The following is a 144179-nucleotide window of genomic DNA, read 5'->3' as shown; positions in this document are numbered from 1 at the left end:
AAAACACAGAGGAACACCTGCATAGACCATGTTTTTACATGAGGAGATTCAATAGTATAAAATTGCCAGTTGGTCCAGATAAATCTATAAATTCAACATAATCTTAACCTGAACCTAAATAGGTTTCCTTAATAGACATGATAATATGATTGTAAAGTTCAACTCTGAAAGTACAGACAAGAGGTTTTTTTATTCAATAAACACAATATCAGAACACAATAGAAAGTTACAGTAACTAAAATATTATGGTACTGGCAAAGTCAATGCACCAGAAACAGACCTAGATGTTTGGGGGAATTAGAATTTGATAAAAGTATCTTTCAAATGAATCGGAAGAGGATTCCAAGAGTAATGTTGAGACAATTGGATCTAATTCCTATCTTTAGACATGCACAAGAATACATTATCACTGGGTTAACGAACAAAGCAAAAGAAATAAAAGCAATAGAAGAAAATATAGGATGACATTTTTATAATACCAAGAGAACACAGGCTTTCCTAAATCAAACATAAAGTGATCCATAGCTTCTAGCTCCAAGAAATATGCATTAGTTTTGCACCTTACACAATATTTAACATACACATAGTTTATTTCCCCCCTGCTCAGTTCCAATCCCTCTCTCTTTACTCTTAACACATATTTTGTTACTGGTTGGGAGCTTTTTTTTTTTTTTATGAGAAAAATGAGGCACCTGGAAATGAATTTGGCTGGCTAATAAGTGTAGAGCCATGGACATAGTTTCAGGAATTTAGAGGCCTTACTTATCCTTTCAAACACTTGGACTGCCTCAAACTAGTTCAAAACTCACAGACGTTAGCTGGAGTATCTAGAGATCTGGCCCTTATTTTGAATACTCTATTTCCACCAAAAAAACCTTATATCTCAGTCCAGAAAAACAACCCAAAAGAAAGTAAGGAGACTACATCCTCTTCATTTCTAGAGAAAGAACAGGTGAGAGGTAAAGAGCTTCAGCTGCCAGAACACTCACTTTAAAAGCTAATGTGAATAGGCACATTAATGACCATACTAATCTGTGGAAGAAGGCCACTTAAAACGCCACTGTCTGAACTGGGTAAGGAATCTGTTGAAGAAGCCACTACCCACAATTGAACATTCCAGTAATCGCTCTGTAAAAAAGACCCTTGAGCCTTCACTGTGTGAAGGAAATGGTCTAGACAGCCAAGCACCAGGAATGTGCCATTGTGTGTGTAGCAGATTGAGTTTACACTCTACTCCTGATTCACAAAGGGGGCAAGTGTGCCAGTGGGCCGTGGGCGGTTAAATTAGTGTTCTTGGAGGGAGCAGTGTTCTTTTGGGATCTGCATCAGTACACCAGCTGATCAACAAATGCAATGGTTTTGAATGAAGTTAGACAAAAAGATAAATTGGACATTCTCTTTCCAACATGTAAAGGGTGGATATATACCAAATTTCGAAATTTTTACAGACTGTCAAATTTCCAGGTAATTCTGAGTATCAATTTTCTCTGCAAGATTCATATACAGAGGACTTGTCTATGCCAATTATATATGGGAATTCTGTGACTATACCTCCACGAGTATGTTTTTGAAACTAGCTACATGATTTGATTGCACTTGCATAACTATGACTACATTCCACTTCCATTCAGATTGGCAGATAGAAAATGGGGACAGGAAAAAGTTTAGCTGTTTCTAGTGGACTTGCAGTACATGAGAGAAAAAGAGCTTCCTGCCAAAAATTTTTTTTGTCTTAATTCATGACAAAAGATCTCAAATCCTACCTCTTTCATGAAAATTTTCATTGCTTAATGAAGAGTAATTTATCCCAGACCCCAAGTTGTTCAAATTCATTTCTCACAATTAACTATTTACTTAACACTTAAATCGATATATTATTTGCCTATGATTAATATAAATGCTTTCATATTCAAGATGTTTAATCTCATAATACCCGTTACATTTTTCATGTTGCATTCTGGGTTTTAAAGGAGAAAATAATGGGAAAAAAAAGATTTACACAAACATTTCCCCACCATTTACCTTTTTCCAGCTTTGACAGAAATAATGCTACTACAATAGTAAATGAATACAAGGGTCCTACAGAACCCCTCAGTCACAGAGCTAAACACACAGGCCAGGCCCAGAAGTTAGAGAAGCTGAAGGAAAAAGATGCAGGTAGAGGAAGAGCAGTTGTAGCACCAGCTGCTTGACATGGAGGTGAGTCACCAGATCAGCTATCCTGTGTGTGTGCCATAAGGTAGCTGTCCCCACCCTTCCTGGGTCCACACCGCTCAAGAATCTCCCCTGGGGCCTCTGTCTTACAAGGAAGAAGATCTAGGGCAATTTAGTTCAGCCTAGCCAAGCTGACATTTTAATTAAAAGACATTTTGTAGGTTTTCCATGCCATCGACTTCACCTCTGACTTTTTCTCTTGCCTTCTCCTTGAGAAAATTAATATCAAACTGCCCGATTTTGAGATTTTAATCTGAAAATGTTCTATGTGTACTCAATGTTTTCTTTAGAAAGAGCAAAGAAGCAGAATAAAAATATTCCCCGTGAGTATTTTGCATAAATATTGTGTTTTGTGTACACATTTACTTGTTTCATGATTTACGAGAGGTCATGAGTTTTGCCTGAATTACGTTCCTAATTGAGATCCATACAGTTTTATAATGAGCTTCTTATGAAAATGCATGCAAATTGTCACTACTGTAAATAATTGTATTCAAAAAAGCAACAGATCCGTATTATGATGTGAGAAATGAGTAGAGCTATAAAATGGAAAAGGTATATTTATGTTCTAGCTCCCTCTCCCTTCTGAGTTGGGTGGACTTATAACAAACCAACTTACTTCTCTGAGATTTAATGACCTCATCTGTAAAACAAGAATGAACTGTTTAGCTACCTTCAATCCCGGGAAATTTACCACTTTGATTTATCTATGATTTTCTGAAGTCCAAAGAAATGTAATGGAAAGAATGGTCACCGCAAGGTGGTTGTTCTGAACAGGTTTCTTCACTGCTTCCTATAATCAGACTCTATCTGTGAACACTCCAAGTGGGATTGGATGGATGGTAGCCATCAAGACCTAGTTATTTAAGATCTTAGCTAAGGAAGCAACTAGGTGGCTCAGTTGGTTAAGCATCTGGCTTCAGCTCAGGTCATGATCCCAGGGTCCTGGGATAGAGCCTTGCCTCAGGTTCCTGGCTCAGTGGCAGGAAGCCTGCTTCATCCTCTCCTCCCCGTTCACACTTTCTCTCCCTATCACTGCCACTATCTCTGTTTCTGTCTCAGATAAATAAATAGAACCTTAAAAAAAAAAAAAAAAAAGAACGTGGCTGAGAACAGTAAAATGCCTGAACATGCTAAGGTTGTCGTCTATTTAGGGCAATTCTAAGCCTTTGAAATACGTGGAAAGAAAAACTGACCTTACCTGAAAAATACCTTACCCTGAAAAAAATAATGTGGCTGTATGAAAAGAACCCCAGGCATGTAGCAGATCAAGAAAGTGAACACTTTGAATCTCTCTTGTTTTACAATGAGCCTTAGTGACCTCAATCAAGATTGTGCTTTTCTGATCCACAACTCCAAAAAAGCAAATTTTGACTGTAAAATGTATTAAGAATTTAACTTATTTGCCATATGTGTTATCTAAAAGGGGGGGAGCCCTGCTGTGAAAAACATTAAAAAAAAAAAAGTTTGACCACATTAAAAGAGTGAGGCACAAAAGGACAAAAGGATAATGATTTTTCCCCCCTAAACTCCTGGCCTGAACATAAGTCCTCCAAAAGTCCCCCAGATGGCTAACCCAGCAAGGGAAGACGGCCAACTTGATTTCAAATGTGAGAGTGATTTTTTATTTAAATGAAAGATAGAAACTGTCTCAATTTTATTATATCTAAGAGGGGAGCTCAAGTGTTCAGCATGTGGGTCTGGTTTGAGTAAAAGTTTGTCTTTTTTGAATAGAAATCATATGTAATCCCAGGCAATAGCCTGAACCATTTGCTAATACTAATTGTTGTTGGTTGAAAGTGGAGTAGGAGATTGTTAAAGTCTTCCCTGGCAGAAACCTGATCTGTGGAAATGTACTTCACAGGGACTGTGATGAGGTTTGCAGCTGGCAGGAGAGGATGACAATGTGGCCACATGCATCTCCATCTTTCTTTTGGCAACCGAATCAAGACTCCCATGGAACAACGCTAGGAGTTAGCTGATGGCCCGGAATGCAGATCTGGCATTCTTTTCCTCCCCACCCCCTTCTCAGCCCAGATTTGACAACAAAAACTGAAGCGGGTGTATGTACCATTTCTAAGAACATATATTTTCCAAAAAATATTATTTAATGATGTGGCTATTTTGAACTATGATTAATATAAGTACATTTAAGATGTAACATTGGCAAGTTAGAAAACCACCAAGTGAGGCCAGATGTATAAACTAACTTGATGTTTAAATTCACCAGTATCAAGCTGAAGAAGGTCTGTTATGATGAGTCAAATCCCAGAGAATTCATACACAAATTATGTTTACCTATTATTTCTGGAACCTAGAAATAATTGCCTTTTGCATTTACTATTAACTAATCTATACATCATCAAGATAAATGGATTTTGTGAAAAACACTGTATTATAAAGTGAACTTTTGATTTTAGGGTAGTCATGACAATATTTGAGAATCCAGTTATGTTCTAGAAACTATTACACAAATTGTCTTATGTTTTAAGTTGTTATGAGACATGTAAAATTGTTGCCAAGTTACTGTTGCATTCTTTACTTTTTTAAAAAAAGATTTTATTTATTTATTCATGAGAGACACACAGAGAGAGGCAGAGACATAGGCAGAGGGAGAAGCAGGCTCTTCATAGCGAGCCTGTTGCAGGACTTGATCCCAGGACCCCAGGATCATGACCTGAGCTAAAGGCAGACACTCAACCACTGAGCCACCTAGGTGCCCCTGCAGCACTCCTTCCTGCTTTAGCTTTTGTTTGCTCATACCTGGAAATCTTCTCCCCATCAGTACTGTAGGCCCTCTGTCATTTCAGTTTTATTGGACATTACCGTGACTACCTCCAGGTCATTGGAAAAAAGAACTGGGCAAAGTTCATTAAAGGAAGCCGACACATAGTATCAAGTAAATTTTCTAATATACTTAGAGAAAAAAGAGGGATACATCCCCACTCCGCGTGCATTTACAGCATTTATTTAATGAGTATAAAAACCTGAGTATGGTCCTTTCGCATTTGTCAGAGTTTATCGTACTCTAGCTTTTCAACCAAACATTTACTATCACCATTTTACAGACAAGAAAACACGGTTCCAGGGTTCCTGAGCAGAGCTGGAGCTCAATCCCAAAAGCCTTTTCCAGACATTTATGCATCTAATAACAAGAAAAGAGAGTGCAATTACAGATCCTACCTTGGGAAAGGTGCAGAGTAGTCTACCCCAAGAAATAAATGTAAAATAAAAAAAATGAGAATCAGTATGGCTTATCATTTGTCAGCTATCACTCAGAGGGTCTTAATATCTTTGTAATATACAAAGATATATTCTTATACAACCCTATGAGAATGGTGCCACTGGCCTATAAAATAAAATCTTGTCCTGCTGCCTGGCAAGAGCTCTTCAGTTCTAAGCATTTAAGAGAAAAAATAGGGTTTTTTTTCAAGTTAGTGTTCTTTTTTTATAGCGTAATTTAAACAAATTATATTACGTACATTTTATCTAGAAGTATGTTATTCTTTTTAAGTAATTTTATGAGAAAGTTGTTTTTGGGTTTTGTTTTGTTTTGTTTTTAAATCCTTAGGCAAGACCAGAGTAGATAGGCAAACGTAATGGTGTGTTATCCACAAGAATGGAAGCCAGTTTCCTAGTTTCTAATCCCCTTCTAAGATAAAATTATCCTCTAGCCAGTCCTTCGAGATTTATGTTCCTCTTTCTCCAGCTACAAAACATGACTATTATCAACTATTTTCTGTTATCCTCCCCTCTTCCTTTCACTGTTGCACATTTGAACCAATGCTCCACACTCAGTCTATGGTTCTTCAGCATTCCCCATCCTCCAGCCCTGCCAGGCATGGCCTCTCTCCCAGAGCGCTGACACACTCGAAGGTGAGACCCCTGTCTTAGACCTTCCAACCAAGCACAGTGTCTGGCATGTGCTATAAATGAATTCAGTTGGTTAACTGGAACTTGTTGTATTATAACAGATAATCATGTCTAATAGACCAGTGCTTCCCAAACTGTGCTGTGAACTGGAATAACTTGGGGAGCTTTAGAAAATGCTGGTGCCTGGCTCCCACTTCTTGAGATTAATTGGTCTGGGGTGTGACCTGAGCATCAGAATGTTTTAAAGTTCCCCGGGTGTTTCTAATAAGAAGCCACGAGTGAGAATCACTCTAATAGCCAGATGCTTCACCAATTGAGAAATGCTCCAAGTGACCCCGTGTTTACAGGGTAACTGCAATGTCTTACATTATACTATACAGATAGCTATTGTCCTCCCTCTATGGCTCCACTCCCTGTTCTTTGGGAATAAGTAAAGTGACTGCTTTTTAGTTATTGGACTCTAAACCAGTATTTAAATCAAATCCAACAAGGAATAATACCCCAACTGTTAATGAGATGCATTTAGATTAAATTTTAAGTTGGTTTTTGAGCAAGTTTTCTTCTAGAAAAAAATGCTATTTTATGAGCCCAGACAAAAGGAACATAATTTGCAACTCTCACTTATTGCCTCTACTGTATAGAGGCCTTTCATGCCAATAATCTGAAAAATGTTTGAATGCTCTGCAAAACACATACACAAACACACACTATGCACATGTGCACATGTATACACATGCACACACAGATTGTGCTAACATTATTTAATAGAATAGGACCACATAGAATTTGGGATGCTATTTTTAGAAGTAAATTGTCATGATTTCTGAATCAATAGGCATTATCTCTGGGCTCACTGGGTTGTTCACTAAAGTGGAATTAGCTCCTAGTCAGCTATAGGATAACAGCTGTGCCCTTTGGCATGATTTACAAGATCCTTTGTGTTCTGTTCCCTGCCTACATCTTTGTTCTTGACCAACCCTCTTCTCTTCCCTCTCCCCTTGCTCTCTGCTCTCAGCGCTTCTTACTCTGTGATGTCGTGGTCCCATGAACATGCAGCCAGTGCTGTGCTAATCCCACTGTACTGCCATGGCTTATCTGTATTGTCTCCATGTAAGCATCTTGCGGGGTCACCCCGTGTCTTAGGTATCTTTACCTATAACACCTGAAACACAGTAGAAGCCTAGAAAAACTTTGACCTGTTAAAGTAATTAGACTTCAAGTCGTTGCTCTGCCTGGGGCCTCTTACAAGAGGAGTCAGAGGTTTGGAGATAGATAACTGTCCTAATCCACCACAGTTATGGGTAGGACTTGAATGTCCAGATCTTGAGTCAGTATGTTAAGTAATTCAGAGAAAGAAAGAACATGAGAAGTGACTAATTTGTGTCTTCATATGGAGTCAATACATTAAAATAGCTGACCTTAATTTATATTAAGTTTGGCATTATTTTAAACACTTTCTTGGTAGAGGAATTTTAAGTGATCATTATCTTTATGTTTTTAATTTACTTTGAAAACTATTTAATATTGCTCTGTTTCGTCTCTTTCATTTCTGCCAAAGAAGGAAAACTAGCATACATGTCAAGGTTTACCCCCACAATGCTTAGGCCATTGTCTTACTGTGTATCCTCTAGTAGTCTTCAGCTTGACTCATTTGTTTATCTTGAATTGCAGTCCTGTGGTTTTTGTTTGTTTGTTTTACTTATAATTAGTCACTTGCAAACAATTTGTACTAACAAGCTACTTAGCACCCTTACCCCCATCTGTGGCAGAGACTGCTAGCTGATCATTAAAGCTATTTCCTTTCCTTCCTGGGCAAGCAGCAAGCTACACTTTCCAATCCTTTGCAGTCTGATATGGTCACATGACACTCTGTACGAATGGAAGTGATGGGAGCCCCTTCCAGGCCTGACCCATAAAAATCTCCAATGCACATCTTCTGGTGGCACTTTCGTTTCCCTCCTCCACCAGCACTAAACTTCTACGGTGTTAAGCGGCTGAGATTTAGGGGTAATATACACAGTTCAGACTGGTTCCCGTTCTCATAGAGCTCCACACAATATCGACACAGAAATGGATACTGAGCTGCCACTAGTGGCTGGGACAATCAGCACCCTTATGTCCTCACTGATCCCTTTTTGGGAACTGGCTACTCACCAGGGCAATACTCCCCACCAGAGCCTCTCCTTAGTTCCTAACCCTTGCCCTGCTGAGTGCTGCAGGAACCCCTTTTTATCCATTTTGCTTCAGTTTAGTGGTGGTGGGTGGACGGGGAAGAGGATCAAGAAAACATTTTTGAGCATGCACTATGTATCATGTTCGGTGCTGTGTGCTCCTTCATACATTGTCATGTTTTGATCATCACAAAACCCCATAAGGTAGTCACCACTATCCCCACTCCATATAAGGGGAAACTAAACAGTTACACAATGTTACCAGCTGGTAAGTAGCAGGTTCTAGCTACAGAGGGGTTTCTTCTGATTAGAAAGCCAGTGATGGCGATGCTCAACACCGGGCCCTCTTGTGCTGGCCAGACCATGGTATTTATTTGTAATCCTCCCTCCACCGCTCCACTGAAACACAACATAATGTTAATTCAGGATATCAGGGACTATATTATATTGAGACACCTGATAGTCATGTGTTTTTGGAACTTTAGTAATGCATCACATTCTGAATTTCTGTTATCTTGGAAATGTCATTTTTAGCGCTCATACTTTTTCTTAAATTACATTAAAAATTTGTGCAGATCGTGAAAAAAAAAACTACTTCCTTGTGTTAGGGTCTCCTTTGGAGGGGGCGCCTCTGGGAAGGACAGTGTGGGAGCCTGTGTGTGGAAGCCAAGTTGTTTCATGGAGACTAGAGTGGGTGGAGGATGTGTTCCTGGCCTCCTCGTTTAAAACTTGGAACACATTTTTCCGTGGAAAAAATATTATGCAGAGAGAATCCATTTTTGTAATGTATGCAAAAGCACTTTGCGAACCATCAAGAAGTATGTAATATGCCTAAAAAGGAGTTGCTACTCTGCAATACATTTGCACTATAATTCCGACACTTTGTGGATTAAATAGTCTTTTGTGAAGTAGAATTTAACCACTAACTGTTATACTGATTGTCTCAAAGGAAAAATACATTCCAATGGCCAAACAACTGACTTACAACAGACATTTGGAACCCAACCCATTCATAAACGGAGAACTGTCTGGATTAACATGAAGAGGACCCATCATCACCATCTTCATCAAGTATTATTTATTAAGAGCAGTGCATGGGGTGAAGACTTCAGTGTAAAGGAAAAAAAGAAGGGATGTGTTAATCTAATTTTTTTAATGGCTGCAATTCCACATCCCAGTTGTGAATGAACTCAAGCTGTTCCAAAACATCCCTCTTCTCTTTCTTTTTACTTCTTTCCCCCTTACCCCAGTTTGGCATTTACCTTTTACTCTCCTTTCTTGTTATTTTCCTCTTGCCATTCCACTTTTTGTCTATCTTCCACATCAATTCAACATTTATTCTTGCACTACACAAACTCTTTTCAAGGGCTAAGTGTATTCTCAGACTCTGTGATAGAGTCTAGAAATACCAAGATGAGCAAAATACAGCTCTCAGCACTCTCCCCCACCAATCAAGAAGGGGAGCCTATAGACAAATCAAATTCTGTCCTGAGAAATACAAAGAGACATAGAGAGAGTAGAGAGGGTGTTAATTAAGCAGAAGTTAAGGGAGCAATTGCAGTTCTTTTGTTTGTTTGCTTATCTCACCCCTGCATGCCCTCTTTCTCCTTTTCTCTATCCACATCAGTGTAAACCTTCATTATTTTTCTTCTGAACTACTCTCAACAATTGTCCTAACCAGTTTCCTAGCATCTGTCCCTCCCTACTGTAATCCAATGAACATAGTGCTCCCAGATTTATGTTCCTTTGGGACAACTCCAATTATATAGCGCCCCTTAATGATCTCATTGATACTTCTTGCTCTCAGAATTTTATGATGATTCCTTGCATTGCATTTGGAGGCCTTCCATGGCCTCATCCCAACACAGAGTTCCCTAGTTAGTCAACTCTAACGCATGTTATTCACCAATTTATTTCCTTCCTTATGCTATTATGTCTTCCTTCTTCTGCAGTGCTCCTCAAATCACTAGACTGAAATTGTATGCATCCTTCAATACTCCACTTAAGGCCATTTGCAGAGCTTTCCTTACCCCTCTCTGCCATGAATCCTGTATTATGTGTTTGGAGGAAGGAACCAGTGTTTGCTGAGCATCTTTCATATATCAGGCCCAGTGCTGGGCAGTTTTCTTGTTTCACTGTCCTATTTAGAGTTCATAACATCTCTGTGAAGGTTGGTTTCTCCACTTTCAGATAAGGAAACCAAGGCTCTGAGAAGTAAAGTGTGTTCTAGGTAAGAAAGTAGCCGAGTCAGAATTTGAACCTGCATACATGCGGACTTTGAAGCCCAGGTCTCTCTCTTTCTATAAAACCTCATTGTCTCTATTGTCATTTCTCTTAGAGCAAAAGACTTGAAAAGTGGTATGTGTATTCATCAATCTGTTTATAATATTGTGAATGCTTTTAGTTCAGAAACTTGGTCTTAAGCATCTCAGTGCACCAGAGTGCCTACCACCATGACTGGAATAGTAGAAACTTAAATATTATGACATTGATGTGACAGTGCCACACTGGCATGACATTGAGAGGATTCAGTCAACAAGCCATATGCAACTTGACTCATCAGTAGGCAGCCATAGAATCATATGTCTACCAGACACATTAATGTAAAGAATCAGATATGGGGTTCTCACCGATGTAATTTTCTAAAGAGATTCCAAACAGAACGAAAACTAGAGATGTTGGCCCTTGGCATTTGCATCTGGCAAAGTTTGAGAATAGGATAGTAAGTGTCAGCAAATAATGAAAATGCTTTGTTTATTCACTTAGATATTCAAAGGGAGTCATTTGCCAAGTCTGTGGACCCAAGGACAAGGCTGAGACACAAACAAGTGTTTCTTCTCAGCCAGTAATAGTTCTAATACCATCTGGAAACCTACACCAGTTAAGAAAGAGACAAGTTTGCCTTTTTTGCTCTCCTTCTAAGACCTCAAAGCTTGTAAATCTGGGATCTATGGGGGAGGGAAAAGTAGAGAGTCCCAAAATGGGAGCCCTCCAGGGAACCTGAGCCCCCTGGCAACAAGACCTCAAATTGTAGAGGCAGTTAGAGAGAGCATGTTTCTGCTGGTCTCAATGGCCTGGGAACAAACTAGAGGTCGTTACTATCTCTGTTCACACTGCAAGAGCTTCATTGTGACCCAATTTAGAGTTCAGTCCAACCCTGTAAATTACTACGATATTTTTATTGATACCATGAAAATGTACCCTTGTTTCTCTATTGTCACAAAAGCATGTTGTTGAAACACTTAAAATATCTTGGCACACTTTAAAAGTGCTTTTTATAAAAGAGACATGAAATTAATGGTGCATTTCAGTCAACACGTCCTTCACAGTGCTTTTCTTTCCCCTTCCTCAAAGCCACAGAATAAAACAAAGTGGGTCCAAACAAGACCTCTGAACATTTCTCTGATGGGAATAACATCTGGGTAGTCAGGAATGGCAATCAATGCTGTGATCTCCTCTCATACCCTAACGTACACATGAACAGCATTAGCTAGTTTTATCATCAGATTTCACTTTTCAGTGAAGTTTTAATTACCAACCCTTATAATGTCATTTCTGGGAGGGAGTCTTGTAGTTTACCTCCCATTTTCTTACTGCCCAAGTCTTTCTCTTGGCGGCCTCCAGCCTATTCTGTTTCCTATCCCTATTCAGAAAGCTTCACATCCAATGTGATTGCTCACCACTCCATCAGCATCATTTTTTTGAACCCTATATTATCCTAACCACACAGCAGTTTCCAGCCATCAGGCACATAATCTTAGTTGCACATTAGCCTGGAAATGGGCTTTTCCCCCTTTTGGTTATCTTATCCATAACATGTGCAACTATTACCTCATTCATCCTTGTGCTGGTTCCAGAGATTAACCCCAAAACTGTCATGATAAATGCACAATTTAAAAAATAGTCAGTTTCCTCAAACTTTTTGTCAGTCTTGTTTTAAATTTCATCCCCTGTTGTGACATGGCTACTAGAACTTGCCATCTTTTATACTGTCTCATTTCCAAATGTTGGAGCCAAGTATGATGTCATATGGTCTAGTAGCATAGCACTTATCTAAAGGAAAAGGCATATCCAGAGCTTTTTCCAATGTTTTTATTTGTTATAATAACACACATAACCCAAGTTTGAAAACATATTTTTAAAGGAAACCAATGAGACAAGCTTTAACCTTTAACCATGAAAAAGATTCCTGACAATTTCAAAGGAAAGGTGAATTCTATTCCTTAGACAGTCTAGGCTTTGACTGGCAGAGGGCTTTTCATCATCATGCAATATTAGCACCATCCCTCCCCATTAGTCAAGCTGCAATTTCATCATAAGCATTGTGTAGGTATTATGGAAAATGTTAAGAAGTGAGACATGGTGTTCATGTCCAAAGGAACTTAATCTTTTTTTAAAAGGAAAATAAAACAACAACCAAGATTCTCCTATTTTCTAATTAGCATCACTGCTATCACATTTAAATGGCATAAAAATAGAAGCTAGTGTCATGGGAAACAGGAGGCCAGGGCATGTACCTGGGAACATGAGATGAGGCAAGTCTTTCACTTCTCATTAATTAGAGATAATCTGTTCTACCTCCAAGGGCTAAAGGAAAATCAGACAAATAATCCATGCAAAAGCACTTTGAAACTATAAAGTATTATACAAATATATGGTGTCATCTTTCAATTTTCAGTACCCACTCTTAATGTTTAAGACTATCAGAGTTGGCATCCTGTATGACATTTGCATTCTGTACATCCTTCTCTCCCAGCATCAACCGCACTGTAGTATGTTCCTCTGACAAGCCTGCAAGCTCCCTTGATTCATCTTTACAGCTCCAGTGCCAAGGGCAACCTTGATACATGTCTACTGAATGCTTTACTTGCTAAGTGAATACTTATATAAAGGCCTCAATTTTTATTATTTCATTTCTCATTTTCCATCTTTTCATGGACAAGCCTAAAGCTAAAGCTCTTATCTTTGCCTCATACTGTCTACACAGAATGTCCATTTTTTTGTTCTGCCTCCCAAAACTGCCTCTGCTGTTACTTTTCTGTGCAAGCACAGGAGGGAGTTTAACCTAAGAATCTGGAAATGAGGAACAAACATCTTCCAGCAATGAAACTCCAAAATAGGAATCCAAAGTTGCAGAGTCCAGATGCCTGAGAGAGAAGGGACCAGCTGTGGAAGGCAGACTTCACTAGAGGTGATTATGGGTGTTGATACGGCCAAAGAAAAGATATTTCAGTCAGAAGAAGAGGTTATCACCCACGGATACATGGAAGGAAAAGAGAACCAGAAAGATCAATATTGATAGAGTGACTACAGCACTGTTGGAAGGAGAGGAATACTACCTTCCAAAGTTACCCTCCAGTAGAGGAGACAGCATCACCCTTGGGTAAGGCAGTGATAAGCACAGGAGTCTTAGATCCAAAATCACCTCAGGCTGGAACGTAACTCAATCACTTACCAGCTGTGTGATCTTATATAAATCACTTAGCTGCTCTGATCTTTGTATTTTCCTATGTAAAACAGTTTTATCACATGCAAATATAAATCTATGTAAATAAGCACAATGCCCAGCAAGTAAGGAGTTCAATATTAGTAGCTATTATTATTATGATTATTATTATTATTACAGATCTTCCTTGACTTAGGATGGAGTTACATCCCAATAAACCAATTGTAAATTGAAAATATCTTAAGGCAGTAAAAAACGCATTTAATACACCTAACCTACTGAACATCACAGTTTAGCCTTTCCTCCCCCCTTAAGCATGTGCAGAAACTTACAGAAGTCTAGAGTTGGGCAAAATCATCTAACACAGATAATAAATTTGTTTTATCATAGTAAATTGTTTTATAATAAAGAGTTGAATATCCCATGTAAGTTACTGAACACTGAACTGAAAGTGAAAAATAGTGTTTGGATGGGGATAGAAGATCGGTAAGTGTGTTGGTTGTTTGCCCTTGTGATCCTGTGGCTCGATGTCTGGAAATGCAGCTCATTGCCACTGCTCAACATCACCAGAGAGGAGCATACCACATATTGCCAGCTCAGGAAAAGATCCAAATGCAAAATTCCAAGCACAGTTTCTACTCGTACATATCACTTCCACACCATTGTGAAGTCAAAAAATTGTAAGTCAAACCACTGTAAATTGGGGACAGTCTGTATTAGCTATTGTAGGTTGATGACACAGTTACTGAAATCATTCAATTAACACCCCTTCCTTTGTTTTTATGCTTACCAAGCAACTTTCTAATTATAATTTTGCTTCCCCCAAAGACTCATCTAATAGGAAAGAATGTGATGATTAGTGAACAGAAGTGACTGGTATATTATTTTTTGTCATAAATTAATAAATTGGAATTCTTGTTCGTATATAAGAACTATACACCATATACATCAATGTTTGGGGAATATGATTACTGAATTCTCAGCATAAAATTACCTATACTTATTTTAACATCACATGTTTTAGTTTTAGGCTAATATGAGAACCAACCCCTGGGATATAAAAACCCTACCAGGGACCTCTTATGATACCATTTGGCCTGTCCCAGGTTATGACGTTTGTCTTCTTAATTGTTAACTTCTCTGAACTGTAATGCAGGGATTGAAAGAAAAAGATTATTTTTCTTTTATTCTTTTGGTTTTTTTTTTTCAGTTAAATCCTAAGAATATCTCATTAATAAAATGAGAATAATAAAAGTTTGGGGTGGGTTAGATAAGGCAATAAGTATGAAAGTTTGCAAACTGCACAGCAGAGGTAGGTGTTATTTATTTATTAAATGCATTTAAAATATTTATTCAGTGACTACTACAAGCCAGGCACTGTTCTAGGCATTGAGTGGTAACTGAAACAGAGCTTTTGTCTTCACTCTGATGGAAAGAGACAAATAATAAACAAATAAATAGATCATTGTAGTGTGATGATGAAAGTCCCACGAAGAAAAATGAAGTAAGAGAAATACAGAGCAATGGAGTGGGAAGGCTGACTTATGAGATCATTTAATCAGAGACCCAGAAGGAGTGACAGAGGGAGCCAAACAGACAAAGCAGATGGATAAATGGGCAAATAGAAAGATTATGCAAAGGCCCTGGGGCATATGGAGACGAGGGATGGGGAAGGATGTTTATTGACCAAGGCTCTTTCTAGGACAAGACTAGAGCGAGATTTATCTATATGCAAGAGTAAAAGTATATTATCCTGAGCATTTTATGGCAGTAGGGCCCTCTAGAAGAGAGGAGGAAAAGGACTTGGTTGGTAATAAGGGGACATGGGGACTGGGGATATGATTGATGAAACCATGCACTGAATCTAGGGAAGTAGCCATAGTTGGAGAAAAGATGCACACAGGGCAATGAAACAGGATTTTATTTTAATCTTTTTCCTTCCTCACATAAATGTCACTCCTGTCCCAGAGACCACAGGACACTCAGCTCAGTGAGGAAAAAACTGAAATGTCAGCAGTTTTGCAAGTGGTGTCAAGTAGCAGGGAAGGAGGGGAAAAGAGCACAAGAGAAAAGAAATGCCAACTCATTGTCACAGAAAGAAAAGAGAACTTTTGGCTAGTGGGCTGCAAGGTAGCTGCTCCTAAGTGGATGTTCATCTTTAATGCATATGAGTTCAGATTGCCTGAATTATGATTTTTGAGAGATTTTTTCTACTTTTTTGAGGAGAGGGATATTTCTTACAAATTAATCTTTAGTTCTGGCTTGGTGTATCTTTTATCTCTATCATGACAAGTATACAAACAAAATTTTCTTATTCCAATACAGGAAATCACTCATAGAATTTGACTTCATTTTGTGACCTTCAGTAGCTATTTATAAATGACTTATGAATCATTCACAATATAATGTGACAATTCTAGAAATGTCAATGAATATGTTTCATTTCCAGTTAAGAAACGGCTGAAGGGTCTTGTGCATGTGGTATCCTTATTTTATGTATTATTTGCAGAATTCTGTGTTAAACTTTGCACATCAAAAAAAAAAGGTAGACATCTCCATATTGATGCACAAGACCTTCTGCATGCAAAAACAATAACAGTATCCATGAGTAAACATTTTTAAAAATGAAATTGTGTATATTTCTTTTAAAGACTTATTTTAAAGACTTTTAAAGACTTATTTATTGGGATCTTTGGGTGGCTCAGTGGTTTAGTGCCTGCCTTTGGCCCAGGATCCTGGAGACCGGGGATCAAGTCCCACATCAGGATCCCTGCATGGAGCCTGCTTCTCTCTCTGCCTGTATCTCTGCCTCTCTTTCTCTCTGTGTCTCTCATGAATAAATAAATAAAATCTTTAAAAAAAATAAAAAGACTATTTATTTATTTATTTATTTATTTATTTATAGCACACAAGCAGGGGGAGGGGAAGGGGGGAGAGAAAGACTCACAAGCAGATGTGCTGAGGGAGGAGCTCACTCAGGGCTTGATCTCACAACCCTGAGATCATAACCTGAGCCAAAACCAAGGGTCAGCCACTTAACTGACTGCACCACTCAGGCGTCCCATGTATATTTCTTATTGTTGTATTGTTTTCATCACCTTTGATTCTTGAGCAAAAGAAGACTTGGGAGAAAGAAGTAATGCTGGGGGGATTTTTGTGTAACTGTCTTCCCTCATGTGGGTTATAGGTCCTTCACAGGCTCTGGTGAATGTTCTGGCCCTTTCCCCTACAATTAACAGACTCAACATTTTGTTTTCAGTTTCATCAGTCTCTGAAGTCTCTGAACTTACTGAAGTTTATGCATGTCCTACACACCCAGGGTTAAGAACTTCTACTCTGAAATATTTCAGAATCTGGCCATGATGGGCTCATGATCTCCATCGCTATGGAGCCAGAGTCACGTGACTTAGCTTATTTGCATTTGCCAGATTTAAATTTGTAGATGACGTTATATTAATCTCTACCTTGGAAATGAGGGAATACTAGGTGCTCAGTCTATGATCTGATTCCTCCTAAGAAAGACACTTGGGAGCACAAACCTTATGGTGCCATATTGACAATGTGCACATTTGTAGTCACGAAATAATATGAAGAATAACTCTAATGTATGTTTTATTAATGCAGTCACCTTGATCCCCCAAATTAATAGCAAGCCCCATAATATAAAAATAGTACTTCTACGCAGGCAATAATCAGTAATACAAGTTTCATCCATCCATCCACCCACCCACGCATGCATTCATTGTTTTAAAAATGTGCAATATTAGCACAGAGAGCTAGAAATGCTACTTAGTATTAGGTAATTATTGAAATTTTATTTCTAAACGACTTGAATACGATGAGCCTCGGATATGCTTCCTTTTCCCTTCAACACACTGCCACAGGAACAGTGAGATGCTTTCTACCCTGGTCCCTATTTGTAGTCTCTTATCTTATAAGCAGCTGAGTCTAAAGATATAGAGATAGAACTAGAAAGAAGAATATTTTTGAGAGTATAGGTTTTTACTTCCTGCCAAGCATTCTATTCTCATACACCCTTGTGACCCTATGAAATGGGAACCATAAAAATATTTTCTGGCTTGGAGGTTAATCTATAGTTCACTTTCTCCAATGTGTTCCACCAAAGACCAGATGGGATACTAAAATGAACTAGGTTCTAACTACAAAGCACCCTTGTAGCCTGAGGCAGGGGAAGGCATTACAAATATGTATGTTATGTGGAAGTCCCAGCGGGATTTCCACAAAGAGCCTGTCTGAAGGCGCATGTCCACTCTGGGAAGCAAACCACTCTGAAATTCCCAATTCCTTCTGAGCACTGACCCTGCAGCATGGGTACGGGGGCCAATTAGAACCATGTGTATGGGCTATAGCTTTGGGCAGTCTTCAGTGCCCTTGCCACACTGCCTTCTGGTTGTGGCCTCAGAGCCTTCCACTCAGAGCTATGCACTCATAGACAAGCTCACTAAAGTTGTTGACTTAGCCTTCCAGGAAAAGCATACCTCTTGTGATGGAGAAACACAAGCTTTGGCATCACTCAGTCCTGGGTTGAATTCTGGCTCTACCACTTTATAGCTGTATGATCTGGGGGAAGTCATTGAATTGCTGAGCTTCTTGTGTCCTCACATGTATGCAAAAAGAATAATTATGCCTATCTTGCAAGACATTACAGATATTGACTAAGAGAACAGGGGAGTATAGAGAAGCAAGCCAGATGCTGCGTAAGAGCTCTACATTCTGGCAGCTTCACTTTCCTCAACTACAAAGTGAAATAACAAAATACGTGCCCAATAGGGTTCATGGTAAGGATTTAGTGAGTTAATATACTTAAAAGGCTTTAGCCAGAGTTTGACACATATTAAGCACTCAGTAAATGTTCATATTATTAGAGAATATACATACAATATTTAGAAGAATGCTAAGTAGGAGCTCAAAAATGGTAGTATTATCATCCTTTTTTTTTTCTACCTAAACATACTATGAAGGGAAACTGTTTATTTCTCCCGTCCTACAGACAAATTCAGCATGTTTAGTGTCCTCAAAACCGTCTCTTTTTAAATGCCTTAAAACTTCCTATACCATACTATACCATATCCAGATGGTCTCTACCAAACTTGGTCTGTGTCAATTCCCTAAAATTTCTGCGAATATTAAGCATAGGCTAAGTTAAATGGATTCAGTGAAAGCTAAAGAAAAATGCACACGGAGAAAATGTTAGTCCAGGATTAAAGATATGTGACAGAAGAATTTGGTAATCTCTACCAAAAATACTCTGGTACTTCCTGTAAATCTCAGGGAAAAAAAAAAGTTTTCCAAAAAAATCTTTTTTGATTGGCCAAATGAAAGATTTGTATAGTACTTACTCAAAACAGCAATTTTCATTCTGCAGCCAGGATACTTTAAAGAGTAGAAAGACCAATTGTATGCACTGCCATGAAAATGATTCCAGGTGCAACGAGCACTCAAGATTTATATAACTCAGCTCTTAATTTATTTCCTTTAATCCACACAATATTTCCCAGCTTCTCAATTGTCAGCCACATGTTTCTCAATAAGACCATGGTGGCACCAAACCTCCAAGTTAGATGCTATGATTGTGTTTCCTGAGTGCCCAATATAAAAAGTAGTTAGTCTTTTTAGTAATCATTTCTCTTATGATATTTCCAGAAAATGTCTGTGTTTATTGCCAAATCTTGGTCTTCTGCATGGAACGGGTAAACATGTGTGTAGTCTACCGGAAAGCCAGATTTTCAAGCTGAGGTTAATTTCAGTCCCCATGTTTTAAACCACAGTAAGGGGAAGCACTAGAATTGATAAACAGCTATCTCATGGGGGTGATGCCTACAGTATGGGGAGAAAGTAGTCAGTTAAAGTTGAAATCCAATGTGCCCTTACTGTCTATTAAGGCTGCATAGTTGAAGGAAAAAAGAAAAGCCATATAAGTAGGAATTGTAAGAAGGAAAAGCAACATGAATCTGTGTAAATAACCATGAAATGTCTATAATAGAACAAGTTTCAGTGAACAGAAGTTCAAACTCAGTTATTAAATATCAACTTTTATATAAATAAGCTTTTATCTATCAGAAATTGTATTTTTACACTTGCCTGCTTGCACTTCTTTGCATGCAAAAACAATTTCTTGCAGCCAGTTAAGTAGAGATGTTTATGCACATAGCAGAGTTTCTGTTACATTTGTTTAAAACTATATCCATGAAAAATAAATTCTGTAAAATTGAAAGTTCAACCACATTGACACTTTCCTTTAAGAGGTCTGCGTAAGAATTCAATAAGTTGGAAAGGTAATTTGTGAACATTTTTTTCTTTTTCTTTTTTCTTTTTAAAGACCCTATCCATTCATTCATTCGAGACACACACAGTGAGAGAGGCAGAGACACCTGCAGAGGGAGAAGCAGGCTCCACGCAGGGAGCCCGACGCGGGACTCGATCCTGGGTCTCCAGGATCACGCCCAGGGCCGAAGGCAGTCGCTAAACTGCTGAGCCACCCAGGGATCACCGTAATTTGTGAACATTTTAGATGAAAAACAATGACATAAATTCCTTCTTTTAAAATAAAGCATTAATTTATGGCATCCTCCCTTAAAATAGCAAAATCTATACTCTACCATCAGTTACCATTGAAAATTCCAGAAGAAGCCATTGTTCCCTTCTTTGTGGTATTTTAGAGCCTTTGGAAATGTAAGCAGCAGTCATTTCTCACTGTGTGACACGTGATGATAATTTATTTTTTAGGATGGAACATCCAAATGAGCAACTTTTCACACGCTGTGTATGTGGTGCTCATGTCAACATCAGGGAGAGCAAACATGGCTTATGAGCAGAGGTTAAATGACAGATAAATCATTTCATGAGTAACAAATGTAAAACTCTCGACTCTTCCCGTATATTAGCGCTTTGGTGCTGTCTTTATCTTCACTACAGGCTGCATTCTTCTTTTTCTTTTTAATATGATTCCCAGTGTTTTGATGTCATATGTTTTGTCTTATTCAACCATTTGGAGTACAGGTGTGCCACTGTGTTTTTGATGGAGTGTTGCTATTCCAGAAAGCTCCATCCAAAACACAACCCCACACGTGTAATCCAAACCCGAAGATGAGTCAGCCACTGAGCCTTTGCTCCGGTACTTAAGAGAACTCCTCTCATAGTTGGACAGAATATAGAATTAGTAACACACACACACACACACACACACACACACACACACACGATAGTTAAGGAATAATCCTGAGCTTTAAAAGACCTCAATCTTCCTCTATGAATCTTCAAGGGAAAAAAATGTGTTTTTAAGTTCTGTGTGCATTCTACTAGAATCACGGTCTAGTGTTTTTAGATTGCAAAAGGCTTTCTTTAGTGAGCAAATCCCCATATGCATGCCTTATACCGCCTCAAAAATGGGAACATTCCACAATACTAGTTAAATGGTTTTCCGAATCGGAACGAGAAGCTTGAGAGAATTTCTTGCAGTGAAATTATTCCCGAAAAGTGCTGGCCAGGACTCTATTGATCCTGACGAAATTCTTATTTCTTTGAAAATGTTTCAGCTTCTTATCACATTAAGGAAATGAACATTTTCAAAAAGCTTGCAACAACAAAGAGAACAGCCTGGTCTTTAGGCTTAATCTGGGTATTATTTTCAAGCCACATTTTGGAGAGAGTCTTTGAGTGCTCTGCCGGAGGCTTGTCTCTGCCAGTGTTTATTTCTTGTACTGATGCAGTTCAGGGGTGATTAGTGAAAAAGATGCTGAAAGAAAGGGAATAAACGAGAGGACAGGTGTCATATTCTTTGTGCTCTCTTTCAGAGCTTGCACAGACAACTCCATGGTGGCAAATTTGGCACTATGTGGGTGGCTGCCCGACTTCAAATGCTCAGCTGCTCTGGCTCCCAGGGCACTGACAGACTGTCTCCTCCACTTCGGAACCCCCAGATGATGAGTCTCTGACCCTTTAAGTAAAAAGCCTGAGCACCATATGGTGATTTTTTAAAGTGCTATCTAAAGATACAAGGACTTTATGAAGAGCATTCGTACGTCACTCCACTGCATGGGGTCGGTTCATTCTACTGTTTCTGTTGTTAGAAACCACCTTCCAGTCTGTATCCTATAATAGAAGTAGAGCCACAGACTAATAGAAGTTTAAAGCTGTGGGAACTTATAAACCATCTAGCCTAAACTTCTAGAGCATTGAAATAATAATAATAAAAAGAGCATGTGGGAAAGCACTTTGTAAACTGCAAAATTCTCCTTAAATGTATTTTGTTTTGTAGATGGGGAAAACAATGGCCACAAAGTAATGACTCATCTACTACTTACTCCTTAGGCTGATAGATAACTGCACAATTGATTTTAACACTGTTGTGCACACTTTTAATTACAAAGTTCATATAAAGTTTAAAATTAGGCCACAAGTCCTTCTTTGAAGGTATATTCTAAAGGAGGAATTCGGGATTTTTTAGTTGCAAATTGTTCATCTTACAAGCAATACATGAAACTTCAAACAGAGAAGTTGTCAGCCGCAAAGCCAGGGCTCTCCTGTACAGAGGAGTCCACAATCTGGCCCTAATGAAAGTGCAAACCAGGAACCAATACTGTATATTTCATAGGACAGATAGATTTGGTTGAGGTGTTTTCTATGGGTAAAAATGAGTGTATGATATAAAAAGATACCAGAAGTCTCCCAATACCCTAGTGTAGGAGTGTCTGTAATCCCAAAAGCAATAAGGTGTTGGTGGCTGTCTAGAGAGGGGCCATCAGATTTCCAAGTCTGACTCCAAGGATCCCTAGACTAACAGAGCCACAGCGTGACTGAGAAGCAAGTTCCAGTTCCCATTCCTACAGGGCTTTGCACAGCGGGGACACAAGCAAGAGACAAAACTAGCTCAGACCAAATAGTGGTTTTTAGGCCAGGTGCTCCTGGCAGGGAAGCCAGGAGTATCTTTACCTCTATGCTTAGAAACTATTAGTGGTGCTCTCAGATTTGAAGGAATCAAGGTGAAATAATGGTTCATTTACTTCTGGATGCCCCAGAGTACCACAACTATCATGGAATCTAGGACCATACACTAAAGACTTCCACAGAAAACAGCTTCGCAGAGCCCTGGCTAAGAGGTGGAATCCAGTGGAGTCATGGTCCCTGCTGGGATCTCAGCTGAGCCCATCCTATTTCTTCATCCTCTTCTTACATAACCTGAATGCCTCCCAGCTCTCTGCACCGACTGTAGGAATCTCTGGCCCAAGTGTGCTCTACTTCCTCCACTAAACCCCTCTCCCACATCTGCCACAGTTCCTCTCAGCTGCTCACACCATATTATAGAAGAATTGAGGTATTGCTGAAGAGAGAGGTTGAGAAATTCAGGGAGAAAAAGGAAGGAAATATAGCAGGGTTGACTTTGCACATAGTCAAGAAATAAATTAATTCAACCTTTTTTTTTTTTAGCTTCCCCAGTTTTAACATGGACATCATCAATATAGGAGGAAATGGGCAAGAATCTGGAGTGATTTTCGAGTTATCAAATGATGTGACATGTAAGACAATCCCTCCATCTTGAACAGTGAGATTGAAGAACAGAGCACTTCAGTGACTTCCCCAGTCTGAAAGATGCCAGATGTCCACTATCTTGTATTTCAGTATCCAGCCCCCTTTTATTTGTTTTCTTTTACAAAGTGGTGATGCTGGGGACGGGGACACATAACGTTGCTTATTCAGTAGCCCTGTCAAAGCTACTGATGACAACTGTCAGCACATCGACCACCCCCATCTCCTTGGTTAGACTCTGCCTCCTTTTCACCAGGCTAAAATCCAGCAGACCCAGGAATCCAGTGGTAGAACTGGAATAGACTTTATTTCTCAACTCCACCTAAGGGGAGAATTTCAACCCGGCACTCACTCTCATGTTCTGCTTCCATTTTAATAACTGAGGGAAAGGACTGCATTAAATTACTCCAATATCAAATTCGAAAACTGGAAACAAATAGCTACTTTTATAACTTAAACGTTGCCTGACTTACCTTCTAAGCTAATAAGGGGGATGAAAAATGTTAACATAGAGCACAAACACTACCAAAGAGCGAATATCTCTCTCAGTGTGGTGCTTAGGATAAACATACATTCACATACTGTTTATTATACTTCAAAAATTGGAAAAAAAGTTTAGTGTGGGGAAAATTTTTCTAGCTGTATTTAGAGAGTGACCTGAGATGTGGGAAAGTTGTCTAGTGCTTATGTTATTTTTTTCACCCACTTTTGAATTCTTTGAGGCTACATTTCCCCTGAGTTGAGCAGAGATTGCCACCCACCTTGGCTCTTCCTGCCTCTGCCCTAACAGAACCTCTTTGTTGTTTTATCTAATCAGATTCAGAGGCCCTGCTATGGTTGGCCCGCTTGGATTTTTCAAGGAGGTTATATTTCTTATTTCCCAGGCTTCAGAAGAACTAAAAATAACTGGGTGAAAATCTGAAAGGCAAAGCTGCTCTGTCTGCCAGCATTGTAAGGAGATAGGATCAGCCTTATCCAAGAGAGAGCATCTCTGTCCTGTGATGATTAAAGCAGACTTATATCTCATACCAGTTTGGTAGCTAGAGCCTATCTGGTTTGTTTTATGTCTATATTTAATAAAAACTGTATTTTTTTCTCATTCATCCATTAAAATATCCATATGAACACCCATATTTCTACGACCATCTTAAAAATAAAACTGCTTGAATAAATAAAATCTTTAAAAAAAACTGCTTGGCCTTCACATCTGTGCACCTAATATTTAAAAATGAAGCAAAACAAAAGAGCAACTAGTTGAGTAAATTTAAAATGGAATCAGTAGAATATGTTCTATCCAAATGGCAGCTATCACCATTGGTAGACCCACCTATCGCTGCTTTTTACATTTCAGTCTCATGCTAATTTTTTACCACTCAATGTAGAAATTTCCTCCAGAACACTGAAGAGTACAGGGCCCTAAGACTCATTATGAAGGATTTGCTCATCAAGATAACTAGCCCTCTTTTCATGAGGCTTTGCTGGCAGCAACATCCATCTCCATGTTTTCAAAAGCCGGATTATGCCCATGAAACATGGGTGAGGGAACATCTGTCATACATGAAAGATAAAATATATCTGGCTTTGCCTTTTCATGTTTTATTTTTTAGAGCCATAAAAAATTAAGAGACTAAGTCAGGGAAAAAGTTCAAAAAAGGAGTTTGTACCATTAACTCTGCTAGGGCGTCAGAGGAGATCTAGGATTTCAGTTCTGAACTTACAAATATGTGAAACTGGAGATAATGAAAATAAATATTTAGCCGTTTTCCTAGTTGTCTTTTTGTAAAGGTTAACAGTTTCATACTGAATTAAAAGCAAACAAACAGTGGTGAATTAAGAACTTTGTTCAAACTGCTTTTTTTGTCATGTTCACAGTGATAACCCCTCCTTATAAAGCTAAGCAATAAAAAAGGATAGAACTCTAAGATAACACTAAAAAAGGACATTATTATTTGAAAGTATTTATATGCAACATGGAGGTTTTAATGAGTAATTCGTCTTAAATATAATGTATGATTATATATATAACACACAAATATAAAGAGCTGAGTTCAGTCATCAGATTTACCAGACAAATTGTTTCATATATCTGAGCCAAGTCCCAACTAATAAGTCAGAATAATAAAATTGATTTAAGTATAAGACCATCAGCATATGGGAACAAGAAGGGTATCATTTCCAACGTCTTTTGACTTTTTCATACTGAATACAAAAATGTTGGCAGAGATTCTGGGTTCTCCATGTGGTTTTTGCAAAAAACATTTAAAGTTCTGACCACTGTTAAGCCCTGTCAGGACAAGGACCATCTCTTACAGCTCTTCTCTAGAGCCTCTCAGTCACTCGTGCTCACAAAATATTTGCTGAATAAATGAATGAAGGAATGAATATATGAACAATCTGGATAGAAAATGGTTCCATTTCCAGTGATAGATTTTAAACGAGAAATACCCAAAACATTCAAAATTTTTGTTAGCATAGATAACATTTTACTATCCTTCTCTAAAATGTTTTTCCAATATCAAGCTTTGCAAACAATGAAATAGAAAATTTAAGCCGCGATTGAAAAACTAAAGCCTTCTGTTACTAAATAGTTATTCCATGCAAAGCTTTGTTTAAGAGAAAGAAAGGATAAATGGATTAGCAAGGTTGAGGAAATCTCTTTGAGGAACTTTCTGTGTCTGATATAAAGTGAAATGAAAAGAAGAGCATATGGTACAAAGAAAGTCACAAACAACTGACAAAATGCTATTTTACAAAAATGAAAATGGTCAACACCTACATGATTTTTCCTGTCTGATAGCCCTTATGCTTATCTTCATTCCAAAATCTTGTTTTGCTGAAAAATGCTTGTTGTTGGTTGTTCTTGGTTGTTTCTCCAACAATCATGCTGTTCCAAAAAGTTGTTCAGAGGCAGAAGGCACAAATGCTTTTGTACAATATTTCTAAAGGTCCACTCTTGCTCACAGATTGTTAGTTGGGAATATCTTAAAAATATTTATGTAATTCATTTTACAATGGGATCTTGTACACACTAAGTTTTAAAAACATGGTTCCTCTCTATAACAAAGAGAAGATACAACTCCCCATGTGCATTAAATGACTTCACATATTCAACATCTCTTTCATTAGTATATAAGTACATATCTCTTCTGTAATACATTTGTGCACACACACAAGAGAGGTCAGTTTTGAGTGAAAAAGACAAAAAGAACAAAGTAGAAGTCCAATTCACAGGGCATATCCTAAGTACACCCATTTTAATTAGGTATATAGATCAGACCCATTTTCTCCATTATTTGCTAAGCACCTACCAATGACAAGTACTTATCAACACTATCTTATATCTTCACAATCCAGAGGGGAGCAAAATCCAGAGAGATAAGTATGGTGACAAAGCCATTGTTTTTTCCAAAATAATACAATGATTTTTAAGCTGTGTTCCACAGGTAGCAGGATATTGATGGTGTAGATATCCTTTCACACACATATTCATACATATGTATACAGCACAGAAGCATACCTTGACAAACTATCTGTTTGAGTTCATTAATTTGCTTTTTTTTTTTTCAGGGTGAGATTCAGTGAAAGAAAGTATAGATAGAAGGGATGGTATGGTATCTGTTCCCATCTAGATTAGTAAATAGGATTTATTCAAAAAGCAATGACTATAGGTAGATGGATATGTTCAAATGTGCTTTGGGCTGTGGAGAAAGGCATGTTAGAGTGTGGGAGAAAGGGCCCCTTTACTCACCTGGGTTGGGCATCAAGCACTATTCTGGCACCCAGGTTAGGGAGCTTTAAGAGTACCCTGAGATGTTATGGGTACAGACATTGGGTTTATGGTAGCCTTAGTGTATAGCTCCTCAACGTGGCGTTGCAAACAGCAGAGACAAACAGGATCCACAGCAGCAGAATAGAAACAAGGTAAACCCATCAGTAAGAACAGGTAAGCACTGGGAGACACTGTGGAGGGAGGCTGTGAGTCTTGTTACAGCTCCAAGTACACATGCATACAGCTGTATATTATATCTGGAGACTTAGGAATCTGAGGAGCTGCCTCAAGGCTGTCTTGGGACTCCTGGCTTCTATGCCTGTTTCAACCAGAGTCTCTCTATTTTCAAATGTTTTATAAATTGGGGTTCCATGCAATACATCCTTTGAAAAAATATTCTACTGCTTTTAAAATGGAAATTATGGGCAGCCTGGGTGGCTCAGTGGTTTAGCGCCACCTTTAGTCCAGAGCGTGATCCTGGAGACCCCGGATCAAGTCCCACGTCAGGCTCCCTGCATGGAGCCTGCTTCTCCCTCTGCCTGTGTCTCTGCCCACCCCTCTGTGTTTCTCATGAATAAAATCTTTTAAAAATAAAAAAATAAAATGGAAATTACAAAACTCAATAATAGCATACATCTTTTTCTACCTAAAATTGAGTCTGAACACCTTTCACAAGTTATGCAACAAATAGCTGATCACTGGATGCAAGAAATTGTAATGTAGCTTTGAGAGTGGTCACTGTAGATATTCTTGAGGATATTTTCTTTAGCCAGCCCTTTTTCTATCTATAGCTCTCAAAGGTGCTTCATCTACTCTGATCACCTAAAAGGCCATTCATACTTTTCCATCCCTCACTTTTCTGTTCCAGTTCAGTTCTGTATATGTACCTGCCTACCAGATAACTCCAACTGTACCTGAAATTCAATAATTCAACATATCCAAAATCTCTTTGGTTTACTTAATCAATGGCCCCATTACCCTCTATTCATCCATTCATTCAAGCTAAAACACCTAAAGCAATCATGAATTTTTCCCTTTACCCTACAGAATAAGTCACCCAAATCAATACAGTTAGCTTCTGGAAAAATCTCTCAAATCCTCTTTCTCTCTCTCTTAACCACTGTCTTTTTCTTTTAAAGCCTTCATTATCTCTTGCCTGACCATCATAATAGTCTTCTACCTACACTCCTGTCTTCATTCTTTTCTTTACCAATATCAACATTAACAACAAAATTATTTTTTAAGTACAAATATGATCACATCATTTCCTTATCTTAGGCCCTCAGTATGAAAAAAAAAGTTTAACATAGCATGAAACCCTTCATACTTTACCCTAACTTTCTCAACTCAAACATGAACTATTGGCCTAAAAGGGTCATTAGTTGCAAGAATTATGGCTGATTTTTTTAAAAAGGAATTTATGACAGGATATATTGAATAGCTCCTAGAAATCTTGGGAAGATTGAAGAACCAGACTCAGAAAAGGCAGGAAGAAACAAAGACTCAGTAGAAAAACCACAGCCAAAATCAGACTATAGAACCAAGACAGTTGAGACCGTTAACTACTGCCACTAGAGAACGATGGCCCTGTTCCATTGCCACAATGGCCTATCACACTGCCACTCTCTCTGGACACTGTTTCTGGATGCTGGGTGTGGCACTGGCCCCAGATGCACTGGGCAACCCCAATGATGGGAAATTTCAACCCCAATGATGTTGAAACACCAGAAGGATTTTCCACTCGATGTTTTTCTGCCTCTCTTTCTTGCTTCATCTGAGTGACAGAGCCTAAGTTAGATATCCATTTTTTTTAATTTTTATTTATTTATGATAGTCACACAGAGAGAGAGGCAGAGACAGAGACATAGGCAGAGGGAGAAGCAGGCTCCATGCACCAGGAGCCCGACGTGGGATTCGATCCCGGGTCTCCATGATCACGCCCTGGGCCAAAGGCAGGCGCTAAACCGCTGCGCCACCCAGGGATCCCTAGATATCCATTTCTTGCCAAGGAAGGGGAGATAGGGAGGATTGCAAAGCAAGAGTCAGGCTTTTCAGGTGCATAGGGAGAGGTTGGCCATAAAAAGTGAAATTAGCCGTGGGGCACCTGAGTCGCCTAGTTGGTTAAGTGTCTGACCTTGATTTTGGCTCAGGTCATGACCTCAGGGTTTTGAGATTGAGCCCTAATATTCTCTCTCTCTCCCTCTCTCTTTCTGCCTCTGCTCGTACCCTGCCCCCCCCTTTTGCCATTCACACATGTGGGCTCACTCTTTCTCTGTCTCTGAAAAAAAAAAAGTGAAATTAGATTATGGGCAACAAAAATCAACAGAGGTACAATCTGTTACAGCTACTTGAACTAAGCAACATTCTCCAAAAGAATGTGTTGCCTTTTTAAAAATGCTGTTCTCAATATTTGAAAGATGACTCCTTGTTTTCTAAGGGAGGACCTACCTCCCCCTGCTCTAATGTCACATCTTCAGGGAAAAAACCATTGGCTGGTGCCTCTAGGCAGAGCTGGTACTTCTTTTGTTTGTGATCCACCACACCTGATTGTAGCACTTCACACAGGGTGTTGTAATTATTATGCACGTCACAAGTCAATTTCCCATGCCAACAGGGAATTCCCCTGCAGGGACTATGTCTCCTATCTCTGTGCCTTCAGATCCAGGCATCATGCACAGGACAAAATACATTGACAGTAAAGTTTGTTGAATAATTTTTTAGCTCCCCTAGGAAGAATGTTCAGCATCCATGGTGACCCTTAGAAGACCCTGACCTCCACAGTCAGTAGCAAAGTCACCATCTTCCTCTTGCCCAGTGACAGGAACTGACGGTTTCTAGAACTTTACGCCAGGCAATCGCAAGCTGGGAGGCACTCCTGGCATGAACATTGGCCATCAGTCTCATAATCAACACCTCTCAACCCCACTCTCAGTTCTAACATTTATTATGGTGTGAACTTCAGTGTACTGCTAGGGTTGCATCTCTACCAAAGATTATGTGCAGTTGTTTTATCATCGTTTTAGTTATAAGCTGGGTAATAAAGCAATTGTGTGAAAGGTTTTCCATTATTTCAGACGAGAGTTAAAGCAATTTCAAAAGTAGTCAAATCCAGTTGGGTAATACTCATTCACACTAACATTTATGCTGTCTTCCCTGTGCTATGAAGATAGTAAAGAGCCCATTGTCTCCCTCTAGATTCTAGATGGCAAATGAGATCAAAGTCTTCAAATTCTTTAATATCACATATCATCATAATGAAATAAAATTTGATAGTTTTCCACACAGAAGATAATCATTAAATTTTTAGACAATAAATTTCATGCTAAGCATTCAATTTTGTGATCTATAACAGAAGATAAAATCCTTTATACTATTAAGTTTAACTGAGAAGTAACAAAGTATTTGTGAATAATGTTCATTTGTTTTAAGGATGAGATTTTTTTTACTTGGTATCCACTTAGATCTGGCATAAGAGCAATATGATTCTTCAACAAGCTCCACTGTCAGTTGTCAGCTGGATGCCTCTTGGAGGTGCAGAGAACTACTGATCCCCAGGCATTTAATAGCTTGTGGCCAAAAAACGTGGTCATTATTCTGCCAACATGCACCAAGCTTGCCCAAAGGAAATCAAACTGAAATAGCTAACTGGAAAGAAATGATAAAACAGTTAAAATGGAAAAATTGTATGAGGAATAAATTTACATAAATTCAGGAGGAAATGTAATTTTCTCTTGTAAAAGTCACTGATATACTGTTTTTACACATATTCAAACTTATTTTTTCATTCCACAGCTTACAACTGTCATCAGTGTGCCTGGGAAGTTTTGGCAGTCCAGCAGTCCTTTATTTATTTTATTTTTTTAAATATTTTATTTATTTATTCATAGAGACAGAGAGAGAGAGGCAGAGACACAGGCAGAGGGAGAAGCAGGCTCCACGCACGGAGCCTGATGTGGGACTCGATCCCAGGTCCCCAGGATCACACCTCAGGTTGCAGGTGGCGCCAAACCGCTGTGCCACCGGGGCTGCCCAGCAGTCCTTTATTTTGATATGATTTTTTAACCTGGCTTTTTGAGCACCTCTCTATACCATTTAGTCTTGCATGCATTCTGTCATATGTTCCACCCTTGAAGGCATGAGCAGTACTTTGATTAAACTATTAAAGTGTATGTTTGTCCTTTCCTTACTTTTGTCTCTAAATTGCTTTCTCATCTTTACCTTGAGCCCCTGTATTTCATCCAGTACACCAAGAAATCAAATAACATGTGAATTTCAAGCCTTACGAAGAAATATCTAGATTCACCATGACCGAGGTAGAGAAACAACAATGGAAGAAAGAAGTTTTGTTAGAAGTCTCAACCTCCATATCTACTCTTCCTATTTTAATATTTATTTTATTATTAAAGCGGTGTTAGCAGTGTTACTCTGGACCCCTTTTACAACATGACATCTTTATTATAAATGCACAACTTCGTTTATTTTCATTTAAGCTTTACGTGACCTTAAACATTTGATTGTTCAAGTATTCTGTGGATTTTTTAAAATAGAAAACTCTCACATTAGGAACTGCCCATGGAATAGGGATAAACACTTGAAATGCAACCATGTTAACAATCGCTTCTCTGAAAATTAAAGCCTTTATTCCCTTTTCTGATTGTAAATGTATTTTAAAATAGATATTAAACAGAGAACTTTAATTTTATCTCGGATCATTTATTTCTTCTCCAAAAAAATCCCAACACAAAATTTAAAAAATGTAAATAAAGGTAGTGCATACTTGAATGTTTCATATATTACTTTTCACTTTCCCTTTTTTCAAATTCCAAAAAAGACTACACTCCTCATGCAGATAATTAGAAAAATATAATAAAATATAAAGAAAATTCATCAAATCTGCATCCCAGCCCAGTTGATGTCCATGTATGGCCTACACAGGTTTTTTCTCTCCTGGAGAAGAATTTAACAAAATTCAAATTAAAAATTCTAAATTTGATATTTGAAAGTGTATCATATACTAAGATTTCAATCTTAAAAGGCCAGAGAACTTTTCAAAATTTAGAAAGAAAACAGCTTTTTGTTCTTGAAGAATTGCCAGAACTAAAAATGTAAAACAAACTCAGATTAACAGTATATTCTGGTTGTGTTATTCAGATCCTAAAAGATTGCTGATCTGAGTCAAAGGTATATGGTTCTCTTCTAAAGTTCAAATGTTACCCTCTCAGTAGCCTGTCCCTAATTGGTTTTTATTCAGTTTCCTTCTAGTCCTGCCAGCCCTGCCTTCCACCAGTGTGATTCAGAGGGCTGTGGCTCTGCTACAGAGGGCTGGGACTTCTCAGGCCTTCCAACTTAATCTCTGTGATGGTAGACATCTCTGGTCATTTGTCTGCCATGTTCCCGATATCAAAACAAACCCACTAGATGTTTTGCTTCAAACAAAATATATTCGTGAAGGTGACATTTCCAAGCTCTATAAAAGGGTCCACCTCCACAATTAAAACCATAGCTGAGATTCTCCTGAGAGGCCTTCCCCTGAATCAGCCTATGGCCTTTCTTTAGATTTACACATAAAAAAAAAACTATGTTTTAAAAACCCAGGGTTATTATTAATAATGTTAACGTGTGATTACTTCATTTCTTGTAGCATCTGTGTTAGACATTTTTAAGTTTAAAAAAAAACCTCAATTACAATTAAAACTAAATCAAATTCATCTCCTTTCAAAGAGTATCAAGAACTCAGAAACAACCTTGATATATGGAGGTTATAATCTCATGGATTTTATTCTCTTTTTTTAGGGAAAACAAAGTATTAACACCTCTCTTCCTGGGGTGGGCGGGTGGGGAGAAACAGGGAGCATAAATCCTGCATCTTATGTGTGACAAATAGCTTTCAAAGCAGGTAAACAGCCTAAGTGTGTTTATTGTTGTAAGAGGAAGGAAATGAAACTGCAAAAGAGAGTTACTTTAAGTTACATTAACTTGTAAGAAAAATGTGGCACAGATACCAAAACTTCTTCAGGCTTCCCAAAGGCATTAGGGTGGGTAACTTATCCAGAAGGTAACCACCAGTGGTCAGCCTCATTCTAACTCGAAGCACTCTACTCTTGAACAGTAAACAATTAGTTGAGACTTTTTTTATTTGTTCTGAGTCCTTCAGAATTAAGACACAAAATGAAAGAATTTTCCCGTTGATGGAATATTCGTCCAGATTAAAAGAAGCAACTTATTTGTCCATTCACTAGACCCTAGGAGAGTAGAGCATCTGTAGATTGATGGTGAGCAACTGCTGAGTTGATAAAGGACATTCTACAGTTCCCACATCTCATTGTATAGTCCTCCTGGACATTTGGTCATTGTTGCTACCATGGAGATTATAGAAAGTAAAAATAGATAACCATGTTGCGACTGTAATTACTCCTGCATAAAAATACTGTGTTTGCCTATGCACAGGCCAAAGGACTATTTCCCTAATACACAGGGATGAGCTGCAAGTTGGTGTGTGGGAGATGAGGAGAGCATTAGCCCCATGCATGTGACAACCATTCAGGAAGCATTAAAACTTAGAAAAGTTTTAAGTTACAACTTAAACCATCAGATAGTAAAATAGGACCAAGAAATAAAGTCTGTGGTTTCAACAACTATGGAACACCTTCTTGTGCAAAGCATTGGTATAATACAAAAATTAATAATGCAGCACCCAGCCTCAAAGCGTTTATGATTTGGTAGGAGAAAGAGAAAGAGTAGACATTCCATCAATCAATCAAATTTAAAAAAATTTCTGTTTGAGATATAATCAAAAAAGAACTTGATTCCAACTTGGAATGTCACTGAAGGCTTGGCTGCAAGCATGAAATAACTCTGAACTGGATGTCCTTTTGCTCCTTATGCAATTTTTCCAAAGTCAAGTAGATCATTTAATAAGGCAGTAGTGATATAGAACTAACTCCATTCTCATTATCCTTGATTATTGAATGTGGAATAGTGCAGGTGGTGGATTATTCAGAATTTTTCTTCATTTGGCTTTCACCATGAGAACCAGTTCATTGCTCATTAAAACCTCCTGCAAGGCAGGATATGGAGATGAAATTCATTTTGGAACTTGTTAGAAGCATTGGTGAAAGATTTGGTGGAATTGTAGAAACAGTCTCTTCATATTTTCTTTTTCTCTCAAAGAAACCTTGTTTTCCATCCATGAGATTTATATGGTGACTAGAAAATGGTATGTGGGTTTTGACTTTCAGAATAAAAAAGTTCTTCACAAAAGAACTTTAAGAAAAAAAAACAAAATTTTCTCCCATTTCATATCAACTATTAATTTATATTTTTCCTTTTAAGGTTGATTATATAACCAAAATTAAACAAAAACAGGATAGGATATTTCTCAACTAACAGAATACACCAGTAATTACACGAAGACCAGAGTCTATGTTCATGTTAAAACTGAGGGACCCTGAGGTTACTTATGAATCAAGCAAGTGCGAACAACAAAAAGTCTAAAAGTAATTTTTGGAAAACTCAAAGAATGACTTTAGAATAGCTATTATCATCAAAAAGGAGCATGGACTAAAATATTAAAATCTGTGAAGATCGCTGAAGCTCCAGATCCTAATCAGCCTCCCCCAACCACCACACATCATGGTCATTGTATGTAGAGAGGGATTTTACATAAGAGCAGGCTGCACATACTAGCAGCATGAGGGCTTCCAGAACTTGAAAACCACTGGAAGACTGGAAAAGAAACCCAGTAAGATACAACTGACTCAAAAAGGACAGAAGTGAGGGTATGGACACTAGTAAAGACTAAGACTTAGCTGTTGACACAAATATTCCATGAAGATGGATTTCAGCATTAGTCACAGATTGTACTTTACTATTTTGAAAGTCTCTTTGATAACTGTGATGTGCCTGACACTCCAGGAGACAAATGAAGAAATAAAAACAAAATGCCTTTTTAGACACTAGATTGGAATAACGGAACAAGTAATAATGGTGGTGATGACAGGTACGGAATTATTGCTTATCATTTTACACTATGACATGCTTCATAAATAACGTAATAGCTAAAATAAACTAAGCATTGTGATATACAAGTCCCAGGTCAGAATTTTTATATGTTATAACTCATTTATTCCTCACAACAGTATGGTGTAGATATACTGTTGTACCTGTAATTTGGGAAGGACAGTGTCACATTCTAATCCAAATTTCTTGTACAAATCAAATACAGTATCTCTGAACCAGCTCCCCATCCTGCACCGGTTCCTTTTGCCCACTGGTGGCCTCTTTGGCTGGCCAGAGTCAGCTATTGAGAGGCAGCACAGGAGACTTGCAGGTGCTGGTGACACTGGATTCCAATTTCAGTGGGAAGAATTTTGATTGTCCAATGTCAACTCATGTGCCACAGCATTTTTTAACCCCATTGTTTTTAATTGTAGTAAAATACACATAATAACACTTAGCCATTTTTAAGTGTAGAGTTCAATAGTGTTAAGTACATTCACACTGGTGCGCAATCTTCAGAACTCTTTTTAAATCTTGCAAAACTGAAACTCTATCCCCATTAAATAACCCACAGACCTACCATTTTACTTTCTTTTTCTATGAAAAGGATTCTGGATACTTCATATATAGAAAATCACACAATATTTGTGTTTTTATAATACACTCATTTCATGTGCCACAGCACTTTTGAAAACATGTAAACTTTGTTAATGCAAACATATTAACAATCATCTTATATGGAGGTTTTGTTGTTATTTTTACCAAAAAAAGGACAATGGCAACTGATGACTTGTGTGTTTTTATAACCCCCCAAAAGTTATTTTCACTTATTGGTTTTTTGCATTTCTAATAATTTAACTAGATCAAGAAAAGTTTAAAACCAACACCTGCTACCAATGATAAGCAAAAAAAAAAAAAAAACAGATCAATATCAGATATCAAAAATTTATTGTCAATATGATATCTGAGACATTTTGCATTGCCAGTTTCTCAGATCCGAGGTTTCTGACTCTTTACTATGATTTATGAAGTATATAGGCTATGTTCATTAAGAAATGTATTCCCACGCCCTTCTAAATTTTAATTCTATTTATTTTATCTTGTTAATAAGTGCAATACTTCTGTCAATTATAGGCCCCACAAACCCATTTGAAATTAAATGTTATATATTTCCAAGATAAATAGTAATCAACAGTTTGCATTTAAAACTTTATTTTTAAGGTAAAAATTGAAAGTCCCAAAGTCAAATATAGCCTGATGTTCTTGTAACCCATCAGATCACTTTATTCTTAAAAATTATTTTTCTTCCCTTACAAACTATACTGGAATTAAAACAAAAAAAATTTAATAAAACAATAATATGAGATCATAATGAAATAGAAAACGATGTTTAGACTGTCACTTTTCTTTTTAAAAAACCTTCTAAGGATGTTACAATTCAAATTTCAAACTTTAGTTTATTTTCAACAAAATTCCAATTTTCTGTTCAACATTGTCCTTTCATGACCTCTGATGGTGAAAGTGTAAACTGACATTACAAATACCAACCAAAATAATGTCACAAAATCCATTTACCTTATTATTGAAGATCCTTTTCCTTTTCACATTTATTTACCTTGAGGATGTAATAGTATCAATTATTCAACAATATAGAAAGATTGTTGGATAATTTCATGCTACTTTAAAGCATTAAAAAAAGCTCTCACAGTCTGTAAATCTCTGTATATGTGCACATTATATAGCAGAATGAACATTTCAATGATACAGTAACTTACTACTGTGACTACTAGCTCTCAAATATAAAGTGAATAAGGTTTGGAGAAGTTGAAACAATTATGTTAATTTTTAAAATCATCACTCTTCCTAAATTTCTGTACATATGAATAATGAAGCATAATTGTATATTGAGACCTGAATTATTTGCATGTATTTATCTTAAATTAGCTAATAAGATTAATGTCTTGGCCTGAGGTTCCTCCTGAAAAGGCTTTCCCACAGGTAATTTATCTGGGAATAGATCCCAAAAGCAGGAATAACGAACAGGGGAGTAAAGACAGGAAGAAGGAAAAGATGAATTAGGGATGCATTATCAAAATGACTATGGTTAGGGTTGCTTGGGTGGCTCAATCAGTTAAGTGTCTAACTCTTGATTTTGGCTCAGGTCCATGATCTCAGGGTTGTGAGATCAAGCCCCACATTGGGCTCCAAGCTTGGCATGCAGCCTGCTTAAGATTCTCTCTCTCACTCTCACTCTCTAAAAGAAGGAAGGGGTTGCTATGGCTATGGCCAACCTCTGCTGGATTCCATAGACCTTCTAATGAAGGTATAATTTTAATGAAATCTATGAAATAAAATGAGAAAGACTTTTCTATGGGCTTCCATCTCCCACAGGTAGAGATGGCCCCATGGACACTGGCCACTACATAACCACTTGTAGGTTGCACATGTATGGCATTTCAATGGATATTCCACACTTCCATGTCAGAAAATTTCCAGGGAAGGAAGTGAGAGGCTCACATCTCAGCCAGAGATGAGGCACTCTCCAGTTGCACCTGCAGGAAGCTGGCCAAGATCTATAAGGACTGGTTGTAGAAACAGTGACTTCTGTAACATGTAGGGCTGAGAGGATTTTAAGTGGGGGACAAAGTGGTAACTGATGCAGTAGAACCTTTGCACTACTCAGATCCACCCTTTCTCTCCATTAACTCCACTCCATCACCAAATATCTTTCAAGGTACTAGCCAGCTACCATTTCTGCAAGAGGGTCTGTGGAACTAATGGTTCCAAAGTCTTGTCCATCATCATCATCTCTCTCCTCCGTTAGTTGATTTTAAATTTCTCTCATCTTTGGCTAGCATCTCAGCTGATCTAAAGTTGCTTGCCTGGTAGAATGACCCAGATCTTCTTATTCTAGGTTTAGTTTAAGGGCATAGTTGCTATAACTGTCCATTCACCATTATCACCTGGCACAAAAACACCAGGTGATGCATCGGTCAAGTCCTTAGATATCTCCCCCTGCCTCCATTATATAGCAGCAACCCAGGCTTGTTATGCTAATAAGGGTAGATTAATCCTATAAATACATTGACATTAATTCCCTTTTGCCTGATAATATGGAAATGAGGACCCCCAAATGACAAGGTAATAGTCAAGTTCTGTGGAACTCCTTTACTTTGTCTTCTGGTGAAAGTGTTCTCCTTTTTTTTAAAAAAAGATTTTATTTATTCATGAGAGACACAGACAGAGAGGCAGAGACATAGGCAGAGGGAGAAGCAGGCTCCCCACAGGGAGCCCGATGTGGGACTCAATCCCAGATCCTGGGATCAGGCCCAGCCGAACAGACGCTCAACAGCTAAGCCACCCAGGTGTCCCAAGTGTTCCCCTTTTTGGAAACCAGGACCTCTTACCCAGAAGAGCCTAAGGTTTCAGGGACAGAAGGAATAAACTTTGAAAATGGGTCCCTAGGAGTATTGGCGAAAGGGATCAATTGCACTTCTATCCCTCAGTTCCTAGAAGGACACAGCACCATATGCCAGGCATTGATACAGCACAAATGTCTTACCCTTTCTCCAATCTGGAACTTTAGCTTAGCCTTCAATAGGCTAGTCCACTATTGCATTAAGTCATCTGTTTCTGGGTGATATGTGGTCATGCGCCCATTGTTTCATGACTTTTGTCAAAAGTTAATCCCTTGAACAAAAGTAACATTATGGGGAATGCCATGCCAATGAGTAAGGGTATTTTCTAAACCCTGAGTTGGTGGCACTGGTGGAGGCTTTACTGGCAGAGAACGTGAATTCATTACCATACTAGGTTTAAATTCCAGCAAAGATGAATTGTTGCCATTTCCAGGTGGAAGGGATCTGATAAAGTTACTTTGATATTAAGTGACTGGTTGGTGTCCTTTAGGGACTATATCACATCAAAGACTCAGTATCAATCTCTTTTGCTGACAAGTTGGGCATTTAGAAAACTGATCTAGTAGTAATTAGAATACTAGATCAGTATTAGGAAAGGGAGCCCATTCTGTTATGCCCATAAATTGCCTTCTTCCCAGCCACGGTATGTTTTTTCATGGACCAATTGTCCAAAGAGTGGGGGTCTAAAGATGAAGGGAGAATGTAGCTGATATTCACAGGACAAACTAACCTATTTGGTTGTTGTCTTTCTATTCAGAGAATTCTCTTTTGTGGACATTAACACCAAACAGGACAATCTTCGAGCTATGTGTCCCCCTCCCACAGATCTAGCTATATGCCTCTTTTATCCATTTTTCCTTGTCTCTGTTTTTTTAAAGACTTTATTTACTTATTTTAGAGAGTGAGAGAGAGCAAAGACGAGAGAACACATAAGCTGGGGAAAGGGGCTGAAGGAGAGGGAGAAGCCAGCTTCCTGCTAAACAGGGAGTCTGACACAGAGCTGGATCCCAGGACCTTGAGATCATGACCTCAGCCAAAGGCAGACACTTAACCAACTGAGCCATCCAGGTGCCCCATCTCTGGTTTTTTGATCTTGCTTTATCAAGGCCTCGGAGCAAAAGTCCAAGCCATTTGATACTATCCAGTAGTCTACGTATATCTATACCTTAGGTCACTTCTACCAAAACATAAAGTAATTGAAGTGTTCTGCTTGGAGCTCTTCCCACTGAAAGGATTTCCATTCACTATATTCTTTTAAGGATACCTCTGAGTGTGGCAGTAGTATGACAACAGTCTTTTCATGGTTGCCATTAATATGCCACTCTAACCAACATGTGAATAATCCCAGAATATTTTGCTCTTTTATTCATTAGTACGGGTATTTCTAGCCATCATCAGATCTGCTAGATCATATGACCCAAGCTTCCCGCAAGCTCGTACAACTACCACATATGCAGCAGAACTTTCTCTGCTCTAATATCCACATCCAATAAATGGGTTGGTACATTATTCTCCAGTACAGTATATGCTGCCTCTAAAATCAAAATAAACCTACCAAGCACTATGCGTCTTAGTGGCAAGCTCTAATGTGCATCAATTTGTTCTTTACTTTTATCTTTTTGGTCCCAGCATGTCCCAAACAGTAGGTAACCTAAACCTTCACCAATATGGCAGTGCCATAAAGTTTTGTGTGGCTTATCTTCTACTCCCTGGTTTGGATGTGCCTAAGGAAGATAACCTAGAATAATTTCCACCTCCACTCACCAACTACAATTAATGTAAGGCCATCAATATAAAAAACCATACTGATATTCTGTGAAATGTCAATACAAATTTCCTACAGATTACATTCTGATAGAGTACAATGAGAGTTAGTTTAGCCAATGGGGTTTGAAACAGTGCATGTGAATGGTTGTCCCACCCAGATGCATGCCAACTGCTTTCACGCTTCTACTGAAGAGAATTTAAAAGACCGTATTTACTAGGTAATACTAGTAGCATGCCAAGTGCTGTGAACTGTGTTGATATCTTCCAGTTAAGCAAACATGTCTGACATGGCAGCTGAAATTAGTGCTGGCACTTGCTTAAGTTTACTGTAGTCCATGGTCATCCAAAATCCATCTATTTTTCTGTAGGATCCAAAAAGATTGAAGAGGGATATGCAGGGTTTACTATCCCTACAGCCTTAAAGTCTTTCAGTGTGGTGCTATAATCCCTGTCATTCCTCCCAGGAAGTGGCATTGGTTTTGATTTGCTCACTTGGATGGGAGTGGGGTATATCTAGGGGGTTCCACTTGGTTCTTCCTACCATAATGGCTCCACAGATCAGGAACCAACACAATAATTCGAGTTCTTCCAGTTATAAGTTTACTTGGCTATCTTATATATCTCAATTGTTCATTGGGGGTGGGGATACAATCATAGGGAAGGCCACTGACCCACTGTACCTTTGTGAAACATACTTGGGCTAGAACTCTTATTTTCATCTGGTCTCCATATGCTACCACTCTAACTGGAAGATTATTATGGGATTTCAGTTTCCCTGACACCAGTGTCAGTTCATACCCCTTATCCAGCACTGTGTAAAAAGCCTGAGAATTCTTATTTCAAAATTTGTGTAAAAAAAATGGATCATGCCCACTGTCCATTCCAAAACTCTCCAAATACAAAAACAACTATGAACTAGTTAAGAGATCTGTTTTAAATTGTACTGGCTAGTTTTAATATCTAGAAGTAACCAAAAAGTTATGGAATCTAAAATTTGTCTAAGGTGATAAAAAAAAGTGATAGAAGTATTTAACACAGCTCTGTTTAAAAAAGTGATCATTAAAAATAAAATAACTCTATGTTTATACTCCAAAAAGTTGAGATGTCTCAGAAAACTGGTTATGGTCCAACCTGTTGGGTGATTTTCTCGAGCTGTGAATACAGTGGCTCCAGAGCAGGTGTTTTATTGGGTAGGCATGCTCCAAGGGCACTGGGGCAAAGCTATTGAAAGTATTTGCAAAACGCTTTTGGAAGGATGATAGAACAGAAGCTGGATAAGAGAGGAGGTGAAAACAAGTATTGGATTCTGGTTTAGCCACTATGGCTTTGAGCAAGTTATTAACCTCTCTGCTTCAGTTTTCTCATCTATAAAACGAGGACAACTTCATAGAGACATTGTGCATCTTTTTACATGGATTCCTTCGGATTGAATACAAGAGTATAAGTGCATTAAGTGAAATAATGCACGTGAAGCTCCTATCAACCTATGTATTCAATAAATAGTAGCTTTAAAAAAAATCTCATTATTCAAATCTTTATCTGAGGGCACAGCTCCTGGCATGTATGCATTTGTATCACAATAAACACTTCCCGGTTGAAAAATTTGGGCTGGTGAGAATGAAGTCCTTAACCTGTGTCTGCCAGTGGCAATCCTTTCAACTGGTACTTTACATTTCACCTTCCTAAATGACGTCGTCTGAAACTGAAACTTGCGTGTGTTTTAGAGGAAGAAAGGGCAAAACTAAAATTCAAAATTCAAGAAAAATAATTGTAAAATGCCACTACAGAGTGGGAGGGCGTAAGGGGAAGGGTGGAGGGAAACCACAGAGATGCTCCAAGACGAGCAGCAGGTTGGGATGTGCATGTGTATTTTCAATTTTTTGCCCACTAGATGGTGGAACAGAGCCCCTATCCTCATGACAAAATTCTTTCTCACGGATCTGAGTTTCTCGCACAACGCCTACTCACGCGTTTGCACGTAGAGGAATCCAATAATTTTTTTTTTTTTTTCAAATTTTCCGCTCGGAAAGCGGAACCGAAACCACAAAGGTGGGGAACGTTATTAGAAACGCGACGTGCGGAGATACAAGGACTAAGGGAGCTAAACTACACTTCCCAGGAAGCTACGGGCTCGGCCTACAACACCCAGCATGCCTGGGTGCCGCCTCTCGAGAACCGCCCCCCTCCCCGCCCCCGCGCGCCCTCCACTTTTCCAAGGAGCACAGAAAAAGCGGTGGAGTCTCGTTGGTGCAGCAGCGACGGCTCTTACCCTCCAAATTAGTCTGAGCCGCAGCAACTGCCACCTTCTCGTAGCGTAGAAAAGACAGTAACTGCTGTCCCGTGGGGCCCGCGAGCCACGTGACCGGCGCGAGTCATGTGACTCGGGTTTCAGGCGGCCGAAGGGTGTTGCCCTGGTAACTGTTGGGCCCTCCCCGCAGAAGTCTGGGATGGCGCGGAGCTCCGAGACAGGTGGGTGAGGCTTCCCGCTCGGTTGACCCTGACCGAGACTGTCCTCAGACCCGCTCCTCAGGGCTTTCGGCCCGCGGGCCACGCCCCTCCGCCGCCCACGCTCCATTCAAGTGCGTCTTTGTCTTCCGGCCGCTCTGGAACCCGCGCTTCCTGGAGCCGGGATCCCCCTCCGCCCAGGATCTTGGGGCAGGACCTTAACCGCACACATCCTACCCTGATCAGAAATGCGAAAGAGGCCGGGAGTTGATATTCTGCAGGTTGGGAAAAATACTGGCCGGGGTTCTTTAGACAGGTGGGGAGAGCTTTGTGTTACAAGTTAACGCATAGTTTTGTTGCCTTTCCCTCCCTCCAAAAGGAACACAGTTCGTTTTGATCTGTACACTCCACTAACTCTATTTTAGGTAGACCTTGAATCTTAATGAATTGCATTTTGTCTGTATCCAGAAACAGTCTGGTTTGCAAGACTATTCATATGCACTGGTAACAGACCGAATGATAGGGCGACACAAACTCTGTCCTGCGCTTTGCAGAAAAGAAATGGCCTTTTGGACTTGCTGTTTTTAAATTTTTGACAGATGCCTTGAGAGGACCTGATTTGGTTTCAGGGATATTAAATAACACACACACACACACACCCCATAGGTTTAGGAAATGTTGCGGAGACCACCCTTCCAACAATTGGGTGTTAACAATGAAAATGTAATTCTGGACCCCAAGTACAGTGCAAACTGTGAGAGCTGCTTTTCCAAAGCAGTTTTATTCATGAATTCAGGATCTCTTGTCAAGGTTATTGGTCAATAATTGTGCATGTATACTAAACCATAAGACAAATGTCTGAGGTTTAAGTCTGGTTGCTCTTAATGTGTTCTGAATTTCCTCAGAGCATACTTATCTCTTGTTATTTAGTGTTTCCAGTGTTGTAAATACTTTGGAATGTTTACCTTGGGAAGTGAAAATTCTTGATTATGGCTCACTATTCCAAAGAAGAGCTGGATGAAGAGTTTGAGCAGTTCATGAGAGAGGTAAGTTTCATCTTTTTAAAAGCTACATTGTGAACTTTGTAAACTTGAGTCACAAGAAATTCATCTTTCAGTTCTCTTTCACTTCTAATACGCAATCAGTTTGACAACCTTGAAAATAAAGCAGCCAGTTATTTTATCAGCCAAGTGGGTTTATTTAGGAATGACAGAGAAACTAGATTCAGAACATGCAGGCTATGGCAAAACCATAGGCAAGTCCTGAGACCAAAGGAGAGGAACCATTACTTTACAGAGAAAATGAGAAAAGTTGGGAAGGGCTTCCTTGAATGAAAGTCCATTGTAGGAGAGAGTTCAGGGTGGTCACAGTTTCTCATTGGTGGAGTTGTGGCTGTTTCTTACTGGCTGCGCTAGTTGCTCTGCTTGGGGAAATTCATTCTTTCCTTTGCTGGAAAATGCAAGGTCCTATTTCTTGCCAGTGGGTTCTGCAATTGACGATGAGTTAATAGGGCATGAGAGCTCCCCCTTCTGGCCTCCTGATTGTATTTCAAATCTTTTCTTTCTTTACTTTCACATTATTCCCTTTTGATCCAGATCTTTCCTCAAAAGCATCTGTGACCAAGAGTTGGGTCATCCATGTCTCAGTGCCAGAAAGGACCTTTCCTGGGTGTCATGTCCCACGTCAGAAAGTGTATAGCAGTTAGAACCCATTTTGGACCATATTTGAATAACAAGGAAGCTTAGGAAGGAAAACTCTCAGGCATTTCCCATACAAAGTCTATATCTTTTTGAAGTCATATGTGTAAGAGATCATCTTGAAGTGGTGAGCTAGCATCACCTTATTGGATACATGGTTTCTACAAAGTTTGACAAGCAACAGATGCAAAACTTAAAAATTATTATACAAAACATAACTAAAAGGAACATGACAATTCCAAAACGTATGATGGTTCTGAACCGTGACCCTAGGTCTGAAGAAAGCCATCTGAGCAAAAGACCAGTGAGAATCATGTGAAATTCAGCATTAGTCATGTGCTTATCAAATTCAGTAGTCAATGTGCTTATCCCCTAACTTTGTGCAATTGAGTTTCTATTTTTGCAGAAGAGTTTATCCATGTGTAGTAGGTAGTGTCTGCTATTACACATATGCCTCCTTGCTCAGCAGGTAAGTAATACAGAGCTATGTGATTGTTCAAAACTACTTTAGCCAACGAGTTGAATAATCATTGTTGGGTTACTATTGTTTTGGCTGTAGAATTGACCAGCTCTCTTAATTTTAGGGAAGATTTTCTGATTGTGTCTATTAGACTTACTCTGCAGGAAGAAAGGTTCTCTCTATGGAGGCAAACCTGGAATTTCATGCCTCCTGGAAGTTCTCATTTCAGATGACCATGAAGGTTTAGTGACGTAGACCGATAGGAAGCTGCTAATTTGTTGTGAACCAAAAATAGAACAGCGAATACAGCAGGAGCACATTGTCCTTTTATACATCAGCTGTCAAGGCAATGAATTGCCCAAGCCTAGGGGCCATTACCAAAACCTCCACAGTTAGAAGAGTAGCCAGTAGGTGCACATAGGGCTCCCTCATAAGTATTAGCATTTATGGACTCATTTGTCAGTATAGAGGCATTAGCATTATTCATCCAAGACTCAAATACCATGTTATCACATATTGAAAGTTTTCCTGAATATATGGGTATGACAGCCAGCTTACAAATGGCCTAACTTACATTGGCTGTTCCACAGTGTGTTTTACATATGTATTCAAGAGATCTTGTTTCTCCTGCCTAGGGTTGGGTTAAATTGAGGCAGGGAATACATATGTATGGATTTAAGTTCTAACTTTATAAAACGGATCTGGGGAACACTTTAGGCATGTAGTGGCAATTGGGCTTCCAGCAAAATGACTTGTAGGTGTTGCTGTGGGCAGATTGAGGTTTCTGGTGCCACATCCCATAATCAGAGAAGTTCCCCCTTTTGCTGGAGTTGGGAAATGTGGGTAAGCATTATCTATCCATGGTAGAGAGGCAAAAAATAAAGCCTGGTTCAGTCATTTTGTGAAAGTTGTCTTTATCAGATGTCTGCTTTAATTCCTGGAAACTTTACTTTCAGATCACCAGTTGATTTACAGGTCCAGTCTGGGTTTAGTGCTCTCTTTAGATGTGACATGTGAATCCAGGAGTTCGTTTCTTGAAATTTGGTGACACGAGGGTTGGTAAATAGTACCTAATAGGGCACCTCCAACAAGGTTGAAGAGAGAACTTTTTGAGATGTCTTTTGCAGTAGACAAAAATTTCTCGGTTGCAGCGTGACACTTAAGGCCTTTGTCTCCTGAAAATGTGCTGTGAAGCTAGTTCTACTAAAGCATGGTTATTCTCAACAAGAGCAATTAGGCCTTTACAATATTGAAGTGGATCTCTTTTTATCAGCTGTGGGTCAGACAAGGCAGGAGCCAGGTGCATCAGGTGCCCTGTGACTATCTCAAATGGTGTGAGAATTAATGAGTTACAAAAGGGGTGGATCTCAGATTTGGAAGGATCCTATTATGTGCTTGCTTGGGCAGCACATATACTAGCAGGACCTAATTGTAGTGCTTTTGACTAGGTTAGTTGAAGTATCTTCACAGATTTTGCCAGTTGAGTCTTTTTTTTTTTTAAATTTTTTTATTTATTTATGATAGTCACACACACACACACACACAGAGAGAGAGAGAGAGAGAGGCAGAGACATAGGCAGAGGGAGAAGCAGGCTCCATGCACCGGGAGCCCGACATGGGACTCAATCCCGGGTCTCCAGGATCGCGCCCTGGGCCAAAGGCAGGCGCCAAACCGCTGCGCCACCCAGGGATCCCTGCCAGTTGAGTCTTAATGGTGCTATTAATGTGTCGATTGGGCCATTAATGCCTGAGGATTGGAGTTGGTAAGCACCGGGATAATGCTGCAGTACCAGCCAAACAGCATAGGCTTATTGATGAACTTGACCATTCCCTGATCACTGTGAAGCTTGAGAAGGCTTCCTCAGGTAGGAATAATTTTTTTTCTAATAGGATTTTAGCTACAGAAAAGGCCATACCCTATCTGCAGGGGAAAGCTTCAGATCAGTGAGAAAACAGACAATGACCAAAACGTATTATATCCACAAGACAGGGGGAGCTGAATAAAATCCATTTGCCAAACTTTGAGTGGTCCATGGGGCAATTTAAAATGCCAGGGGCTGGTGTGTATGGGTTTCTTAGGTTTGTATTTTGGACAGGTGGGGCAAGCAAAGTAGGCAATTTTTATGGGCTTTTTAATATTTCTCTACCAGAATTAATTCATAAAGGCTGTCTTATCAGTAGAGCAATAATTAATGCATGTGCAGTGGTTAGTAATGAGATTTTTGAGACTCTGGCAGTATTGGATTGTTATTTGGCTCAAGCTAGAGTTCTCTATTTTTATCAAACCAACAATTTTTAGATTTCCAATATTGTTTTTCTTTCTCTGGGGCCAATTGTCGGGCATCTCATGTCAATTTTGTAGATTATCATTTGAAGCAACATCCCTTTGGACCATGACAGAGGGTTGTTTCTCTAAACCAATTGAGAGAGAGAATTGTGACAAGCCCCTGTAGTTCCTCAGAGCCCAGTTACTGAGGATTAGGAAAACATTGGAAAGATTAGTTGAAGGACTTGATGGCATTTGGAGTGCTTAAGTTTGTAACAGTCTTTTTTCCAGAGTTCTAGTTTTTTGCAATAATGACAGATCATCAGGTGAGTTTGGGGTTTGTTTAGGGGCCTCCATTTGTTAGAGATGAAAATTAAGGATTTTAGTGGTCTTACTTTTAGTCAAATCATCTAGGATGTAAGTGAGCTGGTTCGCTAAATTAACTAAATCTGGGGCAGACATAGTTGCCCATTCCATCCTGGTCCTTTTAACTTGAAGGGAAAGATCCGGTTTAGCCAGTTAATGAACACAGAATTAAAAGCTACTTGAGTGGACTCGACATCTAAAATTTTCCTTAAAAATAATCTGAAGTCAATTGTAATAATCATAACCAGGTTCATCAGGTTTTTGTGTGCAAGCCTGAATGATGTTCTAATCATCAGGCTTAGGTACAGCTTTTGTAATTGCTCTGTGAAGACTTCTAGTGAATGTTCAGCCTCCTGCCAGAAGTCAGAGATCTGTTTTTCTGAATCTCTTTCAGGATTTTTCTATCAAACCAGTTTCATCCAGTGTTAAGCCCTGCACTCCCCAACCAGCATGTGAACTAATTAATATAAATCTGAGAAACCTAGTCAATAAGTTTGAATACCTGTGTAAATTCCTCAACAAATCTATGAGGATCCTCAGTAACTTTGGGAAAGTTTTTGACTGCAGCCTGTAGTTCAGCTTTAGTCCAGGGAACATAAGAAACTAGTTTAGCAGTTAGATCCTTAGAGGGCTTGATTTTAAAGGGGTGGGTTCTGATAGGTTCAGAGAAAGAGAGCTGGGAGAGGTTTGGAGTAAAATAGAAACTCAAAAAGAAGAGTAGACTGAGGAAGGGTCTGAAGGGGCTGAGGATAGCGCTGCACGGAAGTAGAAAGATGGCAGCAGAGCAGTGGCCTGAGCACATGCTGACTGCTGCTGTGAGTGTGGAGATGAAGAATCCATGGGAACAGAGAGGGGACTCAGAAGCCCTTTTGACTTCTCTCAGTTGTTTAGTAGCTTCAGGTAATTTAGAAATGGCAGTTTGCAAAGAGACAGTTTTAGAGTCCTGACTATGTTTTGGAAGCCTCCAGGTACCAATTAAAACAGGCATTCCATTCAATTTGTTTAATTAGAGCTATGGTCTTCTAGTTTGGTTTTGAGAGAAGGAAGCTTGAGGAGATCAAAAGGTCCCCAATGATAGTCATTGAAATTCTAAATTTAGCTAAGTTGGTCTATTTCATTAGCAGTGTGCTTGGGGAGGGATCATAGTTTTTAGACATAAAGTCCATCAGGGTCTCAAGAAGAAGGCTGTCCTGAGAAAGTTTGAGGATTAGGATCCCATTAGTCAATCCAGAAGTTCAGAAAAACACATGAATACTCACCAGAAGGGACAAAGTGTTCACAAAAATAGAAATAATAAAGCTTTTAAACAGATCCTGAGTAAAGCCAGAGAGCTCAAAGTGCAAAGAGAGCAGAGCTTGGATCCAGGAGAGACTAATTCTCAAACTCCAGGGTCTGGGAGAAAGCTATGAATTCACTGAATTCACTGAACCTGTTTGTTCACTGGCCTCAGAGTTGTTGGAGTCTTCTCTGGATCCCACTTCTGATCACCAAGTAATGTTGACCTCAAAAATAAAACAGCCAGTTGTTTTACCATTTATTTGGGAATGGCAGAAGACTTGCAATTTGGACTTGCAAGCTATGGCAAAACCCTAGGCAAGACCTGAGATCAAAGGAGAGGAACATAACTTCATAGAGAAAAGGAGGAAGTTGGGAGGGGCTGCTTTAAATAAAAGTCTATTGGAGGAAAGCAAGAGTTCAGGGGGGTGATGGCTTCTCATTGACAGAGCTGTTTTGCTGGGCATGAAGAAAAACTTTCCTTCCTCCTGTTGGGGTAGTAAAGTAGGCTTCCTCCTATTGGAAAATGCAAGAAACACTACTTTGTTGGAGTCTGTAATTTTTTTTTGTATATTTTTTATTGGAGTTCGATTTGCCAACATACAGCATAATACCCAGCGCTCATCCCATTTAGTGCCCCCCTCAGTGCCCGTCACCCAGTCACCCCATCCCCCCACCCACCTCCCCTTCCACTACCCCTTGTTCATTTCCTAGAGTTAGAGGAGTCTCTCATCTTCTGTCATCCTCTCTGATATTTCCCACTCCTTTTCTCTCCTTCCCTCTTTATTCCCTTTCACTATTTTTTTATATTCCCCAAATGAATGAGACCATATAATGTTTGTCCTTTTCCGATTGACTTACTTCACTCAGCATAATACCCTCCAGTTCTATCTACGTTGAAGCAAATGGTGGGTATTTGTCGTTTCTAATGGCTGAGTAATATTCCATTGTATACATAGACCACATCTTCTTTATCCATTCATCTTTCTATGGACACCAAGGCTCCTTCCACAGTTTGGCTATTGTGGACATTGCTGCTTATAAACATTGGGGTGCAGGTGTTCTGCCTTTTCCCTGCATCTGTATCTTTGGGGTAAATCCCCAGCAGTGCAATTGCTGGGTCATAAGGTAGTTCTATTTTTAACTCTTTGAGGAACCTCCACACAGTTTTCCAGAGTGGCTGTACCAGTTCACATTCCCACCAGCAGTGCAAAGGGGGACACCACATCCTCTCCAACATGTGTTGTTTCCTGTCTTGTTAATTTTCACCATTCTCACTGGTGTGAGGTGAACACTTCTGAAAGAAATTGAGGAAGACACAAAGAGATGGAAAAATATTCCATGCTCATGGATTGGAAGAATTAATATCGTGAAAATGTCAATGCTACCCAGGGCAATTTACACACTCAGTGCAATCCCTATCAAAATACCATGGACTTTCTTCAAAGAGTTGGAACAAATCGTCTTAAGATTTGTGTGGAATCAGAAAGCAGCTAGGAGAATACTGAAAAAGAAAACCAGAGCCAGGACATCACAATACCAGATTTCAAGTTGTACTACAAAGCTGTGATCATCAAGACAGTGTGGTACTGACACAAAAACAGGCACATAGATCAATGAAACAGAATAGAGAACCCAGAAATGGTCCCTCAACTCTATGGTCAACTAATATTCGACAAAGTAGGAAAGACTATCCCCTGGAAAAAGGACAGTCTCTTCAATAAATGGTACTGGGAAAATTGGACAGCCACATGTAGAAGAATGAAACTAGACCATTCTCTTACACCATACACAAAGATAAACTCAAAATGGATGTAAGATCTAAATGAATCCACCAAAATCCTAGAGGAGAACACAGGCAACACCCTTTTTGAATTTGGCCACAGCAACTTCTTGCAAGATACATCTATGAAGGCAAGGGAATCAAAAGCAAAAATGAACTATTGGGACTTCATCAGATAAAAAGCTTCTGCACAGCAAAAGAAACAGTCAACAAAACTAAAAGACAATCCTCAGAATGGGAGAAGATATTTGCAAATGACCTAGCAGATAAAGGGCTAGTATCCAAGATCTATAAAGAACTTATTAAACTCAACAGCAAAGAATCCAATCATGAAATGGGCAAAAGACATGAAGAGAAATCTCACAGAGGAAGACATAGACATGGCCAACAAGCACATGAGAAAATGCTCCGAATCACTTGCCATCTGGAGTCTGTAATTGATGACAAGTCGATAGGGTGTGAGAGCTCCCCCTTCCGACCTCCCAACTGTATTTTAAATGAAGTTTCCTGTTTTCAGTTTCACAAGTGCATCACCAAGCTCTGTCAGCTTTTCCTCCAGAATCTACCTGTCACCCTTCTAGTTATTTTCCTGTTCACTACCTCCAACCTAGTCTGGAGCACTGTCTTCTCTCCTTTGCTACTATAACAGTTGCCACGTACTGCCCCCCCGCCCCCGTCCAATTCCTTCACCCCACTGCCACCAGCATGATCTGTAACATAAATCAGATTGTTCCTCTCCTTTGTAAAACACTCTCTTGCCTTCCTGTCACCAATGGAATAAAATTCAAACTCCTTCCTATGGTTTATAAAGCCCTGGCTGATTTTTGCTCATGTTGTCCTCATTCACTTTATATCTCTCTTCCCCCTTATCTACTTATGCTACGATGGCCTTTTTTCTCCCTTAGACATGCCAAGATCCTTTCACTTTAGGAGCTTTTCAGGAACTGGTCCCTCTGCCAATAATTTTGTTTCCCTATCCTTTACCTGGTTGTTAAAGATCCCATCTTAAATATCACTACCACAGAGAGGTTTTTATATATATTTTTTCTATTTATCCAGTAAAAAAGTAACCAGCAAGTTACTTCTTTGTGTGTCATATATTTAATTCTGTGTGTAGCACTTGGCACCATTCATGATTTTACTTGTGTCTGTTTTCTGCCTCCCATTGTAAGAATGTATGATTTGTGATGTGGCAGCTACATGTTCACTGCTATACCTGAAGTTTAATATATATTTGCTGAATGAGTAAATTAGAGGGTTGCACTATATCCTATGTATTTATATAAATAGGCCTTGTAGAGCATTCAGGAAAGCCACATTTTAAGCAATTATACTAATATTGTATAATTGTTCATAAAGGGAGCTAGATATATGATGTAGTAGAAAACCACAGTTTCAGTAACAGGAAAAATAATGCCTACAAAGTAGGCATTATTTGTAGATTGTTGTAAGGGTTTTAAAAAGCATCTAATGATTATCTGAATGTAACAGACACTCAGGTTAAGAATCTCACTTCCCATTTGAAAACTGATTTTTTACTTTCAAATATGAAATTTTATTTTGAAAATTAAACTTAATAGGAAGTATTTTCACTGTAAAAGATAAAAAGCAGTACAAACCAATTTTTTTCCTTCTGCCCCTCATTTACCACCCCTTAAACACCCTCTATCCCTCCCACTCTTCCTCTCATATTTAGCCTCAACACATAAAAACTTTTATCTCATGTTAGAGATTTGGGTAAGCAGCATCTCGTTTTTTGTTTTTGTTCTTTTTTTTAAATAATGAAAACCATGATTTTAGAGCCATGTTAACTTTTTTAATCATTTTGTTAAATTATTGTTCAAAGAATTTATTCAATGATATGGCTTACATATCTTTGTTTTTATGGAGGTTGGTGGGACCACCCTTTTTTTTTTTTAATAGCTCTCTTGAGTTGTCATATACCATACGATTCACTTGTTGAAAGTGTACAATTCCAGGGTACCTGGGTGGCTTAGTTGGTTAAGTGTCCAAGTTTTGATCTCAGTTCAGATCTTGATCTCAGGTTCGTGAGTTCAAGCCCCATATTGGAATAGCACTGGGGAGGAAAGCCCAGCTTGGAGCCTACTAAGAAAAAGCGAAGTGTACAATTCAGTGGTTTTTAGTTTTTTCATGGCAATGAAGCTATTACCACAATCACGTTTAGAACATTTTTGTCATCCTCAAAAGAAACCATGTACCCATTACCAGTTACCCCTTTCTCCATCCTTGGGGGCCACTAATCTACTCTCTGTCTCTGAATATATTCTGATTACAGACATTTCATAGACATAGAATTAAATAATATGCTGTCTTTTGTGACTGGTTTCTTCCACTCAACTTTGGCTGAAACAAGGTGCATCCATGTGGTAGCATCTGTCAGTACTTCATTGCTTTTTATAGCTGAATAATGTTCCATTGTATGGGTTTACCACATTTTGTTTATCCACATATCAGTTGATGAACATTTGAGTTCTTTCTACTTTTTGGCATTTATAAATAATGCTTCTATGAAAAGTCATGTACAAGTTTTTGTGAGGTTGTATGTTTTCATTTCTGTTATATGTATACCTGGTAGTTGGTATGGTGGGTCATATGGTAACTTTGTTTAACCTTTTGAGGAATGGCCAGACTGTTTTCTAAAGTAGCTGTGTATTGGTATATTAGGATTCCAGTTTCTCCATATGCTCACCAGCACGGTTATTTTCTGGGTACCAGGTTTTGTGTTTTGTTTTTAATAGTAAGAATCTGGAAAGCAGTGTGGACGATTATCAAAAGGGAGAATACCTACAATGTATTAGATAGTAGGGTGAGCACCCTGCATTTCATTTTCTGATCTTTGTCACAAGCTTGCAAGGTCAGTGGTACTATGACTTTTTTTTTAACAGATTGAATAAACTTGAAAAGAGGATAATTTTTCTGAAGCAACAGCAAATTGAAATTAGAATTTGAATTCAGATCTGTCTGGCCCCCAAAACCTATACTCCTTCCACACTCTTGGCCATGGGGCTTAAGAGAAATAGACTGAGTCTGAGGCAGATTGTCAGAATTTGGTGAACAGTGAGATATAGGGAGGAGAGAGAAATGGAACATTTCAAGGTGTTGACCAAGTTCAGAGACTGAGTGGAAAGTGATGAAACTAAAATTTAGTTAAAGAATAGTTTCCGGGATCGGAAAGGTGGCGCAGCGGTTTGGCGCCTGCCTTTGGCCCAGGGCGCGATCCTGGAGACCCAGGATCGAATCCCACGTCGGGCTCCCGGTTCATGGAGCCTGCTTCTCCCTCTGCCTGTGTCTCTGCCTCTCTCTCTCTCTCTATCTGTGTGACTGTCATAAATAAAAATAAAAATTAAAAAAAATTAAAAAAAAAAGAATAGTTTCCCAGGACACTGGGTGGCTCAGTGGTTGAGCGGTGCCTTTGGCTCAGGCCATGATCCTAGGGTCCTGGGATCAGGTCCCACGTTGGTCTCTCTGCATGGAGCCTGCTTCTCCCTCTGCCTCTGCCTCTCTCTGTGTGTCATAAATAAATAAATAAACAAATAAATAATGAGTGAATGAATAAATAAATACTTTAAAAAAAAAGGAAGAATACTTTTCCTTCCCTCTTCCTGTCTGATGTTCTTTTTGAACATTTTAAAATCGGGATTATTTTAAGTCATTGCAGTAGAGTTCTTTGGTTGGCAGGTGGAAATTTGTGCAGTCATCTTGGAAGTTTAAAAGGGTATCCTGGTGACATTGTCCCAGTTGGGGGACTACATACTACAGTGGAAAGCGGACAAGTGTTATCAGACCTGTTTGAATCCTAGGTCTGTAATACTTACTAACAGTAGCAACTGGGGCAAGTTGCTTAATTTCTCTGAGCTTACCCCCATCAATAAATCTTGATTGAATGCTTAGAGATTGAGATAATCTGGGGATAGATCCTAATACACAGCAGGCATGGAATAAATGTTGGTTTCTTCTCCAGGAAACGTGTAAAGTGAGGATAAAAAGGACAAGGACAGAGTCCTGGGGAAGTCTAGTGTAAAGAAATGTACAAAAGAGCCAAGATCTATTGAAGTAGATGGGTGGGAAAAGTCCCAGAAGTGAAGTATAATTTGGAGGAAGTGAGGTTGTGAAATCAAGGATAGAGAGTTTTTGGAAGAGTCAGTCACCAGTATCAAATTCCGTGATGTAATCAGGGAAGATGACCGGCAGTGGTCTTTTATTTGTGGCATCCAGGAGGCCTTTGGAACCTGGGCAAGAGCTGTTTTGGGATGGGAACCAGCTTTTCAAGAGTTGAGGAGTAAACTCAAGAAATTGGTATGTAGAAGAAAGTGATAGGTAGAATAAAGGGGAGGTGGGAATAAGGAGCTTATTCTTGTTTGTTTTATTTTACTTTGCTTTTTTTAAAAAAAAGTGGAGTACAATTGAATGTTCATTCCTCCATTCCACAGTTGTACGAGGCCCTGAGGTTACAGCAAGGGGCAGGTTTATAACCTGAAGGAAGGAGGCATGGGAGTCTGAAGGGGGAGTGAAGATATAGAGATGATGTAGAATGAGCAAGGAAGTGAGAACCTAGAACGGGGGAAGTGACTGACCCCTCTGCAAGTTCTCCTTGGTGTGGAAACCATTTCTTTTCTGAAAGAGGAAAGCAGTGTCTTCACAGATGAGTGTAATGGTGGAATAAGGGAAAGGAGACTGGTTTTTGCCTGAGAGCTTTCTTTTCTCAGTGAAGAGAGGCCAGGTTACTGACAGAGTGGTGGCAGTGGCTGTGGGTGGAGTTAGGGTTAGAGTAGGGGATTTTTTAGGATTGTGGTAAAATTTGGACCTAAAGAATAGAAAAATAAATAAAATTTTATTAAAGTTTCTTAGTCATTGTGACAAAATGCTGATTTTTCTGGCATACTCAATTCATCTGGTCTTAGAATTTTGTGCTCTTTGAGAATGATGCTGGGTAATTTTGCGCAATTTGTATTTATTCATATACCCTAGAGAATGGGTATACTTTCACATACTTCATTTTTTTCCCCTTCTTGATCAAGTTTCTTGATAAGTTTTCTTTATTTCTTTGTTGTTATCATTGATGTTTTCTCCCTGGTTAGTTTACTTATTTAACTCTGGATATGAAATTGATGTTCAGGGATCCCTGGGTGGCGCAGCGGTTTGGCGCCTGCCTTTGGCCCAGGGCGCGATCCTGGAGACCCGGGATCGAATCCCACGTCAGGCTCCCGGTGCATGGAGCCTGCTTCTCCCTCTGCCTGTGTCTCTGCCTCTCTCTCTCTCTCTCTGTGTGACTATCGTAAAAAAAAAAAAAAAAGAAAGAAAAAGAAATTGATGTTCAGAGATATATGCTTGATTTTTAAGTTATTTTAGCTACATATCTTTAAAAATGCAAATTTATTGTTGCTGAGAATTTTGTTTATGTACGTGATAACTGAACTGTGAAAGAACTAAGAGAAGCATTGTTTAGTAATGAATCTGGGATTCTCAAATATTAATTCAGTAACTTGTATCTATAGCTTTCAGATGATTCTTTTGATAATTCAAGCAAAACACCTAGACAACCTAAAAGAGAAGTGAAAAAGAAAGATGTAGTGCCATGGTGGATAACTGAAGATGATTTTGAAGATGGTGGTAAATATTGCTCATTTTTTTATTCCAAATTATTTGACCACAAGGGGTCAGTCAAGACTTTCAGTTCTGGGATTTTGTTGTTGGACTATACATCTATAAAGATAATAGTAGTAACATGACTTTTTGAAGCTTGAATTTTCATATAACTTTGCTTTAATATATATTATGTAATTGAGAATCTATGATGTTCCTGCATTATCAGGTTATATTACATTGGGATAATTTTATGTTTATCTAAATTAATATGATGAATGATACACGTATATTTCTCTATTTCCCTGTATAAATGGTAAATTGATTTAAAGTGATTTAATAAAATATTCTGACAATGTATTAATGTCATCACATTAGAAAGATTTTAACAAATCTTTAGATTTTTGGTATCACAGTCTCTTAATAACAGTAGTAAAAAAATAAATTTTTTTGCCATAATGGTAAAGAACTCATTATTGATCCTGTTTGATTTATGTGTATACCTTTCCCAGAGTTGTTCTTAGTCGCATCTTTACAAACGGAAAACTACTCTCTGGAGTATTTGCTTTGGTATACCTGCTGTGTATGATACTGCATATCCATAAGGAACCCTATGTTACCTATGTTTATACTATTTATGGATCACTAAGCAGCATTTTATAAACTTAGAAGATTTCTATATCCTCAGGGGGAAATTTGCCCCATAGCTTTTGTTTTTCCCCCCATGAAATTGAGCCCAGATTCCTTAATGTGACCGCTAAGACTCTACATCATCTGACTAGGACCTTCCTTTCCAGCTTCCTGTGCCCCAGCCGTACTCCGTTATTCCCTATCTCCTGGAAACATCATTGACTCTATGCATTAGCTTTGTGCATTAGCTCATGCTTTCTCACCACTAGACTGCCTTTGCTTGCATCCTTCTTCCCTAACTCTTCTAGTTCCCTTCTCAACGTAATTATTTTCTCCTTTGTTTTGATTTCAGAACACCACAATAGCACTTACATATTGTGCTGATAGTCATAACCTGTAGGGCTACTCCTGAGGTTGGGAGCTTTGTGAGGACAGGAAACACTTTTTTTTTGTTTGTATTCCCCTGCCCCCAACAGTAAATAAGTAATAAATGCATTTAATAAATGAATGTTAGAGTGAAAGTCATTTCTCTGTCATTAGAACTATAAATAGGGGATCCCTGGGTGGCGCAGCGGTTTGGCACCTGCCTTTGGCCCAGGGCGCGATCCTGGAGACCCGGGATCGAATCCCACATCGGGCTCCCGGTGCATGGAGCCTGCTTCTCCCTCTGCCTGTGTCTCGGCCTCTCTCTCTCTCTCTCTCTCTCTCTCTCTCTCTCTCTCTCTGTGTGTGTGTGACTATCATAAATAAATAAATAAAAATTAAAAAAAAATAAAACTATAAATAAGGAGTTACCTTATTGAAAAATACAGCTCATTTTTTCATAAATTTCCCAACCATGTAACAATGCTAAAGTTTGCATGTCAAGAATTCTTTTTTAGAATCTCCCTGCCGTTGGTGCTTGAAAGTAATATTATATGATAAAGTACAATTGGAATTGTTCACAAAGATTTAAGACTTCATTAGCATTAACATCTCTTTCCAGAAAGTAATGTGTAAGAGATAAAATGTACTCATCCCAAAGGGAAAAACTAGGTCCTAGACTAACAATTGAATGTGACATGACTAAAGGGACTAATTTTTAAGAAAGAATTTGTCAATCAAAAGTGGATTTGATTAGTAAAAGATGCAAAGAATTATATTTAAGAAGCAAGCTTTGACAATATCCATTTAAACAGAGGAGAGGGGATGCCTGGGTGGCTCAGTGGTTCCAGGATCGAGTCCCACATTGGACTCCCCACAGGGAGCCTGCTTCTCCCTCTTCCTATATCTCTGCCTCTCTCTCTGTCTCTCATGAATAAATAAAATCTTTAAAAATAAATAAATAAACAGAGGAGAGGGTTTCTCCACCCAAGGATATAGCAATCACAGACATTTCTGAGTTCATGTTATGTTGTGCATAATAGGCACTAGTGTATAGACAAGATATGATTCCTGCCATCAAGAGCATAGAAGCTTCTGAGGGGGAAGTAAACACCCTTTTGCGGAGAGAAATGCATTACTAATCTTAGCATTAAACATCAACATTGAGCTACTTCAGCCTTATAATTTTCTCTTTCAAGGCCATAAGAATAAAATGTTCTGCCTAGAGAATGAAACAATCTAATCCTTCTACTGGTTATAATCTTCATTATAAATAAGCAAATTGGGTCTTGGTTTTGTTCATTAGTCTCTTATAAACTCAATGTGGGTCACATCCCTGAGTCCAACTTCAGAGCTAATGTGAGACCCCCATAGGCCCCAAAATAGCATCCCAACCATGGCATTAAGTTTTTCATTTGAAATGTCTTTAGATAACATCTCTTGATTTTCTGTGAACATGGAAGTTATTATTTGATCTGTAAAACCGTTATTCTCACAAAACCGTAAAAAATAGATTTTAGAGTGGCCCGGGTGGCTCAGTGGTTTAGCGCTGCCTTCAGCCCAGGGAATGGTCCTGAAGACCTGGGATCGAGTCCCACGTCGGGCTCCTCTGCCTGTGTCTCTGCCTCTCTCTCTCTCTCTCTCTCTCTCTCTCTCTGATGAATAAATAAATAAAATCTTTAAAAGAGATAGATTCTAAATCCTTTCTAAGAGGACACTAATTAGGAAAATAAAGTCAGAATTTGTGACTTCTTGGTAAGACTTCCTTCTAAGCAAAAGTGATATTCTTCTAATCTTAATATTTATATCTTACAATGTAATTATTTAACTTTTCCATTTTTTACTTTTTTATAAAAAATGTATGCTATTATGATAAAGAAATTTTGAATATTGTATAGCCTTTTCAGTGTTTTCTAATGTTTTTGGAATAAAGAGCAAAACTCCTGGCTGTGAGTACTGGCCTAGTCGGACCATCAGCTCCTGCTCTGGACTTATCTCCACCTAGACTCACCCTCATTCTCTAGATCGAACCTCACTGGCCTTTTTGCATCCTCCAATGTTGGCCTCCCCCTCCCATTGCTGACCATGTGTACCTTGTCTCTGTCCTACCTGGATTTGTTTTCCTTTTCTAATTCACCTAGTTATTTCCTACTTTTCCTTTACATAAGGCAGAACATGTACGATATACTGTCTTAAATAATTGTGCTTCAAAGTAATTTAAAACATTTTATCTCATTATGTAAACTTTTTGAGATTATTTAATAAGATACACTGCAAATAAATAGAATTATAGTTCTTTTTTGTGAACTTTAGGTCAGATGGATTTTTATTTAATACACCAGATTTATTTTGTAACTACTGTCCATAAAATTAGCTAACAAAAAATGTTAGTACAACACTATTACTGGTTAGTAAACAGTCAAAACAGTTTTCTAAACATAAATATCCAACTGTATGTTAAATCCTATCCTTAGGACTGCTTGGAACAAATGTAAGCTATCTGAAAACAAAGAAACCTTCTCAGCCTATTATAGAAATAGAAGAGGACTCTGCTGAAAGGATTCAGTTTCTTCAGAGCAGTGGAACCTCCATCTTAAGTATTGACAGCTTAGAAACAAATGGTAAGAAATGTGAGGGATATGAGTTGATAGGTCAATTACTGTGCTTGATTAGATTAAATGCTTTAATTATACTATGCCATAATTAAAATGTTTACAAAAATTAACTTGTATCTTGAAGCCTCCTTTACTGAACCATGTACACTTAATTAACACCTTTCTAGAAGATTTAGAATTAGATCTTGAGAGAAGCCTTATAACCTTACATACCGATTATGAATAAAAGTCTGTACTTGGTCGGTAAGAGATTAAAGTATGTTTTAAATTTTTAAAATTTTTCTATTAATAAATAAATCATTACAATTAATATTATCAAAATTCTTCATATTAATAAAATGTATTTGTGCTTTTCATTTAGAGATAGTAGTTTCTGAACTCAATCATAGTGTCCTTGGATTGGGATTAGACACATTAGAAGAACAAGAAGAAAAAGAGCAATTTTTTGCCAGGCTTGAGGAAGGCTTAACATCTTCCATTGATTATTCAAGATTAAATAAGGAACTGGATTCTAATGACTCCACGCAATTTAAAGCTTTACATAGGTAATGTATGTACAATATTGACTAATCATTAAATGATTTCTTTCTATGTTTTTCTATATTTTTAGAAGACTGGTGTATGCATGGACTTCAGTGGGTAAACATGATAACAAACAAAAATTAAATCTTATTTTTAGCTCTTTTCTCTGTTCATTATTTTGGTCATGTTTTCTCTTATATATGAATGGAATTTGTTGATTTGTGTTTGAGACCCCACTCTGCATCCAGATACCTGAAATGTCCAGCCTAAGATGCTTTTGAGATTAATGGCACATGGCAAAAAGACCTTATTAGGAAAGTAACTTCTCAAGTGATTTTACATAGATAAAATAAATAAGAGAGTTCAAGTAGCTGTTATAAACTCTGAGAAAAAAAGAAAAGAAAGGGGAACAAGGAGTAAAGACCAGTTTTGTCTCTGTCCTACCTTTGTATGGTTGACCCTGATGATAATCAGGAAACCTCATTTATCCTGGAACTCCTACTAATTGAGCTGGTATTCCGAACATACAGTAGACCTTTGACCTGTTAAAATGATAAATGGAAGCCAGATTACAACTTTTAAGATTTTAAGAACACCAAACTATAATTACATTAAGGGTGAGGAGAATCATAACCTCTGGTTGTTAGAGTACCCGGTCTCCTCAGGATGCTTAGTTTTTGAGAGACTATGAATAAAGTGGTGCAGTGACTGTCATGAATTATGGAGGGTTTGAGATTTTTACCCTACTTGTAAGCTAACAAGTGACCCTGCCAGTTTTATGGATGCTGACAATAGACATCGGATTCCTGGGTTAGAAACAAAGGACCTTATTTCTTACAACAAAAGCCTATCTGAGTCTCGTGTTTATTTGCCTCACTTCCCCCATGCCCCACAAAGCTTGTGGAGGCACCACGGAGAGTCCATGAAGGCTGTCTGCATGGCCACTGAGTTGCCTTATAGGAGAGGATCACTGAGCTTGGGGAATCTGTTGCTTTTATGTAAGAGGAAACAGGCCTACTTCTTTTCTGGGAGGAGATACTGCATCATCTCTCAAGGTGGCTCACAGCAACACAATTGTGGGAAATAACCTAGGAAAGAGGAGTTTGTGCCTTGAGTTCCTGGTGTACCCCACAAAAACATGCAGGGACATTCAGGGTAATTGCTTCTCCCAATAGTAACAACACAGATGAAGTATACACAGGTTTGTTAGCTATAAGTTTGGGCCCCTTTATAATATTTCTTAACTTTTTCTTATTTTTTTTTAAGATTTTATTTATTCAGGAAAGACAGAGAGAGAAAGTGGGGGGGAGGGGGAAGTAGAGACACAGGCAGAGGGAGAAGCAGGCTCCATGCAGGGAGCCCGACATGGGACTCGATCCTGGGTCTCCAGGATCACACCCTGGGCTGAAGGCGGCGCTAAACCGCTGAACCACCCGGGTTGCCCCTCTTTTTCTTATTTCTTAGCAGTATTCTTAACTCCTGATATTTCTGTTCTTGGACAGGCTAGTCAGAGTGCTGAATACCATTGGATATGCAGTATTGTTTGCTGCTATTATTATTATTATAGTTTTATATCTTTATGGATTTGCTGATAATCTCACTAAAGACAGGGTTAATGGACTGAAAAAAGTAGGGCAGATTCCTCAGTTTGCAAGAAAGCAGTGTATGAACTAACCCCAATATAATTAAATTTGCTCAAGCGCCTTTGTCACTTTCTGAGTTTTTATTAGTTTAAGGTTCCTATTCAGCCTGTATTTCATGATTAAATTGCTTATTAACATGTAAATGCTGAACCTGACATTTTTTTCTGGTCAGGTTTTGGCCTGACTTAGACTTCACTGTTTCTCCTAGCTTGTGGTCAATTTCTGATTTTTAGTGTAGAAAGAACATCTGGGTCCTGAGACATGTAAATGCACACACTTATGTATAAAACTGTGTGTATTTGTGTATAAAGTTAATGGCATTTTTCTCTTTGTATTAATTTGATAGCTACAATAAGGCTTTGAGGGTCCTTTATTTTCACAACATTTTCTATATAGTGCCCAAATTCTTAGTTTTTGATAGAATAAGAGTACTTGAGAAGAAAAATATAATGTTAGAGTTTTTTTAAATATGCGCAAAAGATTGCATGGAATGTATTAACATTTAATTCTGAATTAAGTAATTTTTTTTCAGTAATCAAATTGATGTAGAACTAACTGAAGATAAACGTGAGAATGAATCAAAACATGAAGAACTGGCAGGTAATTTCATTCGTTTAAAAATGTACAATATTTGAAAAGATAATATAACTTAATAAAGACATTGATAGAAAAAGAAAAGGAAAATCATATCTTGGAAAGAGCTTAGTTTAGGTTGAGTGAACTGCCTATCTTACAGTCTGAGGTACTGAGAAATGGTTGAGAGTGCACTGCTGCATCATTTGTTGGGAGTGGGTGGTGGATCATTTCAGAAGTCAAGAAAAGGACGAGGGGAATCTTTGGAGCCAGGACCAATATCTCTAAAGCATGGCTTAGTAGGTATTTCTTTTTCTACTTTGACTTTTAACATGTCTCTGTTTTTATTTTTAAAATGATTTTCTCATGGGTAGCATATACCTGGATTTTGCTTTTTTATCCACTCTAACGATCTCTGACTTTTAATTGAAATGTTTCTACCTTTAATAAAAATATATTCATCGGTATGGTTATTTATTCTTTTGCCATTTGTTGTGTTGCTTTTGTCCTGCAGTCTGTTGGATTAAGTATTGTAGTGTTCCATTTTTTCCCTTCTTTTGGCTTGTTAGTTATACCTCTTTGTTGTATTTTCCTTCTTAGTTTCTCTATGATTCGTACTATGCATTTTTAGCTTATTAAATAGATTCTACTTTCAGATGACATTATATCACTTTATATGAGTCTTAAAAGCAGCAACTCCCCTCCTCAACCGTTTTGCTATTTTTGTCAGATATTTTTTTTGTATATCCTAAAACTCCATGATGTATTATTATCACTATTATTATTATCACTATTGCTTTTAATAGTCTATTTAAAACATTTTTAAGGAAAGGACACCTGGGTACTCAGTGGTTGAGCGTCTGCCTTCAGCTTAGGGCGTGATCCTGGGCTGCTGGGATCGAGTCCCACATCAGGGGCCCTGCATGCATCCTGCTTCTCCCTCTGTCTGTGTTTCTGCCTCACTCTATGTGTCTCAAATAAATAAATAAACAAACTTTAAAAATTTTTTAAGGGAGATAAAAAAGTAATATTTATGTAAAAATGTTTTCCGTGTATTTATCATTCTCAGTTTTTTTGTATTCTTTTGTATAGATTTGAGGGCTTTTTTAACTTATTTAAAACGAATTTTAAAAAATTAATTTTTAATTTGAAGTAAAGCTGATATATAACATATTATTTTCAGGCACACAACATAATTTGATACACTGTGAAATGATCACCATAACAAATCTAGTTAACACTATCACGAGTACAAAAAACAAAACAAAACATTTTTTCCTTGAGATAAGAACTTTTAAGATCTATTGTTTTAGCAATTTTCAAATACAGTTGACTGTCCAGCATAGGAGCTAGGGATGCTGACCCCCTGCATAAAAATCTGTGTGTAACTTTTGACTCCCCCCAAAATTTAATTACTAATAACCTCTCATCGATTGGAAGCCTTACGATAACAAAAAGATTTGATAAACACATATTTTGTATGTTATGTATATTATTATATACTATATTCTCAAAGTTAGCTTGAGGAAAGAAAATGTTATTAAGAAAATCATAAGGGGGCAGCCCCGATGGCTTAGCAGTTTGGCACTGCCTTTGGCCCAGGGCATGATCCTGGAGACCTGGGATCAAGTCCCACGTCGGGCTCCCTGCACGGAGCCTGCTTCTCCCTCTGCCTGTGTCTCTGTCTCTGTCTCTCTCTCTCATGAATAAATAAATAAAATCTTTAAAAAAAAATCATAAGGAAGAGAAAATACATTTATAGTATTGGGCTGTATCAGAAAAAAATCCTCATGTAAGTGGGACTATAACAGAGTTCAAACCCATGCTGTTCAAGAGTCTACTGTGGTAGCTATCTAGTATTTTGAGTTTCTGTATAGTATTTTTTTTTAGCCTGGTTTTGTGGCAGTTTGATGTGGGTGTATCTTGGTATGCTTTTCTTGTATTTATCCTACTTGGAGCTAATTGAGCATCTTTGATCTGTGAATTTATAGTTTCCATCAAAATGAAAAAATGTTTTGCCCACTAATTCTTCAAATATTTCTGTAACCCCCTGCCCTCTGACTCTAATTACAGTTGTGTTAGATGGTTAAATTTTGTGCCATAGGTCATTAAGGCTCTTTCATTTTTTAAAGCTATTTTCCTCTTTGTGCTTCAGTTTTTATTGTTAGGTCTTCAGATTTACTGATTTTTTTCTTCTTTCCTTTGATATTCTGTTAATTCATTGAATCTTTTTTCTTTCAATCTAGAAGCTCCTTTTAGGTATTTTTTTAAATCTCTATGGTATCTTCTCTCATGTTCTTTTTTTTTTTTTTTTTCTTGTTAAGTCCTTAACAAAACATATTCTGCTGATCCCAATGTGTGTGTGCATTTCTGGGTCTCTTTCTATTGACTGCTGCTTTTCCTTGTAAGTCTAGTTATTTTTTTTTTATTGGGTGTTGGATATTGTAGATTTTTATGTTGTTGAGTGTCTGAATTTTGTTTTCTTCCTATAGTGTTGAGCTTTGTTCTGGCAGATCTTGCTACCTTGATCCTTCCAAGGCTTTTCTTATGCTTTGTTAGGGGAGGTCTCCCGTAGCATTTCGTAGTACAGTTTGACACTAGTACTAAGGCACATCCTTTCTGAGGTTTCTACTGAATGACCCTACTAAACAATGAGGATTTTTTCCACTCAAACTGGTTAGAGCTCCAGACTCTCCTTTCCCTTCCTGAAGTCTGTGAATTTCCTAGCCAGTAGCTTCCAGTTGCTCAAAGTATGCAAATATGGCTTAGTATTCAGCAAAGAGTCAGGGAGACCACATACAGATCTTTAGAGCTCTGCTTCTACATCGGTGTTTCTGATCGCCTCAGTCTTTCTAAAAGTTTATCTCTGTGACCTTAACATAGTGAGACTGTTCTGATCTTCCCCTCCCTGCTTAACATTCCTGAATTTATGTACCTTCAAGTAACTGTAGAACTCACCTCACTTGTTTTTTTCTTAAGGAATCAGTTTTGTGCTGCCAGCTGTCCAGTGTTTATAAATAGTTATTTCATATATTTTGTTCAATTTACTCATTGTTTACAGAGTTTTTGAAATCCAGCATAGTAGAGGGGAAAGTCCTGTAGGTTGCATCATACTTAAATTAAAATTTGCAGCTAAATTTTCTAACAAAGAATGAAAAATGCCTCCAAAATCTATCATTCAGATCTTTTATTTTTTTTTTTAAGATTTTATTTACTTATTCACAAGAGACACACAGAGAGAGAGGCAGAGACATAGGCAGAGAGAAGCAGGCCCCATGCAGGGAGCCCGATGTGGGACTTGATTCTGGGACTCTGGGATCATGCCCTGAGCTGAAGGCAGGCGCTCAATCGCTGAGCTACCCAGGTGTCCCTGATAACTGTTTTGCAAATTTAATTATGTCTGTTGATATTTAGAAAATCCCAGTGTTATTTCTTATATGGAAAAGATGAGCTCACAAAGGTGAGGTTCTCAGCCTCAGAATATATTAATGTAGTTAACCAGCTAAGCTAGTTTATTTACCTAAGATCCAGTACTCACCTTGTCTTCCTTTTGAACTAATATGGAGATGTTTCTGTAGATAGATGTCACTAGGAACATCTCTGTTTAACTTCTAAGCCCTCTCAAATTCATTCTCAGACTTTCATTATTAATTGCACTCAGGTTATCCTCTCCATTTTAAGAAAGGACAGCCATTCCATAGCAGTCTGTGGAACTCTCGTACAGTCTTTCATCAGGCCATTCTGTTTCTGAAAGTGCTCTAATTTTCAAAATACAATTAAGATTATGTTTATTTATGGAATGATGGTTTCCACTCTGAAAACGTCACAAATCTCAGTTAATACTTCAATTTAAGGGCTATAAACAACACATTAAAAATTGGTTTAGAGATCCTGGCCAGGTAACTCCTACCTTACCTTCCCCTAAGTAGTGTTATTGGCATCATGTTAATTAACATAGACACACTTTTCTCTTCTGGTGTAAATTCGTTGAGATATAATTTGGGACTTTAGCTGAGAAGTGCCCAGAATTGGGAAATAGTAGAGGTCACATAGAGCCAGTATTTACCTGCGGGAAGGATTAGAGATAGATCTTTCATAAGTACTGTTTCAGGGTTACATTAGAGATACCTACAGAGACAATCAATCAATCAATCAATTCATCCAACGTTTTAAGAATGTCAAGATTTCACAGAAGTGCTGCCTTTTATAAGTATGCTTTTGAGATTCTTTTAAAAATAAGCATTAAACTTTGTTTTAAAAATACAATGTTTGGACAGCTCTAAAAATTTTTAGTTAAAAAAACATAAAAGATTAAAAATATAAAGCTCTTATAACTATTTGAAAATATAAGAGTGAAATAAACCTAAGTCTTACGAATTGAGTTTTCATTAAATTTTTGCCAAAAAAAAAAAAAAGAGGGACGCCTGGGTGGCTCAGCAGTTGGGTGTGTCTGCCTTTGGCTCAGGGCGTGATCCCAGGATGCCGGATCAAGTCCCACATTGGGCTCTCTGTATGGAGCCTGCCTCTCCCTGTGCCTATGTCTCTACCTCTCTCTCTGTGTCTCTCATGAATAAATAAATAAAATCTTAAAAAAAGAAAAAAGAATCTTCACAAAATAAAGTATGTCCTCTAAAGCTATCTTTATGTTAATATTTCAATAAATTATTCGTATGCAGACTCCTTCCTTTGGAAATTAAGAGTCTTTTCCCAGGATATGATCTTTTTGTTAGTGTGATCCTTTAATATTTTTAAAAAATTATTTTCTTCAGAAAATTACAGTGATGATTTCGAAGGTGAGGAGGATATTGATGCACCTTTAACTACTCAAGAAGAGACTAATTCCAAAGAAAATCCCCAATCTGAAAAACAACATGTACCCAAACAGGTATACATCAGTTATATACTTGACAGCTTTGAAACTTCTGTCACCATTTTAGCTGACTTTCACTATAGGAAGAGTTCAAAATATAGAGTTCTTCATTGTCTTGCTCATTGTTGTAAGGTTATTCATCTCTTAACGCTCACATTTTTTTAATTCATGATGTCAGTTTAATGTGAATCATAATGAAATACGGCCATTGATTTTCTCAAGGATCTTTTTGGCAAGTAACTTCCTTAAGTTTTAGAAATTGAAATTGTAATTGAAATTCAAATCTAATTTTTAAACAGGTATATTAAGCTACACTTTTTTTGGTAGATCTTGTCCTTGTGAAGTACAATAAATACCCCTTCTCAGTATTTATGCTAACAGTGACATTACCATATGAAACTTACTTGGCTAAGATCATGAATTAAATTATTCCATTCATATTCAGTTGTACTCTAATTCTTTTTTTTCTCAGTTCTTACTAAGCCTGGTTAGGGGTATTACTGCATATTGCATGCCTTGTAGAGCTTATCCTTGAAGCTACCTAATAGTAACTAACTAGTAGGATAATTACAATTAATTATTTTGGTCTTGATTTGTACAAATGAGGTCTCTTTCAGGATTGCATGTTCAGACTAGATGTTTTAAACATGTATGAAACCATAGGTTTCATAGAAACAAAGTTAAATAGAATAGTTAAATAGAAGCAAGAAATACCAGGTATTAATAAATACTTATTTTTAAATATACCTGGTGCTTTGTCACTGGGTGTCTCTAATCACTCCATTTGGAGGGGAGAATAAAACCTTTAGAAATACATGAAGATTAATGTGATCTGCTGGTTATCCTTAGTAACTTAATGGGCTTTATACTTAGAATATGACAGTTTAGATGTTTTATGAAAAACATGTCAGTAGAAGGCACAGAGGTTTGATATATTAAGAAAATACAGCCTGCATAAAAATGTGTCAGTGTAAACATACACATTGCCTATCTAAGTGAATATGGGTGACATTATATAAAACTCTAAGAGAATTGATAATTGTTTTTAGGGAACTTATAATTTTGACACATTTCAACTATCTTGCTGATTTGGTGGACTGCCTCTTTGAAATTTTTGTCTTTCAAAAATGTAGCTCAAACAGAGTACAAGTTATATTTGATCATTAATTTTGAACAATAAAAGAAAAATGATTGATGTTATAATAGCAAGAATCTTATATAAAGTATCCATGTTATCTTAGAGTTCAAAAAATAGAATTTCTGAGCAAGGTGAATGAGCAGATGGCATCTAGATACTTTAAAGGCCTAAATGGATTGGTAATTGTTATTCTAAAGAGACTTCTAAAAGTTCTCTCATAGCTATGTTCTCCAGTCATATAGAATTATTAGTGAATGAGAGTGATGAAAGAAACTTAGAAAACACATTTCTTGACTTTTTCATAATGGAGTAAAACACTGGTTTTCAAATTTTGCTACTATTTGCATTGTGGGTATTTTATATAATTTTGGTTTCAAATCATATGATTATCTTCTTCTTTTTAATTTAGGAAGAGAAAACTGGCATGCTGGCTAATGGTAAATATTACATGTATTCATATATTTTTAGATGGCAAAAAAATGATCTGTTTAGAATTGTATCTAAATAATTCTGAAAAAGTTTCTATCTCCCTTTGTTTTTAAATATCTTGAATGAATTAAAGTCCACAGATTTTCTCAGCAATATGTATCTTATACATGTCTTGAATCCTTCCTGTCATATGTAAAAATATTTCCTTTTTAAAAGACTAGGACCAGATGGCATTATGGTAAATTCTACTAAACATTCAAAGATGAATTCATACCAGTCCTTAAAATCTTCCAAAAAATAGAAGAGGGAATTCTTCCAAATTCATTCTGTGAGGCCAGCATTACCCTTGATACCAAAACCGGACAGACACCTCAAGAAAAGAAAACCATAAGAAAGCAATCCCACTTCCAGTAGCATGAAAAAGAATAAAATATTTAGGAATAAATTAAGGAATTGAAAGAGATGTACACTTAACACTATAAAATATTGATGAAAGAAATTGAAGAACACATAAATCAGGAAAAAAGATCCTTTGTGCTGATTGATTGGAAGAATTAATGTTAAAATGTCTGTACTACCTAAAGTGATCTACCAGTGCAATCCATATCAAATTCAAAAGGCATTTTTCACAGATGTAGAAAAAGCAATTGTAAAATTCAGATGGTACCACAAAAGACCCTAAATAGCCAAAGCAATCTTGAGAAAAAAAAGAACAAAGCTGGAAGCATCACACATCCTGATTTCAAATATATTACAAAGCTACAGTAATCAAAATAGTATGGTATTAGCATTAAAAAAAAAAACCTACATAGATCGGTGGAACAGTAACCAAAATAGCATGGTATTGGCATTTAAAAAAGATCAGTGGAGAATCCAGAAATAAACCTCTGCATAATGGCCAATTAGTTATTGATAGTGGCACAGAGAGCTCACAGTGAGGAAAGGAATAGTTTTTTCAATAAATCGTATTTGAAAAACTGGATAGCCATATGCAAAAGATGGAACTGGACCCCTATCTGGCCCCAAACACAAAATAACTCAAAATGGATTAATTACTTGTATATGAGACCTAAAACTATTAAACCCATAGAAGAAAACATGGGGTGAGCTCTTTTATACTGGTCTTTGGTGACAGTTTTTTAGATTTCACACCAAAAGCCAAGACAACAAAAGCAAAAATAAACAAGTGGGAATGCATCAAACTAAAAAGCTTCTGCACAGCATGGGCTGTGCAAAATTAAGAAGCATTCTGTGGAATAAAAGAAATTATTTGCAAACTACATATCCGATATTTGATTAATATCCAAAACATACAAGGAACTCCTACTTAATAGCCAAGAATGACCAGTAGGCACATAAAAAGATGCTTAACTTTACTAATCATCAGGAAAGTGACATTAAAAACCACTGTGAGGGGATCCCTGGGTGGCTCAGCGGTTTAGCACCTGCCTTCAGCTCAGGGCCTGATCCTGGGGTCCCGGGATCAAGTCCCGCATCAGGCTCCCTGCGTGGAGCCTGCTTCTCCCTCTGCCTGTGTCTCTGCCTGTGTCTCTCTCTGTGTGTCTCTCATGAATAAATAAATGAAATCTTTAAAAACAAAACAAAAAACCACTGTGAAATATCACCTCACACCTGCTAGGCAGCTGTTATCAAAATGATAAGAGATAAATGCTGGTGAGGATGTAAAGGGAACTCTTGTCTGCTATTGGTGGCATCATAGACTGGTATAGCCACAATGGGAAACAGTATGAAGACTCCTCAAGAAATTAAAAATAGAATTATTACATGATCCAACAGTGCCACCTTTAGAGATACATATATATATACATATATACATATATAATATTAGAAATATATAGAAAACAGTCATTATCTCAGATATCTGTATTTCCATTTTCATTGCAGCATTATAATAGCCTAGGTATGGAAACAACCTAATGTCTGTCAATGGATGAATGAAAATGTGACATATACTAATGGAATATTCATATATAATGAGGAATATTACTCTTTAATAAAGGAAATACTTTCAACAATATACATGAACTTGGCTAACTGAAATAGCAAGACAAAGATGAATATTGCATAGTATTCACTTATAGGTAAAATCTAAAAACAAAAGTTGAACTCAGAAACAGAATAGAATGATGGTTGCCAGAAGCTGAAGGGTGGGGAAAATCAGAAGAGGTTGGTAAAAAGGTATGGACTTTCAGTTATAAATAAAGTCTGAGAATTTATATAACATGATGAATACAGTTGTGACTATTATATAATTGAAACTTACTGAGACAGTAGAACTTAAGTGTTTTCATCAAAAAAAAAGTGAGGTGATACATGTGTTAATTAACTCAGGAATCGCTGAGTAGGAATCGTAGGAATCGCTTCACAATCATGTCCACGTTAAATATATTAAAATTTTATTTGTTAGTTATACCTCAGTGAAGCTAAAAAAGAAAAGACAAAGATAATTGGTAGTAGAAAGTGTAATTTACAGGTTGAAAGACTTTTACAGTGAAAATTAGAAAACTATTGAAGAAAACATATATGGAAAGACATCCTGTGCTTATGGATTGGAAGAATTAATACTGTTAAAATGTCTGTACTACCTAAAGTGGTCTATAAGTCTACAAGATAATCCCCATCAAAGTCCCAATGGCATTCCATTTTAAAATTTATGGGGAATTGCTAAAGACTCCATTAGCCAAAACAAACTTGAGAAAGAGCAATACTGGAGGCATCACTCTCCTGATTTGAAAATATATTACAAAGCTATAGTAATTAGAACAGTATGGGATTGGCATAAAAACAGACATATAAAACCATTGAAACTATAGAATAGCCTAGAAATAAATTTACACATCTATGGTCAACTGATCTTCAACAAGGGAGCCAAAAATATACAATGAAGAAAGTATAGTCTCCTTAATATAGGCATACCTTGTTTTATTGTGCTTTGCTTTATTGTGTTTCACAGATACTGGGTTTCTTACAAATTTAAAGTTTGTGGCAGTCTTGCATTGATCAGGCCTATCAGTCCATTTTTCCAACAGCACTGCTCACTTCATGTATCTGTGTTATATTTGGTAATTCTGTGATTTTTCAAACTTTTTCATTATTATATTTGTTATAGTGATCTGTGAATTAGTGATCTTTGATTTTACTCTTGTAACTGTTTTGGGGCACCGTACCCATGTAAGATGGCAAACTTAATTGATTAATGTTGTGTTCTGACTGCTCTACTGACAAGCTGTTACCCCATCTTTCTCCCTCTCCTCAGGCCTCCCTATTACGCAAGGTACAACAGTATTGAAATTAGGCCAGTTAAGAACCCAATAGTGGCTCTTAAGTGTTTGAGTAATAGGAAGAGTCACCTGTCTTTCACTTTAAATCAGAAGCTGGAAATAATTAAACTTAGTGAGAAAGGCATGTTGAAAACTGAGATAGGCCATAATACACCTGATCACCCAAGAGTTCTGATAGAAATGTATGTTGAGATTCATGTGGTTTTCTTGCCTATGTTTTGTAACACAGTATCATTCTGCAGGCCATGGATCAGAGTAATTTTGACTTTCAAGTCTTACTATTTAAGAAATACATTTTATATGGCTATAATTGTGCTAGATGGTGATTCTGATGGATCTGGGTAAAGCAAATGGAAACCGTCTGTAAAGGATTCACCATTTTGGATGTCATTAAGAACACTCGTGATTACAGGAAGAGGTTAAAATATCAACAGAGTTTAGAAGGAGTTGATTCCAGCCCTCATGGATGACTTGGAGAGGTTCAGGATTTCAGTGGAGGAAGTAAGTGCAGATGTGGTAGAAATAGCAAGAGAACTAGAAGGGGAGCCTGAAGATAGGACTGAATAGCTGCAACCTTATGGTCACACTTAAAAGGATGAGGAGCTGCTGCTTATGGATAACCACAGAAAGTGGTTTTTTGAGATGGTATCTCCTCCTGGTGAAGATTGTTGAAATGACAACAGAGAATCTAGGATATTACATAAGCTTAGTTGATAAAGCAAGTGACAGAGTTTGAGAGGATCAATTCCAATTCTGAGAAAGTTCTGTGGGTAAAATGCTATCAGAATTGTATGCTGCATAGAAATAAATCATTTGTGAAAGGAAGAGTCAGTTGATGTAGCAAACTTCATTGTCTTACTTTAAGAAACTCATACAGCCACCCCCACCTTCAGCAGCCACCACCTTAATCAATTAGCGGATATCAACATTGAGGCAAGACTCCACTAGCAGAGAGATTACAACTTGCTGAAAGTTCAGGTGATGGTTGGTATTTTTTAGCGATAAAGTATTTTTAAACTGAGGTATGTACATAATTATAGATGTAATGCTATTGCACACTTAATAGAGTACAGTATAGTGTAAATATAACTTTTATATGCACTGAGAAACCAAACAAAGTAATCTGGCTTTATTGCTATTTTTGCTTTATTGCAGTGGTCTGGAATTGAACTTTGCAGTATCTCTGAGTTATGCCTGTATATGATATTTAAAAACTAGATATTCACATGCAGAGGAATGAAATTAGACCCTATCTCACCTCACATATGAAAGTCAACTCAAGATGGATCAAAGGCTTAAATAATAAAACCTGAAACTGTAAAATAACTAGAAGGAAAAATAGGGGAAAAAACTTGGCATTGCACTAGGGAATAATTTTTTAGATGTGACCCCAAAACACAGGCAACAAAAGCAAAATTAGACAACTGGGATTGCGTCAAACTAAAATGCTGTCTAGCAAAGGAAATAACAGGGTGAAAAGGCAACCTATAAAATGGGAGAAAATATTTGTAAGCCATATTTCTGATAAGTTAATATCTAAAATATATAAGGAATTCATGCAACTCAATAGCAAAAAAACTGGATTACTCAATTAAAAGTGATCATAAGACCTCGACAGTTTTCAAAAGAAGACACACTAATGACCAACAAACACAGGTAAAGATGCTTAACTTCACTAATCGGGAAAATGCAAGTCAAATGAGATATCCCCTTCCTACCTGTCAGATTGGCTATTTATCAAAAAGAAAAAATACCTAGTTGATGAGGATATGGAGAGAAGGAAACTTTTTCTACACTGTAGATGGAATGTAAATGGGTGCAGCCACTATGGAAAACCATATGGAAATTCCTGAAAAGAATTTGATATGGAACTGCCTTATGATTTAGTAATTCCACTTCTGGATATATTTTTTGAAGAGACATCTGTACTCCCACATTCACTGCAGTATTATTTACAATAGCCAAAATATGAATACAACATAAATGCCATCAACAGATGAATGATAATGTACTTGTAGGAGGATACTGTGGAGGACATCATGCTAAGTGAAATAAGCCAGATGCAGAAAGACAGATAGTACTTTGTTCTGTGAAAGGGAGGCATATGCAAATCAAATTTCAAAGGCCAAAGGAGTCCTAAGTCCGCAGGAAAAGGCTAACAAGTCCAGCTTGACAAGAAATGGTTTATTAAGGTAACTTACAGGCAGAAGCATGTTCTGTGCACCTCAAGATGAATAGATCTCTACAACCCCACCTCCTTAGGACCTGCCTGTAGAGCTCTAGAGGCTGGTAGTACATGCTGAGGGACCAATGAAGAGGAGAATGTTTAAGAATAGGTATAGATCATAGTCCTAGCTCCAGGGCAGGTTACAGATGCTATGCTCGAGGGTGTACTTAACAGATGTGGTTAAGGAAAAGCAGAGAATGTTGGATGGCAGCTGTGCTCAAGAAGGTTTCAAGTCACAAAATAGTTGTCATGGCAGGTATGTCCAAGATAGCGTTAGTCATATTCACACATGCATGATCTCACATGTGGAATCTAAAAATGTTAAACTTGTAGAAACAAGAGAGTAGAATGATGGTTACCAGGAACTAGGGGAGGGGGATTTGGGAAGATGTTAGTTAAGGAGTACAGAGTTTCAGTTATACAAGATAAGTTCTGGAGATCTAATATACAACAATATGGTTATAGATAACAATATTGTATACTTGAAATTTGATAAAGGGGGAAATCTTAAGTATTCTCACCACATGCATATATAAAAGGTACCTAACCGAAAGGTAAGGTAATGGGTATGTTAATTAGTTTGGTTGTGGTCAGTATTTCACAGTATGTACATATATGAAAACATGAAATTGTACATATTACATATATAACTTTCAGTTGTCAACTATACCTCAGTAAATTGGAGGGGGAGAATATTTTTTGTTATTTTTCACAGACCCTTTGCATTCCACATGTATATAAGCGTATTTATGCATGTTAATACAATCATGCTTATTACAGATACATGATTATATACTCTTTATATGTGAATATTTATCTTTGTTTTCATATAGCTTGTACATGATTAAAATATTAAATTGAAGGAACCATACAAACTTTTCTATATTCCTCTAATTTTTTTTTTTTTTTAAGTGGTGCTGCTTGATTCTTTAGACTCTGTTGGAGAGGTCAAGCTTGATGAACAGGATAGAGCAACTAAGCCGGAAGCCCTACCAGAAATGGCAGATAATGAAATGACAGGAACAGGTAAAAGTGAAAAACTATTCTCTAAATATGTAAGTTTAAGACTAGTTGACTTTATTTCCAGAGAAATAAATATATAATATATAATAACTATATCAACCATAAAAAAATTAAGGGAGGATGTAGAGGGAGAGGGAGAGAGAGAATCTTAAGCAGGCTCTGTAACCAGCACAGAGCTCAATGCAGGGCTCAATCTCATGACCCTGAGATCATGACCTGAGCTGAAATCAAGAGTTTAACCGACTGAGCCAATTGTTGGTACCTCAACAATCAAATTTTAAATCCCACTTTTTTTTTTTTACCATTATTAACAACTTAAATAATCTAAATTTGCCAATGGTGACAATGTTAGGCCAAATAAAGTGTATTTTTAATAAAAAGTTATTAATTAATGAATGCTGTTATACAAAGTACAACACTATAGGTGAATATGAATTAATTTTCTGTTCATCCAGAGCATGTTCTGTTAAATTTGGAACATGTAGGAGAAATGAGATTTCAGTCTTACTTTGCTTTTCCATTGTTCCTTCTGTGTGAGAGAAAGCTAAAGCACATTCCAAAATTCCAAAATGCCTTGGACCATCTAGACTTTTCTAAAGGTTATAAAGATCTTCAAGACAGTGCCTTTTCAAATTATTAAGGCAGTGGAATGCTTACTTCCAAATGAAATTCAGTATGGTACTCTCTGTGTAGAGAAGTATGTTATTTTATCAGTATAAATATAAATGTTGATATTTGTTATATTTACTTACAAAGTTGATGAGAACAAGCATGGTCTTTTGAAATTTTTAAAATCAGAAGTTTTAGGCATTTGTTATATTCTTACATCACCATCAGATTTTTGTTATGTTTGTATATCTTATTTTGTTGTATAACATTAAAATATTCTTGGTTTATTGCATAAATAGTTGCAAATGAGAACTTTTTAATCAACTAGCTTTGCAGGTCTCAATTGACCAGTATAGTCAATTAACTAATCCAGACTTGAAACAGAAGAGCAGGGATCCCTGGGTGGCGCAGCGGTTGGGATCCCTGGGTGGCGCAGCGGTTTGGCGCCTGCCTTTGGCCCAGAGCGCGATTCTGGAGACCCCGGATCGAATCCCACGTCGGGCTCCCAGTGCATGGAGCCTGCTTCTCCCTCTGCCTGTGTCTCTGCCTCTCTCTCTCTCTGTGACTATCATAAATAAATAAAAATTTAAAAAAAAAAAAAAGAATTGTTTAAAAAATAAAGCAGCACATCTAAAAGCTTGACAGCAAAAGATTTAAAAAAAATAAAAAAAAAAAAAAAAAAAAAAAAAAAAAAAAAAAAAGAAACAGAAGAGCAATAGAAATGATAAATCACTAGCCAACTCTAAACATCTGCTTGCATTTTATTTTTATTTTATTTTTTATTTCTTCTTACTTTTTTTTATTGAAGCATAATATACCCACAGAAAAGTTTGCGTATAATAATAGTGCAACCTGATGAATTTTCATATATTGAACACACCCATGTAACCAACAACCAGATCAGAAAAACAAAGCATGACCAAAACCACAAAGTCCACGCAAGATCTTATTTCTAGTCACTGCTGTTCCAAAAGTCACCACTATCTTGTTTCATCTACTTCCATTTAAAAATATAATTATGAAAGTAAAAAAAATTTCAACAGAATTTTCCCATCAAGTCCTGTTACTCATTTAGTTATTACCCAGTTTAATATTTGCCATAATGAAAGCATGTGCTGAACACATGTTCTTCAGTCTTACTGCTATTTGAGTCCAGATCACATATGTGCTATGATAGTCAACCCACATGTACAGTTTTTAGTAAGCTGACACAAAATCTTGTAAAAGACCAATATAGAGTTACAGCTTTTCTAATCAGTGATGCATTATAGGAAATTCATTTATAAGATGTGCGTGAAAAATAAGCAGGAGGCAAAAGTTACCATGCTGATGGTTTTCAAAATAATATGGTTATATAGATGGCACAGTTGAATGTGCAGATTAATTTGTTTTTACATTTTAAAGCACAATTTAAAATGAAATTTCAATCAAACATTGGTAGAACCCATGATTTTCTGAGAAACTGCGATTTTGTAAAATGCAATATGAAAACTACCGCTGTAGTTTATAAGAAAAAGAAGGTATTGCTAAATGAAAAAAACTCTTATTAAGATAATTTAAGCAATTATAGAAAGCTGTAATTTTCTGGTCTTATTTCTTAAATGCTTTTGACTCTGAGATAATTTGATTGTTATTACTGGAAGATAATAAGTATGATCATTTTGTCACATTGCCTTAGACTCATATTCCCAGCCTTGCCAATTATCAACTGTGTGACACTGGACAATTAATATCTCTAAGCCTGTTTCCTCATATTTAAAATGAGGTCTTGTGTTGGTCAACTCCGGTAATGTATAACGCCTTGTTTATTGTTAAAGATTCAATAAGCAGTAGTACTATATGGTTCTTATCACTATTAGTTATACCAACCCTCTGTTGATGGTAGAAATTATAATAAAAAACTTGAGGGCATACAGTATAAATACTTATGTACTGTGCGGTATTGAGTTTACTATTTCAAAAATACACTAGAGAAAAAAATAGAGAAAAAAGAAAAAAATAGAAAAAAATACACTAGAAAATCTTCAAATGAGCATCTGAACTTGATTTAAGAACTGAAACATCAGATGGTTGTTTTGTTTTCTTTTTCATAATGTTTAAGTATTAAGCAACCTCAGTTTAAGTGATACATTGTCAAAGATCATCTTTTTAAAAAGGTATCATTTTTGAAATTCTTTGCACTTTATTGTATTAGAAAGGTTGGTAACTGTAAAAAATGGGGGCCAGATCCAGCCTTCTGCTTATTTTCATTTGTCTCCTGGGCAGGTACCATTTTGTGCTATGGCCACCTGTGTGGAGCATTTACAGGATGGCAGTACTGCTTCACAACTAGATCCCTGCCTCTGCAATGTAGGATTTGACACTTCTCAACTCCCTAAAATAGAAAAATTAGGGAGCTTTTGACTTGTAATAATATATTAAATAACCACATAGAATTCTCTTTTTTTAGCATAAAAGGCAGAGAAGTCAGCCCTTTCCAGTTAGGGCTATATCGGCTGCTTTATTTTTAAGCATTAATTAATTGATCATGAATAGTAACAGAAAAGGAGACTACTTACCTTATTTCTCTTCTTTTTTTCCCCACTGTTCTATGACTCTTTTATTTTTTTTTTCTCTAATTTTGAAAATTCCAGTGTTAGGAATGAAAGGTACAAAATGAGTAAGAAAAATACTTACAAAATCTTGGATCATCTTTGTCATTAGAATCTTCAAATTCTTTTTTCCAGAACATATTTATTAGTTGGTGGGAGGAGGAGGAGGTTACTATAGGGAAGGTAGAGTGAACAATGAAATCAGGTTTTCTGTTTTGGATGACTAGATGACTAGATGAATAGTGATGACTAGATGAATAGTGATGCCATTAGCTACGATACTGGTAGTAGAACAAGTTTTGTTGGGGAATATAATTAATTCAGTTGGGGATATGTTAAATTTGATTTACGTATTATAGAATAGTGTAAATGTCTGTTAGAAAATTTAATATTCAGAAAACAAGTAAGGACAAAAGACATAGATTTGGGTGTCACAATCATATGGGTAATAGCTGAGATACATATTACCAAGGTTTGTATTTGACTCTGTCTTTGTAATGTTGCTGTTGTCCTTCCAGCCTTGTTCACCATTCCAAACACATTAAAGAATGATATTAGTGTTTTGTATCTCATGTATTCATGTGATTATACTGGAAATTACATTTATTTCAACAGGTGTTTCTTATGGACAAAGCAATAGTGATATTGAAGCTCTACATCAGGCATATTGTCATATAGCCCATTCTTTGGGAGAGGTGGACGAACAAAGAACTGAGAGTAATGCAGTGGAAAATATCAAGAACTCAGTGAAAGATTATCCTCAGGAAAGTGAAATGTCCTCTAAAAACGTCTCTACTACGGAATCTGGTAAAAGTTCATTTGAGACCTTCTCTGAACAGTATCTAGTATAATTTAAATGTAGTTGGCTTTAATGATTGTTTCTCAGTCTCTGAATTTAAAGGGTTTGTTAAAATGGAATTTGGGAATCAGTGGTTTAGCTATAAAGTTAGAGCTGAACATGGGTAAGATGTCAATTCCTCCTTTAGTGTGCCTCGATCAAATTAGGAAATCACTTAAACATTTTCACATTTTTTATGCTTTTACTCATGCTTATTCTAAAGTTATTCTTTGAATAAAGAACATTATTTTGGGATCAACTAAATATATATTTAACAAACATTTGTACATGTATTGGCATACCCATACACATATATTTAATATTGATATAGTTAGGCACATCAACTATATATACATATTTAAAATGTAAATCAAAAGAGATTTTCTTGATACAAGTAAGTTTATAGAGGGAAACTGGATTTATTGTATATGTCATTTTGTTAACTCTGTCAGAAAAAATGTAATCATAGTGAGACTGAAACACTAAGCAATTAACATAATTTTTTGGGTTGCTATTTTAACTTTTTTTCCTCTTAGATCTGCCCACGGTAGAGGAGCTGATGAAACCTATTAGAATAGATGCCTTTGGTGTCAGTGGTTTTGATTTGCAACCTGTCAGGTATGAGAATTTTTTGGAATGGATTGTGCAGATTATTTATTTGTTTATTGTTTTGTTACTGGAAACTTTTAGAGTTATTTTACATACTCATTCCTAGTGAATAATTAATGAGTAGCTTATATGAGTCTGTGAGTCACTGCTCTCTTCTTATTTAGTTCTTTATCAGAATCCTTCTAGTGCAAAAATTAAAAAAAAAATTTTTTTTAAATAGATGCCATTAAAAAAAAAAAACAAAAAGCCTGCCATTTTGAAGGCTTTTTACTGAAAGCTAAAATCCTTTCAGCTTTTTTTTTTTTTTTCAAGATTTTATTTATTGGGCAGCCCGGGTGGCTCAGTGGTTTAACACTGCCTTCAGCCCAGGGCCTGATCCTGGAAACCTGAGATCAAGTCCCACGTCAGGCTTCCTGCCTGGAGCCTGCTTCTCCCTCTGCCTGTGTCTCTGCCTCTCTCTCTTTCTCCCTGTCTCTCATGAATAAATAAAAATAAAAAATAAATTTAAAAAAAGATTTTATTTATTTATTCATGAGAGACAGGCAGAGGGAGGAGAAGCAGGCTCCATGCAAGGAGCCTGATGTCGGACTGGATCTGGGGAATCTGGGATCACGCCCTGAGCCAAAGACAGATGCTCAACTGCTGAACCACCTAGGTGTCCCTCCTTTCACCTTTAAATAGCTCAGGGCAGTTGATTTGAACAGTGAGAGGGACCATGAATTTTATTCTGTACACATATAGATTTGCTTCTTTATAAACCAGTTTGTTTTGCACTTAGTTACAGACCAGCCATTGTCTTACAGCATAAGTTTTATGGTCACAAGAGGAGCAGGCTTCATGAAAATGCACTGCCACAGTACATTTTAGTGGAAGCTTGTGGAACCTCACTGTGATTCTCCAACACACAGAGTAGCACGTCACAGTAACCTTACATTGGTGTTACATTCTTTAGAGTGTCACATCCATCATCTCATATGATCCTCATAACAAATAGGTCAGGCATCTATATCTGCATTATTCAAGTGATGAAACAGATAAACCAATTTAGTGGTGGAGCTTTCACAAGAATCAGATGATGATAACGATGGAGGTGGTGGTGATTAACAGCTAACATTTTTATCACATGCTTACTGTGGGCCAGGTACTGTGTAGAGTTCTTTACATATTAGATTTCATTTAATCTTACAGTAACTCTATGAGGTATATTGTAATATCATCTTCATTTCATAGGTAAGAAAACTGAGGCTTAAGGAAGTTAAATAGGAGCACCTGCATGGCTCAGTCAATTAAGTGACCAACTCTTGATTTTGCCTCAGGTTATGGTCTCGGCTATGAGATTGAGCCCCCTGTCAGACTCTATGCTGGGTGTGGAATCTGCTTGAGATTCTCTCTCTCTCTCCTTCTGTTCCTCCTCCCCACCCCCCCAGAAAAAAAAAAAAGACATGAAAGAAATTGCTCAAGATCATATTGAGGAAAACAACAAGTCCATGTGCTTAACCACTTACATTGTCAGATCTTTGATCTCCATGAAATATTTCTGTGAGAAGCCTGTCATCCATTCATGTATTCATTCATTCATTCATGTTTTCAACAAAGTTTGAACCCCTCCTTGTACTACATACATCCTCATTGTCTAAATCCACTTGTAGGGATTTCTCATCATGTTTCTCCGTTTGTGCTAGTTGAGAGAAAACAAGGCAATGAAGCTTACACTAAAGCCCATTTACTTGAATTCTAAGTCTACTCTTCCACTGATCTGCAGCACTAGTTTGTATGTTTTAAAGAGCAGATTATTCTCACTTATTGCTACTTGGGGACTATGTTAGTGTTAATGAAGAGATTTGCTTATATATCTTGTGTCTTTGTTGGCATAGGTGGAATCATTTTACTTAATGTGAATTCTAAATAGAGATTTTTTTTCATTTATGTTTAAAGTCTAAAAACAATTGTACTTACATTAAAAGTGTAGCAATAATTACAGAAATATCAATAGTATAAACTTTAGTGTACATATCTGAAAAATCTTTAGTAAATTAGAGTAAATAATCCTAGTTACTGGGATTATTAAAATTTTGATAGCTAAACATCATCAAAAATTTATTTTTTGCTCATATCATAATCCCATGTTTGTCGGTGCAGCTGGGATGGGACTCTTCTCCACATAGTCATTGAAGAACCCAGGCTACTTTGTAATCAATACGTGGTTTTAAGGTTATCATAGCCTCATCCAACTAATTGATAAAGAAAAAGGTAATTTAGCATAATTCCTTTCAACTGCCTCAACAGAGAAGTGTTACTTCACTTTAATTCATATTCTCTTAGTAAGAACTAACACATCTAGCTAACAAGGTCCAAGAGGGCTGGGAAATAGTATTTGTTTGTATGCTCAGAAAGAAAAGTAAATAAATGAATTTGATAGTGTCTAGTTAGTCTCTACCAGAATCTACCCTTCTAATAGACAAATAATCCATTTTACTCTTTTTCATACAAAGACTTGCTATCTCTTCCCCAAAGCAAATAGCCCAAAATCCCATTCAGGACCACATGTGCCTAAAAGGCCAGGATTTTCAGGTGAAGCACAGTCTTCACCAGGTTTGAATATGGCTCTTCACTGTCAATGAATTAAAAACACAGGTTCTATACTTCTTCACCTTCACCCAGTATATGATAGTAAAACTGTAACAAATACTCCCATTCAGGGTAAAAATATGAAGAAAACACAGCAATCAGTAATGTAACCTTGAAATCCTCTTATAACAATATTTATACTCTTGGCCACAGATGAAGTGAGTTTTGAGGGAGGCTCAAATATGAGATATGAGAGTCATTCTTTTTCCCATCTTGGAGAAAGCATTCCTTTCTTAATCTCTTTCCTGCCTGCAGGTTGTTTTAAGGCTCCCAAACAAGTCACTGGCTTTTATTTGTTTGTTTTTTAAATGTGATTGCAGTTTCTTTGTCATTATAGTTTCTTCAAAAAGTTTAGTAGGCTTTTGATTGGTTTGGTTCCAGTCAGTTACATGTGCCAGTAACTACACTTAAAATTAATCTGCTAGACAGAGGTTTGTTTTTTTTAAAAAAGATTTATTTATTCATTTGAGAGAGAGAAAGAGAGAGAGAGCTTAAGCAGGGGGAGAGGCAGAGAGAGAGGGAGAAGCAGGCTCCCCGCTGAGCAGGGAGCAGGATGGGATATGATGTGCGATGCAGTGAGATGCAGGGCTCAATCCCAAGACCCTGAGATCATGACCTGAGCTGAAGGCAGATCGTAACCAACTGAGCCACCCAGGCACCCCTAGACAGAGGTTTTTGTTTTGTTTTGTTTTGTTTTTTAAAAGATTTTATTTATTTATTCATGAGAGGCACAGAGAGAGAGGCAGAGACCTAGGCAGAGGGAGAAGCAGACTCCCTGCGGTGAGCCTGATATGGACTCTATCCCAGGACCCCTGGGTGGCTCAGTGGTAGGTTTGAAACCTGCTTTAAGTCTGCTTTCTTTGTCTCTCTCTCTCTCTCTCTCTCTCTCTTTCTCTCAATTCAGTTGCAGCTGTCTGGATATTACTGAGAACAGTAACCTTAAGTGTGAAGATGACTCCTTTAATATGATCTTTGTCAAAGGACTGAGTCACTCTTCAACTGAGAAGTCTCATGAAATCCTTCTTTGTCATAGCATTTTTCAATGCTGAATCTTAAGAGGCACTAAGTTTCTAGACTCTCTCTGTTCCCTTTGATTTCTTCTTACAAACTGGCACATTTTTATCTTGAGCTCATGTCTTTTTTATAATACCTTGTCAAAAGTAGCCAATAGTAGCTAGCTAGTAGAAATTCTCCTGCCATTTTTCTTAGTACCCCATACTCAAGAGCCACGTGATCTGCCTTACAAACTATTGTAGATGACCATTTGGCAAATGGTTTGTCACTGTAGAACATAGCCACTTCTCCAGTTTCTAGTATCAGTTTCCTTGCCTCCCACAACCCAGCCACTGAGCCAATGACACATACTCTTGGTTCTTGTGATCATAGCATTCACATTCTAAAGGCAAGAATCTAGTAATTGTATCCAACTAGATTCAGGGAGGCGAGGAAATGTAGTTTAGTTAATACACAGGAAGACCAGGAATCAGGTTTGATGAGCTTCTAGCCAGATCCTGCTACTATGAAGAAGCAAAGAACTGTTACATTTTCTAATGATTCTAACTACTTTAGAAAGTTCTAACAGTTACTGAGAAGCCAGTCTATCTTATATGAAAATAGTAGCCTCTTAAACTTTGTTTTATAAATGACATTATCTTACTTTATAAGATTAAATGACCTAACAGACCATGATTACATAGTTTGAAAATAACAATATTTATATTTTGGAGCCCCTATACTGATATTTAACCACATTTAGAACATTTCCTAAAGGGATATTTTCTCTATTTTAAAAAATTGAGTAGTTAGAAATATTTTATTGGATTTTACTGTTTGAAATAACAGAAATGATTTTATTTCAGAATACTAGTGATTTTCCTATTTTACCCTAAAATTTTTCCTATACTGTTATGAAATTTATGCTTTTTAGTATTTATACTGTTTTTCACTGACATAAATTATGCTTACTTCTTTAGTTTCTTCTAAAAATGTGTAAAATGTTTTTCCTGCCTCAAATGCATGTTGACTTTATGATATTATAATATTTAAAATATTAATTACACAAAGTTCATTAGAAATTCATTTTTTATTTTTTCTTACACAAAAACAATCTCCGTCCTGCTTGGTTTGTCTTTCCTTTGAAGTAAGTCTGAGAGTCATCCATGTAATCCCTTATATTCTACATTAAAATTTTATTATCTGAATTTTAAAACAGTTATATGACACTATGTGAGTATACTCTGCTAACCAGAAAATAATGTATTTGACATTGATGACCTAATTTGAATAGTTACAAATATTAATTGTATTTAATATATATGTAAATATTATATATATTAATTATAAATATTTTTTATGTTTTGTGTGTGCAAGTACATGTGTTATGTATATATGTGATATATATGTGTGTGTATGTGTGTGTGTGTATATATATAAAACTGATATTGAAGATCACCTAGGGTTCATTCTCTGTTTTGTTTTATAGCTATAAGAAACTGACTGATAGAAAAGAAATTGAATTTGTTAGCCCTTTACCCCTTAGGATGAACCCAAATATTATATCTCAAGAGCCACGAAATGGGAACGAATTTTTTGGCAAAAATGAAGAGAATGTGGTTTTACAAAAGACAACAAATAAAGATATAGAAAATAGCTATCCAGGAGTAAATACTACAGAAGAACATAGAGATAAAATGTACCTTGATATTTTGAGGAAAAAAATATCTGTTGGTTCTTCAGTATTGCCTCAGGAGGACAAAATAAATAAAGTAAGTGTTTATAATCTAAGTTGATTTGAAATACTGATAAATGAAGTTACGTAAATACTGTTGAGAAGTAGGTACTTCACAGGTAGTGGGATTGATTACATATTAACCTCCACATAGATCCTGGATATCTGTGAGCAGTTTATTTATTCCAACATCTTGTAAGTCCTCAAATTTTAAAATACCATTATAGCATTAGCTTTCTTTTGGAAGCCGTTCTTAACGTTCTTCATTTGTCTTTAATGTGCATAGTCCAGAATTTGAATAGCATAAGAAAATAAAGTTTACTCATCATTGTAGTGCTTTTTATTTAATCTTCCCAGTAAAGTATGTTCTGCAAAAGTAGGTAAGTTAACATTTTATATGAATGCTATTAGCAGCTTTGAGAGTGTTATATTTTGCTGTTCCTTTTTCCTCTGTTCTTGATCTATTCTGATTTACAGTTTCTTTGATCTCAATATTCTAGTTTGATTTTATGGTTTTGAGTTACATGTTTACCATAAACTGTCTCCAATATTTGTGGAATAAGGCAGGATATTAATAAATTTTTATCTTGAGAATTCTGGAGGAAAAAAGATACAATTTTATGTCATTTCAAAATAGTTCTTTCCTGCTATCCTCCATCTTAATTCTAGTAATTATACATCTTGCTTTCTGGCAAGCTTATCTTGTTTTATTATTGCTTTGTTTTACTCCTGACTTTGAAGATGTGCTTCAAAATACTAAAATTCCGATGAATTAGACTTTAAGAACTTTAATGTATAGTGATTTGCCTTGTGCAAACTATTATTTAGAAATCAGTATGGTTTTGCCATCTGTTAAATTTTCATTTACAACTGGAATTGAAGTTTATTTAAGTCCTAAAAAGCTGCTACTTGTTGTGTGCAGACTTTTAGATCTCAACTCAGTTCTGGAGAAGAAGGGGCTATACCTGGCAAACAAGTACCATACAAGAAGGCCAGAAGTGCACCTCCCTTACTTAAAAGAAAACCCCAGAGTGGATTATATGCATCAGTTAGGAGCTCAGGCTATGGCAAACCCAGTTCGCCATTCAAGACTTTTTCTACTCTTGAAAAGAAAACTTCAAAGGATATTATGAAAAGCAAAAACTTGAAATCCATTCCTACTTCTAATCAAACTAGGAAAAAAGGTAATTATATACTCTTTTCGTAATAGAGTTCTGTGCATTTAGCATATTACTTTACTTTCCTTGTTCTCTACTTACCGTATTTCTTTCTCTCCTTGTATGAACTTTTCTTTTCATAGGAAAGAATTAATCTTAAGATAGGACATCCCATTTTGGAAGATTCTGTTGACAGGAGGTTTTTGGTCATTAGCTTTAGGCTTTCCTGAATGAAACTCATAAAGTATGGGAAATGACTTGGAGAGTCAAACTCATGCTCATCTGGTTGACTTTGGAATATCCAATGTTTACCAGAGAAGAACTACAAATTCAGAATGCAGATAGCAACCTGCAAATGAAGATTGATATAGAGATTATTTGGATGTTGGTTCAATATAGACTGAGACAGACTGGATGTCTTATATGTCACATAATGCATATTTTTATATATTGCAGTGCTTCTGTTAGTTATTTCCTAATGGAGTCATTGATATTGACAGTAGGAATGGTAATTTTCAACTTAGATGCCCATGTAGCTATTAAAAGAAATAGAAGTGTTCAGATCAGACCAACATTCCTACTGCCTTTAAATTCCAGTGAGAGAGAGCAATAGAGCCAGAAGCATTTTATCTTTACCTTTGTGATTAAATTTAATAGCTGATCAATTTCACCATTATTATATGGTGATATTTGTCATGAGGGAGAATTGTCTTCATTGGAAAATTCATTTCTAGCTTGAAATTAAGTCCAGGACCTATTTAACTGTATTTTAAATTCTTTAGGCATTAGAGATTCTCCTGCCTTTGTGTGTGTGTATTTGTTGCTGCAACCTGTGCATCTAAGATGGAAAGGAAGGCCAAGGCTGATTTATGTTAGAGTAGAGGAGAACAGGAGCAGGAGGTGGTTATTTTGGAGAGACAGGAATATGATTCTATAGGATTAATTCAGACATCCTTTCCTCTTGTTCTTAACCTGTAGGCCTCTCATTCCTTCCCCTACAAAGTCTTTGAATTTTCTTGTTTTCTCTTATTTTTGAAATGACTGTTCTATGTGCAAGTGAAGATGACAAGGAGCCAATTAAATAGAAAACTCTAGAGTTCAAGAGGGAGGTATGGACTGCAAAATATGATTTAGGAGTTATTGTTGAAACTAATATAGATGGTTTTTAAGCCGTAAGACTAACAAAGGTTATCGAGAGAGTGAACAAGAGTGAACATTGCAATAGAAGAAAAGCAAACCAAGGCCTGAGCCCTGGGCATGCTAACCTTAGGAGGTCAGGAAGAAGAGGAGTAACCTGCAAAGAGAATAATGTCAGAGGAAACCTGAATGTGTGGGATCCTGAAAGCCAAGTGAAGAAAGGAGGATTGATTTATCTATCATTTGCTGCTGAGAGAGAAAGGAAAATTGGAACTAGGAATTCACCTTTGGGTTTAGCATGGAGGAGTTCATCAGTAAACTGGACAGTTTCCATGGTTATGCGGCTGTAAAAGGCAGGCTAAATGAGAATAGGAGGGATACTTACTTTATTGACCAGGAGGAAAGACTGTTAAGAGTGTTTCCAGGAGGAAAAAGTGTGGTAATAGCTGACATGGGAAGTAAAGTCAAGAAAAAGCTTTTTGTTTTGCCTTTTTTGTTGTTGTTGTTAATGGTAGAAATAGTAGTATGCCTAATAGTATGTTTATGCTTTTTGGAAAGATTCAGAAGATTTGTGATGGTAAGAGGGGAAGAACTGCTAGAGCAATGGCCTTGAGTAGAGGAGGTGTAATGGAATCTAGTGTTAACTGGAAGGGTTGGCTCTAGATAGAGGCATGGATAGCTTATCTATAGAAGCAGATGGGAAGGGGGAAGACATAGGTACAGATAGTTGGTGGTTGGGTAGAAATGGTAAAAGAATGTAGATGATTTCTTCTGATTGCTTCCATTTTCTCTAAGATATAAAACATCATTAGGTGGCATTGTGGGTGGAGTTAGGAGTGTTGGAGGAGAGAAGAGAAGATGTGATATAGCCATCCTGGAGAACTAGACTGCCTGCAGAGGAGTCTTCTTAAAGTTGGTGATTATACATTTAAATTGATACTAGGTAGTGTATTTGTGTGTGCATATCAACATTTGCTACGTGATTGGAGGTGTTGAGTAGTTGTATAGTTGGATTTACCATTTTGCCAAATGAGTGCAGTGAACTGAGAGAGGAGCAAGGAAGCTAATGGTGTATATGGAATTCAAGTTGAGTAAGGAAGGAAGACAGGAAGGACATCAAGGGGTGTAATACAGTGTGAAACACGTAGGAACAATCATCTGTGAGTGCCACTGCTGTTAAAGGATTGATGGAATTCAGGTACCAGAGAGCATAAACTGAAAGATAGGATTGATAGAGAGTAAATGCCTAAGACTGAGATTAGGAGTGATTGTGTTACTGGTAAACAAAGGCCTAGAGTATACCAATGGAATTAAGTAGCTGAGGTGGAGCGGTTTTAAGTATAAGGATCCAAAAGCCAAGGGTTGAAAGGATCACCTATGAGTATATTGAAATTACTAAGAATGAAGACAGAAGTAATATCACATTTGGTGGAAAAGAAATGAGCATGATTTAGAGGTCAGTGGATGAAAGCAACAATATTTTTATTAGTATTTTTTTCATATTTTCAAAATTTTATAATATTTGTGACTACCAAAATAAAAACAGAAAAATTGACATTAAAGTATAATGATAAACTTGACTGTCCATGTTTATACTGAGTTACTTTTTTTCATTAGACTATTAAGTGTGATATTTAAAAATCCTTTTATTATAAAATTCCCCCAGAGCAATTTTAGTTTTATTAAGAAGAATTTTAATTCCTTTGGGATGGTTGTTACTTTTCGCAGGTTGGGTTCTCCAACTAGACTCTGAGAGATTAGTATACAGAAAGTCTAGAGAACACACATGTAATCAGCATTGGTTAAGATGAAAAATAAGCCATTTGCTGGGGCTTACTCAGAGTTTCTCTTTTTTATGTAATAAGAAGGCAGGGATAGGCAGTTCAGAGCTGGTGCCACTGTGCAAGGAACCATATCCCTTCTTGTTTCATGCTGCAAAAAATCCTTCATCTGTGAGTTTTGTCTTCATTATCACAAGATGGCTACTTAGCCTCCAGGCCATATCAGCAGGAGAGGTAAAAAGGTCTGTGTCAGTTAAATCATCAAATTCTTCATCGGGAAAGTAGTGATTTTCTGGACACCCCACATAAGACTTTTGCTTTCATCTTATTAGCCTGAATTTTGATCTTGTGGTCACCCTCAGTTGCCTGGAGTCCAGGGAAATGAGTACTTTCAACTGGGTACATTGCTGCCCAGGGTAAAATTCATACGAAAGTTTCTATTAATACAGAGGAGGAGGAGATTGGCAATTATCATCACCTCCTGTGTGCTTGTCTTCCTTTTTATTCTAAATTAATTTTCTTTGGCTATTAAGTTATGTTTTTTTAGACTAATAAGTTTCTTGTCACAGAAGGAATAGTTGCTCATTATTTAAATTAAAAAATACAGAAAAGTAAAAAGAAAACAAACACTTAGCAAGAAGCATTGGGTGTCACACCAAGTGAGCATCATTTTGTGCTTCTCATGTGTATATTCTTGTTCTTATACAGATAAAAGGAAGCATAGATGAGTGGATGGAAGGAAGGAGGCAGACATATGGCTAAATGGACAAAACATTTTGTAAGAATAGGATCACTCTTTACAAGTTCTTTTTTTTTTTTTTAGATTTATTTATTTATTTTTGAGAGAGAGCGCATGCACACACAAGTGTGTGAGAGGGGCAGAGGGTAAGAGAGGGAGACACTCCCAAGTGTACTCCCCATTGAGCATGGAGCCCAACTCGGGTCTTAAGCCCATGCTCAACCAAATGAGCCATCCAGGTTCTCCTACAAGTTTTTTAAAATATTAGATTTAGTTTTTCTTAAATCTGTAAAAAGAAAAATAAACTTCATCCTAAGAAATATTATATTCCAAAAGATCCCTTTAAGAAAATAGATTTTGAAAACCACTCAAAGATTGCCAGAATCATGCTGCTTTTAACTGCATTTTCAATACATCCCCCACTCACATACCTTTTATTCATTTTGGTTGATTTCATTTTTACTTGTTCAAATTTATTTATTATATTCTCTACTTCAACCTTAATTCCCCTCAGCTTTTGAATTTAGGTCTTGGTTCTGGTTATTAAAGAGATGGAATGTTTTTCATAAGTCGCTTAGCCATAGTTTCTCCATTCTGGAATTATTTTTGTTTGTTTCTTATTTGAATAAATTTCCTTGATGCAATGTTTATTTCAAGAAGGGTTCATGAGGTCCACATTCTGCGATGTTTTCATGTTTAAGTTTTATATCTAGGCAATTTTCTGTCATGTATAAAGGAAAAAGATAATGTCTGTGTACCATTACAAAAATGACTACTTAGAGAAATCAAAATTAATAATTCAGGAAAAGAGAATTCTGGTATGAAAGCACTAGCTGACTACAACTTGAATAAGAACCACCTGCCACTCTTAGCTGCCACTTCCTAGACAGTGCTAGCAGATCACACCCCATTCATTGGCCACATTATTGGATCTCCAGTGACTTGGAAGGATGAATGCTGGCTTTTATAGTGACTCAGTTTCTTTATGAGAAACTCTCATATAAGAAATTTCTCCAGAAAACCTTCTACATGGAACAGTCCAGTTAAATATGACTACTACTCTGTAAGGAAAACTTCTGCATGCCTGAAGAAAGGTTAGAAAAAAATCTTTGGGTGAAATACTACTGGTAACTTGTTTCTTTTTTTGATTTTTCTGTATTTTCCAAATCTTTAATAACCATGTTATTTTTTTCTTTAAATGAAAAAGTAAACTTTACACTCAAGCTAGCATCTTGAAGAAATTATATTTAAAAATCTAAAATTCAAATTATTCGTTTACCTCTAAGGCGGATAAATAAATGTTTGCTGACTGTTCAGCTCAGAACCTGTAGTATTTGAATATGGACCTCAAGATCTCTTCCAGGTATTTCTCATAAACATTTTTTTATTGTTAACTGAATAATTTATTGGCCTTAGAATTATTCTTACTGTTTGGGGAGTTACAAGGTACCTTAAAAGCTGAAAATTTGACCAGGATATACATTAATCACATTTTTTCTAATATATATTACCAGGATTTTATAGCAGTATTATAATTTATTTTTAAGTCAAATTTAGACTAACTTATAAAATTTCCATGCAATTTATACTATTCCATTAATACTATATCTTGATATACAGTATTTATGTAAAAGTCTTACTACCTTATATTTCATAGAAGGGAAAACTGGTAATGTATAAAATTGAAAAGTTAAAAGCAGCATGATTCTGGCAATCTTTGAGTGGTTTTCAAAAAGCTTTGAAATCACATTTAATTTAAACTAAAGTGCTTCATAAAGTTAATCAGCTGCTCTTTGATTTATCATTTAGATATTCTTATTTGTTATAGCTATGAATATTTAAAAGAATAGTTTAGGGCAGCCCAGGTGGCTCAAAAGTTTAGCACCACCTTCGGCCTGGGGTGTGATCCTGGAGTCCCAAGATCTAGTCCCACATCAGGCTCCCTGCATGGAGCCTGCTTCTCCCTCTGCCTGTGTCTCTGCCTGTGTGTGTGTGTGTGTGTGTGTGTGTCTCATGAATAAATAAATAAAACCAAATAAATAGTTTATTTAAAATTAGTAAGGCCTGAAATTATCCCATCCACATTCTCAGTTTTTTTTTTAGCTCCATTTATCATTTGACATGAATCTTGGGTCAGTTATCCTTCTCTGTCAGATTGGGTAAAATGTTGATTATGGGCAGCAGTTCTGAGTGCAGTGAAACAGCTCTGTTTCATTGTTACACCTCAGTCTATTTGGAGATACTCATCTATCTTAGTGTTCCCATTGTATTAGTACTATTGTTACATAATTGCTGAATACACATTCAACTATGTTTGCATTTGTGGTGCTTCTGTCCATTGTTTGCAATATTTAGAAATCTTATCTGGAACAAAAGTCATCAAGCCTGAAGCTCTGGGTAAACCAGCTTCCAAAACTGAAGGTTGCCTGGCTACTCCTAAGAAGGCTGGAGATTCTACAGAAACTGATTACTGTGTTCAGTTTCAGAATGTAGGTATTGAATTTCAAAATCATATTCATAATTTTCTTGTTTTATAATACTAAAATTAAATAATAAATAATGAAACATATGAAATTTCTTCTGCATCAAGCATGATGTTCTAATCTTACTGAACATTTACTGATTTCCTTATTTAGTAGAACATTGTTACCATTTTTATTCAATCTGTTTTTTTTTTCCTAACCACCTATGTTCAGATAAATCTAATATGTAAATATACTATAATGAAGTAATTCTTCTCCTTAAAAGGATTTTTCAGGATACTGTGGTGAGAGTAAGGAGACAGAGTTAATTATGTTTAAAAGAGTTCAGGAAGCAGAGGAAAAATGGAGGGGTGCACAAGCCCTAATTGAGCAAATTAAAGTTACATTCTCAGAAAAAGAGAGAGAGCTGGAAAATAAGATGGAAGAACTAAAGAGACAACAGGAAAAGGAACTCTTCAAACTGAACCAAGACAATTACATTCTTCAAGCCAAGGTACTAGACACATTGTCCTATTTCTTTTTATTGATTAAAAAATACTTGTACTTCCTGCCAAATGCATTGTTATCTTTTGTTCCTGGGGCTGTTTGACTTGATGTATTTGCTGTATAAAATATGAACCTGGTTCCCAAGACTGCCTCCTCACAGCAGAGCTTAAATCAAACCCACTCAGAAAAAAAAAAAATGAAAATTTAAATTGGCTCATTTTGATAACTTTCTTCTGTTAGCAGTCTTTTTTGAAAACTAATCCCTTAGTTCACTATGACCTTCCAAGAAGGTGATTTCAGAAAAAACTGCTATAGCAGGCCTAGATTCAGAGAATGACACTGTGTAACATTTCTGAGTTACTCTCATCACCAGAACGATCAGCACAAAACATCACATTTTATGATTTAGCTATAGTTGTTAATTTTATTGTTTTAGATCTATGTACCTTGCATTTTCTATTATTCTTCCTCATTTCTCACTTCATCATTTCCTTTCCTAAGTAAAATAATGTCTGTATTTTCTTTAAGTTAAGTAGCTTTGAAGAAACAAACAAAAAGCAAAGATGGTTACATTTTGGAGAAACAGCTGATCCTGTCACTGAAGAAAAATTGAAGCAAATTCAAAAAGAAATACAAGAACAAGAGACACTTCTTCAAGGATATCAGCAGGTATGGTGATTTTTCTGCACTTTGTGAATTTGTTCTTGAGATCCTTTGATTGTAAAAAAAATATGGCATATTAAAATATTTCTGTATCAGGTAATAGGAATTCTGACAAATATGAGTAAGTAATAATTGGACTAGCCTGAACATTTTTCATGGGTATATCAGTAAAGTGATTATGAGCATGGGTTCTGAGTTCAAAGAATCTGGTGTTAGCCTTCTTTCCACCTTCTGTGCAGCTTTGGACAAATCACTTCACCTCTCTAGGTCAATTTCCCTATCTGTGAGTGGGGATGGTAATAATAGTAGCTGCCTCATATGATGATTGTGAAATTAAAATAAAGTGCAAAAAAATAAGTAAATAAGAAAGCACAAACTAGCCTCTTAGTACCTGGCACACAGTAACCAATTAGTTCATGTAGCCTGTTATCATTTTTAATAGTTATATATTCCTTAGAAGCTGCCTTATTTTTCTTTAGTTTTCTGTAATGCTTTTCAGTAGATTATATGGACTAGTTTTCATATTATATTCAATAATACAAATCTGAAATTAATTGCCAATGTGTTGAGAGTGAAAAAAATTCAATTAAATGAGAGAAAATCTGTGTGTCCTATAGAAGTCAGATATTTGGGTGACGGGCACTAAGGAGGGCACTTGATGGGATGAGCACTGGGTGCTATCTATATGTTGGCAAATTTAATTTAAATTAAAAAAAATTTTTAAAAGAAGGCAGGTAAATTTTTTTTTTAATTTTAAAAAAAGAAGGCAGGTATTTGCCATGTGTGGTAGATTCTTGGTGATGTTGACTAGCTGCCAGCCAGAACAGGTTTAGTGATCTCCAGCATGAAAGTTCATCTCAATTTTTTCTTTTTTTCTCTTATTTCCTTCTCCTTCTCTTCTTCCGTCATTACCTTTTTTTCTTTTGACCATAAGGCATCAGACCTGCTAATAATAAAGCATTGTCATCCAAGGATATCCAGAGGAAACATTGTCATGTCAGTGATTCACAACTTTCCTATAAATGAAATAGTACTGATTTTGTAGGGCACACTGCCCTAGACTTAGTGAGAACCTTCTAATCCTTTGCCTACCATTCTGATCTTGCTGTAGAGAGCACACGTTTTGGTTTGTTTGGTTTTATAAGATTTATTTCTCAAGAGAGCGAGAGTACAGTGGGTAGTGGGGGGGATGCGAGAGGCCAGAGGGGGTTGCAGGGGAGATGGGGAGAGATTCCCAAGCAGACTTTACTCTGAATATGGAACCTGGAGTGGTTTTGATCCCAGGACCCCAAGATGATGACCTAAGCCAAATCCAAGAGTTGGTTGCTTAACCATTTGTGATAACCAGGGGCTTGAAAGCATGTGTTTTTAAGGAGTTTTCACAGACCCATAAGGATGCCAACTACCTTCTCTCACAAAGATAGCACAAAACTTGCATATCTTTAGTCATTAAATTGCAGGTGTTTGAGGACAGACCATCTTACCAAGCACATGGTTCGACAGTCCATGATTTTTATTAGATTCTCAAAAGTTCATCAGATTCTTAATTTTAAAAAGGTTAATAAGCCATACCATCTAAGCATAGATTGGTACTTTCTCCCTCTGATCTCATTGTTTGAGTCACTCTTTAGTCAAAGGCTGGTGGAGAAGTGGGCCTAGTCTCTGATCTGCCTTGTCCTTACACTTTCAGAAATACCTGGTCTCTAACTCCCTGCTCAGAGGGAATTCCAGAAACAACCCTGGAAGCCCATCGTGGCTATCTCTATCCAGTGACTTCATTGCAGGAAGCCAGGCTAGAATCAGAAAACAGAGGATGCAGACAATCCCAGCGGTCCTTCCTGACCCTGATCCATAGAGTTGGGATGTGGTTATTCCTGCAAGCACTCACTTTCTCACTCTTGTGAAATACAGTGCCTTGTACTGACATTAGGATCTTTGGCTATAGGAAATTTTGCAACTTTTTTTCAAGTAAGCATTTTGGAGAAAATTGTTTTCAAATAACAAGTTTTCTTCTGAGATGATACATAAATGAGTTTTTAAAAGATTTTGCTTACTCAAAAACTGAGTAAATTTAAAAGACTATGAAAATGTTTAAAAGATGTGTCTGTTGTGAGCATATATACTTATGCTATATAAGTACTAATGACATTTACAATGTAATTTTCTGTTTATAAAAAGGAAAATGAAAGATTGTATAATCAAGTGAAAGATCTCCAAGAACAAAATAAGAAGAATGAGGAGCAAATGTTCAAGGAAAACCAGAGTTTATTCAGTGAGTTAGCTTCCTTAAAGTAAGTCCTTTTTGAATTCTTAAAATCAAAGACACTTAGACTATTTCTAAGCATTTTATTGTTATATTAATAATATATTTATTTTTACTTAGAACTGAAAAATGCTTACACTGATTATAGTTCGTAACTTTTATAGATTTAATATTCAATGTATTTTAGTGTTAGATGACCAGTAGTACATATTTTAGTATTTTCTGCATACTCATATTTGAGTTTGACATCACTTTTAGGAAATTGAATATATAGTATTCCTCTTGGTCAGTCATTAAGCCTGAGTTGCTTAATCATTTCCTAAGGAACCATGTGATAATAATACTAAAAATATATATGTCATACAGTATCAGGTTCTGTAAAAATAGAGCCTGAGGTAAGGAGCCTTATGGAGATGATTTCTTGGAGGATAACTTTTAGGAGAAGGGGAATAAGAGAAGCAAGATGGGATGAGGGGAGGGAAGGTAAGTAAGAATGCAGTCTTAGCTGGGGACTGACTTTATTCTGTTCTCACCAGAAAGCTCAGGAAAACAAATTGCACCACAGTGTTGGTCCTGCTTGAGGCAAGTGGAGCAGCCTTTAAACCCCAAACTAGTCAGTCACTGGCTGAGATATGCCTAAAGAAGGGAGTTGGGGGCCTGTAAGCCTGGGGGCATAGTCTGCTGTTTGGCTGAGGGCATTTCTCCAGAGAATAATTTATGAGATGTACTAACCAGCACTCAGCACAGCAGGCTCATGGAGGACCAACGCCTGCTTAGGAATCCTATTTCAGACTATAAGATCTTTGGATATTATTACATCCAACTTGAACATACTAAATGAAAATAGCTGAACTCATAAACATGGGCAAGTTAGGATACTACCTGAATGATTAGGTGTCTATGTGAAGTGACACAAAACTGGGGAGCCATTTCCTAAAAGATGATAGGATTAGATGATCTTATATGGATTCCTAAACTCCTTGTATAATGTTTCTAGAAAACCAGAAAAATTGATTCTGACTTCAAGTAATAGACTATGTCTGGCTTGTCAGTTACCATGTTTGGTGGTTTGTGTTTTTTAGAAAGGAGCCTAGAGTGATGTGGCAGGGAGGATGTAACACCATAGGAAAAATGCAGCACATCTTTCTGGGAGATTGAGGGTTTTTTTTTCTCTGAGAATTAGAAGAAAATATTTTATTATAAATCAAGATGTTAAGGCTTCAATTCTTTTAAATTGAACAAACACCTCCTTTAAAATGTAGTTATTTTAGCTTTTTAATATTTTAATCTTTAGAATAAATAACACTTTTTCTTCAGTGGCTCAAATAGTTGCAATGTCCATTAGATTCTTTAATTTTAAGAATTGTATATTTTGTATTTAAGACTACTTTGCTAAAAACAGTCTTTTTGTTTTCAAAATAAATCAGAGAACAGATGCACAAAAATCGTTTTCTGTCTCAAGTAGTTGAAGATTCAGAGCCCAACAAAAACCAGAATTTTACAGAGCTGTTAGCAGAACTACGGGTGGCACAGGTAAGTTGGACAAGGATTTTAACTACTAGTGATAGTAAAGATTATTATAAAAGATTGTAAAAAAATCTGCTTATAAATTTTACACATTAAAAATTAGCATTTAGGGCAGACCGGGTGGCTCAGCAGTTTAGCGCACCGCCTTCGGCCAAGGGCATGATCCTGGAGACCCGGGATCGAGTCCCACATCAGGCTCCCTGCAGGGAGCCTGCTTCTCCCTCTGCCTGTGTCTCTGCTTCTCTCTCTCTCTCCCTCTCTCTGTGTCTCTCGTGAATAAGTAAATAAAATCTTAAAAAAAAATTAGCATTTAATATACATGTGACCTTAGTAGAGAAAATGACATAATATTGGTTTTAGATGGCATCTTCTTTATAATCTAGCTTCTCATCTAGCGATCATCAGATAGAGCCATATTGGAGGCATAACCTTACTTAGAACATGCATACCTCATTTTAAATTCCTTACTGGAAATGTAAGCTTAAATAGGAAAACACTTTGAAGATGATTGTTCACCTTAAAACGTTAGTTAGCTTTCTACCTGTCTTCAATAGACTGTGCACTTCTATATATTTTTTAATGTATTCATGGTGGGGGGTAGGTGGCAGAGACACAGGTAGAGGGAGAAGCAGGCTCCATGCAGGGAGCCCGATGTGGGACTTGACCCCAGGACTCCAGGACCACGCCCTGGGCCAAAGGCAGGTGCCAAACCGCTGAGCCACCCAGGGATCCCAGACTGTGCACTACTAGAAGGCAGAGACTATATTTACAAATATTTGCATCATGTGCACCTAACACCAATATGAAATAGAATAGCTGCTCCGTAACTTTTTTCTTTATTTTTATCGGATCATATTATAAAGGATATGGCTTAGAATTTTCTAAAGATGTATTTATCAGTGGGAGAAGTTCTGGGATTTGGGGGCAAATTAATTCTCTTTTAGGTAGAACAATTCCATGTATTGCGTGATTTTTATCATCCCTGTCTCCAGGAAATATGTGCTCATGGCACTCACCAGTGATTATAAGAATCAAAAGCACTGCCACATTTCAAAACTTGTCCCTGTGGAAGGGTAGTTAGTTCTCCTCACTCCCTCCCATTAAGAACCATGGCATGAAACTAAAAAGCCCTTTTAATCTATTTGCATGACTATATGAATTAGAAAAATTCCAATTACACACTACTTTTTTTATATAAAGTTTTGTTATACAGAAATCCAAACACACCCTACTTCAATAACATGTTTAACAGGTTTTTGTAGTGTATATAAAATGCAGCTTCAAATATGAATCTGTTAGGCAACTTTCTTCATGGGCATACATAGCATGGTTAAATGGGTAGATAGGCAGATAGGTTAGAAGAAAGTGAATGGTTGGACTCCTCCTAACTTCCTTATCAATAGGCCTCAAAAATTCAGTAGTTAAAAGAGAAATTAATATTGCTGTGTTTTATGAAGGCTTGGAAAACCGCAATAAGGTTTCAAGCATTTCATTAGCTTTATTCAGACTCTATTAATTAGTGACCTTTTATTTTTATTTTTATTTTTTTGAAAGGATTCTTTTTTTTTTTTATTTTTTTTATTTTTTTATTTATGATAGTCACAGAGAGAGAGAGGCAGAGACACAGGCAGAGGGAGAAGCAGGCTCCATGCACCGGGAGCCCGATATGGGATTCGATCCCGGGTGTCCAGGATCGCGCCCTGGGCCAAAGGCAGGCGCCAAACCGCTGCGCCACCCAGGGATCCCAATTAGTGACCTTTTAAAAGGCTATTTTGAAAGTATTTCTCTGACAGATAGGAAACTAAAACTGCCACAAAAGCATGAGAAAATACTGGATAAAATATAATAAACATCTTGTAAATACATGATGTAAAAGCTCTCAGGAAAGTAAGAGAACTCTCTAGGGATCAGAAATGAGGGGTAAAAACCTAACAGTAAACATTTGTTCCTAGGCCAGTGGTTAAGTAGCCCCGGGTCTGAGCTTAAAGAGCAAAGTGGAGACAGGACACTTGAGTTGAAAGGACCATATCCTTCAGTACAAGAGCGGACTAGGGAAAAAATCCACCCACCTTCACAAGGGGCTGAAATGTCAAGAAGCTTCTCTATCTTAACTTGATCTCTAGTTAGGGAGGGGCAGAAAGTCTCCTGCTGAGTGCCCACGTTTTCCTGATTGTTCAATATAAATGTCATCCCTCCTGCCTTCTTTCGTGTTTTAGTATTCGAATTAACACTACCTGCAAGAGTTGATTATGCTCAAACTGAAAAAAATAACATATACTGTGGTCTTGAGTCAATGATCACCTCTAGTGTATCTAGAAGAAACGAATGCAAAACAGCTCTTAGAAGTATACACCCTTAGCTGAGCTCACACAGTATTCCTGCAGATAAAAAACCCACTAACAATATGCTTACAACACAAAATTACAAAACCCAAAGAAACCATGGGAGCAGGCATGGGATGATTTAATAAACAGCATTAGAACTTCAATAGAATTATTGGATAGACTATACTATAAATAGACTAAAAATTATAACTATCAGATATATGAAATGCTAAAATATATATTTTTAAAAAATAATGGCTGAGAATTTCTTAGAATGATAGAAGAGATGAATCTCAAATTTAGGAAACCCAGTGAGCCCAGCTGAGAAAAAAATAAAAATCTACATTTAGGCCCCCAATGGTAAAACTACCAAAGGCAGGAAAAACCTAAAAAGAAATTTTTAAAAAAAAGTGTTAGTTTAAGATAGTAGCAAAACTTCTTTGGAGATTTATTTCTGCAAATTCTGTAAGGTGGAATGTAAAACACCCTTAATTTTCATTTACTTTGGTATTCTGAGTTTAGTTGGGTTTAGAGCAAAAATTCATACTGGGAAAAGTCTCTAATATATATATATATATATATATATATATATGGAGTATATTTGTGTGCAATCTAACTTGTACCTTAAGAATTAATAAAAAAATAAAATAAAAATAAAAAAAAATTAAAAAAAATAAAAAAAAAGAATTAATACCAATTAGTGTAGTATTAAAATACAAGTTAGGGGGCACCTGAGTGGCTTAGTCGGTTAAGCATCTGCCATCAGTTCAGGTCATGATCCCAGTGTCCTGGGAAAAGGAATAGTAATAATATGAGTTGTTTCTCTGTAAAGCATAGATAGAAACACAGCAAAAGCAAAGGTTCTGAGCTCTTTTTAGTATCTCGGGGTAGGAAAAAGAATGAGGCTGACCACCGCTTTCATTCAGTCAGCCTTTATTGAAGCACCTACCACATGCCAAGCACTCATCCTGGCATGAGCATTACAGGAATTATACAAGACAGGCATAAACTTGCTCACTAGGAACGTGTATTCTAATAGGGAAGACCATAAATAAATAAATGAAATAATTGCAAATAAAAAGATGTGCTTTGAAGAATATAAAAATAGAGAATAAGGGTGGGTGGGAAAGAGAGGGTAAGGCAGTAGTCAACAGTGTGCTTTAGGAGACACTCTGAGGAAGTTGTGTCAAGAGCTGAGAGCTAAAGAGAAGCAGCAGCCAACTATGCAAAGATTGAGCCTACCAGCCAGGAGAAAAACATAAGCCCATATTCAGGAAGGGCCTTGTTACTTTCTAGAAGTAGCACGTCTGAGGCAGAAGTAGGTGAGTAAAGACAAGTTCAGAGAGGCAGAGACGAGACCCTCTCCGAATGTCTGCATAGTAATTTATAAGGGAATGCAAGTACTTGTCAGCCCCAACCCTGTCCCCACAGGATTGACCTGGGACATTACTAGCCTTCTTCAAGGTGGAAACATGCAAACATAGAGTGAACATCCATTTAAGTGTCAATTGCATGACTGGACTCAAGATGTTTACAATTACTTTGAGTTCTAAAACTTTGTAATTTTATGAAGTAGACTCTACTAGAGAGCATTTCTAAATTGATTGAACTAATTAAACGAAAGGTTGTTGTATAAAGAGCCTGAGCATTCAAAAACGTGAAACTCAGTGCTCTCTTGACATCTACAGAAGGTCACACAGAAGAGTAAAGAGTTAAATGACACCATTAAATCTATGATGCAGTTAGAAATCACAATTACAGTGTTTTAATGAATGGATTTATTTTCTTCACAAGACTGGATTTGGGATTATGAGATAGAGTGATAGAGAATTTTAAGTTTATTTTAAAACTTAACTATACCGAGTGTACTGCTGTGACTCCAAGAGTTTCTTCAGCAGTTATGAGTTCAGATCATTGAGCACTTATTGAGTACTAGCTGTGTGTTTAGTGTCATAAAGTATACAAGTATTAGTAATAAATTAGTCTTAGTCCCCATAGAGTTCTCAACCTGATAGAGGCATGTACACAAATCAATATCATATGACATAGAAAATAATACTATGCTGGAGGTACAGTGAACATCTACTGGAGCACAGAGGAGGGGATTATCAGGAATACCCTAATTTGAACAAAGCTTTGAAGGATAAGTATGATTTTGTCAAGTAGAGGAATTGGGGGCAATTGAGAGTAGTAATGAAGTAGGGCATTTTGAGCATTCAACTTTTTTTATGTGCCAAGCATTTTTTATGCATTTTTCATACAAAGGTTAGTAAAATAAAACTCTGCTTTCCAGTAAACATATGTCAGGTGGTGATGAGTGTTGTGACAAGAAAATAAAACAACATACCTAGAAGTCAGGATGAGGGTTGCTGTTTTACAAAGCGTGATCAGGAAAGATCTTCCTGGGGTTTCATTTGAGCAGAAATCTTGATGAAGTGAAAGAGTGAGCCACCTGGCTATCTGGTGGCAGAGTACTGAAGGCAGAGGAAACAGTAAGTGCAAACACCTTGGGGTGGGACTGTGCTGGTTCTAGTCAAAAAACAGTGCGAAGTCTCTGATGCTGGAATGAAGTGGGAAAGGAAAAATCTAGGGTAGATATGGTCAGAAGCATGGGCAGGGCTGAGTTATGGGACACTGATGGTCATGGTAAGGATTTTGGATTTACCCTGAGAAGGATGGGAGCCACCAGAGAATTTTAGACAAAGGGGCAAAACTTTCTGCCTCTTTAAAACATTCTAGAAGAGAGAGCTCATGAAAAAACCCATACATATGTGGTCAGTCGATCTATGGCAAACACAAGAATATACACCAGGGAAAAGACAGTCTGTTCAATACATAGTGTTGGGAAAACTGGACAGATACATACCAAAGAATGAAACTGGACTATCTTACACCAAATATAAAAATAAAGGGAGACCTGGGTGGCTCAGTGGGTTAAGTGTCCAACTCTTGATTTCAGCTCAGGTCATGATCTTAGGGTCATGAGATTGAACCCCACACTGAGCTCCATACTGGGTATGGAGGATGCTTGGGATTCTTTATCTCCCTCTGCCCCTCCCCCAACTCATGCAAATGCACACTCTCACAAAAAAAAAAAAAAAAAATTCAAAGTGGATTAAAGACTTGAATGTAAAACCTGAAACCATAAAACTTCCAGAAGAAACCATAAGCAGTAAGCTCTTGGACATTGGTCTTAGCATTTTTTTTTAGACCAGTCTCCTCAGGCAAAGGCAGCAAAATCTAAGATGAACAAATGGGATTTTATCAAACTTAAAAGCTTTTGCACAGTGAAGGAAGCATCAACAAAATAAAAAGGTAGTCTACAAAATGGGAAAATATAATTTGTAAATTATATATATCTGATAAGGGGTTAATATCCAAAGTATATGCAGAATTTATGCAACTTAATGTCAAAAACACAACATAATTAAAAAACAGCCAAAGGACATAAGTAGACATTTTTTCAAAGAAGATAGACAAATGGCCAACAGATACATGAAAGTATTCTCAATATCTCTAATCATCAAGGAAATACAAGTCAAAGCCATAATGAGGTATCACCTTACACCTTTCAGATTCACTATGGTCAAAAAGGCAAAAAAATAAGTAACAATTGTTGGCGAGGTTGTAGAAAAAAGGGAACCCTCTTACACTGTTGGTGGGAATGTAAATTGGTTCAACCAATGTGGAAAACAGAATGAAGGATCCTCAAAAAAAATCAAAACTAGAACTACTATATGATTCAGCAATTTGACTTCTGGTTATTAATCCAAAGAAAAGGGAAACACCAATCTGAAGTTCCTTATAGCATTATTTATACTAGGCAGCATATGGAAGCAACAAAAACATCCACTTATAAATGAACACCAAATACTTCTAAACCATGCAAAATGATGAGATCTTATGCTATTTGTAGCAACATGGGTGGATCTAGAGGGTATTATGCTAAGTGATAAGTCAGAGGAAAACAAATACCATATGATTTCACTTATATGTGAAATAAACAAGTAAACAAAACAGGCTCATAGGTGCAGGAAACAAAGTGTTCGATTACCAGAAGTGGTGTGGGGGTGCTGAGGGGGTTGGAGGGCAGGTGAAATAGGTAAAATATAAACTACCAGTTATAAAATAAGACACAGGGATGTAATATATACAATAGGGAATCTAGGCAATAAGGTAATAACTTTGTGTGATGACAGATCATAACTAGACTTATGGGGATCATTTCATAATACATAAAAATATCAAGTCACTATGATGTATACCTAAACTAATAGGATATTTATTGTCAGTTATGCTTTAATTAAAAGTTGTTTTAAAATTAAAATTTCTTTGGCTACTATGAGAATAGACCAGCTGCTGAAAGTAGAAGAGGCATACTGGTTAGGAAGTTATCGCAGTAATCAAGGAGAAGTTAGAACAGTTCATTGGAAGGTCTCTAGGCTATGTTGAGTTAGGTGAATAAAATTGATTCTTGTAGGCTGTGAGGAGTTATTAATAATTTGGCAGGGTGGGGAGTAATGGCACCAGAACTAAATTTAGGACAAATAATTATGTATTTATAAAAAGTGCATATGTAGAATTTATGATGGATGGGGTAAAAAAAGAGCCTATATCACACTTTTTGTGGTCAGAAATAATTTGCTTTTGTAATTCTATGACTATCAAGAAAGAAAAAAACAGTTTATTGGAAGACATCAAAAGACTGAAGCAAGATAAACAAGCTCTTGAAGTAGACTTGGAAAAAATGAAGAGAGAGAGAGACCAAGCCAAAGATCAGATTGCTTATGCCACAGGTAAAATGCTGAGCTGAAACAGCTTACCTTTACACTCATAAGTATTCTAATCTTGAATTTAAGTAATAGCAATTACTGTTACTACTTAAGGAATCAAAATGCTATTCCTTGAATTATTTGTAATTTTAGAAAAAAATTTAAAAGCTAGTTATTGGTTTTAGCAGGAATAATTGCAGGATCAGAAAAAATCAAGGTTATTTTTAATTTGTGGCATCTTATATTTATTCATGTTCATGTCTGTCACCCTAGCTGGACTGTGACCTTTCTGAGGGCATGGTCTGCCTTTTTTTCCCTGGATCTGAAACCTAGGCTCTCAAGTATTTACCAAATGAACAAATAACACTGCACCGTGTTTATAGAAAACACAAGGATAAATGTGACATTTCCCATCAGGGAAAACCAAAGAAAGAAGAATGAAGAAAAGTTTAATATTAAAAAATATATAAATAAACATGAGATGTGGTAATGATAAAGTTTTGGAGTATAAGTGAGGCCTGGAGCTGATGACCAAGGAAGAATTCTTGAGACATCTTTGGTGCAAAATGGTGGTTTTATTAAAGCATGGGGTCAGGACCCATGGACAGGAAGATCCCTGGGCCTGTGAGGGGTGGCTAATTATATACCTGGGAGTTGGGAGGGGTTTGAGGATAGCGTACTCTCTAAGGAATTTTGGAAGCAAGATTTCCAGGACCTTGAGGGGGCTAGCTGTTGTTGGGAAAAGTCACTTATTACCATCTAATAAAACCTGAATCATGAGACCCTTCAGATGTATATCGGTGGGCCGTGTGCCTAGAGGATGATTGCCAATACTTATTGTGGGGGCTTAGAGATAAAGGACATTTCTAAAGTAATTTTTATATGTTAAAGTAGACTTACAGGCTTCTGGGGATTGGGCTAAGATTGCCTTTTGCCCTCAGCAAAGTATTAACATCAAGGCAGTTGAGTCTGTAGGGGAATGTCCCTTTGCCTGTTTCAAGGACTTGTATGTGCTGCCCCATGCTTGTACTTTGTCCTCAACTAGTCCTGTTTCCCCATCAGTACTATGGTACTAAATAAGGCTATCAGGGAAGAGTGGCATTTGAGCTGGGCCCTGACAGATTGAAAGACACAGAAGTGAAGGGATGGAGGAAGGTTGCTGGATGAGCATGTTATTGGGTGTGCCTGTGATTGGAGCTTAGGTTGACAGAACATAGGGCTAGAGAAGTAGATTAGAGAAGCCCTTATGAGGGTCTTTCTACTGTTATATTCTGATCTTCATTGTAAGATACATACAATAAAATCCACTTACCTGTTTGTAAGAAAATTACATTTGCTTTCTTCATCTGTAAAATAGAATAATAATAATAGTGCCCATCGTATGTTTTGTGTTAAATGAAATCATGCATAGTAAGCATTCTCTAATGTTTCCCATGGTAATTTTTTATTATAGAAATTCTTCGTGTTTATTATCTCTTGAATCCAACATTTATTGTCCCATGAAAACAACTTTGCTTTTATAATGAAAGTCAGTGGGACAGCAATGGATTTATCAAATTTACACAGCCAATTTTGCTGTGAATTTGAGGATTTGGACTGTGAACACAATATTCATCTCTCTTTACTAATAGAGTAAACTGGATACCACATTGCAAATATCATTTTTTTTCACTTATTTTTTTCATAATGCCTTCACTAGATAGGCATTGGTTTTCATATAATTTAGTTTATTTCCTTATTTTGGAAAATTACAATCAAGTTCAGGAGTTCCATTTTTTTTTTTTTCGGATTTAAAAAAGGGTTTAATTAAATACAAGGAAGAGGCCAGGCCTGGGGGGTGGGGGGGTGGGGGGGTGGTCACCTGAAAGCGCGAGTCCCTGGGAGCCCCTCCCCCTCCCCCCTCACGATGCCACAGCTCAGTGGCTGCAACCAGGTCCTAGTGACCTTGCACTCCTTGGGGGAGGAGGGGCACTGGTCTCTCCAGGCCCCTGGACGCTGGACAGGGACACGTCCTCAGCCTCCTGGGCCCTCAGACCCACCGTCCCCCTCCTGTGAGAGGCACCAGCCAGGGATGGGATGATCAGAGAACATCCATAAGACACAGGGGAAAGGGGACGTTTCAGGTGAAAAATTATGTGAAATAAAAATTTTACAGGTGAAAAATTATATCAAATAAAAATTTTAGAAGAAACACATAAACAAGAAGTAAGTCGTCTGCAAAAAAGATTACAATGGTATGCTGAAAATCAGGAACTTCTGGATAAAGATGCAATTAGGCTTAAAGAAGCAAATGAAGAAATTGAGAAGCTCAGACTTGAGGTAATAAGATCATTTCAGAATGTACTTCTGTGATGAACTGTATTCAACAATTAGTTCTTCTTAGCCTTGTAAGTGTAATGGAATCAATACCATAAACTCTGTTAGTGTGAATAGTTGGTTTCGGGTTTTATTTGCTCTTAGATGTGTAGTCTATTTTAGATTGGACTGAGAATAAATCTAAGCTCCTTATTAGAACCTGTCAGGTCTCTCTCCAGCCTCATCTGTGTCACTCTCCAGCCACACCAAACCTCCCTTTGATTCTTGATCATGCCACACTTGTGCCACAGGTTCCCTTGGTCTTGATGACCCTGGCCTAGTTTCTTCCATGTCTCATTCATTCAAGTCTCAATTCCAATTTCTACTCCCCAGAAAGACCTTTTCTGATCTCCTCCTCTAATGAAGCTACCAGTCCTGCCCCCTTCTGACCTTTCTTCCCATTCTGTCACTGTTTTATTTTCTTCATAGAACTTGTCAAACTCCGAAGTTATTTTACTTGTTGATTTACGTCATTAGCTTATCATGTGTCTCATCCACCAGAAAGAGTATAAGCACTATGAAAATAGGGATCTGGCTTATCTTGTTTGCCCTCCATATCTCCAGCACAGCACCCTGAAAATTAATAAATTAATGACTGAATACATTATGCGTCTCTCCTATGTTTCTATGGTGTGTTTTAAATATGCTTCTTAACATTTTCTTTACTTATTGATAGGTTGAGAAACTGAAAGCTGAGTCTGGAAATCCATCTGTTCAGCAGAAGATACGTATAAAAGAGAAAGCAGCTGATGCCAAAAAAATTCAGGATCTAGAACGACAAGTATGTGTTCAGGGTAAATTTTTATTAAGATATTTTATATGCAGTGCATTTTATTTTATATACAGTTCCTTCAAAATATAGTCAACCTGAAAATTCTTGGTTGTATTCATTTATTTTAATATAGAATTGCCCTTGAAACATACTTGATATATAATATTTAAGGTGATAATAAAAGTAATAAAATCATTTTATATAGTCTGTGGCTCTCTGCATAAAGAATTTGTAGGCTGTTGTGCCTCATTGGATGGTAGAACTGTGGATGAAAGGTTATTTTGCATTCCAGCTCTATTAGGCATCTAGAAAAAAGGAAGCAGCATTTTAAAACTCTAGGTATAGAGTTAGGATTCCTTCTCCTGATGAAAGTCCGTGAGAAAGAAGTACAGTAAAGGAGATCCTTGAGTTTGGAACATGTTAGAAGTATTTGGGACATTTAGCCCCCCAAAAAGCTTAATTTTGAGTTCTTGCTCTTTCTAAGAGCAAGAAATAAGCTTAGAAATATTCATTTCATGGTCAGTGTAGCTGGGAGACCATTTCAAAAATCATATAGTGATGCTTATTAGGGTAAAGTTTTTTTTTTCATTGAAGTAGTTGTTTTCGGGTGTTATATGTTGGCAAATCGGACTCCAGTAAAAAAATATACAAAAAATAAATAAATAAATAAATAAATAAATAAATAAATAAAGCAAAAAAACAAAACAATGCAAAGAATCATGAAGAGAAAAAAATGAAGCAGTTGTTTTCAGGAGTGAAATATTAACTTTCTCCTTCTGTTTTTGAAACTCTGTAACGTTTCATTTGTATTTACAACTCAATATAAAAACAACATAAGAATTTCCAGCCATGTTCATAGAGAGCATGAACCTGTAATCAAATAATGACATTTCAATGTATGGCCATTATTCCATCACAAACCCAAAATTGTGAGGTCATCACTGGGCTGAATATTAGCCCGGTTTTATAAAAGAAGAAAAACTAAGCAAAAAATTAACTTTGTTACTTTTACAGGACCTGTTCTTCTATTAAAAGGTATGGTTTGGTAGTTGGGCTTAGTAGCCAGGAAAGGAAGGAAAAGGACAGATGTTTTGAAGAACTAGAAATATTCTGAAATAACTATATCCAGGATTGCTTGGCTATTTGTTAGTGCTTAAGAATTAAATTAGCTAATGTAGATGAAACCATCCAGAATTTAGAGAGAGAAAGGACCAAAGAAACTTGATGACTTTAAGAGAATTAATGTAGAACTAAATGTAACAGAGTGAAAAAATGAAGCATGCTTAAAAGCAAAATTAAGACTTGAAATGATGATCCATATTGACTAGAAATACAGCACTTTATACAATTACTTTTCTCTTTTACTAGTGGTTTTGTTAAAAATTTATTAGTTCACCATTTTAAACTGTATCTTTCTAAAATACTGCTCATTAATAGTATTTTTATAGTTTACTACATGTGCATTTCAGATCTTATTCTGTTTCCATGAACATTTCTATCCTAATGATTTTAAACCTTAACATGTATTTTAAGTTCAAGGTATATCAGCATATTTAGAATCATTTTGGAGCCATATTCTGAAACAAATAAATTATAGAATAAAATATCTCCTTTTCTAAATAGTCATATAAGTAAAAAATGGGGCTAGTTATAATGAAAATTTCAAAAAAAAAAAAAAAGAAAGAAAATTTCAGGGGCAGCCTGGGTGGCTCAGTGGTTTAGCGCCACCTTCAGCCCAGGGCCTGATCCTGGAGACTTGGAATCGAGTCCTATGTCAGGCTTCCTGCATGGAGCCTACTTCTCCCTCTGCCTGTGTCTCTGACTCTCTCTCTCTCTCTCTCTCTCTCTCTGTGTCTCTCATGAATAATAAAATCTTAAAAAAAAATAAAATTTCAGATTATGCACAGTTTTTTATTCATTCGTTTATTTAATGGAATATTCCATGGTTTAATTCCCAGTGAGAATTTTTTTTAAATATTTACTTTGTATGATAGCCCTATTGGTATTGTGACCAAAGAATAATGTTACAAAGCAAAATTAAAGAAACTACAAATAAAATCTGATTTTCCTCCAAAAATGTAATAAAACGTTAAATCATAATTAGGAATGCTTGGGTAGCTCAGCGGTTGAGCATCTGCCTTCGGCTCAGGGCATGATCCTGGGGTCTGGGGATTGAGTCCCACATCGGGTTCTCTCTTCCTATGTCTCTGCCTTTCTCTATGTGTCTCTCATGAATGAATAAAATCTTAAAAAAAAAAAAGAAAAGAAAAGAAAAAAGACAGGATGCCTGGATGGCTCAGTAGTTGAGCACCTACCTTCATCCCAGGACCTGATCCTGGAGTCCCGGGATTGAGTCCTATATCAGGCTCATTGCATAGAGCCTACTTCTCTCTCTGCCTGTGTCTTTGCCTCTCTCTCTCTGTGTCTCTCATGAATAAATAAATAAAATCTTAAAAAAAAAGAAAAAAGAAATCATAATTAAATTGAAATATTTCTTAAAATTTCAAAGCATTAATTTTAAAGCATTAATTATAAATAATGTTAAAACTTTCATTTTTAAAATCGAAATCTTCTCTTTTCAATATATACGGTGTGTAATGTCTGTGTGTATACTTTATATGCTTAGATCTACTCCAGATAACTAGATTTTTAATACCAGAGAAAGCAAAGCTTTGAAAATGTTGCAGATAAAATTATCAATATTTGTATCTGGATGTATTTCGATTAATGGTGCATATATGAATGTGCAAGCAGTTTCCATAAATGGAAATATTTGCTGTTAACTGCAGATGATGAGATCCTTAAATACTTAACATGAACAATATTCAATCCTTAAATAGGATTTTGAGAACCAGCAACCCATCTTGCCTTAGGAAAGGTAGCTTTTGAGACCAGATCATAATAAAAGCCAACATTAGCAAGGCCTCACTGTATGCTGGGCATTCTGCTGCTAAGCACTTTACCAAGATAAATGTCCTTTGATCCTCACGTAGATGTATCCGTGCAATGAAATTGGTATTGTTGTCATTCCCACTTTACCACTGAGACAAAAGGGATTTAGATTGAAGAGTTGACATAGGTCGTAAAGCTGGTGGCACAGTCTCAACTCCAAACATACTCCAACCACTGGACTAGACTGCCTCTTAGATGCTTTTTTTTTTTTTTTTTTTGCTATTTTATTTTATTATGCTCAGAGGGTAGAAAACTGCTCAACAAAGAATTTAGTGTTTTAATATGTTTTTCTGAGATATCTTAACTATAGTACCTTTAACAAAAACAGGTATACACACATGCACATACATAATATGAAGCTCTAATTTCTGTGGGCCCTGGCACAGTTCTTTCTTACAGAAAGACCATAAAATATGTTGTTTAACAGACAAAATGAAAAGTAGTCTTTTGTAAAGACTTCATTAAATATTATCTAATCTTCCCTGCTTTTTAATTGAAAGAAGTAACTTCAAAATAGATCAAACTTCATTTGAAAGGGGACATTTCTAGGAGGGATGAGCTAGGATGGAGATTGTTACAAGTATGGGCAAGTGCTTAGGAAGCCTTGTGTTTACCGCAAAAATGCTGTGTATTTATATGCATACAGGTCATTTTTCAGTCAGTAGATAGCATAAACATGATTATTCAAAGGACTCTGTGGGGGAAAAAAAGGAAAGAACATTGTCCTCAGAAAGATTGGTTATTACTAGTACAATAGAAAATCCAAAGATCTATTGCAAATAAATGTAAGAGGATTTCTGTAAATTAACCAGTACTAAACTAGACATTACACTATAGGATTTTAAGATCAGATAACCTAGGGATATAAAATTTGAAGTTAATCTGTGTTTTTGTGCATTTGATTCAGTCTTAAGATGTGATAAAAACATCTCTTTGAAATCTAGGCATGAATTGATAGAGCCTAATCTAAATTTATGCATAAAACTACTTAATTTTAATATATTTGTGACCTTACGTATATGCAAAAATATTTTTAAAAGGTTAAGGAAATGGAAGGAATTCTAAAGAGAAGATACCCCAATTCTTTACCTGCTCTAATACTGGCTGCATCAGCAGCTGGTGATACAGTGAATAGAAATACAGTGGACTTTATGGAAAAAAGGATAAAAAAACTAGAGGCTGATTTGGAGGGCAGAGATGAAGAAGCAAAGAAAAGCCTTCGTACCATGGAGCAACAGTTCCAGAAAATGAAGGTAAGTGCCAGCTCGCCATGGACATGGGTCTCAGACCCCAAGGTGTCAGTACCATGGGGGCTGGGCACTTCTCAGGTCTCATTTTAACAAATCACTAAACGTCCTAGCCCATAAAATTGAATGTCAACAGATGCAAAAGAAACCTATCTTTTTTGTTCTCCTTCAGCAACTTCTTTTTGTCAGGCATGGAAAATCAAGCACAGGGCCTCTCTCAGTGATAATAGAATTAGTGGAAATTAAGTCATGAAAAGGCAGAGCAAAATACCTTGATGTATATTCAATAAAATTGTTTTTTAAATACCATGGTTGAAAATACTTTTTTGAAGTTTCCTTAGACAAGGGAAAAAGGGAATAAGACACAGCATGTCTTGGGAGGTACAGCAGGAGGCAGAGCAATATCTGTTGAAAATGCCTTGCTTTGTGAGTTTTCTGATCCTTCATGAAGAGTGAATTAGAAAATGCAAGCACTAGGATGACCAAATATGAAAGATGTGATATTTCACTTACTTTTAATATTTTGTTGAACACACAGTTTCTGCAGTAATTCATGCTAGATGCTTTCACAGACATTTTAGGTCATTCCGCATCATCTGTCCAGTCACTGGTGAGAGGCACTAGGGTGCCTCATTTCCGTTTCACATATTCATAGGCCCATTATCACAGTTATCATAGGACATTGAAACTTGCCATGTTGCTCTCCTGACGAGACTGTGAACTGTTTGAAGGCATAAACTGCACTTCTTTTTCTCTAGAGTCTGGCATAGTGCCTGACACACAGCAGTATCTCAATAAATATTCATTGAATGAATGAATAAACATCATAGTGCCTTCTATCATAGAGTAACCTATTTAGGTTATTTTTTTGTAATATTAAAGCTCCAGTGTAACAAATCCAAGCTGCTTTACTCCCTGTGAGATTCCTAAATTAATATTCGAAAGTTGAAAATGCACGATTAAAGATTTCAGTGTCCCCAATTGCTTTCCCTATTTATCCTGCAGGAGTATAGTTTGTCAGTTTGCATAAAGAAGGTTACACAATAATAGGTTCGATTGTGTTACTTAAAATAGGTTTTGGAGTGTACAGAAATGTGTTATTTAATGTTTAGGAAGCAACACATTTATTATGAAAATATATAATATCCTGAGAATATATAATGAACATATATATTTTAAGAATATATATTTATTATATATATGCATAATTTAAGCCCTTTAAAGATTGGGACTTCAGAACGTTTGACTGACTCCTCGAACTCAGAGTTGGAAGCATCAGAAAATGGAATGAATGCCTTAATGAAGGACTAGGCAGGCCCTAGTAAGATGCAGGGCTGCAGAAGCGAATGACATATTTAGCAGTGGTTTTGACATCACATCATTCTTTTCTTCAGATTCAGTATGAACAGAGACTGGAAGAGCAGGAGCAGCTACTTGCCTGCAAATTAAAGGAAGCACCCCAGAACCACCCTGATAACTCCTCCAGGGTTGAAGCACTAGAGAAGGAGCTCAACGACATCAAGGAAGCCCATCAAATCACTGTAAGAAACCTTGAGGCTGAAATAGACATTCTTAAACATCAAAATGCTGAATTGGAATGCAAGAAAAATGATAAAGATGATAAAGATTTCCAGTCTATAGAATTCCAGGTAGAACAGGCTCATGCTAAAGCTAAACTGGTGAGACTCAATGAGGAGCTGGCTGCAAAGGGAAGAGAAATACAAGATCTTTCAAAAACTGTGGAGAGGCTTCAAAAGGAGAGAAGGGTGATGCTGTCTAATCAGAACTCTAAGGGTAGAGAAGAAGTGACTGCAAAAAGAGTGAAGAAAGATGGTTTGCTTTCAGGTAAAGGAAATGCTCACTCATTCTCTGGAACCCTGGATGGCAAACTTTACCAACCACATACCTTTACTGATTGCCATGTTTCAGAGGTTTTACAAGAAAACTGCAGATTAAAAAATGAACTGGAGAGATTAATTGTGGAGAGAGATGAGCTGAAGATGAAATCTGAAGCAGCAGTGAACCAATTTGAAAATTCCATGAAAAGGTAAAATGTGAATTTGTAAATCTATGGAGACATAAAAGATAAAAACATCAAAATTATAAGGTGTATTTCCTCTGGATAACTAGTTTTCCTTGAACTGAATTCATCACCAAATTTTGAGAAATTGTATTACATCGCTCAGCATAGATCTCTTCCAGAGTAGGATCCTCTACTTGTCAGAAGCCCAGGCTTTAGTAAACCTGAATCTTTATGTCAGCCCAAATCATGTCCTTAGGCTTACTAATCCTGTCTTTCCACATTTATCAGATAGTGTTAATAAGTTGACCCATTGGAAATAAATATCATCGTTGATAACTGCCATAGGCAGATAGAAAATAGCTGTTACTAAAACTAGTTGAACAGGGGCATGTGGGTGACTCAGATTCAAATCAAGCATCTGACTTGATTTTGGCTCAGATCATGATTTCAGGGTCATGAGATCAAGCCCCATGTCCGCACTGAGCATGTAGCCTGTTTAAGAAAGATTCTCTCTCTGGGGTGCCTGGGTGGCTCATTCAGTTGGGCGTCCCAACTCTTGGTCTTGGCTCAGGTCATAATCTCATGTGTTGTGGGATTCGGCCCCACAGCAGGGAATCTGCTTGAGTTCCTCTCCCTCTGTGCCTCTCCCCTCCCCCCTGCTCATGTGTGCTCTCTCTATAAAATAAATGTCTTTTTTTTTTTAAGATTTTATATATTTATTCATGAGAGACACAGAGAGAGAGAGACAGACAGAGACAGACACACAGGCAGAGGGAGAAGCAGCCTCCATGCAGGGAGCCTGATGTGGGATTGGATCCCAGGTCTCTAGGATCATGCCCTGGGCAGAAGGCGGCACTAAACCGCTGAACCACCTGGGCTGCCCATAAATGTCTTTCAAAGGAAAAAAAAAACTAATTGACATTCTAAGAGAAAAAGATCCTCTTTTCCAAAATAACTCTTCAAATTAATCTAGTGCTCACACCCATTCATGCCTCAAAGAATTTTTTTGCCTATCCGTTTCCTTCTCAGAATCACCAGGTACTATCTACTCTTTCCTCTGAGCCTTCTAACATTCTCAGACCTTTTTCACTGTCCTCAAACCCAGTCTTTGTCCTCTTTCTGTCAGTACCAGTTTTCCACAAGTAGCTTCTTTTTTTTTTTTTTTTTTTTTTCCCACAAGTAGCTTCTTATTTGCACCTCACTTCCTCTTAACTGGGGCTCTCATCCTCACTTTTTTAAATCTCATTTCTAAGTAGTGACCTTTCTTGGTCCAGTGGTAGTTTCTCCATTCTCATTTTCCTTGACATTGTTGACCTTCCTGAAATAAGGGTTTCCTCCCACAGCTTCCATGACTGACACCTCTAACACTCCTCTTCCATTCCTTTTAACTAAAAATGACTCCTCTTCATCTTCTTTCCTCAAAAAATCAGACTTCTACCAGGGTTCATTTTTGGCTATTCTCTCTTCTTTCTCCATTGCTCAATTCATCCATTCTTAAGGCTTCTATGAACCATGACTCCAATTTAGTTTTCAAGGCTTATTTTATTCCCTGGCTCAGATGTTAAATCTGCTATTTTCTGGAATGTTCCTCTCAGAATCAGTAGTATCTCAAATGTTATTCCATTTATACCTATAGACTGCCCCCTCACAACTTTACTGTCTCTATGACCGTATTTTTTTCGTCTCCAAATCCAACTTTACCTCCTTTATTTCTTGGGTTCACAGTTAATGGGGTGCTTCCTTATAAATAATGTCTCCTTTTGCTTTCTGCCTTATCTGGTTTAGTAGTTTCCCCACCCTAATCTCCCAGATTTTAGTTTCTGTCGTCTTCAAAATTTTGCTTAAAAATCATTAATATTCTTTAAATATTTCTGTCTCTGAGTTACTCTGCCTTCCACTGACTCCCTGCTTCCTGAGGTATCAAGACTAAATTACTCTATATGGCTTCCCAAGTGCCATCACCATTACAAGACCTCTCCGTGGGCCTGACTTGCTGAATGTCTGCTGACTTTTGCTCATCCATGTTCAAGGACTAGGTCTTCCACAAAATATTTCCTAGAGCCTTCCAGGAAATTTCCTGTTCCCAACATCTAGCTCCTCTATAACTTACGTACCCAGGTACCATTATTAAGTACCAAGAAAGCACGAGTCAGACAGTGCCTTATAACTCCTTGAGAGCTGATGTAATAATAATTCTTTTGCAACCTGGCTGGCATAGGAGCAGAATGAGCATAGCAGGCATCTAGACAAATGCTTACTGATTGATTGGCAGCTGTATCTGACTGAGTCATCCTGGCAATCCTAATGCTTCTAAATTGAAATTTCTTGAGTCCTAAATGTAATACTAGAAATGAAGCTGTTTGGGAAGAATCCCATTCTTTTCTGGAAATAATTTAAAATTGAAATTTTTCCTTTAAATTTTTCTATACATAATTTGTAATTTTTTAGCATTGTTAATCTGTTTTCCAAATAGCTCTGGGTCTGAGAAGTGAGAAGTCACCTTTCCTAATCCCAGATTTAGTCTGTTTTGGGTTTTTTTTTTTTACTTTAGTTCAGTTATGTCATAAGTGCTTTAGATTTTTATACTTTTCCAAGGATGCTAATTATATAATTTCTGTGAAGAAATATTCATATAGTCAAATAAGCAACTGATAAATTTGTTTATAGTTTGAGAATTGCCATTTAACATGTATCAACAGTGATTTACTCCGTTTGCTTTGAGTAAAATCCTGTCAATTTTTAATAACTTTTCCAGTAAGAGAGAATATGTTTATTTGTAAGAAATGTATCAAGCTTTATCAGAACTTTGCCACTTATTAAACTGCCTCTGAATGTAGAAATTTTGTCACAGAGACAAATCAGTTATCTCTCACACTTAACAGTCCAAACAAATTACGTGCAGATTACACTGGGTCCTAAAGAATTACCGTAAAGATTATTTTATTTTTATGACATGTCAGCTAGCCTTGGAGGTCATATGCATGGACCAAGAACTGGTGAATGTTGCCTAAAGACAGAGCATTGAAGATTCTCCTTTTTTTTTTTTTCTTTTTAAGATTTTATTTATTTGAAGCAAGAGATTGAGAGATAGAGAAAGAGCACGGGCAGGGTAAAGAGCAGAGAGAGAAGCAAATTCCCCACCGAGCAGGGAGCCTGATGGGGGCTTGATCTTGGAACTCCAGGACCATGACCTGAACTGAAGGCAGACACTTAGCTGACTGAGCCATCCAGGCACCCAGCATTGGAGATTCTAAAAGGAATTGTGATTATTAAAATAAGAATCTGAAAAAAAGAATAAGAATCTGGGGAAATACCTGAGTTTATCTTAAAAGGTAAAATGTGAGGCCCTTGCTTTAAATCCGGGTAGACCATTTAGAACCTTTGATTCTCTCAGAAAGTAACCTCCAGGCTGGGGGTCAAGTGGGAGGCCCAGACTTTGAGCTCCTACTCTGCTGGGTTTGAACCGCAGCTCTGCAGTTTACTAATCTGAACTCTAGGGACATCACTCCTTCCTAAACTCCGATTTGCCCTTATAAAATTCAGTGAATAATAGCTCCTGGCATGCTTGTAAGATCTCATAGGTGATAATGTATAAAGCACGTGACAGAGTGCAGTAAGAATTGATGCTCTCTCTGCCTTTGTTACTTTGATTTCCAGGCTTCTTACATTACTTTTGTGCTAACTCTGAATTAAAGAGCTGTTTTTAATGTGTTATTTTATTTGATTTGCCCTACAGAGTCAAGGAAGATACTGCAGCACACATCACATCTCTCAAAGCATCTCATCAGAGGGAAGTAGAGAAGCTCCTTTGCCAAAATGCAGTAGAAAATTCTTCTTCCAGAGTAGCTGAACTAAATCGTAAAATAGCAACTCAAGAGGTAGATGACTTTCTACCTTTGGCTTTAAAACTTTCTTTGGCTTTAAAATTATTTTTCTCAGGACTGTTAACAGAGTACTAGAAATACTATAACTTCACTTTAATTTAGAAATTTAGAAACACTTCAGTTTTTGATAGGAATGAGAAATTACTGACTTGAGTATTTTTTTTTTATAGGCAAGGATGCCATTACCATGTGTTTAACTATTCTGCTTTAAAATTATTCTCTCTAAATAAACGGTTTCACCATTTTGTCCCTACATTCCTCAAATTGTTCTTCTCCTAAGGCAGTCATAAGTGATGGTGGAATCACATTATGTGATTGAAACCTGAGTATTTGAACTTGAATGTTGAACCATCTCCCTCTCCCCAAGTCCCAGCTGACTAGCAATTATCCTAGTTGTTCTTCTTGCCCAGTTACCTTTCATTCATTAAATAATGATTTCAGGGTCTATAGACAATCAGGCCCTGGGGATAAAATAATGAACAGAGAGATGTATGCAACTATAGCCATAGTGTAGTCTTCTTAGAAATATGACTGAGTATGCTGAAAGCACATCAACATTTCTTCAAAAAAGTGTATCTTCCTTCTTGGTTAGTATATACATCTACATGGAATATTTATGAATATCAACTAATGTGGCCCATCTTCTGTGGTGATAGCAAATAGAAAAAACAGCATTAAGATAGAATTTGTATCTGTATCCCCTCCCAAAAGAAAAAGAAAGCAAATATGGCAAAAATGTTAGCAGTTGATAAATCAAATTGAAGAATATATAAATGTTCGTTGTGCTCTTTTCTCTAGATTTTAATTTTAAAAAACAAGCTGAGGGGGCAGAAACCAAGAAGTATTTATCTTGCCACCACCTCTCCCATCAATAATTATTTATTTAAATTGGCCATTATTTAATGGCCTCTTGATTAAAAACTAACCACTCAGGGGTGCCTAGATGGCTCAGTTGGTTAAGTTTCCAACTCTTGATCTCAGCTCAGGTCTTGCTCTCGTGTCCTGAGTTTGTGCATCACATTATTTTGGCCCCGGCCCAGCATCGAGCCCTCTTAAACTTCCCCATTGAGCGATTTGGGGTTTTATTGGCCAGATAATGGTTATTATGAAATTATTGTAAATTATTTCAGGTATAAAGTGCTATTATGGTTTTGTGAGAAGATGCCCTTATAAGGAGATGCATGCTGAAGTATTTGGGGGTATTTAAGGGTAAAGTATGAGTTCTGTGATTTAAATTCAGGTAGCTCAGGAACAAAAAAATTTGCCTATTTTAATATATCAGTGAGAAAGATTTAGTGTGCTTTTCAAAAGTAATCCTGGTACAGCAGTTGATAACTTTTCTGGCTTTTTCCCCCCCATAGGAGTAGGGTGTCATGGGCAGTATAAACATTATATCAAGTTATTACATAGTTGTGAGAGGTGAGAAAAGTAGTGTCCTCCTTGTGCCATAGTGCCATAAATGTTGTTCTAAATGTAATATTGTAAATTATGAGTTAAATAGAAGTCAGCATAGTCTGGTGGGAGAAACAATAAAAATAAAGCATTAGAGATAAGAGCTACACATTTTTCCTAAGTTTTCAGTTGCTTGATGATGAAGTATTGATGTCTTTCAGTTTGCCAAAAATGTGTGATATTTATTTCATGCTTATTGATAGGTTTATGCTGTCTTTGTCAGCTCTTTAATAAAAACTATTATCCTACTTAATCACAAAGTAATAAAGACATATTAGCTACTTTCTTCAAAATACTCAGACTTTATAATAAAGGTTTATTTTTTCCTGCTTTTCAGGCCTTCAGGAGAAAAGTACTAGAGATAAAGAAGCCACTAGTTATATAGCCATTAATTTGTAATATGTGTGATGCTGAATGTATTCAATGAACTTAATTAATCCAATGAACTTAATTCCTGTGGCAATTTATTTCTATGCTAAACTTTGGTAATAATTTTAAAATATTAGGAATTTTTCTTTTTGCAAACAAAAGTCATTAGTTGGTTTTCTCATATTTTTCAAGTAATGTTTAAGGAAGAGCTCTCTTGACTCAGCAAAGTCTCTTGACTTCTAACATAATTTCCTAGGTACTTCTAAAACATTTCCAAAATCAAGTTGATGAACTACAGGGTAAACAGGAGTCTCTTGTAGTTTCTCAAGTTCGAGAAGAAATCCTACAGAAAGAGGTAAGAAATAAAAATATTGAACATAAGCTTTTCTTAGCCATTTCAATCATATTCTTATTTTTACATAAATATTTTAACAAATTTACGAGTAGAAAGAACCTGAAAATATCTATCACATGTCAAACAAATATTAATAACTTGTTTATTGTAAGTCTGCTTTCCCCAGGTGGAACTCTCAGATATTAAGTTTCTTATATATTTGATGTTGAGGAAACATATCTTTCTGGAAACTCACCATTTTTTATTACTCTAAGTTCCTTTTGATTCTAGAAAGTGTAAAAAAAAAACCCTGTACATTCTGTTCTTTGAAGCATACACACCATTTTTTATTATTCAAGAATTTATTAAACTGTACAAGCAGAACATACAATTAATTGCATTACAAAAAAGATTAATGTAAAAACACTCCACAATTATGTAACTATCAACTTAAAAAGTCTTGTTTCAGTAATTGAAGGGCTTATAGTGCAGCATATTTGCATTCTTTTCAATGGTTAAGATAACATAAACTTTGTTCTATAAGTAGTAAGTTAACAGAACTTCAGAGACCTGAAGTAAAATTTGGGGGAGAAGCAATAAAAGGAAATATGTTCTGATAAAGGTCAGTTTTAGGCAAGTTACAGTGTTCTTAGGTTAAGAATAGCTAAACTGTTTTCAAATTAAAAAAGCTGCAACACATGATTTTCAAGCCTGTTTACTAGAAAACTGAGTAAAACTCCATTTTTTGAATAAAATAATTGCCATCTGCCTTTTAATGTACAGTACATTTATAATAGTTGTTTTAAGAGGACTTATTTATTCCCACTACTGATAACCTGAGAGCCCTCAAAGGGATTTTCTCTCAGGTTGGTGGGAATAGTTCATTTTCCCAGCCCTGTGGGAGCTCCTGGAATTGTTCAGGCTGCCATTTCCACTGGCTTTGAAACTGCCTCTGGGCAGCCAGGTAGTCAGTCATGGAGTTCAGTCTGCATGTTCCCCCTACCCTCAGGAATCGCAGTCCTGCAGTGCTGTTAGCTACAGTTTGGAAACAGTTGTTTCAGATGTCATCTGGTTTTTCTGTTTAAGAAAGGAGGGTAAATCCCTGTCCCTTTCCGACCACAAGAAAAAGCAAAATACATATTTTTTAAGAGTAGCAAATTCTGTTTTGTTTTTTTTGACTGCTTGTTTGTTGTTATTCAGTCTCTATAGGAAAAAAAAGTGATTTAAAATCTTCATTTCTGAAGAACAGTTTTGATAGTTTAGAATTCTTGGCTGATGGCATATTCAAAATATTGAAAAATCTATCTTTTTCTCTGCTGTTTTGAAATGTTTTGGTCAAGAAATCCTCCAGTGATCTTAAGGACATACATTCCTTTGTATGTAATTTCTTTTCTCTTGCTGCTTTCAAAATTCCTTGTTTTGACTTTTGACCATTATAATGTGTCTTGGTATAGCATTATTCTGGTTCAACTTATTTGGGATGCCCTGGGCCTCATGGATCTTTGTTTCCATCTTTCTCAAGTTGAGGAAGTTTCAGCCATTATTGCTTTAAATATATTCTGTCCCCTTCTCTTGTTACAGAATTACCCCAATGCAGATATTGTTTGTTTTGATTGTGTCTCATAAGTCTTGTAGGCTTTTTCATTCTTTTTTTGTTCTTCTGTTTAATTTTAAAGGACCAGTCTTCTGAATCACTGGTTTTCTTCTGCATAGTTGAGTCTGCTATTGACACTCTCTGTTGAATTCTTCAGTATAGTCCTTGTATTTTTCAGCTCTGAGATTTCTGTTTTAGGAGTTTGTGGAGTTTTTTATGGTTTTTATTTCTATGTTTTCTTAATTTTGTTTAGAGAACTACAAGAACACAGACAAGTTATCAAAGAGGATTATTCTGAATTATTTGGTCATAGATTTCATAGATATCTGTTTCTTAGTTTTCTTTGGTGATGTCATGTTTACCAGATTGTTCTCATCCTTGATTCCTTTGATTGGTATTGATATATTTGACTAAATGGTCTCCTCTTCCAGACTTTATAGGTTCACTTTGGTAGGAATAGCTTTCACCAGTCAGTTCAGTTTGGGTTTCTGGATGTGTCTAGTGATGTCCTTGGGCAGGTGGCGCTTGCTCTTAGGGTCTGTTTATGGCCAAGGCTACTGCCCAAGTTCTGAGGTCAGGGGTAAAGTAGGTACCACTGGTTGAATATAGTTGAATAAAAATTTTGGCTTGGTTCCCTGCTCTAAGCAAGGCTCTAGGATAGCACTCCAAGTTCCCTGGCTGAATATACCATTGGCATTTCAGTCTAATCAACCTTAACTGCTGGACTCTGCTCTAGTGTTGCTGGGCTACCCAGCTTTTCAGGTGTTCTACTTTGGCTTTCTAGTCAGGCGGCATTGTGGTATTCACTCAGCAGTAGGCCAAAGTATGACTTAGCTTTTCTGCCTGAGTGGGTGCAGTCGCAGCTTCGGGGCTGGCAGATCTTTTTGTTTGAGGACCTCAGTCACACAGATCTGACCAGATCCACTGAGTTCCCTGGTCAGATTTCACCACAAACTTGGATCTATAGATGACCAAAGCTGCTAGTTGGGATCACTACTTGAGCACTACAAGTATGAATTCAGTCTGCCAAGATCTAAGTGCCAGTTGTTACAAGCCCTTCCCCACATGTCCATCATAATCAAATTCCAAGGCGTCAGTCCCCTCAGGGTGAGGCCCTTGGGCCTCCCAAGAAGTGACCTACAACACTGGGGGAGCTGGATGCCAACCTAGGCTTTCTTTTCCCATGGAGAAATGGTAGGTTCAGGGGGAGCCCTCTCCATGTTGTGCTGCCTGGGCCTGAGGGAGGGGCAATGCAGCCAGCAGGTGGCCATTCCTCTTAGCCTTCTAATGTCATCTGTCTTGGTCTCTGTGATGCAGGGGGTTGCTTCAGCCTCACCCTCATAAGATTCTCTCAGTTGTATCTAATCCATAAATAGTTATTAGTTCTTAAGGAAGAACAGCCTCAAGAACTACTTATGTCACCACCTTGGTGACATTACTCTTCCTGTCTGTATATATCTCCATAATAGTCAAAATAAATGATAACCATCAATATTTAGTTTAGTATGTACTAAACATCATTTTAAGTATGAACTAAGCACTGACAAGTGCTCTGTGTGGTTTTCACCATAGCCCAAAAGGGCAGGTACTGTTGTCCCCATTTTAGATGAAGAAACCGATGCTAAGAAAAATGAAGTAACTTGTCAGAGGTTCTCAAGCAACATGTAAAAAGTACCAGCATTAGAACCCAAAACCTCACTCTAGGTTCCAGGCTCTTAATTACTATTTTACCAATGCCCTATTTTTGGACATTCAGGTAGTTACCAGTTTTTTTAATAGCATTCAAAAAGCAGGAATAATTTTTGATCATGCACTTTTGCTTATGTATCCACTTACTTCCATAGGATAAATTCACTAAAATACAAGGATTTAAAAATATATACATTCACTTCAAGTGTACTCTTAAAGGTACTTTTAAGTAGGCATAGATGAAGGGAAATTTTTCCTACTTTTTGTCTAAGTACACATTTCTGAATTTACATAATTTATAAACTAATGTTTAATCATTGGTGAGTTCATTAATTCATGAATAATTATTAAACATTTATCTCTGCTTTGCACATCTGTATATGTACTAGGAATACTGAGAACAAAATAGACCAAATCCCTGGCCTTATGGAGCTTACATTTTATTTGGGGAATCAGAAATGTAAACAAGTGTAAGACTCAAACTGAGGCAATATCTGTAAAGTACTTAGTATAGCAGCTAGCACATGATCATTTATGACTCTGCTACTTGTCCTTTAAGACTTTATTCAACCACAGCTGCATCAAATAAGAATCTACAACTTAACTCCACTTCCAGTTAGGTATTCCCTACTTATCACCTCACTGCTACTTGGTTATCTCTCCATTACAACATATCGTATTAGAATTCTCATTCACCTGACTACTTCTTTGACTAAACCAGAATTTCCCAGCTGTTATACCAGGAATGGATTATTCGTGGATCATAAGATAGCAATGACTGGAAAGGTTGTCTTACTACAAACTCAAAATCATTTTTCAGTCATTAAAAAGTTTATAGAAGTTGAAGTGCCTCTTACAACTTTCTTAGTTCAGCAATCATTAGTTTTTGTTTTATAATTTTTAGCAATCATTGTTTTTGATGGATAAGATTTTATGCCTAGTACTCACCACTACAGCATGTTCTATAGAGCCTCTCTCCTTGACCTTTCTGCAAGGCATCCCAATTAAAGTCTGCAAATTTCTTTGGTCACTGATGATATCATCAGGGATATCCCATATTTAAATACTTAGATTTACTTATATTTGCACCTGATTTAATTTGCTTGTATTTTCACATTTTTAAAACTAACTTTAGGAAGAGTATGTTTTGTTTTGTTTTTGAGTTTTGTTTTTTGGATTTATTGTAGTAGTATCAGTGTTCTTGCTAGGTACTGTTTCCATGGGAAACATGATTGAATTTGTTAATTTTAGCCATTTTCACTTGCTTGTTAATTATTGTCTTTTGATACTAACAATTAGCAAATTATAATTCTATGTTATAAAAAAATGCATTTGTTTTACCAAGCCCAATTTAAAGATTGCTTAGATTCCCCCCTATTTTACATACTGACACCATGAAAATATTATCATCTTCTCTGTGGACCGTAGTATGAAAAAAGAGGTACCACACTAGACCATAACCTCCATGAGGATGGACTAGGTTTTTCATCTCTATATCTTCAGAACCTAAGACAACAGCCAGCACAGAAAGATTTCAATATATTTCCTTTTTAATAAGCATAAATTTACTTATGGAATTATTATAAATTATAAAATGATAAGAGCCAGAAGAGAATTATAGGGAACTGACAAAAGGAGGATCCATATTTACTGAACTCTTTCTGTGTAGGTGCTGTACTGTGTAGGGTACTTTAAATATATTATTCAATCCTAAGATCAATCAACCATGTTAAATACATTGACACTGTGTTAGTAAAGCTGAATATACCAATGACAGTGCTCTCCTTCATTTTGAATGCTTTAATCAGACTGGCAACATGGGAGGTGGTGGTCCAATCATCTGGAACCTTTTGGAATATGAGGTCATTTCAGACCAAGGATGAGCCTTCTCTTCCTAGACATAAAAAATACAAGCTATTCATTATTCTACAACTCCAGATATCTTTCTTAAGCCTCTTGAGAGAAATTTTATACAAAGAAAATATAGTGAACATTCTTAAGACTACCTGGTAAAAAATTTTTCTTGTTACCAGTTTTTCATTTACTTTATACCTCAATTTTAGATTACAAAACTTCTAGAAGAATTAAGAGAAGCCAGAGAAAACCATACACCAGAGATGAAACATTTCATGGGCTTAGAAAAGAAAATTAAACAGATGGAAATGAGACATCAGCAAAGAGAGCAAGAACTTCAACAGGTCGAGTAACAAATTATATTTACAGATTTGTATAGTTCTTTACTTTGAAGTACCTCCAGTTTACTATAGTTTTGCTATCTCTAGCAACACTTCTTAAATTGTTTCATTGTATATTGGTACTAGGCATAAACGTATAGCTTTTAAGAACATATAAGACTTTAAACTTCAGGATGCCTGGGTGGCTCAGTTTTTGAGCATCTGCCTTTGGCTAGGGCATGATCCCAGGATTCCAGGATTGAGTTCCACATCAGGTTCCCTGTGAGGAGCCTGCTTTTCCCTCTGCCTATGTCTCTGCCTCTTTGTGTCTCTCATGAATAAGTAAATAAATAAAATCTTTATTAAAAAAAGACTTTATACTTCAAATACCTAAAGATCAATTTATCTTATCTCTGGAATAATAGAGAAACAACTTGTATCATGGGTTTGTTTTTTTTTTTTTTTTAAAGATTTCTTTTAGACAGCAAGTATACACACAAGCAGGGGAGGGAGAGGGATGAGGGGAAAGAATCTCCTGCAGGCTCAGAGCCCAGCATGGAACCTGACCTGATGCATGGCTTGATCTCAAGACCCAGAGATCACAAACTGAGCCAAAACCTAAAGTCAGATGCTTAACCAACTGAGCTATCCAGGCACCTTTCATGTTCTTAGATGGTTGCCTGAAAAGTTAGGCATTTTACTGTGGGAATGGGTCTTTGGAAGCCATATTCCATATTCATTTCATAAATGTTTGTAAGAAGTAGAATTATATTAAAATGTAATCATTTAAAATATATGCCCAGCACTAGTAGCATCACAATTACTATACTACAAACAGGTAAAGTAATAGAAATTAAATATGGCAGAAGTAAGGGCATGACGATTTTAGGCATTAGCCTCTCTGCTGATAATTAGCTTTGCTTGGACAGTATATTGCTCTGTTTGAGCTGCCACAACAAAATATCAGAAATTGGGCTTGGAACACAAATTTTAAAAAAATTAATGTTCTCAGTTCTAGGGGCTGGAAGTCTAAAATTAAATTGAGCACAACCTTCATGCACTATTGCTGGGAATGTATGTTGTTCCTTCCACTATGGAAAACCGTATGGTTGTTCCTCAAAAACTTAAAAATAGAAATATCATACAGTATAAAAGTGTCACTTCTGGTATTTACATAAACAAAATGAAAACATTCAAAAATATATATACACCCTTATGTTTCTTGCATCATTATTTGCAATAGCCAAGATATGGAAACAATCTAGGAGTCCATCAATAGATGAGTAGCTAAAGATGTGCTATGTGTGCACATGTATTTGTGTTTGTATACACACATATACATACATACACAGTGGAATATTATTCAGCAATAAAGAATGGAATCTTCCGATTTGCTACAACATGGATAGGCCTAGAGGGTATTCTGAGTGAAGTAAGTCAGAGAAAGACAGATATTGTATGATTTCACTTACATATGGAATCTAAAAACAGACTCAAAGAGAGCATACTGCTGATTGCCAGAGGGGAAAGAGTTGGGGAAATAGGTGAAGGGGATTAAGAGATACAAACTGCCAATTACAAAATAACTAAATCATAGATATTTAAAGTACAGCAAAGGGAATATAGTCCATAATACTGTGATAACTTTGTGTGGTGACATAAGGTTGGTTTGCATTTTGGAATGTAAATAACTATTAAACCACTATGTTGTATACCTGAAACTAATACTGTATGTTAGTCAACTACAAAGTAAAAATAAAAAGTAAATAAATTAGTCTAAGCATACCACTAAGAAAACATCACATCGCAAAGGAAGACCATAAGGAATAGAAGAACTACAGAACACTCAGAAAATAATTGACAGAATGCAAATACATACATACCTATCAATAATTAAATGGAAATGGACTAAATTCTCCCATCAAAAGTGATGAATGGATTAAAAAAAAACCATCTATATGCTGCCTACTGAAGACTCCCTTCAGATATAAGGAAACAGACTGAAAGTATAGGAATGGTAAAAGGTATTTCATACAAATGAGAATCAATAAAAAGCGTGGCTAGCTGTATGAGACAAAACTGGTAATAAGAAACAAAGGTCATTACATAGTGATAAAGGAGTGATCCAGTAAGAATATATAACATTAACAAATACTTATGAATGCAAGATAAATGTACTTAAATACATAAAGCAAATTCTGGCAAACCGAAAGAAAGAAATAGTAATACAATAATAGTAGGGAACTCTTTTTTTAGTTTATTTAAATTCGTTAGTTAACATACAGTGTATTAGTTTCATACCCCACTTACATCAGAAGATCATGTGCCTAAAGACAGAAAACTTCAAGGAAACACTGGCCTGAAACAATACATTAGATGAGATGGAATTAACATAAATAGAACATTCCATCCAAAAGTAACAACACACATTTTTAAGCTCACATGGAACATTTTCCAGGTTAGATCTTATAGTGGCAATGAAACAAGTCTTAATAAGTTAAGATTGAAAGGTCAGGCCAACTTCCCCAAACACAATGACCTGAAACTAATTACAAGAAAAAAAAAATGGAAAATTCACAAATGTGTGTAATGAAACCACATGCTCTTAAGCAACCAGTAGGTCAAAAAACAAGTCAGGAAATTTAAAAATATTTTGAGACAGTTGAAGGTGGAAAAACAAAATACCAAAACTTAGGGGATAGAGCAAAAATAGAAGGATTCATATCATTAAGTGTCTCAAGAAACAAAAAGATTTCAAATAGACAACTTTATACCTCTAGGAACTAGAAAGCGAAGAGTAAATGAAGCCCAAAGTTGGCAGAAGGTAGGAAATAAAAAAGCAGAAATAAATGAAATAAAGACTAAAAAAGGTCAAAGAGATTAGGAGTTGGTTCTTTGTAAAGATAAAATTAACAAGCCTTTAGCTAGACTAACCCAAGAAAAGAGAAATAAAACTAAAATTAAAATGCCTTTCTCTGATTAACTTATTTCGCTTAGCATAATACCCTCTAGTATGATCTCACTTATATGTGGAATTTAAGAAGCAAAACAGGATCATAGGGAAAGCAGAGAGGGAGACAAACCATAGAGACTCTTAATCATAGGACACTGAGGGGTGCTGGGGGGGAGGGTTGAGGGATGGAGTAATTGGGTGATGGACATTAAGGAGAGCATGTGATGTAATGAGCACTGGGTATTATATGAGCCTGATGAATCCCTGACATCTGATGAAACACTTCTAATAAAACATAAAAAGCTAATTAAGTTTATCACCACTAGACCAGCCTTAAAATAAATGCTAAAGGGAATTTGTCAAGTGGAAGAATGAAACCATTAACATCATAAAAACATTATGAACGTTAGGTATAAAACTCAGTGGTAAATAAATTGTCAGAGTCAGATTCACTAATACTGTAATGGTGCTTCCTAATTCATTTACAAAACCAAACATTAAAAATAACCATAACTATGCTGATTTGTTATTGGATACACAATGTAAAAGATGTTAAAATTAACATCAATAACTTAAAGTTGGGAGTAGGGTTGGAATAAAAATGTAGGGTTTAGGTATGCTATCAAAGTTATCAACTTAAATTATTAGGTTGTTACAAATATATCACATTTTATGTAAGCTTCACGGTAACCACCAAGGAAAAAGCATACTAATTACAGAAAAGATTATGATGAAGGAGTCAAAGCATACCACTACAAAAAGTCATCACATCATAAAATATGACTGCAAGTTATAATAAGCAAGGAACATATGATCTACAAAACACTCAGGAAGCAACAAAATGACAATAGTAATTCCTTATCTATCAGTAATTCCTTTAAATGTAAACGGATTAAATTCTTCATTCAAACCACAGAATGGGTGAAATATAGATCCAAGCAATATACTACCTAAAAGAGACTTTAGCTCTAAAAGCAGCATAGACTGGGTAAAGGGATAGAAAAAGGTATTTCAATGAAATGGTAACTTATAGAAATCAGGAATAGGTATAGTTATATCAGGAAAAAAATAGGTTTTAAGCTAAAAATCTCCAAAAGAGACAGAACTAATTATATAATGATAAAAGGGTCAGTCCATCAATAAGATGTATCAGTTATAAAATTTATGCATCCAATAACAGAGCACCTAAATATATAAGACAGTAACTAAAAGGAAAAATAAACAACAATATAATGATAGTAGGGAACTTTAATACGTCACTCCTATCAATGAGTAAGTAGATCATCCAAAGGATAAGAAAAGAGTGGGATTTAAACAATGCTATAGATAAAATGGATCTAACAGACATACACAGTAAAGTTCCTGCAACAACAGAAAAAAATATATACATTCTTCTCAGTCACACAAGAAAAATATTCCAGAATAGGTAATATGGTAGACCACAAAAAAAAGTCTTCTCAAACTCTCCCAAAAAGTAGAAAAGGAGGGAACACTCCCAAGCTTATTTTCACAAAGCCAGCATTACCCTGTTAAGAAACCCAGATAAGGAGGCACCTGGGTGGCTTAAACAACAACCTTCAGCTCAAGATCTCAGGGTCCTGGGATTGAGCCCTGTATCAGCAGGGAGCCTGCTTCTCCCTCTCCCCCTGCCTCTTCCCCCATTCGTTTGTGTCCAGTTGCTTTTGCGGTCTCTCAAATAAATATAAATCTTAAAAAAAAAAAAAAAAGCCAGATAAGGACTCTGCAAGAAAAGAAAAACCATAGCCAACCCCTGATAAATACAGATGCAAAATTTTTCAAAAAAAAAATAGTATCGGGGATCCCTGGTTGGCTCAGTGGTTTAGTGCCTGCCTTTGGCCCAGGGCGCGATCCTGGAGTCCCGGGATCGAGTCCTGCATCAGACTCCTGGCATGGAGCCTGCTTCTCCCTCCTCCTGTGTCTCTGCCTCTCTCTCTATGTCTATCATAAATAATAAATAAAAATAAATATTTAAAAATATATATATTATCAAACCAAGTTCAAGAGTACATTAAAAAGACCATATGTTATGATAGAATGGGAGTCATCTCTGGCATGTAAGGATGGTTCAACATATGCAAGTGAATAAATGTGATGCATCACATTAATTGAAAGATATAAATCCTGTGATCATCTAAATAGATACAGAAAGCGCATTTGACAAAATACAGTATCTATTTGTGATAAAAAAAATTCTCAAGTTAGATAAGAAGGAATACCTTAGCATAATAAAGGCATGAGTTTATTTCTGGGCTCTAAATTGTTCCATTGATCTATATATGTCTGTTGTATGTTTGAAAGTTACTAAGTGAATCTTAAGTTTTCATCATGACAACAAAATTTTAAAACTATGAAGTGAGATATTAACTTTATTATGGTAATCATTTCACAGTGTATACATGTATCAAGTCATGACATTGTACACCTTAAACTTACACAATGTTGTATGTCAATTATAACAATATAACTGGAAAAAAATTGGTTAAATGCCAAATTTCGATAGACATCAAAAATTTTCAAAGTATGTTTAAAACTTAGAATTGAAAACTCATACAGCATTTTGTGTTCCCCGTAACTCAAATACCTGTTTATACAATATTTTCCCAATGCTTTCTATTTTAGATTATGAAGTTATTCTATAGCCAGACAGAATTATAGATAAAAATTATATTGCTGTAGTACAACAGATTTAATATTCAGAGATGAGCTGTTCTTGCTTTTGTTGCCCCTAGGTAGCTGTTTTCATATGTCCAGCTTTTTGTGGTAATACTTAGGACTAATGATTCCCCTATGGCAAGGTATTTTGAAATTATAAGAACTATATTATAAGTTACTGGACAGGGTACCCTTATTTCACAGTTGAAAGAATTTATCCCCATGAGCAAAATGGTCTAGTCTACTGGTAGTTAAGAGGGAACTCTGAGGCCAGGCTGCTGGGGTATAAACTCTGACTCTGCCTCTAACCAGTTCTATATGAATCTTGGGCAAATTATTTTTTACTCATCTGTGCCCCAATTTCCCTACCGGGTAAATGGGGATAAATATATAGAATTCACCTCCTAGTGGGTTGGCAGGACTAAATGAGTTAACGTGTGTAAAATGACTAAATCAAGCCTGGCACATGATAGATGCTACATAGGTGTGCTTTTATCATTTCCCCTGCTATAATGTCTATTAAGGACATATGTTGTATATTGGAACTGTTTTTGATTGCATCTCAAGTGCCTTTTTTAAAAGATTTTATCCATTTGAGAGACAGTGTGAGAGCACAAGCAGAGGGAAAGGGAGAAGCAGATTGTTGGCGGAGCAGGGAGCCAGATGTTGGGGCTCCATCTCAGGACTCTGGGATCACGACCCGAGCAAAAGACGCTTAACTGACTGAGCCACCCAGGTGCCCCTCAAGTGCTATTCTTAAGAGGAACAACATCTGGGGGAGCAGGGCTGTGTTTGGATTCATACCATGATACTAGAAATTTCTGATGCTCTAAATGCTATATTTAAGTTTTGAGTAAAAGAATAAAGACAACAAGATTAAAGCTCCCTAACCTCCCTATCAGAATTTGAATTCCCACTTCTTACCTTCTTCACCCACAAGCCTGTTGACAGACACAATGAAGCCCATTAGGTAAGGCTCCCCACCACCACTCCCTCCTCTCTACTGCTGTCAGCATTGTCCCACTTAAGTTCTTTGAGGTTGTTAAATCTTCCCCCACTATGAACTGTAACAGTAATGTGATTTTTTTTTTCAGATAATACAGCAGACACACCAAGTAGTAGAAACTGAGCAAAACAAAGAAATTGAGAAATGGAAAAGACTTGCACAGTTGAAGAATCGTGAATTGGACAAGTTCCGCACAGAATTAGACTCGATATTAGATGTTCTTCGAGAGCTGCACCGGCAGGGAGTGGTTGTGCCAGTTGCTTTTGCAGATGAAGTGAATGCACCAGAATATTACTAGAAACTGGCATTTCCTAGGAGCTCACAGAAAGGCCTGGAGATGAAGGATTGTGCCACTGTCAGAAGGCGGCTCTTGAAAACAAGTGTTCCAGTATGTTGTCCGAAAGCAAACAATACAGAAGCAACATTTCAAAATAAATTGCCCTAAAGCAGTAAGAAAAACATTATGCTGTATTTTACTGAAAATCATTCACAATCACATTTTAAGTAATTTATGGACGGGTCCCTTTGTGTCAGATCATTAAAACTAGTGAAATTAGCTGTAAAAGGTCTTGACTTAACATTTTTGACATGGAAAGAAAAAAAATTGCTCATACTCAGCCATTTTTGACTGTGTATTCTTAATCCTCATTGCTAGAAAAACAGCTCTGCTTTCTCATGAAAACATGGAGAAGAATGAGAGCATGGTGGTTTGGACAGTCAGATCAACAGTCACTCAAGTAGTAAAACTTCCACAGTAATTTTGACAAGAATTACAACTTTGTACCAGCAAACAGTGATCTCTTGTGTTCTCTCAGATTTCCGCTTCTACTTCTGAGTGCCTCAGTTTTTACCTGTGATATAGAGTGCAAAAGAGAGTTCACACATAATAAGGGAATTTGATTTATTCTTTGTTTTATTCTTTTATGCTCCAAGTCCTAAATTCTAGTCCTTTTTTATAAATCTAAGATTATAGAGTATATATTTATTTAAAAAGTAACATGTTCAGAAAAAATTAAAAGCATACATAAAAATAGCCAGATTGTTATTTTTCACAATGTCCATTTCCATTAGCAGGTAGTATATAAAATACTGGTAAGTTAAAGCTGTAGCCACCTTGTTTTCAAGTGTTCTGGCCCTGTGCTATCGTATAGAAACGTGATATAAAGCGCATGTAGTTTTCAATTTTCTTATAGCCACATTTAAAAAGATAAGAAGCAAATGAAATTAACTTGGTTCATTTATAAAAATCTAAAATGTCAGTATAAAAATTGAATTTTTACTTTTTTTTCCATACGAGTCTCCCACATCTGGTGTGTTTTACATTTACAGCACAACTCAATTTGGACTAGCCATATTCCAAGTGCTCAATTACCATATACCAATAAGTGCAATTCTGAATAATTAAAAGTAAAATACTTGGTAAAAAGACAGGTGTACTTGATCTTGGTGAAATTATGGGTAGCAAATGTGAAATGTGGAAATTAAGTATAAGGAATGCAATTAATGTCTTAATGTTCAACGTTTTTTATGTCCTTTAAGAGAATAGAAAAAGCATTAATTAAAGGTAGCTATTTTTTTATGTGAAAGAGTTTTAAGTTATAATATAAACTATTTTGGTTATTAATTGAGTGTACTTGTGTGTATTTTCTATCTGCAAACCTATTAAATTCTAGCTATTACACCCATCCCTAATGATTCTATCCATTAGCCATTCATTCCAAGCACCCAAGCACAAACCTGGTTGATTCTGAAACAAACATCAAATAAATTATTTCTTACAGAAGAAAAGTGATCCTGTTACATCCTTACATCCTATTTTGATGAGGATTCTGTATTCACTTTTAGAATAAGCTGCGCACACAGCAGGTTTTCAATTCTATTTACAGATTAAAGATCCCTAAGTACTATCAGAATTAGTTTAAAAACCTCAGGAACCATACTCCATTCCTTAGTCATTGACCTAAGGGTCTAAGATGATAACACAGAAGGCTATCACTTTGGCTATCTTAAAAAAAAAAAAGTCTTCCTATTCAAAAGAGTTTTTGTTGTTTATTTATTTATGAAAGAGAGCACACGGGTGCACACAAGCAGGGACGAGAGGGAAAGGTAGAAGCAAACACCCTGCTGAACAGGGAGCCCAAAGTAGGGCTCCATCCCGAGACCCTGAGATCATGGCCTGTGCTGAAGGCAAATGCATAACTGAGCCACCCAGGTGCCCCTTGAATAGGAAGGCTTTTAAAAAGAAATAAGCTCCAGAAATTATCAGTCCCTCCTCAGTTCCATCCACCCTCACAATGCTATAAGGTACCTGCTTCCACAGGGTGGGCACCTTACCAGGATATATGGCTTGCTGCTACCACCACAGCTTTTGTGCAGAGATTTTTTTTTTAAATATTTATTTATTTATTTATGATAGACATAGAGAGAGAGAGGCAGAGACAGGAGGAGGGAGAAGCAGGCTCCATGCCTGGAGCCCAATGCAGGACTCGATCCCGGGACTCCAGGATCGCGCCCTGGGCCAAAGGCAGGCACTAAACCGCTGAGCCACCCAGGGATCCCCTGTACAGAGATTTCTGATTTAATCTATACTTTGGGCAAATATAATTCTATAACTAGTAACCCATCAACTTTGGGGAATCCAGGCTTTGGTATTAGGGTCCCATTCCATATTAGAAATATCCTATATTTGTGACTAAATGCCAAGAAAGTGAAAACATTTCTCTTTGTCATCCATATGACTAAGGACTCTAGGTCAGATCCACAGGCACATTATCAGAGGTAATCTTACTCAGAATAAGACACTTTATGAGCCAGGTGGCTCAGTGGTTTAGCACCGCCTTCAGCCTGGGGTGTGATCCTGGAGACCGGGGATCAAGTCCCACGTTGGGCTCCCTACATGGAGCCTGCTTCTCCCTCTGCCTGTGTCTCTGCCTCTCTCTCTCTCTCTCTCTCTCTCTCTCTCTCTCTCCTCTCTCTCTCTCTCCTCTCTGTCTCTCACGAATACATAAAATATTTTAAAAAAAGACTTTATAGTTAATGTGGCTATTCACGCCATCCTTCTTTAAAAAGCTCCTTAGCTGTGAATGGTGAGAAGAGTGAAGTTTGAAATTTTCCAAACCTCCCAAGTTACTATATAATTCTATTTTGGTATTTGAAACCATGAATTAGAGCCTTCCTATCCAGTTTCTGTAGAAAAGTAAAATGAAAAGCACATGTGTTCCTTCTCAGCACCTGTCCAGCCCTAATTAGCCTATTTACTCCCTGCTAGTAGTAGTAGGTCCATTTGTCTCCAGGTTTGCTGAAAGCTTCAATCACAACCACCTAAATAGTATAACTAAGAGGAAACATCTTTCCTACCCACACTCGCTTTGTAGGATTGTTATAAGAAATGTTTGAAGGGCAGTATCAGAGGGGAAATCTGTTCTCTAGGAGGAAGGTAAGCATTGAGCTTGATCAGAACAAAATGGATTGTTAGTAAATTCAGGAACAAGAGAAATGGACTAGACTTTGTGGAGAAGCAGACACACACACACACACACACACACACACACACAATTAGTGCATTTGTACCAGGTAAGCATCCCTGGAGCATAAAAGTGAAGGGGCAAGAACACAGCAGGCGGCTGACCCACTGGAGCTACTCTCATTAAGCCTCCCCTGTACTTGAACCCTTAATGGTAGCCTGCCAGTGGTCACTACCTCAGGGTGCTGATAGGACAATTAGAAAATCCTAATGCAGGGGACAGATGATAAACTATACATGGCCTGTGGGTTTTTTGTTTGTTTGTTTGTTTTTTTAAGTCCTTGGGGAAAGCCTGGAAGGGATTTTGGAGAATAATTTGTGAGGTAGCCAAAAGTGAAGTCAGGAGGGAAAGAATATAAAAGGGTTAAATTGAAACTGCTTATTGGAAAAGACTGAGTAGAAAGAAGCATGTGTTGGGGGGGGCGCGATTTAACTCACACCAGCCCTGGGCAGTAAGTGTAAATCATCACATATTTGCATGTCCACGTCTTACCTGTTAAGCTCATTATCATGGCCACATGCAAGGAGCCCCAATAACAGCCATAACACCAATAACGGTGCACATTCCGGCTTGGGATCAGAGCCTTCACAGCAGCACAGTCCCTAATACACAGTCATGGCTTAATAATTAGTTGCCTTCTTTGGTCTCTTGCCCTTCATCTGCAAATATAACCCTCTCCCCCATCCAATACCTAGACTAAGTCTACACTCTACCAACAGGATAAGGTTGGGCCTGCCTCTCTACCTTTTCTCTCTCCTGAGTGCCAGCCCTTCTTCCCAATTCTTGCTGGAATTACCCACTCTTCTCAAAAAAGTCAACATGTTTGAAACCAGCTGCCTGTTCCCCTGGGTTTCAACATTCTCCGGACAGTTCTAAACCTTGAGGCGTTCTCAGCTGTCAGTCAATTTGGAATGCTGTAACGGATTACCGTAGACTGGGTGGGTTAAACAAGCTTTCATTTTTCACAGTTCTGGGGGCTGAGAAGTCCAAGATCAAGGTGTGTGGGTGACAGTTTGCTTCCTGGCTTGAAGGGGTCTGCTTGTTGAATCCTCGCAGAGCTGAAAACAAAGCAAGCTCTCCTGGGACGTTTATAAGGGCACTAATCTCATTCATGATGGCGCCACCCTTACCACCTCATCTAATCCTAATGCCCTCCGAAAGGCCCCACCTCCTGCTACCATCACATTGAGGGACTGGGGTTCAACGTACACATTTTGAGGGGACACACATAGTCCCCATTGATGAACTGTCCTCGACGTGGCCATCAAATTTGTAGCCAATTTCTTCAAAATAATGTTTCTATCTACCTGTCCCTTTCCATTCCATCTTTACCACTAAAACCCATCACCATCTTAACTCCTTACTTTTCTCGAAGAGGATTGATGCCTCTTCCCCAGTGCTCTCCCCCCTCCAAATAGCCTGCACAACAACATGATCAGTTTTTCCTAAGGCTCTGCTTGATGCATACCAGCTTCCCACTTGACGCAGCTGGTTTTTAGGTGTTAGAACCCTTACCTTAAGCCATCAAGGCACTACTCGGTCTGAGCTAGCTTTCCTCTCCACACTCCATTCCAGACCTCTAATCTATTACACAAGTACTCCCTATGCCAGTTTCCTATTGCTCCTGTTAACAAATGACCACAACCGTAATGGCTTAACGCGGCCCAGATTCATCATCTTATGGTTCTGTAGATCAGAGCAACACTGTTTCCACTGGGCTAAAATCAAGGTATTGGCAGGGCTGCATTCCTTCTGGAGACTGGGAGAAAACATTTCCTTGATTTTTCCAGCCACTCCTTGGTTTCCACCTCTATTCCTTAGCTTTGCCCGCCTTCCCTTCATCCTCATAGTGACCGCGCATCTCTCTGAGCATCCTTCCATACCTCTGACTCCAAACTCAGCCGGGAGAGGTTCTCCATTTTTAAGGACCCATGATCAAATTGGTCCCACTGGGACAATCTAGGCTGCCCTTCCCATCTCTCCATTTCAGGATCCTTAGCGACATCTGCAAAGTCCCTTTTGGCATGTACAGCACATTTTCATAGGTGGGAAGAGTTACCTTGGGGGTTGTTAGCAGAGAGCAGGATTCTTACCACAATCTTCTTATTCAAACCCATCTCCTAATCCAAGCATGACATCTAGGCTAACATCTTGGCTTCCGTCCTCCTTTCCATTTGACCATCTCGCCCCCACCACGTCCTTTTGTTCACCACACCAGGTTTTCAAAATCACATTCTTCTCTAAATCGAACATATATTCTGCATCCAATGCCTGATTATATTTCTCATTGTATACACACACATACACTCACATACACACCTCCCCTGTTCATCTCTTTGTTTTCCTAGAATCTTTTAGAGGAATCAGTTCCATGATGATAATGATGATAATGATAGCAGTGACACAGGCCTCTCAAGGATTTTGTTAAAAAAGAAATCATTGCAAAGCTGAAGCTGTCATAGAAATAGGCTTAGAAGTAAATAACTGCTCTAGTGTTTATGGCATCTAATAGTTGTCTTTTTAATTTTATATCACTGTATTTCAGATTTTAATGTGAATTTTCTTTATCTGTGAACAAAGATTCTACTTTAGGAAAAAGAGAATTAAGGGGATTTCTATCTTCTAACAAATTGTCTACTAGCCTTTTAAACATGATGCATGGGAATCCCTGGGTGGCTCAGGGCATGATCCTGGAGATCTGGGATTGAGTCCCACATCAGACTCCCTGCATGGAGCCTGCTTATGTCTCCGCCTCTCTCTCTCTCTCTCTGTGTGTGTGTGTGTGTGTGTCTCATGAATAAATAAAATTTTTTTAAAAATAAACATATGATGCTTTAAGCAGCATTAGTCCTGTGCCACAAACAGGATTTATATAATCTCACCAGGTGTAATGAATATGGAAAGACTAAGGGAGAAAACCAAAAAGCCATTCATAAGTGTGAATTTGTACCTCAGATTTTTCACAGGAGAAACCATTATCCAAGATGAGTATCACATCAACATAATGCCTGAGTGTGATGAGAAAGCTGATTTCCTTACTCATATAATTATGCTGCTAATTTCTTAGGTGCTAAAACAGTTTCCTCGTTGTATTTGTTCCTAATAAGTAGGAAACGGTTTAGATTCTACAAAATCAGACTAAATATATCCCCATCCTGGCAGATCACTGGGCTAAATTTCCCTCCTAAGAAAGACATGATTATACTCCCAGAAAAATTTTTCCTGAGGAGAACAGGCTTTTAGAGGGTAAGGGCATCACTGCAAGTTCCCCCCAGTGGAGAGCTAGAGTAGAACCAGAGGGGACCGGTGGAAATATGGTAGGTCTGAGTTGAGGTACCACTGCCCTAAGGAGCCAAAGATATCATTGATAGCCTTAAAGCTATGACATTCTCCCAAAAGTTCAATGATGAGGGAGTATGTGAACAATAGATTAAGACATAACTGCATAATTTTCACAAGTCAACTAGAATATGCTTTGCTATTTGGACAATATTCCATTATTCTTTGAATGTGCAGAACTAGGAATAGGAATAATGAAGCCTGAGAGAACTAGGAGATATATAAAATAAACCATTCTAAATCTGTTGAACTCCTTAACAATATGCAGGAGATGAGCTAGATGTCTTCTGCAGATCTCGCTTAATGCAGGGCTCACACCTGCGAAGTCTAAAACTAGCTTTATCATCAGAGAGAGGGAACAAATCAAGATTCCTGACCTGGTAAGGTTTTACTGTATGGCAGGAAAGATCAGACAAGTACACATAGCCAAATATGAACAAATGCAATTAGAGTGTTATGACGTGTGAATGGAGCATGGAAGAAAAAGAAATTCCTTACACTTGGGATCCAGAAGGCTTTCTTGGAAAATATGGCTTCACAGATGGATCTTAAGGAATGGGTGGAATTTTGGCAGAACAGAACGTAAGAAAGGAAATTCCAAAAACTGATTCCAAAGTTCGTATAGAAATGCAAAGGACCTCAATTAGCTACAACTTCAAGCAAGAACAAAGTTAATGGCTTTACACTAACCGATTTCAACACAAATTATAAAGCTACAGTAATCAAGAAGTATGATTTGGCATAAAATAGGCAAATAGGACAATGAAACAGAATAGAATATCCAGAAATAAGCCAATATGTGTACATAGATAACCGATTTTCAGTAAAGGTGCAAAGGCAACTCAGTAAGAAAGGTTCTCTTCAACAAACAGTGCTGAAACAATTAGATACCTTAATACACAAAGTAAAAATAAACTTTGATCCATACCTCACAACATATACAAAGATTAACTCAAAATGGATCATAAATCTATATATAAAACCTAAAACTATAAATCTTATAGGAAATAAAGAAACTATTTGCAGGTCATATATCAGATGAAGGATTTATATACATAATGAAGAACTCTCAAAAATCAATAATAAACACACCCAATAAGACAATGAACCAAAGATATGAAGACATGTTACCAAAGATACCCAAATGACAAATCCGCATATGAAATAATCAATGAATATCATTATTAGTGAAATGCAATTGAAAACCATCATGAGATACCACTAAATACAAATATGGATAAAATTTTAAAAGACAGATCTTACAAAGTATTGGTAAAGAAGCAAAGCAACCAGAATTCACACACTGTGAGGAATTTAAAATAATACAACCATTTTGGAAAACTGTCCAGCAGTTTCTTAAAAAGAAACATCTATCTGCAGTATGACCCAGACATTCCTCTTCTACATGCTTAAGAAAATAAAAGCACATGGGACACCTGGGTGGCTCAGCAGTTGAGCGTCTGCCTTTGGCTCAAGGCATGATCCCAGGATCCGGGATCAAGTCCCATATCAGGCTCCCTGCATGGAGCCTGCTTCCCCCTCTCCCTGTGTTTCTACCTCTCTCTCTCTCTCTCTCTCTCTTTCAGGAATAAATAAATTTTTTTTAAAAAAAGCACATGCTTGTACAAAGACTCATAAACAAATAGTCATAGTTTTATGAATAGACAAAAGTGTAAATAACCCAAATATCCTCCCAAAAAGTAAATGGGTAGACAAATACAACAACACGGATGAATCTCAAAATAATTATGGAAGAAGCCAGACAAAACAGAATGGAAATGACATGATTACATTCATATAAATATCTTGAAAATAAAAACCAATATATAGTGGCAGACAGATCAACTGTTTCCAGGGAAAGGATGATGATGAAGGGATTACAAGAGGGTATGAGAAAACTTCTGGGAGTGATAGAGTCATTATCTTGGTTCCCTAGGTGTCCGAATGTATTAAGTAGCACACTTTAAATATGTAAAAATAATTTTGTCAAGTATACCTCAAAGTTGTTTTTGAAAAAGCAATTGAGTCCTGACCCACCTTGATGCCTGACAGGAGCATGATGATCAGCCTCTCACCCTACCTGCCGTAACAGGAAGACAGGAAGCTTCTCTCACAGAGGATAACATCATTTGTAGCATCAATAGATTTTTCATTCACAATGTATGCCAAATAGTAAACAATTTCTAAACATGCAAAATGCCACGGCTACATGATTGGTAATATGAAAATAGGAAATATTAGCACGCAAACACACAGATGGTCCAGGTATCAGGGTTAGCAAATAGAGCCTGTAAAATAATTATATGTTTGATAAACTAGAGGAAGTAATGGACAAAACAGATGAAAGGATAAAGAATAAAGATTTAGATAAAGGATAAAGATTTGCACCAGAGAAATACACTGAAATGCATTTTTTAAAAGAATTAAACTGATATTTGAGAACTAGGGCTTTTGACTCTGGAAACATGGTGAGCTCCGTTAATTTGGATCCTTTTTAAAAGTTAAAATTTTGGTAATACTGGGTAAAATACAACAACAAAAATAATATAGGACTAACCATGAAGAAAAGAGAAGTTTTCAGATGACACAAAAAAACAGGCAACTTAAAGCTGGAATGGGAAGTTTGTGAGCTAATACCACAGCACCCCAGGGGACAGGGTTTTAATCTGCATCTTGAGGTGGGTTACAATATCCATTCAGAAAAAAGGGGTTCATACCAGATGTAGAGACTCCCCTGCTTTACTGAGACTCTTCAGTGAGAGGGAGACAAGAACCCCATACACTGACACAAGAAAGAGATGAGGAAACTGGTTCTACCAAGGTCTCTTAAGAAAAACAAAGGCTACCATAAACTCCAAGCTTATGCTTCATGTGGGGGTGCCATCCAAATTCATACTCCACGTAAGAGGCAGGAATCCCCAAGCAAAAATTTTAAACTAACAATTTCAGATTGAGCAAATCGCTTGGGGCTTAAGGATAAGCAACACAAACTTGTTCTCTAGGGAAATTTTTATAAAACCAGGGTTCGTAGGATAATCATAGGCAAAAAATAATACTCACTGAAAGGAAGCTCATGCAACTACACACACACACACACACACACACACACACACACACAAACAGTTGGAATCCATTGGCTGTAAAGAAGTAGCAAACCCTAAAAACCCCAGGATAATTAGTATTCCAGAGCCCAAAATTATGAAACAATCTAAAAGAGAGCATAAAATGAGTATGGCCAAATTATTAGAATAAAAAAATATATTTTTATATATATACATATATAAAAATACATATATGTGTGTATATATATGTGTATATATAGATATATATAATCTATATATGTGTACATATATATATATATATATATATATATATATATCATAGCAAATAGAATGAAAAAATCAGGAGCTCATGAGAAAAGAACAGATCAATTTTTTTGAAAGAGCCAAAGAGAACTATGGGAACAAAATATATATAACATTTGATACATAAATTCATTTCAGTGAGCAGTTAAACAGACTTCAACTTTCAGTGTCAAGTATGTTCATTAAAATTCAAGAGTAATCTCCAAAATACTGATTTAAATAAGCATACAAATGAATGAATAAATAAATAAATATTTGTTTAAAAAGAGAATAAAAGTAACTACACTAGGGTTAAAATTTAGAAAAGAGAGAATAAAAGCAAATGAGCAGCAATGGAGCATGTAGAATAGGCCAGTCACTATTTTAAGTGCTTTTTATGTGTTATCACTTAACATTCACAAACTTTTAGGTGGCGGTTGTCCCTTTTTGTATATGTGGAAACAGTCTTAAAGGGGTTAGGTATGCTGGTTAAGACTGCAATTAGCATATAATGGAACCAAGCCCAAATAGACTATTTCTAGACCTTATGCTCTTGACCACAGCATGATACAAAGCAGGAAAGGAAAAAAGCAGAGCAAAGTAAATAGAAATCACAAAATAAATAAAACATCATCAGTAATCACAATACATACAATAATTGTGCAAGTTTAAAGATACATTTACACATTTAATTTTAAAATTAAAATTTAAACCAGATTGAAAGTTAAAAAGAACACATAAAGAGGTCAAAAGTTAGAGACAGAAAAAATAATCAGATAAATACGAACCAACAGAGAGGGTACCATTCAAACCTTCTGCAGCTTCTCGATCTCTCAGAACTCAGTTGGGGCCACCTCATGGCAGCTGTGCACTTGAGCTATATTATATACTGGATCTCCCAGAGCCTCAGTTCTCCCGCCTGTAGAGCAAGTCAAAGGAACAGTCCTTCCCTCCCTCCCCCAATCTTCATGGACTGCCTACTGTGTTTCAGGCACTGAGTTAGCCCTTGCAGAGCTTACGTTCTAGCTGGAGGAGTACAAAGGAAACCACAGACGTGATAATATGTAAATTGCATAGTACATAGGTGAGAAGTACTGTAGAGGAAGAAACACAGAGTGAGATCAAGGAGATGGGGGTGCTAGGCAGGAATTAGGGGAATGCAGTACTGGGTCTGAACGGATGGCCAGCGTGGGCTTCATTCAGAGCGTTGAGGAGGGGGCTATTTGTTGCTAGGGCTCCAACAAAGCACCACAACCGTGTGACATCCACCCCAGAGATTTGTAGTCTCTCAGTCCTGAGGCTGGAAGTCTGACGTCTGGTGTGAGTGGGGTTGCTTCTTTCTGAAGGCTGTCAGAGGGGTCTGTTCCAAGCCTGTCTCCTTGACTTGTATTCTCCCAATTTCTCTTCATGTTGTCTTCCTCTTATGCATGTCTCTTTCCAAATATTCTCTTTTCATAAGGACACAAGTCATACCAGATGGGGGCCCACCCTCATGACCTCATCTTAATGAATTACAGCTGCAACACCCCTGCTTCCAAATAAGGTTTTGAGGGTTAGGATTTCAACATGTAAATTTGGCGGGTTGGGAGGGGATGCAATCTGACCCATAACAGGGGGCACTGGAGGAAAAACTTGCAAGAGATGAGGGAGTGGGTTAAGGGGATACCTAGAGGGAAAATGTTCCAGATAGAGAGACTGGTCAGTGCAACAGCCCTAGCATAGGTGA

The 144179-nt window shown here is 37.0% G+C and overlaps 1 protein-coding gene across 5 annotated transcripts; it reads left to right on the top strand.

The window, feature by feature from the left end:
- Positions 1-42601: 42601 nt before the first annotated feature.
- Positions 42602-134009, top strand: CEP162 (centrosomal protein 162). Of its 5 annotated transcripts, XM_055330709.1 has the most exons (28): positions 42696-42929; positions 43579-43694; positions 56012-56126; positions 59567-59713; positions 60069-60252; positions 62405-62472; positions 67215-67330; positions 68863-68890; positions 75324-75437; positions 79250-79441; positions 80009-80090; positions 85192-85474; positions 86360-86621; positions 92607-92740; positions 93000-93227; positions 93749-93889; positions 96062-96174; positions 97574-97679; positions 104667-104793; positions 106925-107088; positions 107801-107905; positions 111889-112101; positions 113490-113940; positions 114025-114142; positions 117855-117996; positions 120080-120178; positions 125504-125638; positions 132335-134009. In XM_055330709.1, exons 2-28 carry the CDS (start codon positions 43638-43640, stop codon positions 132542-132544), a joined length of 4134 nt encoding a protein of 1377 aa, XP_055186684.1. In that variant the 5' UTR covers positions 42696-42929; positions 43579-43637; the 3' UTR covers positions 132545-134009. The 5 variants fall into 5 exon arrangements, with proteins under 5 accessions (XP_055186682.1, XP_055186684.1, XP_055186683.1 ...); XM_055330707.1 differs by lacking the exon at positions 42696-42929 and adding an exon at positions 42602-42672 and having other exon boundaries at positions 113490-114142; XM_055330708.1 differs by having other exon boundaries at positions 85249-85474; positions 113490-114142.
- Positions 134010-144179: the final 10170 nt, after the last annotated feature.

Source organism: Nyctereutes procyonoides, unplaced genomic scaffold (genome assembly GCF_905146905.1).
Source record: "Nyctereutes procyonoides isolate TBG_1078 unplaced genomic scaffold, NYPRO_anot_genome, whole genome shotgun sequence".
NCBI lineage: Eukaryota > Metazoa > Chordata > Mammalia > Carnivora > Canidae > Nyctereutes > Nyctereutes procyonoides.
Note: the sequence above shows the minus strand (reverse complement) of the source record. Positions and strands in the feature narration are given on the sequence as shown.

Excerpts from the sequence above, each read along its gene's own strand:
- CEP162 (XM_055330707.1), top strand. The coding sequence starts at position 43,638 with ATGGCTCACTATTCCAAAGAAGAGCTGGATGAAGAGTTTGAGCAGTTC. Across the intron at positions 114,143-117,854 it reads TTTGAAAATTCCATGAAAAG|AGTCAAGGAAGATACTGCAG; the intron begins GTAAAATGTGAA and ends TTTGCCCTACAG. Across the intron at positions 125,639-132,334 it reads GAGAGCAAGAACTTCAACAG|ATAATACAGCAGACACACCA; the intron begins GTCGAGTAACAA and ends TTTTTTTTTCAG.